Source organism: Thamnophis sirtalis, unplaced genomic scaffold, assembly GCF_051295495.1.
Source record: "Thamnophis sirtalis isolate CommonGarterSnake01/CBP01778 unplaced genomic scaffold, rThaSir2_p1.2 scaffold_13, whole genome shotgun sequence".
Classification (NCBI taxonomy): domain Eukaryota; kingdom Metazoa; phylum Chordata; class Lepidosauria; order Squamata; family Natricidae; genus Thamnophis; species Thamnophis sirtalis.
The window spans coordinates 6,648,235-6,773,323 of record NW_028261393.1 but is presented as its reverse complement, the minus strand read 5'-3'; the positions used below and the strand labels follow the sequence as shown (position 1 = coordinate 6,773,323).

At 40.9% G+C, this 125,089-nt stretch overlaps 11 protein-coding genes across 11 annotated transcripts in view; 7 read left to right on the top strand and 4 right to left on the bottom strand.

Moving 5' to 3' along the window:
- Positions 1 to 12,151: 12,151 nt before the first annotated feature.
- Positions 12,152 to 15,878, top strand: LOC148042942 (phospholipase A2 inhibitor NAI-like). The gene is made up of 5 exons (XM_087728359.1): positions 12,152 to 12,275; positions 12,873 to 12,998; positions 14,284 to 14,436; positions 15,110 to 15,262; positions 15,556 to 15,878. The coding sequence occupies exons 1-5, from the start codon at positions 12,221 to 12,223 to the stop codon at positions 15,714 to 15,716; spliced, it is 648 nt and encodes a 215-aa protein (XP_087584485.1). The 5' UTR covers positions 12,152 to 12,220; the 3' UTR covers positions 15,717 to 15,878.
- Positions 15,879 to 17,745: 1,867 nt separating this feature from the next.
- On the top strand, positions 17,746 to 21,571 carry LOC148042941 (phospholipase A2 inhibitor NAI-like). Its single transcript, XM_087727531.1, has 4 exons — positions 17,746 to 17,866; positions 18,480 to 18,605; positions 19,884 to 20,036; positions 20,705 to 21,571. The coding sequence occupies exons 1-4, from the start codon at positions 17,812 to 17,814 to the stop codon at positions 20,863 to 20,865; spliced, it is 495 nt and encodes a 164-aa protein (XP_087583657.1). The 5' UTR covers positions 17,746 to 17,811; the 3' UTR covers positions 20,866 to 21,571.
- Positions 21,572 to 23,216: 1,645 nt separating this feature from the next.
- Positions 23,217 to 27,034, top strand: LOC148042940 (phospholipase A2 inhibitor NAI-like). The gene is made up of 5 exons (XM_087728363.1): positions 23,217 to 23,342; positions 23,956 to 24,081; positions 25,363 to 25,515; positions 26,190 to 26,342; positions 26,618 to 27,034. The coding sequence occupies exons 1-5, from the start codon at positions 23,288 to 23,290 to the stop codon at positions 26,776 to 26,778; spliced, it is 648 nt and encodes a 215-aa protein (XP_087584489.1). The 5' UTR covers positions 23,217 to 23,287; the 3' UTR covers positions 26,779 to 27,034.
- Positions 27,035 to 29,221: 2,187 nt separating this feature from the next.
- On the top strand, positions 29,222 to 33,936 carry LOC148042939 (phospholipase A2 inhibitor gamma subunit B-like). Its single transcript, XM_087728358.1, has 5 exons — positions 29,222 to 29,363; positions 30,622 to 30,747; positions 32,532 to 32,684; positions 33,125 to 33,277; positions 33,533 to 33,936. Exons 1-5 carry the CDS (start codon positions 29,309 to 29,311, stop codon positions 33,697 to 33,699), a joined length of 654 nt encoding a protein of 217 aa, XP_087584484.1. The 5' UTR covers positions 29,222 to 29,308; the 3' UTR covers positions 33,700 to 33,936.
- Positions 33,937 to 39,690: 5,754 nt separating this feature from the next.
- Positions 39,691 to 43,149, top strand: LOC148042938 (phospholipase A2 inhibitor NAI-like). Its single transcript, XM_087728362.1, has 5 exons — positions 39,691 to 39,798; positions 40,904 to 41,029; positions 41,730 to 41,882; positions 42,323 to 42,475; positions 42,727 to 43,149. The coding sequence occupies exons 1-5, from the start codon at positions 39,744 to 39,746 to the stop codon at positions 42,891 to 42,893; spliced, it is 654 nt and encodes a 217-aa protein (XP_087584488.1). The 5' UTR covers positions 39,691 to 39,743; the 3' UTR covers positions 42,894 to 43,149.
- Positions 43,150 to 45,013: 1,864 nt separating this feature from the next.
- LOC148042937 (phospholipase A2 inhibitor PIP-like) lies at positions 45,014 to 47,375 on the top strand. The gene is made up of 3 exons (XM_087728361.1): positions 45,014 to 45,139; positions 45,751 to 45,876; positions 47,161 to 47,375. The coding sequence occupies exons 1-3, from the start codon at positions 45,085 to 45,087 to the stop codon at positions 47,358 to 47,360; spliced, it is 381 nt and encodes a 126-aa protein (XP_087584487.1). The 5' UTR covers positions 45,014 to 45,084; the 3' UTR covers positions 47,361 to 47,375.
- A 3,640-nt stretch (positions 47,376 to 51,015) lies between these two features.
- LOC148042936 (phospholipase A2 inhibitor NAI-like) lies at positions 51,016 to 56,123 on the top strand. Its single transcript, XM_087727575.1, has 5 exons — positions 51,016 to 51,135; positions 52,398 to 52,523; positions 54,715 to 54,867; positions 55,308 to 55,460; positions 55,720 to 56,123. The coding sequence occupies exons 1-5, from the start codon at positions 51,081 to 51,083 to the stop codon at positions 55,884 to 55,886; spliced, it is 654 nt and encodes a 217-aa protein (XP_087583701.1). The 5' UTR covers positions 51,016 to 51,080; the 3' UTR covers positions 55,887 to 56,123.
- A 3,956-nt stretch (positions 56,124 to 60,079) lies between these two features.
- Positions 60,080 to 66,408, bottom strand: LOC148042935 (phospholipase A2 inhibitor gamma subunit B-like). The gene is made up of 5 exons (XM_087727036.1): positions 65,568 to 66,408; positions 64,697 to 64,822; positions 63,818 to 63,970; positions 63,139 to 63,282; positions 60,080 to 60,824 (listed from the first exon to the last, which is right to left on the bottom strand). Exons 1-5 carry the CDS (start codon positions 65,656 to 65,658, stop codon positions 60,634 to 60,636), a joined length of 705 nt encoding a protein of 234 aa, XP_087583162.1. The 5' UTR covers positions 65,659 to 66,408; the 3' UTR covers positions 60,080 to 60,633.
- Positions 66,409 to 67,702: 1,294 nt separating this feature from the next.
- LOC148042934 (phospholipase A2 inhibitor and Ly6/PLAUR domain-containing protein-like) lies at positions 67,703 to 72,382 on the bottom strand. Its single transcript, XM_087727626.1, has 5 exons — positions 72,249 to 72,382; positions 70,859 to 70,984; positions 68,960 to 69,112; positions 68,367 to 68,519; positions 67,703 to 68,115 (listed from the first exon to the last, which is right to left on the bottom strand). The coding sequence occupies exons 1-5, from the start codon at positions 72,301 to 72,303 to the stop codon at positions 67,949 to 67,951; spliced, it is 654 nt and encodes a 217-aa protein (XP_087583752.1). The 5' UTR covers positions 72,304 to 72,382; the 3' UTR covers positions 67,703 to 67,948.
- Positions 72,383 to 105,867: 33,485 nt separating this feature from the next.
- On the bottom strand, positions 105,868 to 116,475 carry LOC148042933 (protein RoBo-1-like). The gene is made up of 5 exons (XM_087727448.1): positions 116,415 to 116,475; positions 112,749 to 112,868; positions 110,928 to 111,083; positions 108,163 to 108,306; positions 105,868 to 106,196 (listed from the first exon to the last, which is right to left on the bottom strand). Exons 1-5 carry the CDS (start codon positions 116,461 to 116,463, stop codon positions 105,994 to 105,996), a joined length of 672 nt encoding a protein of 223 aa, XP_087583574.1. The 5' UTR covers positions 116,464 to 116,475; the 3' UTR covers positions 105,868 to 105,993.
- Positions 116,476 to 123,907: 7,432 nt separating this feature from the next.
- Positions 123,908 to 125,089, bottom strand: part of LOC106539422 (urokinase plasminogen activator surface receptor) — a 14,674-nt gene continuing 13,492 nt past the window's right edge. Inside the window, exon 8 of the mRNA XM_087727910.1 lies at positions 123,908 to 125,089. This exon is cut by the window's right edge and continues 112 nt beyond it. Coding sequence (XP_087584036.1) covers positions 125,014 to 125,089 — 76 coding nt within the window. The 3' untranslated portion in view covers positions 123,908 to 125,013.

Here is a 125,089-nt window from a genome sequence, read left to right as displayed (position 1 = left end):
CATGATTAAACATAGTTTCATACGTGGCAGACATCCAATTATACCATCAATGATGGAGAGTTTGGGGTACAGAAATGTGGAGATGGTTGCTGTTTTGTGACCTGTGTCACAGAGGGTCTTCTCAGTAAATGAGTGAGGAGGTGAATGAACAACCAGGTATCTGAGGGATAGGCTAAGATTTGGTTTCTTTCTGATTCTAAATGACCAATTGTGGTTGTTTTGGTCGACTCTATATTGGGAATTCAATAACATTAACAGGTATCCAGTCAGGTTGTTTTAAAGACTGATCTCAATCAATAATAAAAAGGGAATCTTATCTAAAGAGCTGAATATCTCCTTATGAAGGGTCACTTTTCCTATTCAAAAGATCAACTAATTTCTGATGTCCACAAAGTTGTCCCTGCAACCTTCAAACTATTGGTAGACATGACTTAAGAGACACACCTGTAAAAAAATATATGATGCTAATCTTTAACATCTAAAAAGGATTTTTTAATTAATTAGTGCATAATTTGGTTGGCTCTCTGTTGAACTGTAATCATTTTGCTTCTATCCTCTACAGTAACATCTCTAGAATGCTATATGTGTTTTACCACCAATGGACCATGTAGAAATGAGGACATGACATTGGCGGAGTGTGAACCTGATCAAACCCATTGCTCTTCCTTGACTGTCCGTACCACTTTCAGTGAGTGAAACATCTAAAGGGATAATTCAGTTTTCTTGAAGGTGGATGATGCCGTTGGCTTCAACTAATCTCAATGTACTCTGCCATTTTCAGTGGAGTGTGTTTGTTAGGAATATTTTGTTGTGGTTGTTGTTGCTTTTTGTTTATTCAATTTGTATGCCGCCCTATTCCCGAGAGACTCAGGGCAGCTAACAACCATGGGGGAAGGGATACAAATAGAAAAATAAACACAAACAAATTAAAATACAACAACAGTCACAACATTTGAGTGGGGCTGGAAAATTCCTCAGCCCCAGGCCTGCCGGAACAACCAGGTCTTAGTGGCTTTGCAGAAAGCCGGAAGGGTGGTGAGGGTCTGGATCTCAACGGGGAGATCGTTCCAGAGAGCCGGAGCAGCCACAGAGATGGCCCTGCCCCGGGGAGTTGCCAGTCAACACTGGCTGGCAGATGGAATTTGGAGGAGACCTAGTCTGTGGGATCTGATAGGTCATAGGGAGGTAATTGGCAGGAGGCGGTCTCTCAAGTACCCAGGTCCAATACCATGTAGGGCTTTAAAAGTAATGACTAGCACCTTGAAGCATGTCCGGAGCATAATTGGCAGCCAGTGCAGCTCGCGGAGGATAGGTGTAACGTGGGTGTACCGAGGTGCACCCACTATCGCTCGCGCAGCTGCATTCTGGACCAGCTGAAGTCTTCGAATACTCTTCAAGGGCAGCCCCATGTAGAGCGTGTTACAGTTGTCCAGTCTTGAGGTCACAAGGGTGTGAGTGACTGTTCGGAGGGCCTCCCGCTCCAGGTGGGTTGCAATTGGTGCACCAGGTGAACCTGGGCAAATGCCCCCCTGGTCACAGCCTACAAATGATGTTCTAAAGTCAGCTGTGGGTCCAGGAGGACTCCCAAATTGTGAACCCTATCTGAGGGGCATATAGTTTCACCCGCCAGCCTGACAGATGGAGTAAATGGCTAATCTTTGGGAGGGAGCATTAATAGCCACTCAGTCTTGTCGGGATTGAGTACAAGCTTGTTCAGTCTCATCCAAATCCTCACAGCCTCCAGGCACTGACACATCACTTCAACCGCTTCACTGAGTTGGCACGGGGCGGACAGATACAGCTGTGTATTGTCCGCGTATTGATGGTATTTTATCCCATGCCGACGTATGATCTCACCGAGTGGCTTCATGTAGATATTAAATAGGAGGGGGGACAAGACCAAACCCTGCGGCACCCCATAATTGAGGGTAGAGAAATGTTGTTTTCTCTTGCTCTATCATGTACAGGGAAAATACTGGGGGGGGGGGGCAATTGGGAGAAGAAAGGGACCAAAAGTTCCTTCTAACTATAGAGAAAAGTTTTCCAGAAGTTCACCAATCGAAGTAAATTCTTTCTTCATATCTGTGATAAATGGAGGAAATCAAGTTGAAGAACATACAAGGTAATTCTGAGCATGAGCTGTGGTGGCGCGGTGGTTTGAGTGCAGTACTGCAGGCTACTTCTGCTGATTGCCACCTGACTACAATTTAGCTGTTCAAATCTCACCAGGCTCAAATTTCACTCATCAGCCTTCCAGCATTCCAAGGGAGCTAAAATAAGGATCCAAATTGTTGGAGACAATATGCTGACTTTGTAAACCGTTTAAAGAGAGATGGGAAGCACTGTAAACAGAATGCAAATCTAAGTGCTATTGCTATTAATCTGCCAATCCCTTTGCATATTAAGGAAAAAGCATATAATCTTCCCGCCAGCTAACAACCATTTATTAATGGTTGGGATGTCAAATGAAATAGTTAAATAATCAAACTGCTTTTTTTTAAAAAAAAAATCTTTTTTCTTACACTCACAACATTTCATCTCTTCACAGGCACTCCTCCAGTCAGTTACACTACTAAGACTTGTGCAAAGCCTGAGGAAGCTAATGATGATTATTTCACTATGACTTCTGTAGAGGGAAAATACTTTGAACTCATTCTTCACAGTTGCCAGTCAGATGGTTGCAATATCTTTCCTTGTACTTGTAAGTAATTCAACTCAATGTCTCCCTGCAAAAGGGCAGAGAAAGTTAAACTTTACAATATTGTCGGCAGAGAGTCAGAAAGTAAGGGGGAGCAGATTTCACTCACCTTGAGTGGTATGCAAGAGGACCTCTGCACATACACACACTTGTCTCCAGAAGTTGTAAATACTCCAACACTGGAAGTTTTAAAGAAGAGGTCAGATAACCATTTGTCTGAAATGGAATAGGGTTTCCTGCCTACGCAGGGAGTTGAAATAGAAGACCTTTAAGGCCCCTTCCAACTCTGTTATTCTATTCTATTCTATTCTACACACACACACATACACACAGAAACACACCATGGGGAGATAAAATTTGAATGGTGCAACAAATCTCAGGGAGGGAAGGGGTGAGGAAAGTTCATTAGTTGAGCAAGCCATTACTGGGTCAAATATAAGGTCATAAAAATAGGAGCTTTTTATAATTGGAGAACACGGGGGCCCAGCAACCCAAAACTCATTTTAAGCCTAGGGCTTAAAATGGGTCCAGAGTTAGAACAGCCCTTTTGAAGGGGAACTTCACAACATGCATCCACGTACATTTATAATTGTTAGGAGTGGGGCAGATAGGATGAGGTGTCATCTCTTCCTTGACTGAAGAAGTTGGTGGGGTGACCTACTTGGTTGCTGGGATAAGCAGAAAGTCCAGCTCTGCCTTTAGATGCTTGGAGTACAAATCCTCTCCTGGCTGGGAATTCTGGAAGCCAGGATGCAAAAGATCTTGAGATTTAATATGGGATGGTCTCCATGAAAACGTTTGACAATTTGGGGTTGGTTTCTGCAGTGCCACGTCGTGAGGAACTAAAACCCAATGGATATACATGCCCTGGATCGTACACAAAACATGGTGATTCTCCCCAACCAGACCAGCCAGTTCTCTGTCTCGGCAACGAGAATCAGTGTGGAGATTTGGATTTTGGCATACGTACATGTGAGTAGAAGATCTTTCTTCCTTTATCTTCCTTGCTATTTTTTTAATTAGAGACACCCGTGTGAAAGAGAAAAATGCAATTGAAGTCCTGGGATTAGACCATGTTCTGGCCTCCATCTTAACTATTTTGGCCCGCCCAACGGACACTCCTGAATGGATAGTGGGCCACGGCCCATTACTGGGCCATGAGCCATTTAGAATCGGGCCACGGAAGGTGCAGTTAGGTCCACATACATCTCCATTTGCACAAGTACCGGGCGAATACACACATACTTCATTTATGCAAGGACAAATGGAGCAGTAGGCACTCCCTTGTCAACCATGCACAGGGAACCATCCCCTTTCCTCCCCCACCGGTCCACGAAGGTTGGGGAACCTACATCATCCCAGACAAAACCCTCCCTTGTTCTCACTAACAAAAAGAGGGGAGGAGAAAGTGCATTCCCACTTGAGAGATTCTGTTACTATAACTTTTGAGTTTTGAGTTGATTTTGAGTTCTTCATCTGGTCTCCCTGAAGGGTTGACAAGAGGACAGTGGCAATTTTGTGTAGCTACTTTGAGGGAGGCGGATAGCTCCCTTGTGGCTACTTTGGGGGTTAAGAAGAAAAATATCATTGTTTTTGTTCTCATAATCCAACTTCACGTGTCCTTACTCTTTCTTTTTCCTCTACAGTGGGATATATTGATGAGAAGGCAGTTACCCAAGGATGTGTAACAAGCAGTGTATGTTCCTACCCGATGGGAGAGACACAAATGGGCAACGGCATTGCACAGTTCAATCGTTTCAGGATGAATTGTACCAGCGCTACACAAACATTTGATATGATGTTTTTTAATATGTAGACGAAAGCCTTATTTCCCTTAGCGTTTAAAATTTCTAAACGTGGGAAGGAGTTTGGAGCTTTAGTGCTAAGAATTACAATGCTTTGGGGCTAAACATTCTTGGGAAATTGGTAGTAATTTAGGATATGGAGGTGCAGGCTAGCTCAGGGCTATGTGGTCTTTCTTTAACAATCCATTTTCTCTAAATCGGAATGCAAATAAATTTTGGTGACAAAAGTATTTGTGTCTGTGTATTCTCCTAAGGGAAGTTTGAACACACACGAGAAGACAGCTTCAATAAACTACGCATTTCCTCCTCTATTGTCATCCATTCTGGAGTCAGTTTAACTTGAACTCTTAGACCATTTTCCTCTCGCATACTTCCATTCCTTGTTGTTGTTGTTGTTGTTGTTGTTGTTGTTTCTTGTTACATCCATTTTGTTACATTCCTTCTTGCAAAGATCATGCCAGTGTAGCTTCGGCCCAGTCTACCCAATGCAAACAAGAAACATTCCGGCAGTTTGGGGAGCGGTGTCAAGTTGGCCATGTCCACCCAGTTGCCACACCCACCCAGTCAACCACACCTCCTGGCCCCCCGAGGTCAACCACCGTCCTGATGCGGCCTTCAATGAAATTGAGTTTCACACCCCCGTTACAGATAGACAGGGATATCAATAAATATAGTCATAAGTGATAGAAACTAAGGGCCAGAAATTAAAATCTGTCTACGAAAATAAAAATATAATAATAGAAATGTTCAGAGACTTATCGTTAATATATAACAAAGTACTGACATACATATTACGCACAACTATAGAATCAGAAAAAGGTCCAAATATATGAATGTAGGAATTAAGGTGAAAAACAGTCAGGAGGGGCAAAGGATGCAACTCAGATATAGAGAATTATAGTAGGATATAAATTCACCTTTAGAAGCTAAACTAAGCTTTGAAAAAGCAGAGGAAGATGTGGAGATGTAGTAATCAATAAATCAACGCCCCATTTGACTGCTGAGCAAAGTTTATTTTGTGTAGATTTTCTTTAAAAAACCAACGATCTCTCCTAATGAAATTTAGCTTCTGCCCTGCCTGAATTTGCTATTTGTGGCAGCCAATCATTTGGGACCCAACATTCCACCGCCACAACCTAATTGTTCACAAACATTTCCCCAGTTGCAAAGCTGAGCAGTAGGTGGCTTCAGGAAAGGGAGCGGAGTTGACTTCTACCAACATGAGGGCAGCTGGAATTCTTGTCCTCTTTCTCTTCTCCTCCATCCTGTCAACAGTTAAGGAATATAGTTTCCTTGAAACTGAGATATAGAAACTTCAGGAGACTTCAGGAAAGGGGTGGAAGGCAGGGAGGTTGAGGAAGCCTCTGGTCAATTGTTCTACTACAAATTAATTTGTTCTGCAGCCATCTGAAGTTTGAATAGCACTGAAAAAAGTGACTTACAAATGGTCCTAAAACTTTCAACAACGGCAGTATTCCCACAGCCAGGTATCAAATTTTGAGCATGAAGAAGCTGGCATGTGTTTATATCCGTTGCATGTCTTGGGACATATGATCTCCATCTGCAACTTTCATGACCAGCAGCATCAATGGGGAAAGGCAGATTTGCTGAACAGCCATGTGGTTCACCTAATGACTGCAGGAAAACTGGGCACAACTCACAATGTTATTTAGCGATGCAAGCTCCAGTCCCAATTGTGGTCTTACATCAAGGGCTATCTGTAGTAGTTGCAGGATCAATGACCATGTCTTAAAGAATATCAAGAGAGCCAATTTGGTTTAATGGCTGAAGGTTTTGGATTAGGAATGAATCGCTATGAGTCCAGTCATTCATGAGGAACACAAAGTAGGCAAGTGACATTCGACCATTGGGCCAAAAACTAGGCAGGTGACTCTTTCTCTCAGCCTTAAGAAGATGTTATTGACACACCAAATCTATAATGTGCCCAAACCCTGCATCACTAAGAATCAAGAGTCAAAGCAGATATCAAAAATTATTCAGAATTCATAGACATTGAGAATTCAGGTGCTTGCAAAACAAAAATAGCATCCAAATGACTTCTTCACAAAACTGGTCAACGGTATAAATACCAAAAGATGGGATGATCGAGTGTCATATTAAAATGTTAGCAGTACAAGAAGGTGAATCTCTCTATCAATCTCAACTTCCCTCCCATTTCCACAAGTTGATCTCCTCTCCCACCCTTCCACAGGTCCCCAGCAGAAAAAAACAAGAGGGGAGACATGCTTAGTCAACCAGATTATAACAGGAGTCTTGAATGTAAATGCTAGGAGAAGATGAAAACATAGAAGGGTGACACTGATCATTGGCATGACTATGTCTTTTATTTATAGTGACGTCTCTAAAGTGTCAACAATGTTTTGCCCTTGGAACTGAATGTGAAGAAGAGAACGTGAAGGTGGTGGAGTGCAAAGAAGATGAAGAATTTTGTTCTACTGTACTTGGTAATAGTTCTTTAGGTAAGTGAAAGTTGAGTTTGTTCTCAAGCATGTCCATGACCTGGTTTTTGCACCATCAAAGAATAACCTGCCCATGTTTCTCACTTTTATATAATATGCATATATTTATTAGAACACAGAACATCCAAGTTAGAAGGAACCTTGGAGGTCTTCTAGTCCAACTCCCTGCTCAGGCAGGAGACACTAGATTAGACCATTTCAGACAAATGACTGTCCAGTCTCTTCTTACAACCTCCAGTATTGTACCATTCACAACTTCTCGAGGCAAGCCGTCCCACTGATTGATTGGTCTCATTGTCAGTAAATTTCTCCTTAGTTCTCGGTTGCTTATATCCTTGCTTCTTATCCTGCCTTCAGGTGCTTTGGAGGATAAGTTGACCCACAATTATAGTGGCAGCCCCTCAAATATTGGAACACTGCTATCATGTCACTGCTAGTCCTTCTTTTTACTAGACTTACCCAATTCCTGCAAACGTCCTTCATAGGTTTTAGCCTCCAGTCCCCTAAACATCTTTGTTGCTCTTCTCCGCACTCTTTCCGGGGTCTCAACATCTTTGCCGACATATGTCGCCCATTTCACTGTCAAACAACAGTAAAATGCTAAAATTTATCATCTAAGTTGTAGTAAAATGTGATTAGATTTGGGACATTCCTTCAATGACATATCTTGGGGGGGTTCAGTGAGGGACAGTAGAAGTCCAATGTAATTTTTAAAACTTTGGTTAATTGACTTGTACAATGGGACAAGAGAGGACAAGTTATGAAACATACATCTTGATGTAGCAATCTACACTTTGCCCTTTTGAATCTGCAACACAAATTGCAAGATAAACAGGAGGAGCTTACAGGACTTTGTCACAATGGAACAGTCATCATTCTGCAAAAGCTCCAGATTCTGCAGTTGCCTGTGCTTATATGTTTCTCGGGAATCAATAAATCTTCAAAGGTGTCAACATCTATGTGAAAGACCCTGAGGTTTAGTAGCCCAGGTAAAATTTAGGAGCCAGAAGATCAACATTCTTTTTTAAAGTTTTTTTTTAATTTTCAAAACAAACACAACACATAAAATCTTCCTTTTTTTACATATTGTAGAAAGTATATCAGTTGGTTACAAAAGACTTTCATGTATCTCTTTCACAGTCATCAAGCATAATTCATATTAACTCAAGTATTTTAACTCAGATATTTATACATCTTACCGTCATTAAACCTCCATTTTCATATGACTATAGTTGTTTAAACGTCCATCATAAAATATACCAAGATTTAATACATAACCACACACTGGCATTTCCTTTACTGTTTCTAAAATCCTCCAATGACACTAAATCTTTATGTCCTATTCTAGCTAAACATCCATAATATTTAAAAACAAAGTTTTCTATCCTTCTTTCCAAATCACTTTTTACAATTTACATCTCTTTTCCTTATATTGTACATATACATATACGTATACGTATACGTATATGATAAGGAGGAGGACCTATGGCTTAATGGTTAAGACCTCTGCCTAAGATGTAATTCAGTACAGGTTCGAATCCCAGTAAGGGTATGACTAACTGATGAGAGCTAAATAGCTTGAAATAGATCTATACTAGTCTCCCTTTATTTATTTATCAGCAGAAATACAAATATATATATATATATATATATATATATATATATATATATATATATATATATATATATATATATATATATATATATATATATATATATATATATATATATATATATATATATATATATATATATATATATATATATATATATATATATATATATATATATATATAAAGTCACAACCCCTGGTATGCCCAAATATGGGAGGAAGGTCACACTTCCACTCTCTGTCTTCGGCTCGTCACAAGAGACCATCCATACAGAAACCCAATATTTTTTACTGTTGCCTTTTTGTTATATTTGTTATATTTATGCTGATAAATAAATAAAGGGAGACTAGTATAGATCTATTTCAAGCTATTTAGCTCTCATCAGCTAGCCATACCCTATGTTGGGAATCGAACCTGTGCTCTATTGCCTCTAGGCAGATGTGTTAACCAGTGAGCTACAAGGCTCGACTCCTTATCAGCCAGCCAGGGTGAGAGGTATATATTTAAAATCACAACCCCTGGTATGCCCAAATATGGGAGGAAGGTCACACTTCCACTCTCTGTCTTCGGCTCGTCACAAGAGACCATCCAGACAGAAACCCAATATTTTTTACTGTTGCCTTTTTGTTACATTTGTTATATTTATGCTGATAAATAAATAGAGACTAGTATAGATCTATTTCAAGCTATTTAGCTCTCATCAGCTAGCCATAATCTATGTTGGGAATCGAACCTGTGCTCTATTGCCTCTAGGCAGATGTGTTAACCATTGAGCTACAAGGCTCGACTCCTTATCAGCCAGCCAGGGTGAGAGGTATATATTTAAAATCACAACCCCTGGTATGCCCAAATATGGGAGGAAGGTCACACTTCCACTCTCTGTCTTCGGCTCGTCACAAGAGACCATCCAGACAGAAACCCAATATTTTTTACTGTTGCCTTTTTGTTACATTTGTTATATTTATGCTGATAAATAAATAAAGGGAGACTAGTATAGATCTATTTCAAGCTATTTAGCTCTCATCAGCTAGCCATAATCTATGTTGGGAATCGAACCTGTGCTCTATTGCCTCTAGGCAGATGTGTTAACCATTGAGCTACAAGGCTCGACTCCTTATCAGCCAGCCAGGGTGAGAGGTATATATTTAAAGTCACAACCCCTGGTATGCCCAAATATGGGAGGAAGGTCACACTTCCACTCTCTGTCTTCGGCTCGTCACAAGAGACCATCCAGACAGAAACCCAATATTTTTTACTGTTGCCTTTTTGTTACATTTGTTATATTTATGCTGATAAATAAATAAAGGGAGACTAGTATAGATCTATTTCAAGCTATTTAGCTCTCATCAGCTAGCCATAATCTATGTTGGGAATCGAACCTGTGCTCTATTGCCTCTAGGCAGATGTGTTAACCATTGAGCTACAAGGCTCGACTCCTTATCAGCCAGCCAGGGTGAGAGGTATATATTTAAAGTCATAACCCCTGGTATGCCGAAATATGGGAGGAAGGTCACACTTCCACTCTCTGTCTTCGGCTCATCACAAGAGACCATCCAGACAGAAACCCAATATTTTTTACTGTTGCCTTTTTGTTACATTTGTTATATTTATGCTGATAAATAAATAAAGGGATAAATAAATAATAATAAATTTATCAGTATAAATATAACAAATGTAACAAAACAATGTAACAAAAAGGCAACCTAGTAATCAAGACTTAACTGAATCTAACTTAATTCTTTTTATAATTATACAATTGTATCACAGTGGCCAGTTATTTCGCCGGATTTGTCATTGGTTACTAGTCGGGCCCCACCCAGTGGCCTAGGACGTCTTAACGTATTTTCGTAATATGTGTGCAGATCCAAGCAGTGCGGCTTTTTGCATTTGACTGATGGTGATTTTGTCAATTTTTAACTGTTTTAAATGTAATTCCAGTGCTTTTGGAATGGCACCCAGTGTGCCAATTACCACTGGAATTACCACTGCTGGTTTGTGCCATAGTCATTGAATTTCAATTTTTAAATCCTGGTATTTTGCAATTTTTTCATGTTCCTTCTCCTCGACCCTGCTGTCACCTGGTATTGCGATGTCTATGATTGTGACCTTATTTTTCTCAACCAGTGTGATGTCTGGTGTATTATGCCCCAGTATTTTGTCCGGTTGTATACGGAAATCCCACAAGATCTTGACCATCTGATTTTCGGTGACTTTTTCAGGCTGATGTTCCCACCAATTTGTTGCTGTTTTAATATTATAATTTTTGTACAAATTCCAATGGATCATTTGTGCTACCGAATTGTGAGGCAATTTATAATCAATCTGCATGATTATTTTACAGCAGCTGAGTATGTGATCAACAGTTTCATCGGCTTCTTTGCAAAGTCTGCATTTGGCATCATCAGAGGATTTTTTGATTTTGGCCTTAATGGCATTTGTGCGGATAGCTTGTTCTTGGCAGCCAGTATTAGTGACTCTGTTTCTTTCTTTAATGTACCTGTTGTTAACCATAACCAAGTTTGTTCACTGTCCACTTTATCTTTTATTTTTTCCAGAAATTGGCCATGCAGTGCTTTGTTCTGCCAACTCTCCATTCTTGATTTTATCACATCTTTTCTGTATTCTTGTTTCGTCTGCTGGGCCTTCAGTAGATTTTTGTTCTTTACTTCGATTAATAGATGTTCTTGACTTTCCTTTAAATAATCAGCCAGTGCATGTTTTTCTTCTTCAACTGTTTGCTTCACTTGTAATAATCCTCTGCCACCTGATTTTGGGGGCAGGTCAGTCTATCAGTATCACCACATGGATGTAAACTGTAGTGCATTGTCATTAGTTTCCTGGTTTTTCGGTCCAAAATGTCCAAATCAGATTGTGTCCAGTTAACTATACCAGCTGTGTATCTTATAACTGGTATTGCCCAGGTATTTAGGGCCTTGATTGTATTTCCACCATTCAATTTAGATTTCAAAATTTTCCTAACACTGTTGGTGTACTCTCACCTGACAATAGCTTTTACTTCTCCATGCTTGATGTTATCCAACTGCAGAATGCCTAAGTATTTGTAGGCTTCATTTTCTTTGCATTTAATTAATTGGCCATTGGGCATTTCAATTCCCTCACATGCAAATATAATAATGGAAATGTTCAGAGACTTATCATTAATATATCACAAAGTACTGACATGCATATTATGCACAACTATAGAAACAGAAAAAGGTCCAAAACGATCCAAATATATGAATGTAGGAATTAAGGTGAAAAACAGTCAGGAGGGGCAAAGGATGCAACTCAGATATAGAGAATTATAGTAGGATATAAATTCACCTTTAGAAGCTAAACTAAGCTTTGAAAAAGCAGAGGAAGATGTAGAGATGTAGTAAACAAGAAATCACATCCCCATTTGACTGCTGAGGAAAGTTTATTTTGTGTATATTTTCTAAGAACACCACTATCTTTCCTAATGAAATTTGGCTTCTGCCCTGCTGAGTTTGCTATTTCTGGCAGCCAATCATTTGGGACCCAACATTCCACCTCCACAACCTAATTGTTCAAAAACGTTTCCCCAGTTGCAAAGCTGAGCAGTAGGTGGCTTCAGGAAAGGCAGCAGAGTTGACTTCTACCAACATGAGGGCAGCTGGAATTCTTGTCCTCTGTCTCTTCTCCTCCATCCTGTCAACAGGTAAGGAATTTAATTTCCTTGAAACTGAGATATAGAAACTTTAGAGGACTCCAGGAAAGGAGTGAAAGGCAGGCAGGTTGAGGAAGCCTCTGGTCAATTGTTCTACTACAAATCAATTTGTTCTGTTCCCATCTGAAGTTAGAACAGAATTGAAAAATATGACTTACAAATGGTCCTAACACTTTCAACAATGGCAGTATTCCCACAGCCAGGTATCAAATTTTGGGCGTGAAGCAGCTGTTTGCATGTCTTAGGAAATATAATCCCCATTTGCAACCTTCCTGACCAGCAGCGTCAATGAAGGGAAGGCAGATTTGCTGAACAGCCATGTGATTCACTTAATGACTGCAGTTATTAACTACCACAAAAAGGTTAGCGGTACAAAAAGGTGAATCTCTCTCTCAATCTCAACTTCCATTTCCACAAGCTGATCTCCTCTCCCACCCTTCCACAGGTCCCCAGCAGAAAAACAACAACAGGGGAGACATGCTTAGTCAACCAGATTATAACAGGAGTCTTGAATGTAAATGCTAGGAGGAGAGAAAAACATAGAGGGGTGACACTGATCATTGGCATGACTATGTCTTTTATTTATAGTGACGTCTCTAAAGTGTCAAATATGTGTTGCCCTTGGAACTGAATGTGAAGAAGATAATGTGAAGGTGGTGGAGTGCAAAGAAGATAAAGAGTTTTGTTCTACTATAGTTGTCAATTCTACTTTATGTAAGTGAAAATTGAGTTTGTTCTCATGCATGTCCATCACTTGGTTTTTGCATCATCAAAGAATAACCTGCCCATGTTTCCCACTTTTATATAATATGCATATATTTATCAGAACACAGAACATCCGAGTTAGAAGGACCTTGGAGGTCTTCTAGTCCAACTCCCTGCTCAGGCAGGAGACACTAGATTAGACCGTTTCAGACAAATGACTGTCCAGTCTCTTCTTACAAGCCTCCAGTATTGGACTATTCACAACTTCTCAAGGCAAGCCCTTCCACTGATTGATTGGTCCTATTGTCAGTAAATTTCTCCTTAGTTCTTGGTTGCTTATATCCCTGCTTCTTATACTTCCTTCAGATCCTTTGGAGGATACGTTGACCGCCAATTCTAGTGGCAGCCCCTCAAATATTGGAACACTGCTATCATGTCACTACTAGTCCTTGTTGTTACTAGACCTACCCAATTCCTTCAACCGTCTTTCATAAGCTTCAGCCTCCAGTCCTCTAAATATCTTTGTTGCTCTTCTCTGCACTCTTTCTGGAGTCTCAACATCTTTGCCGACATATGTCGCCCATTCCACTGTCAAAAACAGCAAAATGCTAAAATTTGGCATCTAGGTTGTTCTAAAATGTGATTAGTTTGGGACATTCCTTCAATGGGTGTTATCTTGGGGGTTCAATGAGGGATAGTAGAAGTCCTATGTAATTTTTAAAACTTTGATTAATTGACATGTACAAGGGGACAAGAAAGGACGAGTTATGAAACATACATCTTGATGTAGCAATCTACACTTTGCCCTTTTGAATCTGCAACACAAATTGCAAGATAAACCGAAGGAGCTTACACGACTTTGTCACAATGGAACAGTCATCATTCTGCAAAAGCTCCAGATTCTGCAGTTGCCTGTGCTTCTATGTTTCTTGGGAATCAATAAATCTGCAAAGGTGTCAACATCTATGAGAAAGACCTTGAGATTTAGTAGCACAGGTAAAATTCAGGAGCCCGAAAATCAACATTCTTGTCCTTCCTCAGTTGCAGAGGTCAACTGGACAGTTAATCTCTGCAGGTCCAAGAACGGGAATATTGGGATATGTGCTGGGTTGGAAGGAGGAAAACTCAGCCATGGAAATTCAAAAGTTTGGGTCAGTACACATTTCTTAAAGTGAAATAAACACAGGTATTTAGCTATTTCTTCCAAAATAAAACAGCCAAATGAACATGTTTCATATACAATTCGTCATTTTCTGCTGAGTTCCATATTTCTTTTTCTAATTCCCTTCTGCAGTCGAAGCTCCAGTGAGTTTAATTGTCAAAGAATGTGCAACTCGTGAGCAGTGTTTTGAAGGCCTCTTTAGCACCACAACAGTGGATGATAGATTTGAAATAGCCAGAGGTAACTGTTGCCAGACTGATCTCTGTAATGCAGAAGTGCTTCCGTGTAAGTATCTACACCTTAATACAACCTTTTCAAACTCTACCTTTTTGAGCTTCAGTGATGAACATACTTTATATAACACCTATCACCTACTCCAAGCTATAGACTCTGAGCGACATACAATAATTCAATGAAAAGAAACATTACTATATGTAATGTAGTTACATGTAATATGTAGTTAGCAATAGCAATAGCAGTTAAACTTATACACCGCTTCATAGGGCTTTCAGCCCTCTCTAAGCAGTTTACAGAGTCAGCATATTGCCCCCAACAATCCAGGTCCTCATTTTACCCACCTCGGAAGGATGGAAGGCTGAGTCAATCCTGAGCCGGTGAGATTTGAACAGCCGAACTGCAGAACTGCAGTCAGCTGAAGTAGCCTGCAGTGCTACATTTAACCACTGTGCCACCTCGGCTCAGTTATGACCAAAATTATCCTATCCATTATGAACTAATGTAGAACCGCTTCTGTATAAGTATCTACACTTTAATACATTATTTTCCATCTCTAGGTTTTTTGAAAACTCTTGCTTTTTGCAAAGAAACTTGGGTTCCTTGATTCCATCTGAGCTGTAATTGAACTCAAATATGAGAAAAGAATGTCAAGTTGGATAGACATTTAAAGGGTTAGTGGTGATCATGAAACTTTGCTAACTGGAAAATCTTCTTCCTTCAGTGGAAAATTATGAAGACTTTCAACCAAATGGGTTACAGTGCCCAGCCTGCTTTGAACTAGATGAGGATTCTTGTGAAGCCAATCAATCTGTAGCCTGCATTGGCCAAGAGGATCAGTGTCTTAACATAAGCTATACCACAGTAGCAGAGTTTTGTGAGTAGACATTTCCTTCCTTCCTTTTTTTCTTCCTTCCTTCCATCCTTCCTTCCTTCCTTCCTTCCTTTTTTTATAAAGGAAGATGATCTATTTGTAGAAACCTTATTGAACATTTAATATATGGTAACCAGATCTGTACCAGGTTTTTTAACAATCTTTATGGTTCCATAAAGGCCACTAGGACATCAAGGCCAAACAGTATAAATAGCAAAGAAACAATCTGCATTACTCTATAATATCTATGCTATAGAGTCTCATATGCACCTTTTCTGCCTTTTTTTTATCCACAGTTTCAAATTTCACTGAGAAGTCCACTTTCCAAGGATGTACAACAAAGAATTCATGTTCCTTCCCTATAGGAGTGTCTGAGATGGCTCATGGGTTGATTCAGTTCAATACCACCACTCTGGAATGCAGAAATGCAGCTTCTCCTGAACCTGATCATCAGTGATTATTGGGAAGAGCCAAACCTTCTTTTCAATTATTGGGATATTTTTAGAAAATCAGAAAGCGGGAGATTTAATAGTGAATTAAGTAGTGCTTGAAATCAAAGATGCTTCTGAGTCTTACCTGAGTGGTGGAAAACTGGAAAGCTGGGACAAAAATATTGAAATATAATCCTTTGACACCACAGCTCAATAAAATATGTTTTTCAATCCTAAAGTCCACAAAAGCAGCATAAAAATAAATTGCTATGACAAAGGAATCTGCATTCAGTTTTTTTCTTTGGAATTTATATAAGCAAAGGTGTTCTGAATAAAATAGCTGTGCTGCCATAGAGAAATGGGAATGGAGCAACCAGCAGGAGAGAAGGAGGAGCAGGGAAAGAGAAAAGTCTTTGTGTCATTTTTCGTGTGAGAATTTGGATTGATTGACCAAACTCTTTTTAGTCCCAAAAACCTTTGTTTCCCTGCACACAATGTCAAGAAACATGATGGGAAAATGAGATGGAGCTGGAAGTCAGGGAAAGAAATGCTTGGGGGAAGCAAAGGCCTCTGAGGGGGTGGGATGGGGGAGACAAGATTCATGGCACTGCCCTACAATGGAGAAATGGGCAACTGAGTAGCCAGTGTGAGGGGAGGAGGAGCTCGCTTTTCCTCTTTCCCTGTTCCTTCTCCTTCCCTCCTGCCAGCTGCTCAGTCGCCGATCCATCCCTCTGTGTGTGTCTCTGCAACCATCCGGTGCCACAGTCCACCACACAGTCTGGGGCCGGAGGGCTGGTTTGAGGAGTGGTGAGATGCCAAAATAGCCTCAGGTCAGGCTGAGCAAGGCGAGGAATATCTGGGAGGGGAGGGGTGAGCCGTGAGGCGTGGTGATTCAGCCAGTTCACCGACCTGCACACAAAGTTAACAACTGCTTTGACTGAACCGGTGCAAACCGGCTGAATCTGACCACTGGTCATCAGTGTTGATTCCCTTTACCCCCCCCCCCCAAAGAGATCAGTTCTTTCCAACATTACAGATGAAGTGGCCCATTGAGGAAAAGTGGAACTATTGCAAATCAGTACTTCAATCAACTCCTCATCCTCAAAATTGGACCAGTAGAGGACAATGGTCAGAGAGAGTTTTAAAAGGAGCAAAAGAGGTTTACTACACCAATACAGATCACTTGTATGACCAAGGCCTTTTCCATCCCATGCCTGTAGCCAATTGAAATGGCCCAGATTTCAGCCATTCTGTAATTGGTTTTTCATCTCCATCTCAATAATCTCCACTGAAAAAGGATGGATGGTAATTGGCCAGTTAGTTACCTAGCACCTCTGAATCCAGGGCAGGAAGAATTATGATCACAATTATAACATAAGAAGCAAAGCATCACTTCATTTTCACTTGTGGAAGCATCTGATAAATTGTTCTACTAGATGTTGTTCTTGACATATGTCCATTTGCTCAATGGTCATTTGAAGTTACAACAGCACTGAATACAGTTAAATTATACCTGTATTTTAATCTTTATTTCTTGTAAGTAAGAGTTGGAGGTCAATTAATATAGTAATAAGTAATAGAAACTAAGGGCCAGGAACTAAAATCTGTCTCCAAAAATAAAAATTATAATAATGGAAATGTTCAGAGACTTATCATTAATATATTACAAAGTACTGACATATATATTATGCACAACTATAGAATCAGAAAAAGGTCCAAAACGATCCAAATAAATCAATGTAGCAATTAAGGTGAAAAACAGTCAGGAGGGGCAAAGGATGCAACTCAGATATAGAGAATTATAGTAGGATATAAATTCACCTTCAGAAGCCAAACTAAGCTTTGAAAAAGCAAAGGAAATGTAGAGGTGTAGTAAACAAGAAATCACAGCCCCATTTGACTGCTAAGCAAAGTTTATTTTGTTTATATTTTCTAAGAACACCACTATCTTTCCCAATGGAATTGGGCTTCTGCCCTGCCTGAATTTGCTATCTCTGCCAGCCAATCATTTCTGACCCTACATTCCACCTCCAGCAGCTGATTCTTCACAAACATTTCCCCAGTTGCAAAGCTGAGCAGTAGGTGGCTTCAGGAAAGGCAGCAGAGTTGACTTCTACCAACATGAGGGCAGCTGGAATTCTTGTCCTCTGTCTCTTCTCCTCCATCCTGTCAACAGGTAAGGAATTTAAGTTCCTTGAAACTGAGATATAGAAACTTTAGAGGACTCCAGGAAAGGGATGTAAGGCAGGCAGGTTGAGGAAGCCTCTGGTCAATTGTTCTACTACAAATCAATTTGTTCTGCACCTATATAAAGTTAGAACAGAATTGAAAAAAGTGACTTACAAATGGTCCTAACACTTTCAACAACGGCAGTATTCCCACAGCCAGGTATCAAATTTTGGGCGTGAAGCAGCTGTTTATATCCATTGCATGTCTTGGGAAATATGATCCCCATTTGCAACCTTCCTGACCAGCAGCGTCAATGGGGGAAAGGCAGATTTGCTGAACAGCCATGTGATTCACTTACTGACTGCAGTTATTAACTACCACAAAAAGGTTAGCGGTACAAAAAGGTGAATCTCTCTCTCAATCTCAACTTCCCTTCCATTTCCACAAGCTGATCTCCTCTCCCACCCTTCCACAGGTCCCCAGCAGAAAAAAACAACAAGAAGGGAGACATGCTTAGTAAACCAGATTATAACAGGAGTCTTGAATGTAAATGCTAGGAGGAGAGAAAAACATAGAGGGGTGACACTGATCATTGGCATGACTATGTCTTTTATTTATAGTGACATCTCTAAAATGTCAACAATGTGTTGCCCTTGGAACTGAATGTGAAGAAGATAATGTGAAGGTGGCAGAGTGCAAAGAAGATAAAGAGTTTTGTTCTACTGTAGTTGTCAATTCTACTTTATGTAAGTGAAAATTGAGTTTGTTCTCAGGCATGTCCATCACTTGGTTTTTGCATCATCAAAGAATAACCTGCCCATGTTTCCCACTTTTATATAATATGCATATATTTATTAGAACACAGAACATCCGAGTTAGAAGGCACTTTGGAGATCTTCTAGTCCAATTCCCTGCTCTTGCAGGAGACACTAGATTAGACCGTTTCAGACAAATGGCTGTCCAGTCTCTTCTTACAACCTCCAGTATTGGACCATTCACAACTTCTCGAGAGAAGCCGTTCCACTGATTGATTGCTCTTATTGTCAGTAAATTTCTCCTTAGTTCTTGGTTCCTTATATCCTTGCTTCTTATCCTGCCTTCAGTTGCTTTGGAGGATAAGTTGACAATTCCAGTGGCAGCCCCTCAAATATTGGAACACTGCTATCCTACAGTACTAGTCCTTCTTTTTACTAGACCTACCCAATTCCTGCAACCATCCTTCATAAATTTTAGCCTCCAGTCCCCTAATCATCTTTGTTGCACTTCTCCGCACTCTTTCCGGAGCCTCAACATCTTTTTCGACATATGTTGCCCATTTCACTGTCAAATAACAGTAAAATGCTAAAATTTAGCATCTGGGTTGTACTAAAATATGGTTAGGTTTGTGATGTTCCTTCAATGACTTATCTTGGGGGTTCAGTGAGGGACAGAAGAAGTCCAATGTAATTTTTAAAACTTTGGTTAATTGACTTGTACAAGGGGACAAGAGAGGACGAGTTATGAAACACCACATCCTGATGTAGCAATCTACACTTTGCCCTTTTGAATCTGCAACACAAATTGCCAGCTAACAAGAAGGAGCTTACAGGACTTTGTCTCAATGGAACAGTCATCATTCTGCAAAAGCTCCAGATTCTGCAGTTGCCTGTGCTTATATGTTTCTTGGGAATAAATAAATCATCAAAGGAGTCAACATCTATGTGAAAGACCGTGAGATTTAGTAACCCAGGTAAAATTTAGGAGCCAGAAGATCAACATTCCTGCCCATCCTCAGTTGCAGAGGTCAACTGGCCAGTTAATCTCTGCAGGTCCAAGAACTGGAATATTGGGGTAAGTGTTGGGTTGGAAGGAGGAAAACTCAGCCATGGAAGTTCAAAAGTTTGGGTCGGTACACATTTCTTAAAGTGAAATAAACACAGGTATTTAGCTATTTCTTCCAAAATAAAACAGCCAAATGAACATGTTTCATATATTCGTCATTTTCTGCTGAGTTCCATATTTCTTTTTCTCATTCCCTTCTGCAGTGGAAGATCCAGTGAGTATAATTGTCAAAGAATGTGCAACTCGTGAGGAGTGTTTTGAAGGCCTCTTTAGCACCACAACAGTAGATGGTAGATTTGAAATAGCCAGAGGTAACTGTTGCCAGACTGATCTCTGTAATGCAGAAGTGCTTCTGTGTAAGTATCTACACCTTAATACAACCTTTTCAAACTCTACCTTTTTGAGCTTCAATGATGAGCATAGTTTATATAATACCTATCACCTACTCCAAGCTATAGACTCTGAGCGACATACAATAATTCAATGAAAAGAAACATTACTATATGTACTGTAGTTACATGTAATATGTAGTTAGCAATAGCAATAGCAGTTAGACTTATACACCGCTTCATAGGGCTTTCAGCCCTCTCTAAGCGGTTTACAGAGTCAGTATATTGCCCCCAACAACAATCTGGGTCCTCATTTTACCCACTTCGGAAGGATGGAAGGCTGAGTCAACCCTGAGCCGGTGAGATTTGAACAGCCGAACTGCAGTCAGCTGAAGTGGCCTGCAGTGCTGCATTTAACCACTGGGCCACCTCAGCTCAGTTATGACCAAAATGTTCCTATCCATTATGAACTAATGTAGAACCGCTTCTGTATAAGTATCTATACTTTAATACATTATTTTCCATCTCTAGGATTTTTGAAAACTCTTGCTTTTTGCAAAGAAACTTGGGTTCCTTGATTCCATCTGAGCTGTAATTGAACTCAAATATGAGAAAAGAATGTCAAGTTGGATAGACATTTAAAGGGTTAGTGGTGATCATGAAACTTTGCTAACTGGAAAATTTGCTTCCTCCAGTGGAGAATTATGAAGACTTTCAACCAAATGGGTTACAGTGCCCAGCCTGCTTTGAACTAGATGAGGATTCTTGTGAAGCCAATCAATCTGTAGCCTGCATTGGCCAAGAGGATCGGTGTCTTAACATAAGCTATACCACAGAGGCAGAGTTTTGTGAGTAGACATTTCCTTCCTTCCTTTTTTTCTTCCTTCCTTCCATCCTTCCTTCCTTCCTTCCTTCCTTCCTTTTTTTATAAAGGAAGATGATCTATTTGTAGAAACCTTATTGAACATTTAATATATGGTAACCAGATCTGTACCAGGTTTTTTAACAATCTTTATGGTTCCATAAAGGCCACTAGAACATCAAGGCCAAACAGTATAAATAGCAAAGAAACAATCTGCATTACTCTATAATATCTATGCTATAGAGTCTCATATGCACCTTTTCTGCCTTTTTTTTATCCACAGTTTCAAATTTCACTGAGAAGTCCACTTTCCAAGGATGTACGACAAAGAATTCATGTTCCTTCCCTATAGGAGTGTCTGAGATGGCTCATGGGTTGATTCAGTTCAATACCACCAACCTGGAATGCAGAAATGCAGCTTCTCCTGAACCTGATCATCAGTGATTGTTGGGAAGAGCCAAACCTTCTTTGCAATTATTGGGATATTTTTAGAAAATCAGAAAGCAGGAGATTTAATAGTGAATTAAGTAGAGCTTGAAATCAAAGATGCTTGTGAGTCTTACCTGAGTGGTGGAAAACTGGAAAGCTGCGGCAAAAATATTGAAATATAATCCTTTGACACCACAGCTCAATAAAATATGTTTTTCAATCCTCAAAGTCCACAAAAGCAGAATAAAAATATATTGCTATGACAAAGGAATCTGCATTCAGTTTTTTTCTTTGGAATTTATATAAGCAAAGGTGTTCTGAATAAAATAGCTGTGCTGCCATAGAGAAATGGGAAATGGAGCAACCAGCACGAGAGGAGGAGGAGCAGGGAAAGAGAAAAGGCTTTGTGTCATTTTTCGTGCGAGAATTTGGATTGATTGACCAAAGTCTTTTTAGTCCTAAAAACCTTTGTTTCCCTGCACACAATGCCAAGAAATATGAGGGGAAAAAGAGATGGAGCTGGAAGTCAGGCAAAGAAATGCTTGGGGGAAGCAAAGGCCTCGGAGGAGGTGGGGTGGGGTGGGGGAGACAGGTTTCATGGCACTGCCCTACAATGGAGAAATGGGCAACTGAGTGGCCAGTGTGAGAGGAGGAGGAGGTCTCTTTTCCTCTTTCCCTGTTCCTTCTCCTTCCCTCCTGCCAGCTGCTCAGTCGCCGATCCATCCCTCTGTGTGTGTCTCTGGAATCATCCGGTGCCACAGTCCACCACACAGTCTTGGGCCGGAGGGCTGGTTTGAGGAGTGGTGAGATGCCAAAATAGCCTCAGGTCAGGCTGAGCAAGGCGAGGAATAACTGGGAGGGGAGGGGTGAGCCGTGAGGCGTGGTGATTCAGCCAGTTCACCGACCTGCACACAAATTTAACAACTGCTTTGACTGAACCGGTGCAAACCGGCTGAATCTGACCACTGGTCATCAGTGTTGATTCCCTTTACCCCCCCCCAAAGAGATCAGTTCTTTCCAACATTACAGATGAAGTGGCCCATTGAGGAAAAGTGGAACTATTGCAAATCAGTACTTCAATCAACTCCTCATCCTCAAAATTGGACCAGTAGAGGACAATGGTCAGAGAGAGTTTTAAAAGGAGCAAAAGAGGTTTACTACACCAATACAGATCACTTGTATGACCAAGGCCTTTTCCATCCCATGCCTGTAGCCAATTGAAATGGCCCAGATATCAGCCATTCTGTAATTGGTTTTTCATCTCCATCTCAATAATCTCCACTGAAAAAGGAAGGATGGTAATTGGTCAGTTAATTACATAGCACCTCTGAATTCAGGGCGGGAAGAATTATGATCACAGTTATAACATAAGAAGCAAAGCATCACTTCATTTTCCTTTATATTTCCTTTCTATTACTTATTACTAAATATAGTAATAAGTAATAGAAACTAAGGGCCGGGAACTAAAATCTGTCTCCAAAAATAAAAAAATAATGATGGAAATGTTCAGAGACTTATCATTAATATATAACAAAGTACTGACATACATATTACGGACAACTATAGAATCAGAAAAAGGTCCAAACCGATCCAAATATATGAATGTAGGAATTAAGGTGAAAAACTTTCAGGAGGGGCAAAGGATGCAACTCAGATATAGAGAATTATAGTAGGATATAAATTCACCTTCAGAAGCTAAACTAAGCTTTGAAAAAGCAGAGGAAGATGTAGAGATGTAGTAAACAAGAAATCACAGCCCCATTTGACTACTGAGCAAAGTTTATTTTGTGTATATTTTCTAAGAACACCACTATCTTTCCCAATGGAATTGGGCTTCTGCCCTGCCTGAGTTTGCTATCTCTGCTAGCCAATCATTTCTGACCCTACATTCCACCTCCACCAGCTGATTCTTCACAAACATTTCCCCAGTTGCAAAGCTGAGCAGTAGGTGGCTTCAGGAAAGGTAGCAGAGTTGACTTCTACCAACATGAGGGCAGCTGGAATTCTTGTCCTCTGTCTCTTCTCCTCCATCCTGTCAACAGGTAAGGAATTTAAGTTCCTTGAAACTGAGATATAGAAACTTTAGAAGACTCCAGGAAAGGGATGTAAGGCAGGCAGGTTGAGGAAGCCTCTGGTCAATTGTTCTACTACAAATCAATTTGTGCTGCACCTATATAAAGTTAGAACAGAATTGAAAAAAGTGACTTACAAATGGTCCTAACACTTTCAACAACGGCAGTATTCCCACAGCCAGGTATCAAATTTTGGGCGTGAAGCAGCTGTTTATATCCATTGCATGTCTTGGGAAATATGATCCCCATTTGCAACCTTCCTGACCAGCAGCATCAATGGGGGAAAGGCAGATTTGCTGAACAGCCATGTGATTCACTTACTGACTGCAGTTATTAACTACCACAAAAAGGTTAGCGGTACAAAAAGGTGAATCTCTCTCTCAATCTCAACTTCCCTCCCATTTCCACAAGCTGATCTCCTCTCCCACCCTTCCACAGGTCCCCAGCAGAAAAAAACAACAAGAAGGGAGACATGCTTAGTAAACCAGATTATAACAGGAGTCTTGAATGTAAATGCTAGGAGGAGAGAAAAACATAGAAGGGTGACACTAATCATTGGCATGACTATGTCTTTTATTTATAGTGACATCTCTAAAGTGTGAACAATGTGTTGCCCTTGGAACTGAATGTGAAGAAGATAATGTGAAGGTGGCGGAGTGCAAAGAAGATAAAGAGTTTTGTTCTACTGTAGTTGTCAATTCTACTTTATGTAAGTGAAAATTGAGTTTGTTCTCAGGCATGTCCATCACTTGGTTTTTGCATCATCAAAGAATAACCTGCCCATGTTTCCCACTTTTATATAATATGCATATATTTATTAGAACACAGAACATCCGAGTTAGAAGGCACTTTGGAGATCTTCTAGTCCAATTCCCTGCTCTTGCAGGAGACACTAGATTAGACCGTTTCAGACAAATGGCTGTCCAGTTTCTTCTTACAACCTCCAGTATTGGACCATTCACAACTTCTCGAGAGAAGCCGTTCCACTGATTGATTGCTCTTATTGTCAGTAAATTTCTCCTTAGTTCTTGGTTCCTTATATCCTTGCTTCTTATCCTGCCTTCAGATGCTTTGGAGGATAAGTTGACAATTCCAGTGGCAGCCCCTCAGATATTGGAACACTGCTATCCTACAGTACTAGTCCTTCTTTTTACTAGACCTACCCAATTCCTGCAACCATCCTTCATAAATTTTAGCCTCCAGTCCCCTAATCATCTTTGTTGCTCTTCTCCGCACTCTTTCCGGAGCCTCAACATCTTTTTCGACATATGTTGCCCATTTCACTGTCAAATAACAGTAAAATGCTAAAATTTAGCATCTGGGTTGTACTAAAATATGGTTAGGTTTGTGATGTTCCTTCAATGACTTATCTTGGGGGTTCAGTGAGGGACAGAAGAAGTCCAATGTAATTTTTAAAACTTTGGTTAATTGACTTGTACAAGGGGACAAGAGAGGACGAGTTATGAAACACCACATCCTGATGTAGCAATCTACACTTTGCCCTTTTGAATCTGCAACACAAATTGCCAGCTAACAAGAAGGAGCTTACAGGACTTTGTCTCAATGGAACAGTCATCATTCTGCAAAAGCTCCAGATTCTGCAGTTGCCTGTGCTTATATGTTTCTTGGGAATAAATAAATCATCAAAGGAGTCAACATCTATGTGAAATACAGTGAGGTTTAGTAGCCCAGGTAAAATTTAGGAGCCCGAAGATCAACATTCCTGCCCATCCTCAGTTGCAGAGGTCAACTAGCCAGTTAATCTCTGCAGGTCCAAGAACTGGAATATTGGGATATGTGTTGGGTTGGAAGGAGGAAAACTCAGCCATGGAAGTTCAAAAGTTTGGGTCGGTACACATTTCTTAAAGTGAAATAAACACAGGTATTTAGCTATTTCTTCCAAAATAAAACAGCCAAATGAACATGTTTCATATACAATTCGTCATTTTCTGCTGAGTTCCATATTTCTTTTTCTCATTCCCTTCTGCAGTGGAAGCTCCAGTGAGTATAATTGTCAAAGAATGTGCATCTCGTGAGGAGTGTTTTGAACGCCTCTTTAGCACCACAACAGTAGATGGTAGATTTGAAATAGCCAGACGTAACTGTTGCCAGACTGATCTCTGTAATGCAGATGTGCTTCCGTGTAAGTATCTACACCTTAATACAACCTTTTCAAACTCTACCTTTTTGAGCTTCAATTGATGAACATAGTTTATATAATACCTATCACCTACTCCAAGCTATAGACTCTGAGCGACATACAATAATTCAATGAAAAGAAACATTACTATATGTAATGTAGTTTCATGTAATATGTAGTTAGCAATAGTAATAGCAGTTAGACTTATATACCGCTTCATAGGGCTTTCAGCCCTCTCTAAGTGGTTTACAGAGTCAGCATATTGCCCCCAACAATCCGGGTCCTCATTTTACCCACCTCGGAAGGATGGGAGGCTGAGTCAATCCTGAGCCGGTGAGATTTGAACATCCGAACTGCAGAACTGCAGTCAGCTGAAGTAGCCTGCAGTGCTGCATTTAACCACTGGGCCACCTCGGCTCAGTTATGACCAAAATTATCCTATCCATTATGAACTAATGTAGAACGGCTTCTGTATAAGTATCTACACTTTAATACATTATTTTCCATCTCTAGGTTTTTTGAAAACTCTTGCTTTTTGCAAAGAATCTTGGGTTCCTTGATTCCATCTGAGCTGTAATTGAACTCAAGTATGAGAAAAGAATGTCAAGTTGGATAGACATTAAAAGGTTTAATGGTGATCATGAAACTTTGCTAACTGGAAAATCTTCTTCCTTCAGTGGAAAGTTATGAAGACTTTCAACCAAATGGGTTACAGTGCCCAGGCTGCTTTGAACTAGATGAGGATTCTTGTGAAGCCAATCAATCTGTAGACTGCGTTGGCCAAGCGGATCGGTGTCTTAACATAACCTATACCATAGTAGCAGAGTTTTGTGAGTAGACATTTCCTTCCTTCCTTCCTTTCTTCCTTCCTTCCTTCCTTTTTTTTTATAAAGGAATATGATCTATTTGTAGAAACCTTATTGAACATTTAATATATGGTAACCAGATCTGTACCAGGTTTTTCAACAATCTTTATGGTTCCATAAAGGCCATTAGAACATCAAGGCCAAACAGTATAAATATCAAAGAAACAATCTGCATTACTTTATAATATCTATGCTATAGAGTCTCATAAGCACCTTTTCTGCCTTTTTCTTATCCACAGTTTCAAATTTCACTGAGAAGTCCACTTTCCAAGGATGTACGACAAAGAATACATGTTCCCTTCCTTTAGGAGTGCATGAGATGGCTCATGGGTTGATTCAGTTCAATACTACCACCCTGGAATGCAGAAATGCAGCTTCTCCTGAACCTGATCATCAGTGATTGTTGGGAAGAGCCTAACCTTCTTTGCAATTACTGGGATATTTTTAGAAAATGAGAAAGCTGGAGATTTAATAGTGAATTAAGTAGTGCTTGAAATCAAAGATGCTTCTGAGTCTTACCTGAGTGGTGGAAAACTGGAAAGCTGGGGCAAAAATATTGAAATATAATCCTTTGACACCACAGCTCAATAAAATATGTTTTTCAATCCTCAAAGTCCACAAAATCATCATAAAAATAAATTGCTATGACAAAGGAATCTGCATTCAGTATTTTTTTTTTTAGAATTTTTATAAGCAAAGGTGTTCTGAATAAAATAGCTGTGCTGCCATAGAGAAATGGGAAATGGAGCAACCAGCAGGAGAGAAGGAGGAGCAGGGAAAGAGAAAAGGCTTTGTGTCATTTTTCGTGCGAGAATTTGGATTGATTGACCAAACTCTTTTTAGTCCCAAAAACCTTTGTTTCCCTGCACACAATGCCAAGAAACATGATGGGAAAATGAGATGGAGCTGGAAGTCAGGCAAAGAAATGCTTGGGGGAAGCAAAGGCCTCGGAGGGGGTGGGGTGGGGTGGGGGAGACTGGTTTCATGGCACTGCCCTACAATGGAGAAATGGGCAACTGAGTGGCCAGGGTGAGAGGAGGAGGAGCTCGCTTTTCCTCTTTCCCTGTTCCTTCTCCTTCCCTCCTGCCAGCTGCTCAGTTGCCCATCCATCCCTCTGTGTGTGTCTCTGGAATCATCCGGTGCCACAGTCCACCACACAGTCTGGCGCCGGAGGGCTGGTTAGAGGAGTGGTGAGATGCCAAAATAGCCTCAGGTCAGGCTGAGCAAGGCGAGGAATAACTGGGAGGGGAGGGGTGAGCCGTGAGGCGTGGTGATTCAGCCAGTTCACCGACCTGCACACAAAGTTAACAACTGCTTTGACTGAACCGGTGCAAACCGGCTGAATCTGACCACTGGTCATCAGTGTCAAATCCCTTTACACCCCCACCCAAGAGATCAGTTCTTTCCAACATTACAGATGAAGTTGCCCGCTGAGGAAAAGTGGAACTATTGCAAATCAGTACTTCAATCAACTCCTCATCCTCAAAATTGGACCAGTAGAGGACAATGGTCAGAGAGAGTTTTAAAAGGAGCAAAAGAGGTTTACTACACCAATACAGATCTTGGCAAAAGCCACCCACTTGTATGACCAAGGCCTTTTCCATCCCATCCCTGAAGCAAATTGAAATGGCCCAGATATCAGCCATTCTGTAATTGCTCCCTCATCTCCATCTCAATAATCTCCACTGGAAAAGGAAGGATAGAAATTTGTCAGTTAATTACATAGCACCTCTGAATCCAGGGTGGGAAGAATTATGATCACAATTATGACATAAGGAGCTAAGAATTGTTGCTGAAAATGACGGCCTTAAGCCTTCTCAGGATACAGGAAAGGTTTATTTGGCAGCCAGGTTCAGAAAGTTAGCGAAATGGCTAACATTGCAAATTCTGAACAACCTTCATTATCAAAGCACACGTTCTTATACATTCTCAAAGGCAACACTTAACTCATTTCTTATTGGTTACCTTGAGGAAAAAGCCTTATAAGGAGATGAGGGTCTTCTCCTTTTGTTACAGGGATGGATTATGTGTCAATAATGAACTTTATCTGAACCTTGTGGTTTGGGCTTTTGACATAGGGACATTGGCTGGAACATCGTGTTGTTAGAGGCTGAAGACATTTCTTTTAAGCAAGCTTCTAACTGTCCTTTTTATGCCACATTTTCATTCTTATATTTTTAATCCATATTTTATTCTACTTTAGTATCACTTCATTTTCACTTGTGGAAGCATCTGATAAATTGTTCTACTAGAGGGTGTTCTTGACAGATGTCCATTTGCTCAATGGCCATTTAAAGTTACAACAGCTCTGAATACAGTTAAATTATACCTGTATTTTCATTTCTTATAGGTCGAGTTAGAGGGCAATAAATATAGTAATAAGTAATAGAAACTAAGGGCCAGGAACTAAAATCTGTCTCCCAAAATAAAAATATAATAATGGAAATTTTCAGGGACTTATCATTAATATATTACAAAGTACTGACATACATATTACGCACAACTATAGAATCAGAAAAAGGTCCAAAACGATCGAAATAAATCAATGTAGCAATTAAGGTGAAAAACAGTCAGGAGGGGCAAATGATACAACTCGGATATAGAGGATTATAGTAGGATATAAATTCACATTTAGAAGCTACACTAAACTTTGAAAAAGCAGAGGAAGATGTAGAGATGTAGTAAACAAGAAATCATAGCCCCATTTGGCTGCCGAGCAAAGTTTATTTTGTGTATATTTTCTAAGAACACCACTATCTTTCCTAATAGAATTTGGCTTCTGCCCTGCCTGAGTTTGCTATCTCTGCTAGCCAATCATTTCTGACCCTACATTCCACCTCCAGCAGCTGCTTCTTCACAAACATTTCCCCAGTTGCAAAGCTGAGCAGTAGGTGGCTTCAGGAAAGGCAGCGGAGTTGACTTCTACCAACATGAGGGCAGCTGGAATTCTTGTCCTCTTTCTCTTCTCTTCCATCCTGTCAACAGGTAAGGAATTTAATTTCCTTGAAACTGAGATATAGAAACTTCAGGAGACTTCAGGAAAGGGGTGGAAGGCAGGCAGGTTGAGGAAGCCTCTGGTCAATTGTTCTACTACAAATCAATTTGTTCTCTTCCCATTGGAAGTTAGAACAGAACTGAAAAAAGTGATTTACAAATGGTCATAAAACTTTCAACAATGGCAGTATTCCCACAGCCAGGTATCAAATTTTGTGCATGAAACAGCTGGCATGAGTTTATATCCGTTGCATGTCTTGGGACATATGATCTCCATTTGCAACTTTCTTGACCAGGAGCATCAGTAGGGGAAGGCAGATTTGTTAAACAGCCATGTGATTCACTTAATGACTGCAGTTATTAACTACCATGAAAAGGTTGTAAAACTGGGCACAACTCACTTAACAATGTTACTTAACACAAGCTCCAGTCCCAATTGTGGTCCTATGTCAAGAACTACCTTTAGTAGCTACCTGTAGCAGGATCAATGATCATTTCTTCAGAATATCAAGAGAGCCAATTTGGTTTAATAGCTGAAGGTTTTGGATTAGGAGTAGGTCACTATGAGTCTAGTCATTCATTAGGAACACAAACTAGGCAAGCGAGATTCGACCATTGGGCCAAAAACTAGGCTGGTGACTCTTTCTCTCAGCCTTAAGAAGATATCTATTGGAACAACGCGTCTATAATGTGCCCAAATCCTGCATCACCAGGAATCAAGAGTCAAAGCTGATATCAATAATTATTAGGAATACATAGATTCAGGATTCACTTCCTGCATCCAAATGGCTTCTTCAGAAAATTAGTCTGCAGCATAAATAACAAAAGATAGGATGATCCAGTGTCATATTAAAATGTTGGAGGTCTGAGAGGAAGCAGATATCAAAAATTATTCAGAATTCATAGACATTGAGAATTCAGGTGCTTGCAAAAAAAATAGCGTCCAAATGACTTCTTCACAAAACTGGTCAACGGTATGAATACCAAAATATGGGATGATCCAGTGTCATATTAAAATGTTAGCAATACAAGAAGGTGAATCTCTCCCTTAGTCTCAACTTCCCTTCCATTTCCACAAGCTGATCTCCCCTCCCACCCTTCCACAGGTCCCCAGCAGAAAAACAACAACAGGGGAGACATGCTTAGTCAACCAAATTATAACAGGAGTCTTGAATGTAAATGCTAGGAGGAGAGAAAAACATAGAAAGGTGACACTGATCATTGGCATGACTATGTCTTTTATTTGTAGTGACGTCTCTAAAGTGTCAACAATGTGTTAATGTTGGAATTGAATGTGAAGAAGAGAATGTGAAGGTAGTGGAGTGCAAAGAAGATGAAGAATTTTGTTCTACTGTACTTGGTAATAGTTCTATAGGTAAGTGAAAGTTGAGTTTGTTCTTAAGCATGTCCATGACTTGGTTTTTGCACCATCAAGGAATAACCTGCCCATGTTTCTCGCTTTTATATAATATGCATATATTTATTAGAACACAGAACATCCGAGTTAGAAGGAACCTTGGAGGTCTTCTAGTCCAACTCCCTGCTCAGGCAGGAGATACTAGATTAGACCATTTCAGACAAATGGCTGTCCAGTCTCTTCTTACAACCTCCAGTATTGGACCATTCACAACTTCTCGAGAGAAGCCGTTCCACTGATTGATTGGTCTTATTGTCAGTAAAATTCTCCTTAGTTCTCGGTTGCTTATATCCTTGCTTCTTATCCTGCCTTCAGATGTTTTGCAGGATAAGTTGACCCTCAATTCCAGTGGCAGCCCCTCAAATATTGGAACACTGCTATCATGTCACTGCTAGTCCTTCTTTTTACTAGACCTACCCAATTCCTGCAACCGTCCTTCATAGGTTTTAGCCTCTAGTCCGCTAATCATCTTTGTTGCTCTTCTCCGCACTCTTTCCGGAGCCTCAACATCTTTGCCGACATATGTTGCCCATTTCACTGTCAAACAACAGTAAAATGCTAAAATTTAGCATCTAGGTTGTACTAAAATGTGATTGTTTGGGACATTCCTTCAATGACTTTTCTTGAGAGTTCAGTGAGAGACAGTAGGAGAAATCCAATGTTATTTACCAGATGCAATTTTTAAACATTGGTGAATTGACATGTACAAGGGGACAAGAGAGGACAAGTTGTGAAACACACATCCTGATGTAGCAATCTACACTTTGTCCATTTGAATGTGCATCACAAATTTCAAGGTAAACAGAAGGAGTTTGGATTACTTTGTCACAATGGAACAGTCATCATTCTGCAAAAGCTCCAGATTCTGCAGTTGCCTGTGCTTATATGTTTCTTGGCAATAAATACATCTTCAATGGTGTCAACATCTATGTGAAAGACAGTGAGGTTTAGTAGCCCAGGTAAAATTTAGGAGTCAGTAGATCAACATTCTTGTCCTTCCTCAGTTGCAGAAGTTTAATTGGCTAGTTAATCTCTGCAGGTGCAAGAACTGGAATATTGGGATATGTGCTGGGTTGGAAGAAGGAAAACACAGCCATGGAAGTTCACTCAAAAGTTTGGGTCAGCACTAGAGGTGGGTTCCTATTAGTTCACACCTATTCGGTAGAACCGGTTCATCAAATCTACCAAACCGGTTAGAGGAGGTTCCACCAGTGGACCCGGAAAGTAGGCCACACCTACAGAAGAGCTTCCAAACTTTTTTGAAACCCACCACTGGTCCTTGGATATGATTATTCTACACTATCATGCTCATATTTATAAAACTCAGTGCCTCTGTGAAAGGTAAGGATGATTACTGCGTTTGTGGTGCAATCAGAACATTGCGCCTGTTGAAGTTGTTTTAATGCAAACCAAAGATGCCTTTTAAAAAACAAGTTTACATCCTATTCTTATGCATGCCAGTGCTGTGTGTGAGGTAATTTAAGGTGGTTCTGACAAGTGACGTCGGCATCTTCATATCCAGTCACATGGGCAGCAAGCCACTCCCACAAAGGAGGCCACACCCACAGAGTAGGTTCGAACAATTTTTGAAACCCACCACTGGTCGGTACAACATTTCTTAAAGTGAAATAATCACAGGTATTTAGCTATTTCTTCCAAAATAAAACAGCCAAATGAACAAGTTTGATATGCAATTTGTCATTTCTGCTGAGTTCGATATTTTTTCTAATGCCCTTCTGCAGCCAAAATTCCAGTGAGTTCAATTATCAAGGAATGTGCAACCCGTGAGGCGTGTTGGGATGGCCTCTACAGCACCACAACAGTAGATGGTAGATTTAACATGGCCAGAGGTATCTGTTGCCAAACCGATCTCTGTAATGCAGAACCGCTTCCGTGTAAGTATCTACACCTTAATACAACCTTTTCAAACTCTACCTTTTTGAGCTTTAATTGACGGACTTAGTTCATATAATACCTATCACCTACTCCAAGCTATAGACTCTGAGCGGCATACAATAATTCAATGAAAAGAAACATTACTATATGTAATTTAGTTACATGTAATATGTAGTTCTCCAGTTATGACCAAAATTATCCTATCCATTATGAACTAATGTAGATCCACTTCTGTGGAAGTATCTACACTTCAATACATTATTTTCCAACTCTAGCTTTTTTTAAAACTCTTGCTTGTTGCAAAGAATCTTGGGTTCCTTGATTCCATCCGAGCTGGAATTGAACTCAAGTATGTGAAAAGAATGTCAAGTTGGATAGACATTTAAAGGGTTAGTGGTGATCATGAAACTTTGCTAACTGGAAAATTTGCTTCCTCCAGTGGAGAATTATGAAGACTTTCAACCAAATGGGTTACAGTGCCCAGCCTGCTTTGCACTAGATGAGGATTCTTGTGAAGCCAATCAAACTGTAGCCTGCGTTGGCGAACAGGATCTGTGTATTACCATAACTCATAAAACAGTAGCAGAGTTTCGTGAGTAGACATTTCCTTCCTTCCTTCCTTTTTTCCTTTTTTTTATAAAGGAATATGATCTATTTAGAGAAACTTTATTGAGCATTTAATAAATGGAAACCAGATTTGCATCAGTTTTTTCAATGGTCTTTATGGTTTCATAAAGGTCACAAGAACATCTAGGCCAAATAGTGCAAATAACAAGGAAACAATATGCATTACTTTGTAATATCTATGCTATAGAGTCTCATCTGCACCTTTTCTTCTTTTTCTTAGCCCCACTTGGAAGTTTCTCTGAGAAGACCACTCACCAAGGATGTACGACAAAGAGTTCATGTTCCTTCCGTCCAGGATATTCTAAGATGGCTGGTGGGCTGATTCACATGAATGTCACCATCCTGGAATGCAGAAATGCATCTTCTTCTGAACCTGATCATCAGTGATTTTTGGGAAGAGCGAACCTTCTTTGCAAATATTGGGAAATTTGTAAAAAATTTGGAAAATTGGAGATTTAATAGTGAATTAAATAGAGATTGGAATAACAGATGCTTGTGAGTCCAGTAGGGGAAAGCTAGAAATTAGGGTCAAAAATGTTGACTATCATGCTTTGAGACCACAGCTCAATAAAATAAGTGTTTCCCACAGAATCATCATAAAAATAAATTGCTATGACAAAGAAATTTGCATTCAGTATCTTTTTCTTTAGAATTTATCTAAACAAGGGTGTTCTGAATAAAATAGCTGTTTCTGATCCCTCTTGTCTTCCAAACTTAAAAAGTTGTCATTATCATTTTATGCATTTCCACTTCAAATCTTTCTCACTGAGTTCTACAATGTCCTTCTGCCTGAAGATGTTGAGACTCTAGAAAGAGTGCAGAGAAGAGCAACAAAGATGATTAGGGGACTTGGAGACTAAAACATAGGAAGAACAATTGCAGGAACTGGCTATGTCTAGTCTTATGAAAAGGAGGGCTAGGGGTGACATGATAGCAGTGTTCCAATATCTCAGGAGCTGCCACAAAGAAGAGAGAGTCAAGCTATTCTCTAAAGCACCCGAGGGTAGAACAAGATGCAATAAGTGGATACTAATCAAGGAAAGAAGCAACCTAGAACTAAGGAGAAATTTCCTGACAGTTAGAACAATTTTTTTTAAAATATAATTTTTATTAAACATTATTACCTTTAAAAACAGAAAGAAAAATACAACAACATAAGAAAAGACAAAACATACATAACAATATAAAGTAAATATACAGCCTTTTGTATCGGCATTCATTAGTTATACATTTTTTTAAGCGTAAAACATACAGATACAAATACAATTTTAAACATACAACCCCCCTCCCCTCCCCCCCCCCCGCGGTGACAGTCATTCACAGCCCAACTTTTTTCTTTCCTTCCTCATTGTTAGGTCTCTAAGCCACATCTTCTCATTACAAAGTTCAGGGATCTATTACAATACCCATGTTCACTTTTAACTTTCCCCATTTTAAGTCCCTGCTGTTCTCCTTGTCGCCCACATATACCATAAGTTCCAGCTAAGATAATATTCCGTTTCTCCTTTGTCCCTCAGCCAACCCGTCATTCTATCCATTTCTGCACATTCATAGATCTTTTTAATTATAGCATCTTCCGACGGTATGGTAGTGGATTTCCAAAATTGTGCATAAGTTATTCTTGCGGCCACAATTATATGTAGGCTCAAATGCCATATTGAACTGCTTATGTTTTCTGGTTTAATGCTTAGTAGAAGGTTCTCAGGTCTCCATTCCATGCTTGCCCCGGTAACCTCTTTTAGCCATTTTTTTAATCCTTTTCCAATATTTCGTGGCCTCAGTACAGGACCACCAAATATGGTAGAATGTGCCATCCTTTCTTCCACATTTCCAACACAATGGAGATAACCCAGGGAACATCTTGGCTAACCTCGTTGGGGGGAAGTGCCACCTATAAACCATCTTGTATATGTTTTCTTTGAATGTTGTAGATATTGTAAGTTTAATGGTCTTACTCCATAGATCCCACCATTTGCCCATTTCAATTTCATAGCCAAGGTTTCTCTCCCATGCTATTAGAAGGCTTTTGTCCATCTCTTCATTAGCATCTTGGCAGGTCAAAAATTGGTAAATCTTCGATAACATTTTCTTGTCTCCACCAAACAAAATCTTATCTAGCCCCTGAGGGTTTGGGTAGATCCCAAAACGTACCTTATCACTTTTAAACCTGTTTCTAACCTATAAATATTCCCACCATTCCAAATTCCTGCCCTGCTGCTCTAATTCCATCTTTGTTTTCATGTTGCCATCTTCTGTCATGATGTCTTTATATGTTATGTTTCTTGTCCAATTAAATACACTGGGATGTGTTAAGGCCTCTAATGGTGCCAACCAGCACGGAACCCTAAGATAGTATTTTTTCCTCATCTTTTCCCAGACCCCCATCAAAGTCTTCCGAATATAATGTCCAATGAAATACCTATGGGGGGTGTCTCTTTCTTGCCAGAGGGAGGCATGCCATCCCTGAGGGAGGTCATGTCCCTCTATAGCCAATAGGCGCCTTCTACTCAACATCACCCAATCTTTCACCCATGTCATGATTGCTGCGTTATAGTATGCTTCCCAGTTGGGTACTCTGAAGCCTCCCAGTTCTCTACATTTTTGCAATATTTGGGCTTTGATTCGTGCTTTCTTGCCTTGCCATATAAATTGAGTCACTATTGTCTCCAAAGATTTAAAAAAAATTGTCCAATTTAGTTGGTGCCGTTTGAAACAGAAACAAAATTTTTGGTAATACATATTGTCTTGACTGTTGCAATCCTGCCCATCAGAGACAGTTGTTTGCCACTCCAATTAGTCATATCTTTAGATACCTGCTGTAGCAATTTCATATAGTTATCTACCTTGATAGAGGAACATCTCTCTGTGAGCCAAATTCCCAAGTATTGTACTTTGTGGGCCATGTTGATCCCTAACAGGCTTTGTACTTCCCTTTTCTGGTTCAGAGTCATATTCTTAATTAACAGTTTTGTCTTCTCTTTGTTTATACGTAGCCCTGCTATCCTACCATACTCCTCTATTTTACGTAAAAGTTGTATCCCAGAAGCCATAGGATCCTCCAGGATAAAAACAAGGTCATCGGCGAAAGCCTGGACCTTAAATTCCTGAGCTTTAGCTCGTAACCCTTTAATTTGTGTGTCACTTCTCACTATTCTAAGAAGGGGTTCTAATGTGAGGATGAACAGTAGGGGGGATAATGGGCATCCTTGTCTTGTGCCTTTACCAATCTCAATATCACCCGCCTCTTCTCCGTTTACCAATAATGTTGTGGTTTGTCGTACATAAATTGCCCGAATTGCATTTAAGAAGCTTTCTCCAAACTTCATATTTTCTAGTTGTGACAACATAAAGTTCCAATTTACCCGATCAAAAGCCTTTTGTGCGTCAAGAAACATGAAGGCCACTTGTTTATCCGGCCGAGCTTCATAATATTCTAAGGCATCCAAAATAATTCTAACATTATCTTTCAAATGCCTTGATGGCAGGAAGCCGTTCTGATCAGGGTGTATAAATTTGTTAAGGAAGAATTTAAGTCTATCTGCCAGTATAGCTGCAAAGATTTTATAATCCACATTCAAAAGTGAAATGGGCCTATAGTTTTTAATTTGGGTGCGGTCAGCTCCAGCTTTAGGCAAAAGGGTTATATAAGCCTCGGCCCATGATTTCAGTGCGATAGAATCCGTCAAGACAGCATTAAATATTACTATCATCTCTTGTCCTAAAATTTCCAAAAAAGATTTATAGATTTCAACTGGCAAACCATCCATGCCAGGAGTTTTGTTGTTTTCCATTTTTTTGACTGCCTTTTCTAATTCATCTATTGTTATCTTTTGGTTCAGTACCCCTTTTGCTTCATTTGAGATCTTGGGTAGATTTGCATTGTCTAAAAATTCCTTAATTTGGTCCTCAGAAACTTCTTCCCTACTATATAATTGCTGAAAAAAACCTTGGATAATTTCCTGTTTCTCCCCCTTGGTTTCTACTAATTCCCCTTTACTATTCTGCAGTTGAGCTATACGTCTGCTCTCTCTTTCTTTTCGAAGTCTATACGAGAGCCAACGACCCGGTTTGTTAGCATGCTCAAAAAAGTTTTGCTTAATCCCCCTAAGTTTCCGAGCGACATCCTCCTGGTCTAGAAAAGAGATCCCGTGCTTAATTCTAGCCATTTCTTCTTTTTTCCTATCATCTAGTGGGTTCTGTTGCAAGGCTTTTTCTACCACCTCCAGTTTAGCTACCCATTTTGCCCTCTCTTCTAATTTTTTTCTGTGTGTGCCTGTTATATGTTTTATAGCTAGGCCTCTCATATAAGCCTTGGCCTACACTAATACAGATCTTGACAAAGGCCACCCTCTTGTATGACCAAGGTCTTTTCCATCCCATGCCTGAAGCAAATTGAAATGGCCCAGATATCAGCCATTCTGTAATTGCTCCCTCATCTCCATCTCAATAATCTCCACTGGAAAAGGAAGGATAGTAATTGGTCAGTTAATTACATAGCACCTCTGAATCCAGGGTGGGAAGAATTATGATCACAATTATGACATAAGGAGCTAAGAATTGTTGCTGAACATGACGGCCTTAAGCCTTCTCAGGATACAGGAAAGGTTTATTTGGCAGCCAGGTTCAGAAAATTAGCGAAATAGCTAACTCTTGTGACTCAGCAGAAGTTTGCTGTGAGTTAAGTCGGGATGCAAGATTAACAATGCAGCTGGGGCTCGTTAGTGGCGTCTTCTGGTGATAAAAGGACGGATGGTGCCACGCCCTGGTTGCAGGAGTCAAAGTTCATTGATTCGTTCATCATTCGTTCATTCATCGGTCATGCTTTGTTTGTGAGAGACACTTGGAGAAGTGCTTTGCTTTCTTTTTGGACACCTGGTTTTGCCGTAAGAGATTTTGTTTTGCATTCTGTTATATTCTTGTCAGAGACTTTATTTATGTTTATTTTTGGGCTCGCAGCCAGTCTGAGCCGAGGACTGATAAAGTTATTTTCTTTTAAGTTTGTCTGCCTGTCGTCTGTTAACGAGCAAGGAAGTGGGGGACAGAACAGCTAACATTGTAAATTCTGGACAACCTTCATTATCGAAGCACACGTTCTTATACATTCTCAAAGGCAGTGTAACACTTAACTCATTTCTTATTGGTTCCCAGCCTTCTTTCCCCTTTCTCCAGCGTTTATCCCTCCCCTTGCAATGTGGGTGTCGAAACACCCCCCTCCTCCAGATTTCCGACCCCCAAATGTGGGGGGAGGGATCTTTCCAAAAGATCCAATTTGGGGGAGAGGGCTGATCACGGCTGGTTCCGTGCCCCTCCCCTCAACCCGATCAAAGATCTCTTCCTTTCTTCACCAGCTGAGGAATTGGCGAAGTGAATTTTTTGGCAAGATTTTTTGAAGGTGGGACTTCAACTCCCAGAATTCCACACTTTGAAGAGGGGAGATTCTGGGAGTTGAAGTCCACAATTGTTCTTGAAGAGAAAGCCTTATAAGGAGATGGCGTCTTACTTCTCCTTTTGTTACAGGGATGGATTATGTGTCAATAATGAACTTTATCTGAACCTTGCGGTTTGGACTTTTGACATAGGGACGTTGGCTGGAACATCTTGTGGTTAGAGGCTGAAGACATTTCTTTTAAGCAAGCGTCTAACTGTCCTTCTTATGCCACGTTTTCATTCTTATATTTTTAATCCATATTTTATTCTACTTTAGTATCACTTCATTTTCACTTGTGGAAGCATCTGATAAATTCTTCTACTAGAGGTTGTTCTTGACATATGTCCATTTTCTCAGTGGCCATTTGAAGTTACAACAGCACTGAATACAGTTAAATTATACCTGTATTTTCATTTCTTATAGGTAGAGTTGGAGGGCAATAAATATAGTAATAAGTAATAGAAACTAAGGGCCAGGAACTAAAAACTGTCTGCAAAAATAAAAATATAATAATGGAAATGTTCAGGGACTTATCATGAATATATAACAAAGTACTGACATACATATTACGCACAACTATAGAATCAGAAAAAGGTCCAAAACGATCCAAATAAATCAATGTAGCAATTAAGGTGAAAAACAGTCAGGAGGGGCAAAGGATGCAACTCGGATATAGAGGATTATAGTAGGATATAAATTCACCTTTAGAAGCTACACTAAGCTTTGAAAAAACAGAGGAAGATGTAGAGATGTAGTAAACAAGAAATCATAGCCCCATTTGACTGCTGAGCAAAGTTTATTTTGTGTATATTTTCTAAGAACACCACTATCTTTCCTAATGAAATTTGGCTTCTGCCCTGCCTGAGTTTGCTATCTCTGCCAGCCAATCATTTCTGACCCTACATTCCACCTCCAGCAGCTGATTCTTCACAAACATTTCCCCAATTGCAAAGCTGAGCAGTAGGTGGCTTCAGGAAAGGCAGCAGAGTTGACTTCTACCAACATGAGGGCAGCTGGAATTCTTCTCCTCTGTCTCTTCTCCTCCATCCTGTCAACAGGTAAGGAATTTAATTTCCTTGAAACTGAGATATAGAAACTTCAGGAGACTTCAGGAAAGGGGTGGAAGGCAGGCAGGTTGAGGAAGCCTCCGGTCAATTGTTCTACTACAAATCAATTTGTTCTGTGCCCATCTGAAGTTAGAACAGCACTGAAAAAAGAGACTTACAACTGGTCCTAACACTTTCAACAACGGCAGTATTCCCACAGCCAGGTATCAAATTTTGGGCATAAAGAAGCTGGCATGTGTTTATATCCATTGCATGTCTTGCATATCATCTCCATTTGCAATTTTCATGACCAGCAGCGTCAATGGGGGAAAGGCAGATTTGCTGAACAGCCATGTGATTCACTTAATGACTGCAGTTATGAACTAGCACGAAAAGGTGGTAAAACTGGGCACAACTCACAATGTTACTTAGCGACGCAAGCTCCAGTCCCAATTGTGGTCTTACATCAAGGACTACCTGTAGTAGTTGCAGGATCAATGACCATGTCTTAAAGAATATCAAGAGAGCCAATTTGGTTTAATGGCTGAAGGTTTTGGATTAGGAATGAATTGCTATAAGTCTAGCCATTCATGAGGAACACAAAGTAGGCAAGTGACATTCGACCATTGGGCCAAAAACTAGGCAGGTGACTCTTTCTCTCAGCCTTAAGAAGATGTTATTGACACACTACATCTATAACGTGCCCAAACCCTACATCACTAAGAATCAAGAGTCAAAGCAGATATTAAATATTATTCAGAATTCATAGACATTGAGAATTCAGGTGCTTGCAAAAAAAAAAATAGCATCCAAATGACTTCTTCACAAAACTGGTCAACGGTATGAATACCAAAAGATGGGATGATCCAGTGTCATATTAAAATGTTAGCAGTACAAGAAGGTGAATCTCTCTCTCAATCTCAACTTCCCTTCCATTTCCACAAGCTGATCTCCTCTCCCACCCTTCCACAGGTCCCCAGCAGAATAAAACAAGAAGAAGGGAGACATGCTTAGTCAACCAGATTATAACAGGAGTCTTGAATGCAAATGCTAGGAGGAGAGAAAAACATAGAAAGGTGACACTGATCATTGGCATGACTATGTCTTTTATTTATAGTGACGTCTCTAAAGTGTCAACAATGTTTTGCCTTTGGAACTGAATGTGAAGAAGAGAATGTGAAGGTAGTGGAGTGCAAAGAAGATGAAGATTCCTGTTCTACTGTACTTGGTAATACTTCTTTAGGTAAGTGAAAGTTGAGTTTGTTCTCAAGCATGTCCATGACCTGTTTTTTGCACCATCAAAGAATAACCTGCCCATGTTTCTCACTTTTATATAATATGCATATATTTATTAGAACACAGAACAACACAGAACAGTAAAAATTCCTCACCAGCTGAAAACATTTTCTCTTTCCATATCCTTCCGTTTTGGAGCTGCCCCAACTTCATCAGCCATTTGGCTGGATTTTTTGTCACTGGCTTGAAGAGCTTCTCTTGGATCAATCAGAGACTTTGCGATCTCTGTGTGATTAGCAAGATGTATTCTTCCTGTTCACCACCCCTACGGGACGGTTTAGGTCCATTTGGACCACCCAGAGGCAAAAGTGTCAACTGCGATCTCAGAGCATTGAGACACAATTTAGGCTCCTCCCTCTCAGAAGATCAACATTCTTGCCCTTCCTCAGTTGCAGAAGCTTAGTTGGCCAGTTAATCTCTGCAGGTCCAAGAACTGGAATATTGGGATATGTGCTGGGTTGGGAGGAGGAAAACTCAGCCATGGAAGTTTCCACAAAAGATTGAGTCAGTACACATTTCTTAAAGTGAAATAAACACAGGTATTTAGCTATTTCTTCCAAAATAAAACAACCAAATGAACATGTTTGATATGCAATTCATCATTTTCTGCTGAGTTCCATATTTCTTTTCCTCATTCTCTTCAGCAGTCAAAATTCCAGTGAGTTTCATTAACAAAGAATGTGCTACTCGTGCGGAGTGTTTTGAAGGCCTCTTTAGCATCACAACAGTAGATGGTAGATTTGAAATAACCAGAGGTAACTGTTGCCAGACTGATCTCTGTAATGCAGAAGTGCTTCCGTGTAAGTATCTACACCTTAATGCAACCTTTTCAAACTCTACCTTTTTGAGCTTCATTTGATGGACGTAGTTTATATAATACCTATCACCTACTCCAAGCTATAGACTCTGAGCAACATACAATAATTCAATGAAAAGAAACATTACTATATGTAATGCAGTTACATGTAAAATGTAGTTCTTCAATTATGACCAAAATTATCCTATCCATTATGAATTAATGTAGAACCGGTTCTGCGTAAGTATCTACACTTTAATACATTATTTTCCAACACTAGCTTTTTTTAAAACTCTTGCTTGTTGCAAAGAATCTTGGGTTCCTTGATTCCATCCGAGCTGGAATTGAACTCAAGTATGAGAAAAGAAAGTCAAGTTGGATAGACATTTAAAGGGTTAGTGGTGATCATGAAACTTTGCTAACTTGAAAATCTGCTTCCTTCAGTGGAAAGTTATGAAGACTTTCAACCAAATGGGTTACAGTGCCCAGGCTGCTTTGTACTAGATGAGGATTCTTGTGAAGCCAATCAATCTGTAGCCTGCGTTGGCCAAGAGGATCAGTGTCTTAACATAACCTATACCACAGTATCAGAGTTTTGTGAGTAGACATTTCCTTCCTTCCTTTTTTTCTTCCTTCCTTCCTTCCTTCCTTCCTTTTTTCCTTCCTTCCTTCCTTCCTTCTTTTTTTTAATAAAGGAAGATGATCTATTTGGAGAAACTTTATTGAATATTTAATATATGGTAACCAGATCTCTATCAGGTTTTTCAACAATCTTTATGGATCCATAAAGGCCACTAGAACATCAAGGCCAAACAGTCTCATATGCACCTTTTCTTCCTTTTTCTTAGCCCCACTTGGAAATTTCACTCAGAAGTCCACTTACCAAGGATGTACGACAATGAATTTATGTTCCCTACCTTTCGGAATGTCTGAGATGGCTGATGGATTGATTCAGTTCAATACCACCACCCTGGAATGCAGAAATGCAGCTTCTTCTGAACCTGATCATCAGTGATTGTTGGGAAGAGCCAAACCTTCCTTGTAAATATTGGAATATTTTTAGAAAATGAGAAAGCTGGAGATTTAATAGTGAATTAAGTAGAGCTTGAAATCAAAGATGCTTGTGAGTCTTACCTGAGTGGTGGAAAACTGGAAAGCTAGGGCAAAAACATTGAAATATAATCCTTTGACACCACAGCTCAATAAAATATGTTTTTCAATCCTCAAAGTCCACAAAAGCAGAATAAAAATAAATTCCTATTACAAAGGAATCTGCATTCAGTTTTTTTCTTTGGGATTTATATAAGCAAAGGTGTTCTGAATAAAATAGCTGTGCTGCCATAGAGAAATGGGAAATGGAGCAACCAGCACGAGAGAAGGAGGAGCAGGGAAAGAGAAAAGGCTTTGTGTCATTTTTCGTGCGAGAATTTGGATTGATTGACCAAACTCTTTTTAGTCCCAAAAACCTTTGTTTCCCTGCACACAATGCCAAGAAACATGATGGGAAAATGAGATGGAGCTGGAAGTCAGGCAAAGAAATGCTTGGGGGAAGCAAAGGCCTCAGAGGAGGTGGGATGGGGTGGGGGAGACAGGTTTCATGGCACTGCCCTACAATGGAGAAATGGGCAACTGAGTGGCCAGGGTGAGGGGAGGAAGAGGTCTCTTTTTCTCTTTCCCTGTTCCTTCTCCTTCCCTCCTGCCAGCTGCTCAGTTGCCCATCCATCCCTCTGTGTGTGTCTCTGGAATCATCCGGTGCCATAGTCCACCACACAGTCTGGGGCCGGAGGGCTGGTTAGAGGAGTGGTGAGATGCCAAAATCGCCTCAGGTCAGGCTGAGCAAGGCGAGGAATAACTGGGAGGGGAGGGGTGAGCCGTGAGGCGTGGTGATGTACGACAATGAATTTATGTTCCCTACCTTTCGGAATGTCTGAGATGGCTGATGGATTGATTCAGTTCAATACCACCACCCTGGAATGCAGTTCACCGACCTGCACACAAAGTTAACAACTGCTTTGACTGAACCGGTGCAAACCGGCTGAATCTGACCACTGGTCATCAGTGTCGAATCCCTTTAAACACATCCCCCAAGAGATCAGTTCTTTCCAAGATTACAGATGAAGTTGCCCATTGAAGAAAAGTTGTAAATCAGTACTTCAATCAACTCCTCATCCTCAAAATTGGACCAGTAGAGGACAAAGGTCAGAGAGAGTTTTAAAAGGAGCAAAAGAGGTTTAGTACACCAATATAGATCTTGACCAAGGCCACCCACTTGTATGACCAAGGCCTTTTCCATCCCATGCCTGAAGCAAATTGAAATGACCCAGATATCAGCCATTCTGCAATTGGTTTTTCATCTCCATCTCAATAATCTCCACTGAAAAAGGAAGGATGGTAATTGGTCAGTTAGTTACCTAGCACCTCTGAATCCAGGGCGGGAAGAATTATGATCACAATTATAACATAAGAAGCAAAGCATCACTTCATTTTCCTTTGAGGAAGTCTCTGATAAATTGTTCTACTAGGGGTTGTTCTTGACATATGTCCATTTGCTCAATGTCCATTTGAAGTTACAACAGCACTGAATACAGTTAAATTATACCTGTATTTTAATCTTTATTTCTTGTAAGTAGAGTTGGAGGTCAATAAATATAGTAATAAGTAATAGAAACTAAGGACCAGGAACTAAAATCTGTCTCCAAAAATAAAAATATAATAATGGAAATGTTCAGAGACTTATCATTAATATATTACAAAGTACTGACATACATATTACGCACAACTATAGAATCAGAAAAAGGTCCAAAACGATCCAAATATATGAATGTAGGAATTAAGGTGAAAAACAGTCAGGAGGGGCAAAGGATGCCACTCAGATATAGAGAATTATAGTAGGATATAAATTCACCTTTAGAAGCTAAACTAAGCTTTGAAAAAGCAAAGGAAGATGTAGAGATGTAGTAAACAAGAAATCACAGCCCCATTTGACTGCTGAGCAAAGTTTATTTTGTTTATATTTTCTAAGAACACCACTATCTTTCCCAATGGAATTGGGCTTCTGCCCTGCCTGAATTTGCTATCTCTGCCAGCCAATCATTTCTGACCCTACATTCCACCTCCACCAGCTGATTCTTCACAAACATTTCGCCAGTTGCAAAGCTGAGCAGTAGGTGGCTTCAGGAAAGGCAGCAGAGTTGACTTCTACCAACATGAGGGCAGCTGGAATTCTTGTCCTCTTTCTCTTCTCCTCCATCCTGTCAACAGGTAAGGAATTTAATTTCCTTGAAACTGAGATATAGAAACTTTAGAAGACTCCAGGAAAGGGATGTAAGGCAGGCAGGTTGAGGAAGCCTCTGGTCAATTGTTCTACTACAAATCAATTTGTTCTCTTCCCATCGGAAGTTAGAACAGAATTGAAAAAAGTGACTTACAAATGGTCATAAAACTTTCAACAACGGCAGTATTCCCACAGCCAGGTATCAAATTTTGGGCATGAAGCAGGTGTTTATATCCATTGCATGTCTTGGGAACTGTGATCCCCATTTGCAACCTTCCTGACCAGCAGCATCAATGGGGGGAAGGCAAATTTGCTGAACAGCCATGTGATTCACTTAATGACTGCAGTTATTAACTACCACAAAAAGGTTAGCGGTACAAGAAAGTGAATCTCTCTTTCAATCTCAACTTCTCTTCCATTTCCACAAGCTGATCTCCTCTCCCACCCTTCCACAGGTCCCCAGCAGAAAAACAACAACAGGGAAGACATGCTTAGTAAACCAGATTATAACAGGAGTCTTGAATGTAAATGCTAGGAGGAGTGAAAAACATAGAAGGGTGACACTGATCATTGGCATGACTATGTCTTTTATTTATAGTGACGTCTCTAAAGTGTGAACAATGTGTTGCCCTTGGAACTGAATGTGAAGAAGATAATGTGAAGGTGGTGGAGTGCAAAGAAGATAAAGAGTTTTGTTCTACTGTAGTTGTCAATTCTACTTTATGTAAGTGAAAATTGAGTTTGTTCTCAGGCATGTCCATCACTTGGTTTTTGCATTATCAAAGAATAACCTGCCCATGTTTCCCACTTTTATATAATATGCATATATTTATTAGAATACAGAACATCCGAGTTAGAAGGCACTTTGGAGAGCTTCTAGTCCAATTCCCTGCTCTTGCAGGAGACACTAGATTAGACCATTTCAGACAAATGGCTGTCCAATCTCTTCTTACAACCTCCAGTATTGGACTATTCACAACTTCTTGAGGCAAGCCATTCCATTGATTGATTGGTCTTATTGTCAGTAAATTTCTCCTTAGTTCTCAGTTGCTTATAACCCTGCTTCTTATCCTGCCTTCAGATCCTTTGGAGGATACGTTGACCGCCAATTCCAGTGGCAGCCCCTCAAATATTGGAACACTATCATGTCACTGCTAGTCCTTGTTTTTACTAGACCTAACCAATTCCTGCAACCGTCCTTCATAGGTTTTAGCCTCTAGTCCGCTAATCATCTTTGTTGCTCTTCTCTGCACTCTTTCTGGAGTCTCAACATCTTTGCTGACATATGTCGCCCATTCCACTGTCAAACAACAGTAAAATGCTAAAATATGGCATCTAGGTTGTTCTAAAATGTGATTAGTTTGGGACATTCCTTCAATGGGTGTTATCTTGGGGGGTTCAATGAGGGACAGTAGAAGTCCTATGTAATTTTTAAAACTTTGATTAATTGACATGTACAAGGGGACAAGAAAGGACGAGTTATGAAACATACATCCTGATGTAGCAATCTACACTTTGCCCTTTTGAATCTGCAACACAAATTGCAAGCTAAACAGAAGGAGCTTACACAACTTTGTCACAATGGAACAGTCATCATTCTGCAAAAGCTCCAGATTCTGCAGTTGCCTGGGCTTATATGATTCTTGGGAATCAATAAATCTTCAAAGGTGTCAACATCTATGTGAAAGACAGTGAGATTTAGTAACCCAGGTAAAATTTAGGAGCCAGAAGATCAACATTCTTGTCCTTCCTCAGTTGCAGAGGTCAACTGGCCAGTTAATCTCTGCAGGTCCAAGAACTGGAATATTGGGATATGTGTTGGGTTGGAAGGAGGAAAACACAGCCATGGAAATTCAAAAGATTGGGTCAGTACACATTTCTTAAAGTGAAATAAACACAGGTATTTAGCTATTTCTTCCAAAATAAAACAGCCAACTGAACATGTTTCATATACAATTCGTCATTTTCTGCTGAGTTCCATATTTCTTTTTCTCATTTCCTTCTGCAGTCGAAACTCCAGTGAGTTTAATTGTCAAAGAATGTGCAACTCGTGGGGAGTGTTTGGAAGGCCTCTTTAGCATCACAACAGTAGATGGTAGATTTGAAATAGCCAGACGTAACTGTTGCCAGACTGATCTCTGTAATGCAGAAGTGCTTCCGTGTAAGTATCTACACCTTAATGCACCTTTTCAAACTCTACCTTTTTGAGCTTCAATTGATGAACATAGTTTATATAATACTTATCACCTACTCCAAGCTATAGACTCTGAGCAACATACAATAATTCAATGAAAAGAAACATTACTATATGTAATGTAGTTACATGTAATATGTAGTTAGCAATAGTAATAGCAGTTAGACTTATACACCGCTTCATAGGGCTTTCAGCCCTCTCTAAGCGGTTTACAGAGTCAGCATATTGCCCCCAACAATCCGGGTCCTCATTTTACCCACCTCGGAAGGATGGAAGGCTGAGTCAATCCTGAGCCAGTGAGATTTGAACAGCCGAACTGCAGAACTGCAGTCAGCTGAAGTAGCCTGCAGTGCTGCATTTAACCACTGGGCCACCTCGGCTCAGTTATGACCAAAATTATCCTATCCATTATGAACTAATGTAGAACCGCTTCTGTATAAATATCTACACTTTAATACATTATTTTCCATCTCTAGGTTTTTTAAATACTGTTGCTTTTTGCAAAGAAACTTGGGTTCCTTGATTCCATCTGAGCTGTAATTGAACTCAAGTATGAGAAAAGAATGTCAAGTTGGATAGACATTTAAAGGGTTAGTGGTGATCATGAAACTTTGCTAACTGGAAAATCTTCTTCCTTCAGTGGAAAGTTATGAAGATTTTCAACCAAATGGGTTACAGTGCCCAGGCTGCTTTGAACTAGATGAGGATTCTTGTGAAGCCAATCAATCTGTAGCCTGCGTTGGCCAAGAGGATCGGTGTGTTAACATAAGCTATACCATAGTAGCAGAGTTTTGTGAGTAGACATTTCCTTCCTTCCTTCCTTCCTTCCTTCCTTCCTTCCTTCCTTTCTTCCTTCGTTCCTTCCATTTTTTTATAAAGGAAGATGAACTATTTGGGGAACCTTTATTGAACATTTAATATATGGTAACCAGATCTGTACCAGGTTTTTCAACAATCTTTATGGATCCATAAAGGCCATAAGAACATCAAGGCCAAACAGTCTCATATGCACCTTTTCTTCCTTTTTCTTAGCCCCACTTGGAAATTTCACTCAGAAGTCCACTTACCAAGGATGTACGACAAAGAATTTATGTTCCCTCCCTTTCGGAATGTCTGAGATGGCTGATGGGTTAATTCAGTTCAATACCACCACCCTGGAATGCAGAAATGCAGCTTCTTCTGAACCTCATTATCAGTGATTGTTGGGAAGAGCCAAACCTTCTTTGTAAATATTGGGATATTTTTAGAAAATGAGAAAGCTGGAAATTTAATAGTGAATTAAGGAGATCTTCAAATCAAAGATGCTTGTGAGTCTTACCTGAGTGGTGGAAAACTGGAAAGCTGGGACAAAAATATTGAAATATAATCCTTTGACACCACCGCTCAATAAAATATGTTTTTCAATCCTCAAAGTCCACAAAAGCAGCATAAAAATAAATTCCTATTACAAAGGAATCTGCATTCAGTTTTTTTCTTTGGAATATATATAAGCAAAGGTGTTCTGAATAAAATAACTGTGCTGCCATAGAGAAATGGGAAATGGAGCAACCAGCACGAGAGAAGGAGGAGCAGGGAAAGAGAAAAGGCTTTGTGTCATTTTTCGTGTGAGAATTTGGATTGATTGACCAAACTCTTTTTAGTCCCAAAAACCTTTGTTTCCCTGCACACAATGCCAAGAAACATGATGAGAAAATGAGATGGAGCTGGAAGTCAGGCAAAGAAATGCTTGGGGGAAGCAAAGGCCTCAGAGGAGGTGGGGTGGGGTGGGGTGGGGGGAGAGAAGTTTCATGGCACTGCCCTACAATGGAGAAATGGGCAACTGAGTAGCCAGGGTGAGGGGAGGAGGAGGTCTCTTTTCCTCTTTCCCTGTTCCTTCTCCTTCCCTCCTGCCAGCTGCTCAGTTGCCCATCCATCCCTCTGTGTGTGTCTCTGGAACCATCCGGTGCCACAGTCCACCACATAGTCTGGGGCCGGAGGGCTGGTTAGAGGAGTGGTGAGATGCCAAAATAGCCTCAGGTCAGGCTGAGCAAGGCGAGGAATAACTGGGAGGGGAGGGGTGAGCCGTGAGGCGTGGTGATTCAGCCAGTTCACCGACCTGCACACAAAGTTAACAACTGCTTTGACTGAACCGGTGCAAACCGGCTGAATCTGACCACTGGACATCAGTGTTGATTCCCTTTACCCCCCCCCCCAAAGAGATCAGTTCTTTCCAACATTACAGATGAAGTTGCCCATTGAAGAAAAGTGGAACTATTGCAAATCAGTACTTCAATCAATTCCGCATCCTCAAAATTGGACCAGTAAAGGGCAATGGTCAGAGAGAGTTTTAAAAGGAGCAAAAGTGGTTTACTACACCAATGCAGATCTTGACCAAGGCCACCCTCTTGTACGACCAAGGCCTTTTCCATCCCATGCCTGAAGCCAATTGAAATGGCCCAGATTTCAGCCATTCTGTAATTGGTTTTTCATCTCCATCTCAATAATCTCCACTGAAAAAGAAACGATGGTAATTGGTCAGTTAGTTACCTAGCACCTCTGAATCCAGGGCGGGAGGAATTATGATCACAATTATAACATAAGAAGCAAAGAATTGTTGCAGAAAATGACGGCGCTAAGCCTTCTCAGGATACAGGAAAGGTTTATTTGGCAGCCAGGTTCAGAAAGTTAGCAAAATGGCTAACATTGCAAATTCTGAACAACCTTCATTATCAAAGCACACGTTCTTATACATTCTCAAAGGCAACACTTAACTCATTTCTAATTGGTTACCTTGAGGAAAAAGCCTTATAAGGAGATGAGGGTCTTCTCCTTTTGTTACAGGTATGGATTATGTGTCAATAATGAACTTTATCTGAACCTTGTGGTTGGGGCTTTTGACATAGGGACTTTGGCTGGAACATCATGTGGTTAGAGGCTGAAGACATTTCTTTTAAGCAAGCTTCTAACTGTCCTTTTTATGCCACATTTTCATTCTTATATTTTTAATCCATATTTTATTCTACTTTAGTATCACTTCATTTTCACTTGTGGAAGCATCTGATAAATTCTTCTACTAGAGGCTGTTCTTGACAGATGTCCATTTGCTCAATGGCCATTTGAAGTTACAACAGCACTGAATACAGTTAAATTATACCTGTATTTTCATTTCTTACAGGTAGAGTTGGAGGGCAATAAATATAGTAATAAGTAATAGAAACTAAGGGCCAGGAACTAAAATCTGTCTCCAAAAATAAAAATATAATAATGGAAATGTTCAGGGACTTATCATTAATATATTACAAAGTACTGACATACATATTACGCACAACTATAGAATCAGAAAAAGGTCCAAAACGATCCAAATAAATCAATGTAGCAATTAAGGTGAAAAACAGTCAGGAGGGGCAAATGATACAACTCGGATATAGAGGATTATAGTAGGATATAAATTCACATTTAGAAGCTACACTAAACTTTGAAAAAGCAGAGGAAGATGTAGAGATGTAGTAAACAAGAAATCACATCCCCATTTGGCTGCCGAGCAAAGTTTATTTTGTGTAGATTTTCTAAGAAAACCACTATCTTTCCTAATGGAATTTGGCTTCTGCCCTGCCTGAGTTTGCTATCTCTGCCAGCCAATCATTTCTGACCCTACATTCCACCTCCAGCAGCTGCTTCTTCACAAACATTTCCCCAGTTGCAAAGCTGAGCAGTAGGTGGCTTCAGGAAAGGCAGCGGAGTTGACTTCTACCAACATGAGGGCAGCTGGAATTCTTGTCCTCTTTCTCTTCTCTTCCATCCTGTCAACAGGTAAGGAATTTAATTTCCTTCAAACTGAGATATAGAAACTTCAGGAGACTTCAGGAAAGGGGTGGAAGGCAGGCAGGTTGAGGAAGCCTCTGGTCAATTGTTCTACTACAAATCAATTTGTTCTCTTCCCATCGGAAGTTAGAACAGAATTGAAAAAAGTGACTTACAAATGGTCATAAAACTTTCAACAATGGCAGTATTCCCACAGCCAGGTATCAAATTTTGTGCATGAAACAGCTGGCATGAGTTTATATCCGTTGCATGTCTTGAGACATATGATCTCCATTTGCAACTTTCTTGACCAGGAGCATCAGTAGGGGAAGGCAGATTTGTTAAACAGCCATGTGATTCACTTAATGACTGCAGTTATTAACTACCATGAAAAGGTTGTAAAACTGGGCACAACTCACTTAACAATGTTACTTAGTAGCACAAGCTCCAGTCCCAATTGTGGTCCTATGTCAAGAACTACCTGTAGTAGCTACCTGTAGCAGGATCAATGATCATTTCTTCAGAATATCAAGAGAGCCAATTTGGTTTAATAGCTGAAGGTTTTGGATTAGGAGTAGGGCACTATGAGTCTAGTCATTCATGAGGAACACAAAGTAGGCAAGTGAAATTCGACCATTGGGCCAAAAACTAGGCTGGTGACTCTTTCTCTCAGCCTTAAGAAGATATCTATTGGAACAACGCGTCTAGAATGTGCCCAAATCCTGCATCACCAGGAATCAAGAGTCAAAGCTGATATCAATTATTAGGAATACATAGACATTCAGGATTCACTTCCTGCATCCAAATGGCTTCTTCAGAAAATTAGTCTGCAGCATAAATAACAAAAGATAGGACGATCCAGTGTCATATTAAAATGTTGGAGGTCTGAGAGGAAGCAGATATCAAAAATTATTCAGAATTCATAGACATTGAGAATTCAGGTGCTTGCAAATAAAATAGTGTCCAAATGACTTCTTCACAAAACTGGTCAATGGTATGAATATCAAAAGATGGGATGATCCAGTGTCATATTAAAATGTTAGCAGTACAAGAAGGTGAATCTCTCCCTTAGTCTCAACTTCCCTTCCATTTCCACAAGCTGATCTCCTCTCCCATCCTTCCGAAGATCCCCAGCAGAAAAAAACAAGAAGAAGGGAGACATGCTTAGTCAACCAAATTATAACAGGAGTCTTGAATGTAAATGCTAGGAGGAGAGAAAAACATAGAAAGGTGACACTGATCATTGGCATGACTATGTCTTTTATTTATAGTGATGTCTCTAAAGTGTCAACAATGTGTTAATGTTGGAATTGAATGTGAAGAAGAGAATGTGAAGGTAGTGGAGTGCAAAGAAGATGAAGAATTTTGTTCTACTGTACTTGGTAATAGTTCTATAGGTAAGTGAAAGTTGAGTTTGTTCTTAAGTATGTCCATGACTTGGTTTTTGCACCATCAAGGAATAACCTGCCCATGTTTCTCACTTTTATATAATATTCATATATTTATTAGAACACAGAACATCCGAGTTAGAAGGAACCTTGGAGGTCTTCTACTCCAACTCCCTGCTCAGGCAGGAGACACTAGATTAGATCATTTCAGACAAATGACTGTCCAGTCTCTTCTTACAACCTCCAGTATTGGACCATTCACAACTTCTCGAGAGAAGCCGTTCCACTGATTGATTGGTCTTATTGTCAGTAAAATTCTCCTTAGTTCTCGGTTGCTTATATCCTTGCTTCTTATCCTGCCTTCAGATGTTTTGCAGGATAAGTTGACCCTCAATTCCAGTGGCAGCCCCTCAAATATTGGAACACTGCTATCATGTCACTGCTAGCCCTTCTTTTTACTAGACCTACCCAATTCCTGCAACCGTCCTTCATAGGTTTTAGCCTCTAGTCCGCTAATCATCTTTGGTGCTCTTCTCCGCACTCTTTCCGGAGCCTCAACATCTTTGCCGACATATGTTGCCCATTTCACTGTCAAACAACAGTAAAATGCTAAAATTTAGCATCTAGGTTGTACTAAAATGTGATTGTTTGGGACATTCCTTCAATGACTTTTCTTGAGAGTTCAGTGAGAGACAGTAGGAGAAATCCAATGTTATTTACCAGATGCAATTTTTAAACATTGGTGAATTGACATGTACAAGGGGACAAGAGAGGACAAGTTGTGAAACACACATCCTGATGTAGCAATCTACACTTTGCCCTTTTGAATCTGCAACACAAATTTCAAGGTAAACAGAAGGAGCTTACACGACTTTGTCACAATGGAACAGTCATCATTCTGCAAAAGCTCCAGATTCTGCAGTTGCCTGTGCTTATATGTTTCTTGGCAATAAATACATCTTCAATGGTGTCAACATCTATGTGAAAGACAGTGAGGTTTAGTAGCCCAGGTAAAATTTAGGAGTCAGTAGATCAACATTCTTGTCGTTCCTCAGTTGCAGAAGTTTAATTGGCTAGTTAATCTTTCCAGGTGCAAGAACTGGAATATTGGGATATGTGCTGGGTTGGAAGAAGGAAAACACAGCCATGGAAGTTCACTCAAAAGTTTGGGTCAGTACTAGAGGTGGGTTCCTATCAGTTCACACCAATTCGGAAGAACCGGTTCATCAAATCTACCAAACCGGTTAGAGGAGGTTCCACCAGTGAACCCGGAAAGTAGGCCACACCTACAGAAGAGCTTCCAAACTTTTTTGAAACCCACCACTGGTCCTTGGATATGATTATTCTACACTATCATGCTCCTATTTATAAAACTCAGTGCCTCTGTGAAAGGTAAGGATGACTACTGCGTTTGTGGTGCAATCAGAACGTTGCGCTTGTTGAAGTTGTTTTAACGCAAACCAAAGATGCCTTTTAAAAAACAAGTTTACATCCTATTCTTTTTTTTTTTAAACAGAACTTTTTTATTTTCTTTAAAAAACAACAACACATAAATATGTCATCATTTGTCAATCATTAAGACATTGAAGTACAATTTTTTTTTGTTGTGTGTGCCCCTCCCTCCCTCCACCCCCCCACCCCCCCTCCTCCTTCCCCCCCCCCCCCCGACTTCCCAGAACCCGTACACGGTATGGATTTTTAACTAACACAGTCTAAAATCTATTGAGAAAAAAGAAATAAAGAAATTAATGACATTCTAGATTGACCTTAGCTTCTTCTTACTGAACTGACTTTTAACAGTTTAAATCATTTCTGATCTTAAGCATAGGCTAACTGGAATTTCTTAGTCCCGTATTTATATTGTATATAGTCAATCCATTTATTCCAGTCTCGTTTACATCCTATTCTTATGCATGCCAGTGCTGTGTGAGAGGTAATTTAAGGTGGTTCTGACAAGTGTCGTTGGCATCTTCATATCCGGTCACATGGGCAGCAAGCCACTCCCACAAAGGAGGCCACACCCACAGAGTAGGTTCGAACAATTTTTGAAACGCACCACTGGTCGGTACACATTTCTTAAAGTGAAACAAACACAGGTATTTAGCTATTTCTTCCAAAATAAAACAGCCAAATGAACAAGTTTGATATGCAATTTGTCATTTCTGCTGAGTTCGATATTTTTTCTAATGTCCTTCTGCAGCCAAAATTCCAATGAGTTCAATTATCAAGGAATGTGCAACCCGTGAGGCGTGTTGGGATGGCCTCTACAGCACCACAACAGTAGATGGTAGATTTAACATTGCCAGAGGTATCTGTTGCCAAACCGATCTCTGTAATGCAGAACCGCTTCCGTGTAAGTATCTACACCTTAATACAACCTTTTCAAACTCTACCTTTTTGAGCTTTAATTGATGGACTTAGTTCATATAATACCTATCACCTACTCCAAGCTATAGACTCTGAGCGGCATATAATAATTCAATGAAAAGAAACATTACTATATGTAATTTAGTTACATGTAATATGTAGTTCTCCAGTTATGACCAAAATTATCCTATCCATTATGAACTAATGTAGATCCACTTCTGTGTAAGTATCTACACTTTAATACATTATTTTCCATCTCTAGGTTTTTTAAATACTGTTGCTTTTTGCAAAGAATCTTGGGTTCCTTGATTCCATCCGAGCTGGAATTGAACTCAAGTATGTGAAAAGAATGTCAAGTTGGATAGACATTTAAAGGGTTAGTGGTGATCATGAAACTTTGCTAACTGGAAAATTTGCTTCCTCCAGTGGAGAATTATGAAGACTTTCAACCAAATGGGTTACAGTGCCCAGCCTGCTTTGCACTAGATGAGGATTCTTGTGAAGCCAATCAATCTGTAGCCTGCGTTGGCGAACAGGATCTGTGTATTACCATAACTCATAAAACAGTAGCAGAGTTTCGTGAGTAGACATTTCCTTCCTTCCTTCCTTCCTTTTTTCCTTTTTTTTATAAAGGAATATGATCTATTTAGAGAAACTTTATTGAACATTTAATAAATGGAAACCAGATTTGCATCAGTTTTTTCAATGGTCTTTATGGTTTCATAAAGGTCACAAAAACATCTAGGCCAAATAGTGCAAATAACAAGGAAACAATATGCATTACTTTGTAATATCTATGCTATAGAGTCTCATCTGCACCTTTTCTTCTTTTTCTTAGCCCCACTTGGAAGTTTCTCTGAGAAGACCACTCACCAAGGATGTACGACAAAGAGTTCATGTTCCTTCCGTCCAGGATATTCTAAGATGGCTGGTGGGCTGATTCACATGAATGTCACCATCCTGGAATGCAGAAATGCATCTTCTTCTGAACCTGATCATCAGTGATTGTTGGGAAGAGCGAACCTTCTTTGCAAATATTGGGAAATTTGTAAAAAATTTGGAAAATTGGAGATTTAATAGTGAATTAAGTAGAGATTGGAATAACAGATGCTTGTGAGTTCAGTAGGGGAAAGCTAGAAATTTGGGTCAAAAATGTTGACTATCATGCTTTGAGACCACAGCTCAATAAAATAAGTGTTTCCCACAGAATCATAATAAAAATAAATTGCTATGACAAAGAAATTTGCATTCAGTATCTTTTTCTTTAGAATTTATCTAAACAAGGGTGTTCTGAATAAAATAGCTGTTTCTGATCCCTCTTGTCTTCCAAACTTAAAAAGTTGTCATTATCATTTTATGCATTTCCACTTCAAATCTTTCTCACTGAGTTCTAAAATGTCCTTCTGCCTGAAGATGTTGAGACTCTAGAAAGAGTGCAGAGAAGAGCAACAAAGATGATTAGGGGACTTGGAGACTAAAACATAGGAAGAACAATTGCAGGAACTGGCTATGTCTAGTCTTATGAAAAGGAGGACTAGGGGTGACATGATAGCAGTGTTCCAGTATCTCAGGAGCTGCCACAAAGAAGAGAGAGTCAAGCTATTCTCTAAAGCACCCGAGGGTAGAACAAGATGCAATAAGTGGATACTAATCAAGGAAAAAAGCAACCTAGAACTAAGGAGAAATTTCCTGACAGTTAGAACAATTAATCAATGGAACAACTTGCCTCCAGAAGTGCTCCAACACTGATACTTTCAAAGAAGATGTTGGATAACCATTTGTCTAAAGTGGTGTAGGGTTTCCTGCCTGAGCAAGGGGTTAGACTAGAAGACCTCCAAGGTCCCTTCCAACTCTGTTATTCTATTCTATTCTAAATTTATAGATTACGTATTCATTCGTCTTATGACTTTTCAGTATCCCCATAATCATGTGATCAAAATTTGGTTGCTTGGCAACTGGCATGCATTTACAAAGGTTTCAGCATCCTAGCTCATGTCATCACGAACTGGGACCTTCCTGGCCAGGTGCCACAGGCAATCGATAATGAATACTGGATTCACTGAGTGGCTGTGTGATTCCCTTTAACAACCACAATCATTTGCTGAACACTCATGGCGGAATAGTTTATAAAATCAGACAGGATGCACTGAACTGCTGATCCAGAGCGCTTCAAGGAGGTCCCATAGGCAAACGATTAGAAAGTTCTTCTAGGAATTTTTTGTCCAGCACAGAGAGAACAAAGTGAGCAGCCTGAGGGAGCACAAGAAGCCATGGCATTGTGCCAACTATTGTGTAAATATTGATATGTGCCCTCCCTTGCTTGGACTCCTTTTTCCCTCATAACACAAGTGAGAGCATTGAGTAAATTCAGGACAGGCTCAAAAAAGTTAAGATGGCTGCCAGGATTGTGCAACTGACATATCTGGTGGGTTCCTAAAGAGATTACTACCAGTTCGCTGTGAGAGAGCATTTTGTGCGGGCAAAAGTTTTTGAAAATGCCCCCCCCCACACAGACACACAAAGCTCTGTTTTTGGGGCATTCTTCGAGACGTTTTCAGGCTGCTTTCCACAGCCAGTGAAGACCAGCTGGCCAGCGTGCATTGATGCACCGTAAACCAGAAGAGCAGCTGACAACAGCACATGTGCCCACAAAGAGGGTTCTATGTGCTACCTCTGGCACAAGTGCCATAGGTTCACCATCACAGGTCTACAACCTATACACAGCTCCCTTGCGCCATAAGCAACCAAGGACAGTCAAAATGTCATTTAGCTCAGAAGGCTGCAAAGCCCAGGCCAAGTCCAAGATATCCAAGGTCTGCTTACTGAAAAAGTCTCCAATAATTTACCCCCTGTGGGAACTTCAGTCTGAAAAGTGCATGTAGTTCAAAATTGTCATCACATAAACTGCAAGCACAAGCATAGCAACGGGCTAGTTAGATGAAAACCATTGGTCAATTAAAGCAACCCTCCAGACCAAGGACAAGGCAGAATGGCAGATCCTCTTGTCTCAAAGAAAGACAAGTTTAAACACAGGATGTCCAAAGTACAAGCGGAAGGACGAGAAATGCAGGAGAAGCAGAGAAAGTCTGAGCAGATGGGAAATTAGTCAAGACCTCCAAGCCATCGGAGAGGTGTTTTTTTAAAAAAAAACATTAAAAAAGAACTTTTTTTAAAAAAGCATCGCTTTTTATCCACCCTACCATAAACTGCTTTAACTGTACTGGGAAAATAACACCTCTCCGATGGCTTGGAAGTCTTGACTAATTTCCCATCTGCTCAGACTTTCTCTGCTTCTCCTGCATTTCTTCTTTTTTTTTATATAAAATTTTTTTATTAGTTTTATTACAAACAAAAACACACACAGGGGAAAAAAATCATCTGTCATTACATCTTGTAGAAAGCGTATCCATTGGTCACAAGTACATTTCGTGCGTTCTGTCCACAATCACATATATTCCATTCAGTCTAGGTTGTACATGTTAAAAATTTATATATTTTACTATCACCAATTCACAATTTTCATTTAGTTAAGATTTCAAAAACACAGCCGCCTCCTGGCATTTTTTTCCCTTCCCCCAGTTCCAGTCAATATGCCATATCTCTATATCCTTACAACATATTCTTTAAAAAAAAAAAGTAAATTAGTAGGACATCTTATATTTCCTCTCTCTAACATATCTTTGTTATTATTATAGTTAACTAAGGGTTATTTACATTTTTCTCTCCTCTTCTCTCCACAAACGCAAAAAGCAACCATCTCTAAAGAACAATCTATTAATATGTGTTAACGAAATGACCATTTAAAATCTAAGACAATCTAAAGAAAAAAGAAAGAAATATTGACATTTCTAATTCATGATCACCAAAGTATATGTTAACCTTCCCTTTTGTTTTTATAGTTGAAAGACAGGGAGAGAAAAAAAAAAACAATTGTTTGCCATTTCTACTCCAAATTAAAATTTCTAATTGAAAATCTCCAAGATATGCATTAACATTCCCTTTTATTATTGTAATTAGAGAAAGACAGAGAAGGAAAGAAAAAAAACAGTTGTTTGCTAATTACATCACATCACCTCTTATTCTAATCCAAATTATTTATAGCTCCATAAGAAGGTCTAAAGCACAAATTTATAGGTTTTATCATTCCACCAGATCTCAGTTGCAATTTATGGCCTGGTTATTTATCCTAATTAAGGTTATCCTTTCATTGTTAATATCATGATATATTACATGTTAGCAACTAAACATTCAATAATAATCTATAAGAGTCTACAAAATACTAAAATCCCTACTTATTAACCATCAAAAATTAACTAATTTTTATCATCTGTCATTACATCTTGTAGAAAGCGTATCCATTGGTCACAAGTACAAAGAACTGAGAAAGGCTGGCAAACCCTTTGTCAGCGTTCCAAGTATCATGTAGAATTAAATCAGAGTCCAAGGCAAAATGATCCTTAAAGTTCCAATTTAATAAATCAGACATCTTACCACATCTGTGTAAACCCCAATTCTGGAAATTACATCAGAATCCCACCCAGTTAAAAGTTCATGATCTTGTCCCCACACCCATAAATCCATCACATGGTTCAATCTTCTTCTTCCATGCTGGCATCTCCACCCAGCTGCTTCCGGTCAGATGTAAAAGTGTGGAGACAAAAGACCTTGGTCTTCTAGAAAAGAATGACAACAATACATTCCACAATCCTACTCCTGTTTATTTCCCCTTCCATCAACTATACTATTGAAACAGCATAATGAAATAAGAGAAAGTGTGGCAGGCCAAAATTCTAAAAGGAATATAATTGCAGGCCTGACACCCTTGTCTCTAGTAGTAGTTTACCAGTGGCTAAACACCCAGCCTGAAACATGAAGGGAAGTGTTGGGCATGGAATCAAATTGTGCACCTAGTTCCGATTTCTTCGGTCTTGGTCAGTGGGGAAGGTTTCTGCCCTGGGAAGAGTCCATTTTCCCCCCAGAAGAGACAGGTTGGTAAAGTGTGAGTAGAGGAAGTCAGGGTGGTTTTAATGGATTTGAACATTGTTACTAAATGTTTCTGGTATTTAAGGTAATGGAGGAGCAATTTGAGCATTTTGATACCTGCACCCTAGTCCCACTCATGTTTTGCACTGCAGCTCTTAGCTAGCCACTCAGGAAATTCTACCCTCCTCTTTAGTGGGTAAAGAATTGGAATTGGACCAGGTCGAACTCTTTATTTAGCTATGAGAAACAGAAGCTGTATTTACTCACAACATGGCTATTCCATTTCCTTTGTTTGCCCAACTGCAATATGGGCTAATCAAATGGGATCATGGAATATGGTCGGCCACCTAGCCCTATTTAAACACCAATTACACACATGAGAAAACCGATTTAAGTTTGTAACAGACCTGATTAAGCCTGTTGTGTGAATGCAGTCATGATTGGACATTTCAAAGGAGAAGGGATAGAGGAAAAAGGAAGCACATTTACTATTTCCCCTAAGTCTCTCCCTGCCCCACCTCACCCTTTTGTTTGTGGCTGTAAGAAAATAAGCTTTGAAAGGTATTGCACTACTGTTCAGACAATTTTTACTCACTTGATGCTAGCTTAATGGCGGTTGAAAGTTAAGAAAGAATCTCACAGTGAGCTGGAAAATCCAAGCGTAGTAATTAAACCCCATCACCACCCATCACCAACTCAAATCACCAACTGTAATCTCGAACCTGAGTGTCTTTGATCCCAAATTCTTACGGCTCTTTGGATTAAGCCCTTAATTCCATCCCCACCCCAATGTTTTTGAAAAGCCATTCCATCCTTCCATTCCCTGAGGATTCTGGCATTCCATTTTTTCAAGATTGAGACGAAGTAATCCATTCCCTTGTTCCGTTTCTCCTTTTAGGTAAGTACAAACATTCTGGTTTGCACATCCTTTGACATTGATTGTTACAGGGAATGCTGCCACTGGGGAAGAAAAGGGGGAGAAGGAAGCATTTAGGAAAACTTTCTTAATTTTCTCTTCATTTTTTTTAATTAAAAAGTTTTAATAAGTTTTACAATTGTATACCTTTCCCCTTCCCTCCCGCCCCCACAATCCCCCAGAGCTAATACAGGGTATAAACATTTAGCAATCATACACTAAAATTAGCTAACTAACTTTAGCATCGTACCTTCGCTTATACTTTAACTCCCCTTTTGTAAAGCTAACTTTAGATAAATTGTAACATTCCTTGATCATTAATTCATAAGCTAACTGAAATTTCTTAATCCCATATTTATTTTGAATATAATCAGTCCATCTTCTCCATTCCAACTTGTATTTCTCATCTGAATGATCCTTGAGGTATGCTGATATTTTAGCCATCTCTGCTAAGTTTATTACTTTTAACGCCCATTCTTGAATACTAGGCAATACTTCCTTCTTCCAATACTGCGCCACCAACAATCTTGCTGCCGTTGTTAAATTCAGAATCAAATTAGTCTCTATAACTGTACAATCTGTAATTATACCTAACAAGAACAACTGAGGAGTAACCTTTATCCTCTTTTTAAGAATATTTTGAGTAATCTACCATATTTTTATCCAAAATGCTTTGACTTTTTTACATGTCACCATATTTGATAATACCTAGCATCAGCACAGTCACATCTTCAGCATTTAGATTGTAAGTTCGGATACATACAAGCTAATTTTTTAGGATCTAAATGCCATCTATAAAATATCTTATGAAAATTCTCTACAAGTTTTGGGCTTGCGTAAATTTTACATTTGACTTTGAGTTTGAGTTGAGTTTGAGTTTATTGGTCTTGTATGCCGCCCACTCCCGAAGGACTCCGGGCGGCTTACAATAAACAAGGGAAGGGGATAAATAAACAAAACAAAACTTTAAAATACGCAACATTCACAGTTACCGTCGGGCTGATTATTTCACAAGCCCCCCCCTCCCCCCGGCCTGCTGGAGCAGCCAGGACTTGGTGGCTTTGCGGAAGGCCGGGAGGGTAGTAAGGGTCCGGATCTCCACGGGGAGGTCATTCCAGAGGGCTGGAGCTGCAACAAAGAAGGCTCTCCCCCGGGGAGTTGCCAGCCGACATTGGCTGGCAGATGGAATTCAGAGGAGACCTAACATGTGAGATCTGATCGGTCTAAGGGAGGTAATTTCTTACCCATATCTTTTCCCATGTTTCCATCATTATTTGTTCTTCAAAATTTTCTGCCCATTTTATCATAGTCTTTTACTAGCTCTGTTTCAGAATCTGTTTCTATCAATATATCATATAATCTTTTTATATGCATTTTACTTTGGTCCCTAATTTGTTTTACTAAATTATCCTCATTTTGTTTTCTCTTCATTTTTAATGGTACAACACTGAGATCCATTAATGAACGTAATGTATACATCCGGTCATCTAGAGAAGGTCTGTTGAACATTTCCCTTCCTTGTGAGGTAAATAAGGTATCAGGTTCCAAGTACTGCATCCATCATGGATGCATCCATCAAAACAAATACGTTGTTTTGGCTGAAGGCTCCATCCACCTCAGCTCTCCTGCCCTTCAGCTCCAAACCGTGTCAAGCTGAATTCACATGAGAGTAACCCAGGATATAAACAATCCCACAGCCTGGTCAGATTTAGGTTTGAAACAGGGATGGGTTGCTGCTTGTTTTACTACTGGTTCGCAACTCGTGCACAATCGCTTCACTCGCGCTTGCCAGATGTGCGCTGGTCGTGCACTACTCAATGGAAATTGCAAGACAATTTACAGTGAATTGCGCACATGCAGTCACTAAAATCAAACATGGCGGCGACATCAGTGGCGGTGAGGGAAGCAGTTCGGGTGTGTCTGTGTGTCAGGCCTGGGTCGCTGCCGGTTCTGCCACCCAGGCCTGAATTCTGGCTGAACTGGGCCGAACCGGCAGCAACTCACCTCTGGCTTGACATAAGGAGTGGATGAGATGTTGGGTAGCCAATAGACTTGGACAGTCCTTTAAAAAAAAAAGAGAACTGAACATTGCCAAAGACCGAAATATTCTCCCAAGGAATGAGTCCCATTTGGTTTTACTTTGCACTGTTTATATTTCCTTCATTTCCTGTATGCTTAATTTTATTTGGTGTCTAAAATATTCCTCCCCAAGTCCTCCTCAAACGGATAAATGGATAAACGGATAAACGGATAAACGGATAAACGGATAAACGGATAAACGGATAAACGGATAAACGGATAAACGGATAAACGGATAAACGGATAAACTGATAAACTGATAAAGAATGAGGTACTTACATGCACGCATTTGGAATTTCGCATTGTAACATTGGACCTCATTGCCGAGACATAAGACGGTTCCATTTTCTATAGAGAAGCCATTTTCTTCATAAGCGCCTGGACAGGTCAACCCATTCGGTTTAAGGTCGTTATGCCGTAGTACTGCAGAGAGGAAGTTTCGGAGTTAGCAAATAGTTTTAACAACCACAATTCCTTTCTGAGGTATTGAGAGCCCAATCGAGTGCCTAGATGTGGCCCTGCCTGTCCCATATAGGTACCACCCACACAAGCAACATAGGGTTGGCCATGCCCTTTCAGTCACATGACACCCACCCAGCCACGCCCACCCAGCCAGTCATTAGGACAGAGAACTGGTTGTTAAAAATTTGCAGCCCACCACTGCTGAAAAGTCGCCAGTCACATGGGCCAATCATCATATAGCCCAGTTGCTGGGCATCATCAATCTTCTCTGCTCAAAAACCTGCAGAAGAACTCCGATCATTGCACTGATGCTGCAGGGCGTTTTCTAGCTATATTGTTCTGCTTTTAGCTGCAAGTTCTTTCTGAGGACTTTCATGCTAGTTGATCCCTCCAACGCTAAACACTCAGGGTGCCGAAAGGGATGAGAAGTTACTCGTTCACATAGAGGATCTCCTGCTGGTTGTTAGAACGGACATTTTAATCTCAGGTTACTTACTAGGAAGAGGTTCCCAATTACAGCTGTCACTCTCACAACACGCTATTCTCTTCTGCTCGTATTTGTCGGCTAGCGATGTGGCGCTATAATAACCTTCGGCACATTGGTCAGTTCTTGCACAGCCTTTGAAAGTCAAGGACAGCATAGGAGTGTCTGCAAAATTTAATCATAAGAAACAAAAACAAAAACCTCATTAGGGCAGGTAACAGAGGAATAAAAACATCAAGCCTTCCAATTTAAAGGTTTAAGTTCAGATGCTTCAGATGATCAGTTCTAATTATTGGAGAGGGTTTCACCTGAGGATAGGGGCGAGGGGGGGGGAGAGATACATCTCATGCTTCTCCCTCCAGGATATCCTGAGATGAAATGGAAATCATGGAGAGGTGCCATAAAGAGCTGCGGTGGCGCAGTGGTGACAGTGCAGTACTGCAGGCTACTTCTGCTGACTGCCGGATGCCTGCAATTTGGCAGATCGAGTCTCACCAGGCTCAAGACTGACTCAGGTGGGTAAAATGAGGACCGAGATTGTTGAGGGCAAGAGGCTGACTCTGTAAACTGCTTAGGGAGGGCTGTAAAGCACTGTGAAGCGGTATATAGGTCTAAGTGCTATTGCTATTGGAGAGCATTTCAACACTTTTGACTTCACCCAGGAGAAAGGGAATATTTCCCTTTTTTAAGCTGAATGAGGCGCAGTATGATAACATTGACAGAAGCCATTCTGTTCCTGGGTTAATAGCAACTAGACATAGGAAACAGCCCAGGTACAATGAAATGTCTGTTGTGACTCCCACCAACACCTATAAATTACCCCTTGATGCTTTGGGAACCAAGGGATGAACATGGCAAACATCGTTAAGACTGAAAGTGCATTTCACTCACTCATAGTGCTGCGAAAGGAAAGTGTAAGACAATGTCCTTCATTTGCTTTACATTCCACCATCTTCATGTCCTCATTTCTGCATTCTCCCCTGCTGGAAATGCAGGTCTGGCATTTTAAAGATGCCCCTGCGAATATAAGAAGAAAAAAAGGAAGGAAGGAAGGAAGGAAGGAAGGAAGGAAGGAAGGAAGGAAGGAAGGAAGGAAGGAAGGAAGGAAGGAAACTTCTAATCAGTCATGCTGTAGTTTTAGCAGTGTTCAAGATCTGTAATGAGATAATTACCATATTTTTCGGAGTATAAGACGCACCAGAGTATAAGACGCACCAAGGTTTTGAAGAGGCAAATAATAAAAGAAAGGTTTTGCACTCTGCAAACCTCCCAAAAGCAGCCAGTTTTTCATGAAAATGGGCCCATTTTTTAAAAAAAGGCATGAATAGCCTTTAGGGGACTTGCACAGTGCTCCTGGGGCTTGGAGGTGGGGGTCAAAATTGAGCAAAAAAACAGCCTGTTTTTTGCTCGTTTCTGCCCTCCCCAGCCCCCAGGACTTCTCTGAAAGCCTCCCACAGGCTCTGCATGGTCATTTTGGAGAAGGGGACGGGGTTTCGGGAGGCAAAAAAAAATGCTGTATTCAGTGTATAAGATGCACCCAGATTTTCAGCCTCTTTTTTGAAGGAAAAAGGTGCATCTTATATTCTGAAATATAAGGTAACAGGTAGTCCTCAACTTATGGTGATCATTCAAAATAGGGAGATTCCTTGAGAGAACCCACAATTGAAGTTCTTCCTTACTTTGGGCAAAACCTTAAAAACAATTTAGTCCAAATGCTGCCAGATTTCTCTTACCTCACATATTTACCACTGGTGTTACTTACCTGTCGAGATGACCGAAGACAGGAGGCACAAGACAAAAATTCTTGCAGACATTATGGATCGACTGTCTTTAGGGAAGGCAGCGCGAGACATTTATAGTTGCTGGCGTTGGCCTACTGTGGAGGATGAGTTGGAAGAATTCTGCTGTGTAGGTGGAAAGGGAGTTGGAGATGACAATCAAATACTATACAGAGGAGTAGAGCAACATCAATTTACACAAGAAGTCGGGGAAAGGGAAAACCTGTACAGAATCCATCAAGATGAGTAAGGCAGTTTGTCATATTGACAATTACGTGGGGCCCATGTTTAACAGAAGGTTTGCGTGTCAGTAATGCCCATCGATTAATGGGTCATTACTGGGGTAAGAAATGAGGATCAAAATCACCATTGGGTTGAGATCATTTTGGTACCTTTTCAGGAGGAAGTGTGATCAGGCAGTAGAAGCACCTGGCTCAAGAGTGGTGACTGTGAGAAGGATCATGGAGACCTAGTGGACAATCACTTAAGTATGAGCCAACAGTGTGTTGCAGCTTCCAAAAAAGCCAACACAATCCTAGGCTTCATTAACAGAGGGATAGAATGAAGACTATGTGAAGTGTTAGTACTGGTTTATAATGCCCTGGTAAGATCACACTTTGAATATTGTATCCAGTTTTGGTCCCCACAATGTGCAGAGAAGAGCAACAAGGATGATTAGGGGACTGGATGATAAAACATATGAAGAATAATTGCTGGAATTGGGTAGAACAGAAGGACTAGGGGTGACATGATAGCAGTGTTCCAATATCTCAGGGGTTGCCCCAAAGAAGAGGGAGTCAAGCTATTCTCCAAAACACCTGAAGGCAGGACAAGAAGCAATGGGTGGAAACTAATCAAGGAGAGAAACAACCTAGAACTAAGGAGAAATTTCCTGACAGTTAGAACAATTAATCAGTGGAACAGCTTGGCTCCAGAAGTTGTGAATGTTCCAGCACTGGAAGTTTTAAAAGAAGAGGTTGGATAACCATTTGTCTGAAGTGGCATAGGGTTTCCTGCCTGATCACGAGGTTGGACTAGAAGACCTCCAAGGTCCCTTCCAACTCTGTCATTCACCAGGAAGGTGTGATGAAAGAAGAATGTCCTCCAGATTCTTTTCTCTAGCCTCTTTATCTATGGGCTGAAAAACTGGGGACATGTCTACCCTGTCCATTGAGGCCAGTTTGCCACCCTCAGAGATAGGAGACACACATGATACACTGAAAGAACCAGCCATTCCTGGAAACTGTTTGTAAATCACCCTGAATTCAATGTCGTCGCTTTCCATTTGTGTTGCACAGGATTGCAGCACAACACTTGGCAAGAATTCACATAAATTAAGCTCTGCAACTTTTTGGACCATTCCATAAGAAAGTCCAGAATCATGAGCTGTGTGGGGGAGAGAAAGGATGATGGATAGATGTGGGAAAGAGTAGCTGGTTGAATGAGGAAAGAGTGGAACTGGTCCCTCTAAGGCTTGGCCCCAGCTCCCTTCTGCCTTCAGCCTTAGGGTAAAACTGCTTTGCAAAGAGCAGAAAGATTCATTTGGTGTCATTGAATAATTTAGACATATGCAGACATATTTATATTACTTACATTGTTATAGGATAATTGATTGTGGATTAACATAGATAAAATAACCTAAATTAAGGAATTACTGTAATTTTTTTTTACAAAATTTAAAAGTAATTAATTAAAAAACAACAAACTTAACAGCAAAGCAAATATATTATACTATCAGTAATAATTAGTCAGAGGTGGGTCCCTACCAGTTCGCACCTATTCGGTAGAACCGGTTCGTCAAATCTACCGAACCGGTTAGAAGAGGTTCCACCAGTGGACCCGGAAAGCAGGCCACACCTACAGAAGAGGTTCCAAAATTTTATGAAACCCACCACTGGTCCTTGGATATCATTATTCTACACTACCATGCTCATATTTATAAAACTCACTGCCTCTGTGAAAGGTAAGGATGACTACTGCGTTTGTGGTGCAATCAGAACATTGCGTGTGTTGAAGTTGTTTTAACGCAAACTAAAGATGCCTTTCAAAAAACAAGTTTACATCATATTCTTATGCATGCCAGTGCATAAATTCTAAAGAAAAAGATACTGAATGCAAATTTCTTTGTCATAGCAATTTATTTTTATGATGATTCTGTGGAAAACACTTATTTTATTGAGCTGTGGTCTCAAAGCATGATAGTCAACATTTTTGACCCAAATTTCTAGCTTCCCCCTACTGACTCAGGTAGGACTCACAAGCATCTGTTATTCCAATCTCTACTTAATTCACTATTAAATCTCCAATTTTCCAATTTTTTACAAATTTCCCAATATTTGCAAACAAGGTTCGCTCTTCTCAACAATCACTGATGATCAGGTTCAGAAGAAGATGCATTTCTGCATTCCAGGATGGTGACATTTATGTGAATCAGCCCACCAGCGATCTTAGAATATCCTTGACGGACGGAACATGAACTCTTTGTCGTACATCCTTGGAGAGTGGCCTTCACAGACAAACTTCCAAGTGGGGCTAAGAAAAAGAAGAAAAGGTGCAGATGAGACTCTATAGCATAGATATTACAAAGTAATGCATATTGTTTCCTTGTTATTTCCACTGTTTGGCCTAGATGTTCTTATGACCTTTATGAAACCATAAAGACCGTTGAAAAAGCTGATGCAAATCTGGTTTCCATTTATTAAATGTTTAATAAAGTTTCTCTAAATAGATCATATTCCTATATAAATAAAAGGAAAAAAGGAAGGAAGGAAATGTCTACTCACAAAACTCTGCTACTTTTGTATGAGTTATGGTAAGACACTGATCCTGTTGGCCAACGCAGGCTACAGTTTGATTGGCTTCACAAGAATCCTCATCTAGTGCAAAGCAGGCTGGGCACTCTAACCCATTTGGTTGAAAGTCTTCATAATTCTCCACTGGAGGAAGCAAATTTTCCAGTTAGCAAAGTTTCATGATCACCACTAACCCTTGAAATGTCTATCCAACTTGACATTCTTTTCACATACTTGAGTTCAATTCCAGCTCAGATGGAATCAAGGAACCCAAGATTCTTTGCAACAAGCAAGAGTTTTTTAAAAAGCTGCAGTTGGAGAAGAGTGTATTGAAGTGTAGATATTTATACGGAAGTGGTTCTACATTAGTTCATTATGGATAGAATAATTTTGGTCATAACTGGAGAACTACATATTACATGTAACTAAATTACAAATAGTAATGTTTCTTTTCATTGAATTATTGTATGTCGCTTAAGGTCTATAGCTTGGAGTAGGTGATAGGTATTATATGAACTAAGTCCATCAATTGAAGCTCAAAAAGGTAGAGTTTGAAAAGGTTGTATTAAGGTGTAGATACTTACACGGAAGCGGTTCTGCATTACAGAGATCGGTTTGGCAACAGTTACCTCTGGCAATGTTAAATCTACCATCTACTGTTGTGGTGCTGTAGAGGCCATCCAGACACGCCTCACGGGTTGCACATTCCTTGATAATTGAACTCACTGGACTTTTGGCTGCAGAAGGGCATTAGAAAAAATATCGAACTCAGCAGAAATGACAAATTGCATATCAAACATGTTCATTTGGCTGTTTTGTTTTGGAAGAAATAGCTAAATACCTGTGTTTATTTCACTTTAAGAAATGTTGTACCGACCAGTGGTGGGTTTCAAAAATTGTTCGAACCTACTCTGTGGGTGTGGCCTCCTTTGTGGGAGTGGCTTGCCACCCATGTGACCGGATATGAAGATGCCGATGACACTTGTCAGAACCACTTTAAATTACCTCATACACAGCACTGGCATGCATAAGAATATGATGTAAACTTGTTTTTTAAAAGGAATCTTTGGTTTGCATTAAAACAACTTCAACACACGCAATGTTCTGATTGCACCACAAACGCAGTAGTCATCCTTACCTTTCACAGAGGCACTGAGTTTTATAAATATGAGCTTGATAGTGTAGAATAATCATATCCAAGGACCAGTGGTGGGTTTCAAAAAAGTTTGGAAGCTCTTCTGTAGGGTCCACTGGTGGAACCTCCTCTAACCGGTTTGGTAGATTTGATGAACCGGTTCTACCGAATAGGTGTGAACTGGTAGGAACCCATCTCTAGTACTGACCCAAACTTTTGAGTGAACTTCCATGGCTGTGTTTTCCTTCTTTCAACCCAGCACATATCCCAATATTCCAGTTCTTGCACCTGCAGAGATTAACTAGCCAGTTAAACTTCTGCAACTGAAGAAGGACAAGAATGTTGATCTACTGGCTCCTAAATTTTACCTGTGCTACTAAACCTCACTGTCTTTCACATAGATGTTGACACCATTGAAGATTTATTTATTGCCAAGAAACATATAAGCACAGGCAACTGCAGAATCTGGAGCTTTTGCAGAATGATGATTGTTCCATTGTGACAAAGTACTCCAAACTCCTTCTGTTTACCTTGAAATTTGTGATGCACATTCAAATGGACAAAGTGTATATTGCTACGTCAGGATGTGTGTTTCACAACTTGTCCTCTCTTGTCCCCTTGTACATGTCAATTCACCAATGTTTAAAAATTGCATCTGGTAAATGACATTGGATTTCTCCTACTGTCTCTCACTGAACCCCCCAAGATATGTCATTGAAAGAATGTCCCAAACAATCACATTTTAGTACAACCTAGATGCTAAATTTTAGCATTTTACTGTTGTTTGACAGTGAAATGGGCGACATATGTCGGCAAAGATGTTGAGACTCTGGAAAGAGTGTGGGAAGAGCAACAAAGATGATTCGGGGACTGGAGGCTAAAACCTGTGAAGGATGGTTGCAGGAATTGGGTAGGTCTAGTAAAAAGAAGGAGTAGCAGTGACATGAGGGGCTGCAACTGGAATTGGGGGTCAACTTATCCTTAAAAGCACCTGAAGGCAGGATAAGAAGCAAGGATATAAGCAACCGAGAACTAAGGAGAAATTTACTGACAATAAGACCAATCAATCAGTGGAACGGCTTGCCCCGAGAAGTTGTGAATAGTCCAATACTGGAGGTTGTAAGAAGAGATTGGACAGTCATTTGTTTGAAATGGTATAATTTAGTGTCTCCTGCCTGAGCAGGGATTTGGACTAGAAGACCTCCAAGGTTCCTTCTAACTCGGATGTTCTGTGTTCTAATAAATATATACATATTATATAAAAGTGAGAAACATGGGCAGGTTATTCCTTGATGGTGCAAAAACCAAGTCATGGACATGTTTAAGAACAAACTCAACTTTCACTTACCTAGAGAACTATTACCAAGTACAGTAAAACAAAATTCTTCGTCTTCTTTGCACTCCACCACCTTCACATTCTCTTCTTTACATTCAGTTCCAACAATAAAACATTGTTGACACTTTAGAGACGTCACTATAAATAAAAGACATAGTCATGCCAATGATCAGTGTCACCTTTCTATGTTTTTCTCTCCTCCTAGCATTTACATTCAAGACTCCTGTTATAATCTGGTTGACTAAGCATGTCTCCCCTCTTGTTGTTGTTCTTCTGCTGGGGATCTTCGGAAGGATGGGAGAGGAGATCAGCTTGTGGAAATGGAAGGGAAGTTGAGACTAAGGGAGAGATTCACCTTCTTGTACTGCTAACATTTTAATATAACACTGGATCATCCCATATTTTGGTATTCATACCGTTGACCAGTTTTGTGAAGAAGTCATTTGGACACTATTTTTTTTTTGCAAGCACCTGAATTCTCAATGTCTATGAATTCTGAATAATTTTTGATATCTGCTTCCTCTCAGACCTCCAACATTTTAATATGACACTGGATCATCTTATCTTTTTTATTTATGCTGCAGACTAATTTTCTGAAGAAGCCCTTTGGATGCAGGAAGTGAATCCTGAATGTCTATGTATTCCTAATAATTATTGATATCAGCTTTGACTCTTGATTCCTGGTGATGCAGGATTTGGGCACATTGTAGATGCGTTATTCCAATACATATCTTCTTAAGGCTGAGAGAAAGAGTCACCAGCCTAGTTTTTGGCCCAATGGTCGAATTTCACTTGCCTAGTTTGTGTTCCTAATGAATGACTAGACTCATAGTGCCCTACTCCTAATCCAAAACCTTCAGCTATTAAACCAAATTGGCTCTCTTGATATTCTGAAGAAATGATCATTGATCCTGCTACAGGTAGCTACTACAGGTAGTTCTTGACATAGGACCACAATTGGGACTGGAGCTTGTGCTAAGTAACATTGTTAAGTGAGTTGTGCCCAGTTTTACAACCTTTTCATGGTAGTTAATAACTGCAGTCATTAAGTGAATCACATGGCTGTTTAACAAATCTGCCTTCCCCTACTGATGCTCCTGGTCAAGAAAGTTGCAAATGGAGATCATATGTCCCAAGACATGCAACGGATATAAACTCATGCCAGCTGTTTCATGCCCAAAATTTGATACCTGGCTGTGGGAATACTGCCATTGTTGAAAGTGTTAGGACCATTTGTAAATCACTTTTTTCAGTGCTGTTCTAACTTCAGATGGCCGCAGAACAAATTGATTTGTAGTAGAACAATTGACCAGAGGCTTCCTCAACTTGCCTGCCTTCCACCCCTTTCCTGGAGTCTCCTGAAGTTTCTATATCTCAGTTTCAAGGAAATTAAATTCCTTACCTGTTGACAGGATGGAGGAGAAGAGGCAGAGGACAAGAATTCCAGCTGCCCTCATGTTGGTAGAAGTCAACTCCGCTGCCTTTCCTGAAGCCACCTACTGCTCAGCTTTGCAACTGGGGAAATGTTTGTGAAGAATCAGCTGCTGGAGGTGGAATGTAGGGTCAGAAATGATTGGCTAGCAGAGATAGCAAACTCAGGCAGGGCAGAAGCCCAATTCCATTAGGAAAGATAGTGGTGTTCTTAGAAAATATACACAAAATAAACTTTGCTCGGCAGCCAAATGGGGCTATGATTTCTTGTTTACTACATCTCTACATCTTCCTCTGCTTTTTCAAAGCTTAGTTTAGCTTCTAAAGGTGAATTTATATCCTACTATAATCCTCTATATCTGAGTTGCATCCTTTGCCCCTCCTGACTGTTTTTCACCTTAATTGCTACATTGATTTATTTGGATCGTTTTGGACCTTTTTCTGATTCTATAGTTGTGCGCAATATGTATGTCAGTACTTTGTAATATATTCATGATAAGTCCCTGAACATTTCCATTATTATATTTTTATTTTTGGAGACAGATTTTAGTTCCTGGTCCTTAGTTTCTATTACTTATTACTATATTTATTGCCCTCCAACTCTACCTATAAGAAATGAAAATACAGGTATAATTTAACTGTATTCAGTGCTGTTGTAACTTCAAATGGCTATTGAGCAAATGGACATCTGTCAAGAACAACCTCTAGTTGAAGAATTTATCAGATGCTTCCACAAGTGAAATGAAGTGATACTAAAGTAGAATAAAATATGGATTAAAAATATAAGAATGAAGACATGGCATTAAAAGGATAGTTAGAAGCTTGCTTAAAGGAAATGTCTTCAGCCTCTAACCACAAGATGTTCCAGCCAACCTCCCTTTGTCAAAAGTCCAAACCACAAGGTTCAGATAAAGTTCATTATTGACACATAATCCATACCTGTAACAAAAGGAGAAGTAAGACGCAATCGCCTTACAAGGCTTTCTCTTCAAGAACAATTGTGGACTTCAACTCCCAGAATCTCCCCTCTTCAAAGTGTGGAATTCTGGGAGTTGAAGTCCCACCTTCAAAAAATCTTGCCAAAAAATTCACTTCGCCAATTCCTCAGCTGGTGGAGAAAGGAAGAGATCTTTGATCGGGTTGAGGGGAGGGGCACGGAAAGATTTTTGGAAAGATCCCTCCCCCCACATTTGGGGGTCGGAAATCTGGAGGAGGGGTGTGTTTCGAAACACACATTGCAAGGGGAGGGATAAACGCTGGAGAAAGGGGGAAGAAGACTGGGAACCAATAAGAAATGAGTTAAGTGTTACGCTGCCTTTGAGAATGTATAAGAACGTGTGCTTCGATAATGAAGGTTGTCCAGAATTTACAATGTTAGCTGTTCTGTCCCCCCCCCCTTCCTTGCTCGTTAACAGACGACAGGCAGACAAACTTAAAAGAAACTAACTTTATCAGTCCTAGGCTCAGACTGGCTGCGAGCCCAAAAATAAACATAAATAAAGTCTCTGAGAAGAATATAACAGAATGCAAAACAAAATCTCTTACGGCAAAACCAGGTGTCCAAAAAGAAAGCAAAGCACTTCTCCAAGTGTCTCTCACAAACAAAGCATGACCGATGAATGAACGAATGATGAATGAATCAATGAATGTTGACTCCTGCAACCAGGGCGTGGCACCATCCGTCCTTTTATCACCAGAAGACACCACTAACGAGCCCCAGCTGCATTGTTAATCTTGCATCCCGACTTAACTCACAGCAAACTTCTGCTGAGTCACAAGAGTTAGCTATTTCGCTAATTTTCTGAACCTGGCTGCCAAATAAACCTTTCCTGTATCCTGAGAAGGCTTAAGGCCGTCATGTTCTGCAACAATTCTTTGCTCCTTATGTCATAATTGTGATCATAATTCTTCCCACCCTGTATTCAGAGGTGCTATGTAATTAACTGACCAATTACCAACCTTCCTTTTCCAGTGGAGATTATTGAGATGGAGATGAGGGAGCAATTACAGAATGGCTGATATCTGGGCCATTTCAATTGGCTACAGGCATGGGATGGAAAAGGCCTTGGTCATACAAGAGGGTGGCCTTTGTCAAGATCTGTATTGGTGTAGTAAACCACTTTTGCTCCTTTTAAAACTCTCTCTGACCATTGTCCTCTACTGGTCCAATTTTGAGGATGAGGAGTTGATTGAAGTACTGATTTGCAATAGTTCCACTTTTCCTTAGCGGGCAACTTCATCTGTAATGTTGGAAAGAACTGATGTCTTGGGGGATGTGTGTAAAGGGATTCGACACTGATGACCAGTGGTCAGATTCAGCCGGTTTGCACCGGTTCAGTCAAAGCAGTTGTTAACTTTGTGTGCAGGTCGGTGAACTGGCTGAATCACCACGCCTCACGGCTCACCCCTCCCCTCCCAGTTATTCCTTGCCTTGCCCAGCCTGACCTGAGGCGATTTTGGCATCTCAGCGCTCCTCTAACCAGCCCTCCGGCCCCAGACTGTGTGGTGGACTGTGGGACCGGATGGTTCCAGAGACACACACAGAGGGATGGATGGGCGACTGAGCAGCTGGCAGGAGGGAAGGAGAAGGAACAGGGAAAGAGGAAAAGCAAGCTCCTCCACCACTCACACTGGCCACTTAGTTGCCCATTTCTCCATTGTAGGGCAGTGCCATGAAACTTCTCTCCCCCCACCCCACCCCACCCTCAGAGGCCTTTGCTTCCCCCAAGCATTTCTTTGCCTGACTTCCAGCTCCATCTCATTTTCCCATCATGTTTCTTGGCATTGTGTGCAGGGAAACAAAGGTTTTTGGGACTAAAAAGAGTTTGGTCAATCAATCCAAATTCTCGCACGAAAAATGACACAAAGCCTTTTCTCTTTCCCTGCTCCTCCTTCTCTCGTGCTGGTTGCTCCATTTCCCATTTCTCTATGGCAGCACAGCTATTTTATTCAGAACACCTTTGCTTATATATATTCTAAAGAAAAAAACTGAATGCAGATTCCTTTGTCATAGCAATTTATTTTTATGATGATTTTATGGACTTTGATGATTGAAAAACATATTTTATTGAGCTGTGGTGTCAAAGGATTATATTTCAATATTTTTGCGCCAGCTTTCCAGTTTTCCACCACTCAGGTAAGACTCACAAGCATCTTTGATTTCAAGCACTACTTAAATCGCTATTAAATCTCACGCTTTCTCATTTTCTAAAAATATCCCAATAATTGCAAAAAAAGGTTTGGCTCTTCCCAACAATCACTGATGATCAGGTTGAGAAGAAGCTGCATTTCTGCATTCCAGAGTGGTGGTATTGAACTGAATCAACCCATGAGCTATCTCATGCACTCCTAAAGGGAAGGAACATGTATTCTTTGTCGAACATCCTTGGAAAGTGGACTTCTCAGTGAAATTTGAAACTGTGGATAAGAAAAAGGCAGAAAAGATGCATATGAGACTCTATAGCATAGATATTATAAAGTAATGCAGATTGTTTCTTTGCTATTTATACTGTTTGGCCTTGATGTTCTAGTGGCCTTTATGGAACCATAAAGATTGTTAAAAAACCTGGTACAGATCTGGTTACCATATATTAAATGTTCAATAACGTTTCTACAAATAGATCATCTTCCTTTATAAAAGAAGGAAGGAAGGAAGGAAGGAAGGAAGGAAGGAAGGAAGGAAGGAAGGAAGAAAAAAAGGAAAGAAGGAAATGTCTACTCACAAAATTCTGAGACTGTGGTACCGGCTATCGTAAAACACTGATCCTCTTGGCCAACGCAGGCTACAGATTGATTGGCTTCACAAGAATCCTCATCTAGTTCAAAGCAGCCTGGGCACTGTAACCCATTTGGTTGAAAGTCTTCATAATTCTCCACTGGAGGAAGCAAATTTTCCAGTTAGCAAAGTTTCATGATCACCACTAACCCTTTAAATGTCTATCCAACTTGACATTCTTTTCTCATATTTGAGTTCAATTCCAGCTCAGATGGAATCAAGGAACCCAAGTTTCTTTGCAAAAAGCAAGAGTTTTCAAAAAACCTAGAGATGGAAAATAATGTATTAAAGTGTAGATACTTATACAGAAGCCATTCTACATTAGTTCGTAATGGATAGGATAATTTTTGTCATAACTGAGCTGAGGTGGCGCAGTGGTTAAATGCAGCACTGCAGGCTACTTCAGCTGACTGCAGTTCGGCTGTTCAAATCTCACCGGCTCAGGATTGACTCAGCCTTCCATCCATCCGAGGTGGGTAAAATGAGGACCCAGATTGTTGGGGGCAATATGCTGACTCTGTAAACCGCTTAAAGATGGCTGAAAGCCCTATGAAGCGGTGTATAAGTCTAACTGCTATTGCTATTGCTAACTACATATTACATGTAACTACATTACATATAGTAATGTTTCTTTTCATTGAATTATTGTATGTCGCTCAGAGTCTATAGCTTGGAGTAGGTGATAGGTATTATATAAACTATGTTCATCAATTGAAGCTCAAAAAGGTAGAGTTTGAAAAGGTGCATTAAGGTGTAGATACTTACACGGAAGCACTTCTGCATTACAGAGATCAGTCTGGCAACAGTTACGTCTGGTTATTTCAAATCTACCATCTACTGTTGTGATGCTAAAGAGGCCTTCAAAACACTCCTCACGAGTTTCACATTCTTTGACAATTAAACTGACTGGAGCTTCGACTGCAGAAGGGAATTAGAAAAAGAAATATGGAACTCAGCAGAAAATGATGAATTGTATATGAGACATGTTCATTTGGTTGTTTTATTTTGGAAGAAATAGCTAAATACCTTTGTTTATTTCACTTTAAGAAATGTGTACCGACCCAATCTTTTGAATTTCCATGGCTGAGTTTTCCTCCTTCCAACCCAACACATATCCCAATATTCCAGTTCTTGGACCTGCAGAGATTAACTGTCCAGTTAACCTCTGCAACTGAGGAAGGACAAGAATGTTGATTTTCTGACTCCTAAATTTTACCTGGGTTACTAAATCTCACGGTCTTTCACATAGATGTTGACACCTTTGAAGATTTATTGATTCCCAAGAATCATATAAGCACAGGCAACTGCAGAATCTGGAGCTTTTGCAGAATGATGACTGTTCCATTGTGACAAAGTTGTGTAAGCTCCTTCTGTTTAGCTTGCAATTTGAGTTGCAGATTCAAAAGGGCAAAGTGTAGATTGCTACATCAGGATGTATGTTTCATAACTCGTCCTTTCTTGTCCCCTTGTACATGTCAATTAATCAAAGTTTTAAAAATTACATAGGACTTCTACTGTCCCTCATTGAACCCCCCAAGATAACACCCATTGAAGGAATGTCCCAAACCTAATCACATTTTAGAACAACCTAGATGCCATATTTTAGCATTTTACTGTTGTTTGACAGTGGAATGGGCGACATATGTCAGCAAAGATGTTGAGACTCCAGAAAGAGTGCAGAGAAGAGCAACAAAGATGATTAGTGGACTAGAGGCTAAAACCTATGAAGGACGGTTGCAGGAATTGGTTAGGTCTAGTAAAAACAAGGACTAGCAGTGACATGATAGCAGTGTTCCAATATTTGAGGGGCTGCCACTGGAATTGGCAGTCAACGTATCCTCCAAAGGATCTGAAGGCAGGATAAGAAGCAGGGTTATAAGCAACCGAGAACTAAGGAGAAATTTACTGACAATAAGATCAATCAATCAGTGGAACGGCTTGCCTCGAGAAGTTGTCAATAGTCCAATACTGGAGGTTGTAAGAAGAGACTGGACAGCCATTTGTCTGAAATGGTCTAATCTAGTGTCTCCTGTAAGAGCAGGGAATTGGACTAGAAGATCTCCAAAGTGCCTTCTAACTCGGATGTTCTGTGTTCTAATAAATATATGCATATTATATAAAAGTGGGAAACATGGGCAGGTTATTCTTTGATGATGCAAAAACCAAGTGATGGACATGCCTGAGAACAAACTCAATTTTCACTTACATACAGTAGAATTGACAACTACAGTAGAACAAAACTCTTTATCTTCTTTGCACTCCACCACCTTCACATTATCTTCTTCACATTCAGTTCCAAGGGCAACACATGTTTGACACTTTAGAGACGTCACTATAAATAAAAGACATAGTCATGCCAATGATCAGTGTCACCCTTCTATGTTTTTCTCTCCTCCTAGCATTTACATTCAAGACTCCTGTTATAATCCGGTTGACTAAGCATGTCTCCCCTGTTGTTATTTTTCTGCTGGGGACCTGTGGAAGGGTGGGAGAGGAGATCAGCTTGTGGAAATGGAAGTTGAGATTGAGAGAGAGATTCACCTTTTTGTACCGCTAACCTTTTTGTGGTAATTAATAACTGCAGTCATTAAGTGAATCACATGGCTGTTCAGCAAATCTGCCTTCCCCCCATTGACGCTGCTGGTCAGGAAGGTTGCAAATGGGGATCATATTTCCTAAGACATGCAAACAGCTGCTTCATGCCCAAAATTTGATACCTGGCTGTGGGAATACTGCCGTTGTTGAAAGTGTTAGGACCATTTGTAAGTCATTTTTTTCGATTCTGTTCTAACTTCAGATGGGAACAGAACAAATTGATTTGTAGTAGAACAATTGACCAGAGGCTTGCTCAACCTGCCTGCCTTTCACTCCTTTCCTGAAGTCTCCTGAAGTTTCTATATCTCAGTTTCAAGGAAATTAAATTCCTTACCTGTTGACAGGATGGAGGAGAAGAGACAGAGGACAAGAATTCCAGCTGCCCTCATGTTGGTAGAAGTCAACTCCGCTGCCTTTCCTGAAGCCACCTACTGCTCAGCTTTGCAACAGGGGAAACGTTTTTGAACAATTAGGTTGTGGAGGTGGAATGTTGGGTCCCAAATGATTGGCTGCCAGAAATAGCAAACTCAGACAGGGCAGAAGCCCAATTCAATTGGGAAAGATAGTGGTGTTCTTAGAAAATATACACAAAATAAACTTTGCTCAGCAGTCAAATGGGGATGTGATTTCTTGTTTACTACATCTCTACATCTTCCTCTGCTTTTTCAAAGCTTAGTTTAGCTTCTAAAGGTGAATTTATATCCTACTATAATCCTCTATATCTGAGTTATATCCTTTGCCCCTCCTGACTGTTTTTCACCTTAATTCCTACATTCATATATTTGGATTGTTTTGGACCTTTTTCTGATTCTATAGTTGTGCATTATATATATATGATTTTTACAACCCCTGGTAAGCCCCAATTATGGGAGGAAGCCAACTGCTTCCATCATCTGTCAATTTGCTCGTCACAAGAGTCCATCATGACAGAAACCCAATATTTTTACTGTTGCCTTTGTTAAATAGCTTGAAATAGATCTGTACTAGTCTCCCTTTTTTATTTATCAGCAAAAATTTAAAAAAACCCATATATATATATATGTGTGTGTGTGTGTATGTGTGTGTGTATGTGTGTGTGTGTGTGTGTGTGTGTGCGTTATTTGTGCTGATAAATAAATAAAGGGAGACTAGTATAGATCTATTTCAAGCTATTTAGCTCTCATCAGCTAGCCATACCCTTACTGGGATTTGAACCTGGGCTATATGGCATACTAGGCACACTAGGCAGAGATCTTAGCCATTAGGCCACAGGCTCTTATCCGTTTATCAGTGAAGCCAGGGTGAAAGGTATCTATTAGATTTTTACAACCCCTGGTAAGCCCGAATTATGGGAGGAAGCTAACTGCTTCCATCATCTGTCCTTCGGCTCGTCACAAGAGACCATACAGACAGAAACCCAATATTTTTTACTGTTGCCTTTTTTTTTGTTACATTTGTTATATTTATGCTGATAAATAAATAAAGGGAGACTAGTATAGATCTATTTCAAGCTATTTAGCTCTCATCAGCTAGCCATACCCAAGTTTGGGAATCGAACCTGTGCTCCATTGCCTCATATATATATATATATATATATATATATATATATATATATATATATATATATATATATATATATATATATATATATATATATATATATATATATATACATATATATATATATATATATATACACATATATATACATATATATACACATATATATACATATATATACACATATATATACATATATATATATATATATATATATATACATATATATATATATATATATATATATATATATATATATATATATATATATATATATATATATATATATATATATATATATATATATATATATATATATATATATATGATTTTTACAACCCCCGGTATGCCCAAATATGGGAGGAAGATCACTACTTCCATTCTCTGTCCTTCAGCTCGTCACAAGAGACCATCCAGGCAGAAATCCAACTCATCCTCCACAGTAGGCAAACACCAGCAACTATAAATGTCTCGCACTGCCTTCCCTAAACACAGTCGATCCATAATGTCTGCTAGAATTTTTGTTTTTCTCCAAAAGCATTTTATTAAAATAAATTTGATAAAAATCTAAAACTCCCATTTAAATTTAAAAAATCCAATTTAAAGTTTTTAAAAAAACCATTAAAAAAGAACTTTTTTAAAAAAGCATCACTTTTTATCCACCCTACCATAAACTGCTTTAACTGTACTGGGAAAATAACACCTCTCCGATGGCTTGGAAGTCTTGACTAATTTCCCATCTGCTCAGACTTTTTTTTAATAAAAAAATTTTAATAAATTTTTTTATTAGTTTTATTACAAACAAAAACACACACACAAAAAAAAACATCATCTGTCATTACATCTTGTAGAAAGCGTATCCATTGGTCACAAGTACATTTCGTGCGTTCTGTCCACAATCACATATATTCCATTCAGTCTAGGTTGTACATGTTAAAAATTTATATATTTTACTATCACCAATTCACAATTTTCATTTAGTTAAGATTTCAAAAACACAGCCGCCTCCTGGCATTTTTTTCCCTTCCCCCAGTTCCAGTCAATATGCCATATCTCTATATCCTTATAACATATTCTAAAAAAATAAATAAAGTCAATTAGTAGGACATCTTATATTTCCTCTCTAACATATCTTTGTTATTATTATAGTTAACTAAGGGTTATTTACATTTTTCTCTCCTCTTCTCTCCACAAACGCAAAAAGCAACAATCTCTAAACAACAATCTATTGATATGTGTTAACGAAATGACCATTTAAAATCTAAGACAATCTAAAGGGAAAAAAAAAGAAATATTGACATTTCTAATTCATAATCACCAAAGTATATGTTAACTTTCCCTTTTGTTTTTATGGTTGAAAGACAGGGAGAAATTAAAATTTCTAATTGAAAATCTCCAAGATGTGCATTAACATTCCCTTTTATTATTGTAATTAGAGAAAGACAGAGAAGGAAAGGGGGAAAAAAACAGTTGTTTGCTAATTATATCACATCACCTCTTATTCTAATCCAAATTATTTATAGCTTCACCAGAAGGTCTAAAGCACAAATTTATAGGTTCTATCATTCCACCAGATCTCAGTTGCAATTTATGGCCTGGTTATTTATCCTAATTAAGGTTATCCTTTCATTGTTAATATCATGATATATTACATGTTAGCAACTAAACATTCAATAATAATCTATAAGAGTCTACAAAATACTAAAATCCCTACTTATTAACCATCAAAAATTAACTAATTTTTTTCATCTGTCATTACATCTTGTAGAAAGCGTATCCATTGGTCACAAGTACAAAGAACTGAGAAAGGCTGGAAAACCCTTTGTCAGCGTTCCAAGTATCATGTAGAATTAAATCAGAGTCCAAGGCAAAATGATCCTTAAAGTTCCAATTTAATAAATCAGACATCTTAGTAAATATGTGTATCCCAATTCTGGAAATTACATCAGAATCCCACCCAATTAAAAGTCCATGATCTTGTCCCCACACCCACAATCCAACACAAGGTCCAATCTTCTTCTTCCACACTGGCGTTTCCACCCAGCTGCTTCCAGTCAGGTGCAAAAGTGCGGAGACAAAAGGTGACCTTGGTCTTCTAGAAAAGAATGACAACAATACATTCCACAATCCTTTCTATTCCCCCCTCCCAACTACTACACTAATGAAAAAGCATAATGAAATAAGAGAAAGTGTGGCAGGCCAAAATTCTAAAAGGAATATAATTGCAGGCCTGACACCCTTGTCTCTAGTAGTAGTTCACCAGTGGCTAAACACCCAGCCTGAAACATGAAGGGAAGTGTTGTGCGTGGAATCAAATTGTGCACCTAGTTCCAATTTCTTCGGTCTTGGTCAGTGGGGAAGGTTTCTGCCCTGTGAAGAGTCCATCCCCCTCCCCCCAGAAGAGACAGGTTGGTAAAGTGTGAGTAGGAGAAGTCAGGGTGGTTTTAATGGATTTGAACATTGTTACTAAATGTTTCGAGCAATTTGAGCAATTTGAGTATTTTGATATCTGCACCCTAGTCGCACTCATGTTTTGCACTGCAGCTCTCAGCTAGCCACTCAGGAAATTCTACCCTCCTCTTTAGTGGGTAAAGAATTGGAATTGGACCAGGCAGTCATGATTGGACATTTCAAAGGAGAAGGGATAGAGGAAAAAGTAAGCCCATTTACTATTTCCCCTAAGTCTCTCCCTGCCCCACCTCACCCTTCTGTTTGTGGCTGTAAGAAAATAAGCTTTAAAAGGTATTGCCACTGCTATTCAGGCAATTTTTACTCACTTGATGCTAGCTTAATGGTGGTTGAAAGTTAAGAAAGAATCTCACAGTGAGCTGGAAAATCCAAGCGTAGTAATTAAATAACCCATCACCAACTTAAATCACCAACTGTAATCTCGAACCTGAGTGTCTTTGATCCCAAATTCTTACGGTTCTTTGGATTAAGCCCTTAATTCCATCCCCACCCCATTGTTTTTGAAAAGGCATTCCATCCTTCCATTCCCTGAGGATTCTGGCATTCCATTTTTTCAATATTGAAACGAAGTAATCCATTCCCCGTTTCCGTTTCTCCTTTTGGGTAAGTACAAACATTCTGAGTTGCACATCCTTTGACATTGATTGTTACAGGGAATGCTGCCACTGGGGAAGAAAAGGGGGAGAAGGAAGCATTTAGGAAACCTTTCTTAATTTTCTCTTCATTTTTTTTATTTAAAAAGTTTTAATAAGTTTTACAATTCTATACCTTTCCCCCTCCCGCCCTCCCCCCCAATCTCCCAGAGCAAATACAGGGTATAAACATTTAGCAATCATACACTAAAATAAGCTAACTAACTTTAGCATTGTACCTTCGCTTATACTTTAACTCCCCTTTTATAAAGCTAACTTTAGATAAATTGTAACAATCCTTGTTCATTCATTCATAAGCTAACTGAAATTTCTTAGTCCCATATTTATTTTGAATATAATCAGTCCATCTTCTCCATTTCAACTTGTATTTCTCATCTGAATGATCCTTGAGGTATGCTGATATTTTAGCCATCTCTGCTAAGTTTGTTACTTTTAATGTCCATTTTTCAATAGTAGGCAAATCTTCCTTCATCCAGTACTGTGTCACCAACAATCTTGCTGCCGTTTTTAAATTCAGAATCAAATTAGTCTCTATAACTGTACAATCTGTAATTATACCTAACAAGAACAACTGTGGAGTAATCTTTATCCTCTTTTTAAGAATATTTTGAGTAATCCACCATATTCTTTTTATTCTTTTTAACTTTTGTAATATGTTTTTTTAAAAAAAATATTTTTATTACATAAACCACACATACATACATAAGAAAAAAATATGTGTTTTTAATGTTGTACGTAGCCCTGAGTCCTTGGGAGAAGGGTGGCATATAAATTCAATAAATCAAACCAAACCAAACTAAAATCCAACATGGCGGCAATATCAGCGGCAGTGAGGGAAGCGGTTCAGGGGTGTGTGTGTCAGGCCTGGGTCGCTGCCGGTTCTGCCACCCAGGCCTGAATTCCGGCTGAACTGGGCCGAACTGGCAGCAACTCACCTCTGGCTTAACATAAGGAGTGGATGAGATGTTGGGTAGCCAAAAAACTTGGACAGTTTCTCCCCAGAGGCATGTCCTACCTCCCCCCGCCCCATGTCAGCTATCCCCAAATTACTAAAAATCTATTTTAAATCCAGCAGCATTTGCCCTCCCTTTCTTTAACTAAGGGGGGGGATCTATCTCAAGTTTTTAATTGAAAGATTTTCTTGTTGTTTTCGTCCTTAAAAAAAGGAAAAAGAACTGAACATTGCCAAAGACCGAAATATTCTCCCAAGGAATGAGTCCCATTTGGTTTTACTTTGCACAGTTTATGCTTCCTTCATTTCCTGTATGTTTAATTTTATTTGGTGTCTAAAATATTCCTTCCCAAACTGGTAAAGAATGAGGTACTTACATGCACGCATTTGGAGTTTCGCATTGTAACATTGGACCTCATTGCCCAGACACAAGACGGTTCCATTTTCTATAGGGGAGCCATTTTCTTCATAAGCGCCCGGACAAGTCAATCCATTCGGTTTAAGGTCGTTATGCCGTGGTACTGCAGAGAGAAAGTTTCGAAGTTAGCAAATAGTTTTAACAACCACAATTCCTTTCTGAAGTATTGAGAGCCCAATCGAGTGCCTAGATGTGGCCCATGGGGACAGCCTGCAAACAGCAAGGAACCAGCCATTGATGCCTCTGCCAGCAAAATTGGAGCTCGGGAAGACGGTGCATGGCCCTGCCGAGCTCGATTTTTGCTGGCAGAGGGTTGCAGGAAGCCATCACCACCAAAAACAGAGCTTGGGAGCCTGTTTTCACTAGCAGTGCTCGGGCTACCACAGGCGCCCTCCAACATGAGTCACGCCAAGCTGGCCATGCCCCCCCCCCAATGTCAAACGCAACTCTGATGCGGCCCTCAACGTAAACATGTTTGAACCTCCTGCTCTAAGCATTTTGACTACACTTCTTGAAATTCGCAGTCAGGAAAATATTTCTTTTCCCCGGCTGGGTAAGCCAGACCCAGACTGACACTCACACACACTCTCCCTCCCTCTCCCTCCCTCTCCCTCCCTCCCTCTCCCTCCCCCCCTCTCTCTCTCTCACACACACTCACACCTACACAGACGTTGGATCATTCTCCCCTAATCCCCAGAGACCCCTGGATTCCCTTCCCAACTCTGCCTGTCACATATAGGTACCACTCACATAAAAGACATAGAGTGGTTGGCCATGCCCACTCAGTCACATGACACCCACCCAGCCACGCCCACCCAGCCAGTCATTAGGACCGAGAACTGGTTGTTAAAAATTTACAACCCACCACTGCTGCAAAGTCGCTAGTCACATGGACCAATCATCATATAGCCCATTTGCTGGGCATCTTCAATCTTCTCTGCTCAAAAACCTGCAGAAAGACCCCGATCATTGCACTGATGGTGGCGGGCATTTTCTAGCTATATTGTTCTGCTTTTAGCTGCAAGTTCTTTCTGAGGATTTTCATGCCAGTTGATCTCTCCAATGATAAACACACAGGGTGCTAAAGGGGATGAGAAGTTACTCGTTCACCCGGAGGGTCTGCTGCTGGTTGTTAGAAGGAAACTTTAATCTCAGGTTACTTACTAGGAAGAGGTCCCGAATTACAGCCGTCACTCTCACAACATGCTACTCTTGTCTGCTTGTGTTTGTCGGCTAGCGATGTGCCGCTATAATAACCTTTGGCACATTGGTCAGTTCTTGCACAGCCTTTGAAAGTCAAGGACAGCATAGGAGTGTCTGCAAAATTTAATCATAAGAAACAAAAACAAAAACCTCATTAGGGCAGGTAAGAGAGGAATAAAAACATCAAGCCTTCCAATTTAAAGGTTTAAGTTCAGATGCTTCAGATGATCAGTTCTAATTATTGGAGAGGGTTTCATCTGAGGATATGGGCGGGAGGGAGGGGGGAAGAGATACATGTCATGCTTCTCCCTCCAGGATATCCTGAGATGAAATGGAAATCATGGAGAGGTGCCATAAAGAGCTGCGATGGCGCAGTGGTGAGAGTGCAGTACTGCAGGCTACTTCTGCTGATTGCCGGATCCCTGCAATTTGGCAGATCGAGTCTCACCAGGCTCAAGACTGACTCAGGTGGGTAAAATGTGGAGCAAGATTGTTGGGCGCAATAAGATGACTCTGTAAACAACTGTAAACCGCTATGAATATAAGTCTAAGGGCAATTGATTTTTCCTTTTCCTTTTCCTTTCCCCCTTTCCACCTTTCCCCCTTCCTTTTGCTTTCCTTTCCTTTCCTGTTAGAATGCAGCATTGCAAGCTAACTTTGCCCACTGCCAGGAGTTCAATCCTGATGGACTCAAGATCAACTCAGCCTTCCATCCTTGAGGTCAGGAAAATGAGGACCCAGATTGTTGAGGGCGAGAGGCTGACTCTGTAAACTGCTTAGAGAGGGCTGTAAAGCACGGTCAAGCGGTATATAGGTCTAAGTGCTATTGCTATTGGAGAGCATTTCAACACTTTTGACTTCACCCAGGAGAAAGGGAATATTTCCTTTTTTTAAGCTGAATGAGGTGCAGTATGATAACATTGGCAGAAGCCATTCTGTTCCTGGGTTAATGGCAACTAGACATAGGAAACAGCCCAGGTACAGTGAAATGTCTGTTGCGACTCCCACCAACACCTATAAGTTACCCCTTGATGCTTTGGGGACCAAGGGATGAACATGGCAAACATTGTTAAGACTGGAAGTGCATTTCACTCACTCATAGTGCTGCGAAAGGAAAGTGTAAGACAATGTCCTTCATTCGCTTTACATTCCACCATCTTCATGTCCTCATTTCTGCATTCTCCCCTGCTGGAAATGCAGGTCTGGCATTTTAAAGATGCCGCTGCAAATAAAGGAAGAAAAAAAGGAAGGAAGGAATGAAGGAATGAAGGAAGGAAGGAAGGAAGGAAGGAAGGAAGGAAGGAAGGAAGGAAACTTCTAATCAGTCATGCTGTAGATCTAGCAGTGTTCAAGATCTGTAATGAGATAATTACCATATTTTTCAGAGTATAAGACACACTGGAGTATAAGACGCACCAAGGTTTTGAAGAGGCAAATAAAAAAAATGGTTTTGCAATGTGCAAACCTCCCAGAAACGGCCCGTTTTTCATCAAAATGGGCCCCTTTTTAAAAAAAAGTCATGAATAGCCTTTAGGGGACTTGCACAGTGGTTCTGGGGCTTGGAGGTGGGGGTCAAAATTGAGCAAAAAACCAGCCTGTTTTTCGCTCATTTCTGCCCTCCCCAGCCCCCAGAGATTCTCTGAAAGCCTCCTACAGGCTCTACACGGTCATTTTGGAGAAAGGGTTGGAGTTTTGGGAGGCAAACAAAATGCTGTATTCAGTGTATAACATGCACCCAGATTTTCAGCCTCTTTGTTTAGGGAAAAAGGTGCATCTTATACTCTGAAAACTAAGGTAACAGGTAGTCCTCAACTTATGGTGATCATTCGAAATAGGGAGATTCCCTGAGAGAACCTACAATTCTTCCTTACTTTGGGCAAATTCTTAACCACAATTTAGTCCAAATGCTTCCAGATTTCTCTTACCTCACATATTTACCACTGGTGTTACTTACCTGTTGAGATGACTGAAGACAGGAGGCACAAGACAAAAATTCTAGCAGACATTATGGATCGACAGTCTTTAGGGAAGGCAGCGCGAGACTTTTATAGTTGCTGGCGTTTGCCTACCATGGAGGATGAGTTGGAAGAATTCTACTGTGGAGGTGGAAAGGGAGTGGAGATGACAATCAAATCCCATACAGAGGAGTAGAGCAACATCAATTTACACAAGAAGTCAGGGAAAGGGAAAACCTGTACAGAATCCATCCAGATGAGTAAGGAAGTTTGTCATATTGACAATTACATGGACCCCATGATTAACAGAAGGTTTGCGTGTCAGTAATGCCCATCTTTTAAAGGGTCATTACTGGGTTAAGAAATGAGGATCAAAATCACCATTGGGTTGAGATCATTTTGGTAACTTTTCAGGAGGAAGTGTGATCAGGCAGTAGAAGCACCTGGCTCCATAGTGGTGACTGTGAGAGGGATCTTGGAGACCTAGTGGACAATCACTTAAATATGAGCCAACAGTGTGTTGCAGCCACCAAAAAAGCCAAGACAATCCTAGGCTTCATTAACAGAGGGATAGAATGAAGACTATGTGAAGTGTTAGTACTGGTTTATAATGCCCTGGTAAGATCACACTTTGAATATTGTATCCAGTTTTGTTCCCCACAATGTGCAGAGAAGAGCAACAAGGATGATTAGGGGACTGGATGATAAAACATGAAGAACAATTGCTGGAATTGGGTAGAAAAGAAGGACTAGGGGTGACATGATAGCAGTGTTCCAATATCTCAGGGGTTGCCCCAAAGAAGAGGGAGTCAAGCTATTCTCCAAAGCACCTGAAGGCAGGACAAGAAGTAATGGATGGAAGCTAATCAAGGAGAGAAGCAACTTAGAACTAAGGAGAAATTTCCTAACAGTTAGAACAATTAATCAGTGGAACAGCTTGCCTCCAGAAGTTGTGAAAGTTCCAGCACTGGAAATTTTTAAAGAAGATGTTGGATAACCATTTGTCTGAAGTGGCATATGGTTTCCAGCCTGAGCAGAGGGTTGGACTAGAAGACCTCCAAGGTCCCTTCCAACTCTGTCATTCTCCAGGAAGATGTGATGAAAGAAGAATGTCCTCCAGATTCTTTTCTCTAGACTCTTTATCTATGGGCTGAAAAACTGGGGACACTCCTGGTTGAACATGTCTACTCTGTCCATCGAGGCCAGTTTGCCACTCTCAGAGATAGGAGACACACATGATACACTCAAAGAACCAGCCATTCCTGGAAAATGTTGATTGTAATTCAATGAATTCAATGTCGTCGCTTTCCATTTGTGTTGCATCGGATTGCAGCACAACACTTGGCAAGAATTCACATAAATTAAGCTCTGCAACTTTTTGGACCATTCCATAAGAAAGTCCAGAATCATGAGCTGTGTGGGGGAGGGAAAGGATGATGGATAGATGTGGGAAAGAGTAGCTGGTTGAATGAGAAAAGAGTGGAGCCTGGTCCCTCTAAGGCTTGGCATCAGCTCCCTTGTGCCTTCAGCTTTAGGGTAAAACTGCTTTGCAAAGAGCAGAAAGACTCGTTTGGTGTCATTGAATAATTTAGAGATATATAAAGACATTATACAGACATATTTATATTCCTTACATTGCTATAGGATAACTGATTGTGGATTAACATAGATAAAATAACCTAAGTTAAGGAATTACTTTTAAAAAAATTTACAAAATTTAAAAGTAATTACTTAAAAAACAACAAACTTAGCAGCAAAGCAAATACATTATACTATCAGTAGTAATTAGTGTAACAGAATATATCTTATTAATAGCAAATTTGGGACTGTGATCAAAAAAGAAAAAAAGAATATTTATAGATAGAAAGAAGTTAAGTTGAAATAAAATAATAGTTAAGATATTGGATGCAACTGGGACAACATGTACCCTATATTAAAAGAACGAGATAAAATTTTAAAAGAGATGACAAGTATCACAACAACATCATTGAAAGACAGAAAAAAGACAACTGCAAATCCAGCAATAATAGTATCGACTCCCTCTCCAGCACCCCAAAGGTCAACAAAAGTAAAGGCCACAATGGAAAAACAAAATACATTGAATATCCAAAATGTGCAGGCTACATTGCGAGCCATTCAAGAAACCATGATCAACCTTCAAGAGGCAATAACTAAAAACCACAGTGAATTGAAAGCGGAGATGAATGAAATGAAAACAAAGATGAGTGAAATGAAAAATGAAGTTAAAAATGATATACAGAAACTAGACGATAAAATGGGAATAATACAACAAACACTGGAAAAAAGTGAATAGTCAATAAAAGTGGTAGAAAAAGAACAGAACAAACGGAGAAGAAATTAGAGCTAGTTGAAAAAAAGATGAAAACATCAAATAAAGACTTAGAAGACTCCCTCATCCATCTGGAAATGGACAGGGCAGCATTCTATCTCTGATTCCAAAACGTAACAGAAACAAAAGAGGAAGATTTACAAATGATAATGACAGAAATAATAGCAGAGATGTTACAAAGAGACAAGCATGAGATACTAAATGAGTTGAACGATATTTACAGGGTAAGCACTAAATCAGTGATGGGCAACCTTTTTGGCGTGGTGTGTCAAAAATCGGCAAAAAATCGAGCATAACTCGCGTTGTGTGTCACTTCGACAAAAACATAAGACTCTCTGTGCCGGCCTGACTGGAGAGAGGCGCGCACTGTTCCCGCGCTCCTCTCCTGCGGGTCCTCCCTCGCCGCGCTGATGACGTGTGTGCGCGCGGCACGCACGCCTTACCAGCAGCCCCTGCGCTCAGAAAGGGGCGGCGGCGATACAGTGAGTGTGGGCGGGGGAGATCACACATCCCCCCCCCCGTTCCTCCAGCACAGATTCTTTCATCCTCGGCGGCCGTGCAGGAGCCGAGGATGAATCGCATGAAATCCTGTGCGTGTCACCCCAAATGGCTACGCGTGTCAGCACTGACACGCGTGTCATAGGTTCGCCATCACTGCACTAAATTGTGCCAGAAGACACCGATTGCCTAGAGAAGAACACATTAAATATGCAAGGAAAAAAGTGAGAGATATAATTTATAGAATAATAAGAGACGAACCAATGATATAAAAAGGAAAGGAGATACAAACCCTGAAACAAATTCCATGAAGAGTGAGGTAACAACGGAGAGCCTATCGATTTTTAGCAAAACAACTAGTTAAATGGGATATACTATTTAGGAAGTTGGTCCCTGAAGGGATGCTGGCAACTTGGCAGGAGAAAAGGATTAAAGTTGATAATCTGGAGAAGGCACAGGATTTATATGAGCAACTGGCAGGCCCAGAAGAGGAAGAGAGCAGTAAGGAGGAGTTAGAATCTAGAAGCCAGATCACTGTCTTTGTATGTCATGCATGCACAGTCAGCAGTAAAGGTTTTTTTTTTTGAATGGCTGTGTTTTTCAGTTCTTCCTGGTCCTTGATCAGGCTCAATGTCAGCAAGGGGGAGCATCCTGATTTAGAAGGACCGTAAATCAAGGTGGATTTGATTGAAATCAAGTCGATTTAAATCATGAGTAAAAAAGCTAGATTTTAATCAACTCGATTTAAACCATGATTTTTAAAGGGCCGCTATCATCTCTGTCCCGCAGTGGCTCCTCCTCTGACCCGCTGTTGACTCAGCGACAGTCGCCATATTGCAGAATATACAGCCTCATGCTACATCACTTGCTACATCACTAAGCTCCGTTTCATGCTGAATAAAATACGTCATGAATGTATCTCAAATAGTAAACTATCTTTAGAAAGATTTTTTTTCTCCCAAAGCATTTTATTAAAATAAATTTGATAAAAATCAAAAACTCCCATTTAAATTTAAAAAATCCAATTTAAAGTTTTTTAAAAACCATTAAAAAAGAACTTTTTAAAAAAAAGAATTGCTTTTTATCCACCCTACTATAGACTGCTTTAACTGTACTGGGAAAAAATACACCTCTCCGGTGGATTGCAGGTCTTGACTAATTTAACAATCTGCTCAGACTTTCTCTGCTTGTCCTGCATTTCTCGTCCTTCCCCTTGTACTTTGGACATCCTGTGTTTAAACTTGTCTTTCTTTGAGACAGAGGATGGGCCAGTCTGCCATTCTGCATAGGCCTTGTCCTTGGTCTGGAGGGCTGCTGAAATGGACCCATGGTTTAATCTAACTAGCCCGTTGGTTTGCTTGTGCTTGCAGTCTGTGTGATGACAATTTTGAACTACATGCACTTTTCAGACTGAAGTTCCCACAGGGGGTAAATTATTTGCAGCCTTCTGAGCTAAATGATATTTTGACTGTCCTTGGTTGCTTATGGCACAAGGGAGCTGTGTGTAAGTTGTAGACCTGTGATGGTGAACCGATGGCACCCGTGCCAGAGATAGCACGTAGAACCCTCTCTGTGGGCATGTGCGCTGTTGTCAGCTGCTCTTCTGGTTTAGAAAATTTATGTTTGCTATTAATATATTCTGTTACACTAATTACTACTGATAGTATAGTATATTTGCTTTGCTGTTAAGTTTGTTGTTTTTTAATTAATTACTTTAAAAAAATTAAAAATTAAAGTAATTCCTTAACTTAGCTTATTTTATCTATGTTAATCCACAATCAATTATTCTATAGCAATGTAAGTAATATAAATATGTCTGTATATGTCTTTATATATCTCTAAAGTATTCAATGACACCAAACGAGTCTGTCTGCTCTTTGCAAAGCAGTTTTACCCTAAAGCTGAAGGCACAAGGGAGCTGATGCCAAGCCTTAGAGGGACCAGGCTCCACTCTTTTCTCATTCAACCAGCTATTCTTTCCCACATCTATCCATCATCCTTTCCCTCCCCCACACAGCTCATGATTCTGGACTTTCTTATGGAATGGTCCAAAAAGTTGCAGAGCTTATTTTATGTGAATTCTTGCCAAGTGTTGTGCTGCAATCCTGTGCAACACAAATGGAAAGCAACGACATTGAATTCAGGGTGATTTACAATCAACAGTTTCTAGGAATGGCTGGTTCTTTGAGTGTATCATCTGTGTCTCCTATCTCTGAGAGTGGTAAACTGGCCTCGATGGACAGAGTAGACATGTTCAACTAGGAGTGTCCCCAGTTTTTCAGCCCATGGTGAATGACAGAGTTGGAAGGAACCTTGGAGGTCTTCTAGTCCAACCCCATGCTCAGGCAGGAAACCCTATGCCACTTCAGACAAATGGTTATCCAACATCTTTTTTAAAAACTTCCAGTGCTGGAACATTCACAACTTCTGGAGCCAAGCTGTTCCACTGATTAATTGTTCTAACTGTTAGGAAATTTCTCCTAAGTTCTATCTTCTTTCTCTCCTTGATTGGTTTTCCACCCATTGCTTCTTGTCCTGCCTTCAGGTGCTTTGGAGAATAGCTTGACTCCCTCTTCTTTGGGGCAACCCCTGAGATATTGGAAGACTGCTATCATGTCACCCCTGGTCCTTCTTTTCTATCCAAGTCCAGCAATTGTTCTTCATATGTTTTATCATCCAGTCCCCTAATCATCTTTGTTGCTCTTCTCTGCACATTGTGGGGACCAAAACTGGATACAATATTCAAAGTGTGATCTTACCAGGGCATTATAAACCAGTACTAACACTTCACATAGTCTTCATTCTATCCCTCTGTTAATGAAGCCTAGGACAATGTTGGTTGGCGGCTGAAATACACTGTTGGATCATATTTAAGTGATTGTCCACTAGGTCTCCAAGATCCCTCTCACAGTCACCACTGTTGAGCCAGGTGCTTCTACTGCCTGATCACACTTCCTCCTGAAAAGTTATCAAAATGATCTCAACCCAATGGTGATTTTGATCCTCATTTCTTACCCCAGTAATGACCCATTAATAGATGGGCATTACTGACGCACAAACCTTCTGCTAAACATGGGCCGCACGTAATTGTCAATATGACAAACTGCCTTACTCATCTTGATGGATTCTGTACAAGTATTCCCTTTCCCCGACTTCTTGTGTAAATTGATGTTGCTCTATTCCTCTGTATGGGATTTGATTGTCATCTCCACTCCCTTTCCACCTCCACAGCAGAATTCTTCCAACTCAACCTCCACAGTAGACAAGTGCCAGCAACTATAAAAATCTCACACTGCCTTTCCTAAACACAGTCGATCCATAATGTCTGCTAGAATTTTTGTCTTGTTCCTCCTGTCTTCGGTCATCTCAACAGGTAAGTAACACCAGTGGTAAATATGTGAGGTAAGAGAAATTTGGAAGCATTTGGACTAAATTGTGGTTAAGGATTTTCCCACAGTAAGGAAGAACTTCAATTGTGGGTCCTCTCAAGTAATCTCTCTATTTTGAATGATCACCATAAGTTGAGGACTACCTGTTACCGTATTTTTCAGAGTATAAGACGCACCTTTTTCCCTCAAAAAAGAGGATGAAAATCTGGGTGCATCTTATACACTGAATACAGCAGGGTTTTTTGCCTCCTGAAACCCCGTCCCCTTCTCCAAAATGACCGTTCAGAGCCTGTAGGAGGCTTTCAGAGAATCTCTGGGGGCTGGGGAGGGCAGAAATGAGTGAAAAACAGGCTGGATTTTTGCTCAATTTTGACCCCCACCTCCATAGCTTCATGACTTTTTTAAAAATGGGTGCATTTTCATGAAAAATGGGCCATTTTTGGAAGGTTTGCAGAGTGCAAAACCTTTTTTTTTTATTTGCCTCTTCAAAACTTTGGTACGTCTTATACTCCGGTGCATCTTATACTCCAAAAAATATGGTTATTATCTCATTACAGATCTTGAACATTGCTAGAACTACAGCATGACTGATTAAATGTTTCCTTCCTTCCTTCCTTCCTTCCTTCCTTCCTTCCTTCCTTCCTTTTTTTCTTCTTTTATTTGCAGGGGCATCTTTAAAATGTCAGACCTGCATTTCCAGCAGGGGAGAATGCAGAAACGAGGACATGAAGATGGTGGAATGTAAAGCGAATGAAGGACATTGTCTTACACTTTCCTATCACAGCACTATGAGTGAGTGAAATGCACTTTCAGTCTTAACGATGTTTGCCATGTTCATCCCTTGGTCCCCAAAGCATCAAGGGGTAACTTATAGTGATGGGAGTCACAACAGACATTTCACCGTACCTGGGCTGTTTCCAACGTCTAGTTGCCATTAACCCAGGAACAGAATGGCTTCTGTCAATCTTATCATACTGCGCCTCATTCAGCTTAAAAAAAAGAAATATTCCCTTTCTCCTGGGTGAAGTCAAAAGTGTTGAAATGCTCTCCAATAGCAATAGCACTTAGACCTATATATTCCTTCACAGTGCTTTACAGCCCTCTCTAAGCAGTTTACAGAGTCAGCCTCTCACCCTCAACAATCTGGGGCCTTATTTTACTGACCTCAAGGACGGAAGGCTGAGTTGATTTTGAGCCCATCGGGATTGAACTCCTGGCAGTGGGCAAAGTTAGCTTGCAATGCTGCACTCTAACAGGAAAGGAAAGGAAAAGAAAAGGAAGGAGGAAAGGGGAAAAGGAAAAGGGAAAGGGAAAATCAATACCCCTTAGACTTATATTCATAGCTGTTTACAGTGGTTTACAGAGTCAGCTTATTGCCCCAACAATCTCGGTCCACATTTTACCCACTGAGTCAGTCTTGAGCCTGGTGAGACTCGATCTGCCAAATTGCAGACATCCGGCAGTCAGCAGAAGTAGCCTGCAGTACTGCACTCTCACCACTGTGCCACCGCAGCTCTTTATGGCACCTGTCCATGATTTCCATTTCATCTCAGGATATCCTGGAGGGAGAAGCATGAGATGTATCTCTTCCCCCCTCCCTCCCGCCCCTATCCTCAGGTGAAACCCTCTCCAATAATTAGAACTGATCATCTGAAGCATCTGAACTTAAACCTTTAAATTGGAAGGCTTGATGTTTTTATTTCTCTGCTATCTGCCCTAATGAGGTTTTTGTTTTTGTTTCTTCTGATTAAATTTGCAGTGACTCCTACGCTGTCCTTTACTTTCAAAGGCTGTGCAAGAACTGACCAATGTGCCAAAGCTTATTATGGCGTCACATCGCTAGCCGACAAACACCAGCAGATGACAGTGGCGTGTTGTGAGAGTGACGGCTGTAATTGGGAACCTCTTCCTAGTAAGTAACCTGAGATTAAAATGTTCGTTCTAACAACCAGCAGCAGATCCTCCATGTGAACGAGTAACTTCTCATCCCTTTCGGCACCCTGTGTGTTTAGCATTGGAGGGATCAACTGGTATGAAAGTCCTCAGAAAGAACTTGCAGCTAAAAGCAGAACAATATAGCTAGAAAATGCCCTCTAGTGTCAGTGCAATGATCAGGGTCCTTCTGCAGGTTTTTGAGCATCTTCAATTTGAAAATTGAAGATGCCCAGCAACTGGGCTATATGATGATTGGCACATGTGACTGGCGACTTTGCAGCAGTGGTGGGCTGCAAATTTTTAACAACCAGTTCTCTGTCCTAATGACTGGCTGGGTGGGCGTGGCTGTGTAGGTGTCATGTGACTGAGTGGGCATGGCCAACCCTATGTCTCTTGTGTGGGTGGTACCTATATGGGACAGGCAGGGTTGGGAAGGGAACCCAGGGGTTTCCGGGGATTTCGGGAGAAAGATCCAACATGTGTGTAGGTGTGAGTGTGTGTGAGAGAGAGGGGGGGTGGGAGAGGGAGGGAGAGGGAGAGAGAGTGTGTGTGAGTGTTAATCTGGGTCCAGCTCATCCAGCTTCTCTTTCTCTTGCAGCCAGCCTCTTGGGGCCATTTTCAAGCTGTTTTTTTGGGTCATTTTCTGGGCCAATTTTGCAGCCTGAAAATGGCCTGAAAAACAGCTTGAAAAAAAGCCTGAAAAATGACCTGGGTTTGGGCCATTTTCAGGCCGGGTTTTTTTTATTTTATTTTTCTTTTTTGCAGTTTTACTTAGTTTTATTTCATTTTCATTTTCATTTTATACAATCACTTATATACTGTGCATAAAAAAAAGAAAAAAGGAAAAAAAACCCAACATAACACTTCATTCCCCCATACACCCTCTCTTCTCCCCCTCCAACTTTCCTTTCACCCCTCCAGCATTCCCCTCTTCTACTTCCCTACCCCCTCAGACATCTCCCCCTCCCTCCATTTCACCCTCCTTACATTCCCTCTCACTCCCTCTTTACTTCTCCCTTCTCTTTCCCTCTTCTCCTCACTTTGGTGTATCCATACAATTCAATTTGTTTTTTACAATAAAAGTAGAAAAAGAAAAAAAGAAAAAAAAAGAAAAACGAGCCGCAGTACACAAGTGAATTCTTATTGTTCTAAGGATTGAAACTGTAATTCCACCCTCCCCCCTCCCCCCTATAATCCCCCCTCCCTAACCCCCTTACGGCTTCGCAGGTCCCATGCCCGGCATAATTCTTTAACAAGCATTTGAGTATAATAAGGCCAGCTAACTTTAAAATTAAAAAAATAAGATAAAAGTAAAGCCAAAAAGAAAAAGGAAAAATAGTAGAAAATAAGAAATAAAAAAAAAACAAAAAAAAACACCCACACTCACACACAAAAAGAAGAAAGAAACAAAAAGGGTCAATAAACCCACTACGTTAACACAGCTTCCCATTATCTGTAAATCTTAAACAATGTGACTCATTCCAAATTTCGATTATTTTGCTACTTGCAGGGTTTCAAACTGTATTAGAGCCAGGTAAGTTGATCAATTAGAATTCCCCAACTAAAAGTCTCCTTTGCTTTGTCTATCTATTCAAACCTTTAATTTATCTCTTTTTTATCCAAATATCCAAACCTTTCTATAACACCATTAAACTCAAATACTTCTTTCATTTTTCATTTCCAACACCTCCCTTTCTATCCTTACCCACCTCCACATATAAATTTTTTACCTTCCACCCTGCCTTTATCCATATCCACATATATATTTTATCCACATTCATTGCTCCTCCCATGTTTACTCCACTTTCCTGAAGATTCTCCGACCAATCTTTCTTAACCTTATATTGATATAGCAACTCAAACAAACATCAGCTTGCGTTCTAGCCCCAGGTAATCTAATTAAACTTTCGCTGCCCTTCCCTCTCCCACGCACCTCCCAACTCCGTTCGTCCCAAACCGCAACTCAAAAAGATCACAATTTCCGCTCTCCTCGGCTAAGAAAATAGTTCATGCACAATTTGAGTTAGAGTTCAGACAAAACTTCTGTACAATATATGTCCACAATCAGCAACGCTTCTTTCAGTCTCCATGTCTCATCATCGATATGCCACTTTTCCATTTTATCTCAGACGGAAATCATAAAACTTTAAAAACATCGCTTAGTCTTTATTCTTTAGTCTTCTGCCCTTCCGGAAGAGAAAAGCAACACCCTCCGCCTTGTAGCCATGTGTCTCGCTGTTTGTCTTCTCCTTCTCCTTGTCTCTCCCCAGATCCGGATGAATCAGGAAGTCCCGCCTTCAGGGTCTCGTAGTAAAATTTTCGGGCTTCACAGACGGAGTTAATGCGGTGTTTTTGGTTACCAAATGTAACTGTAATACCAGCTGGGACTTCCCATTTGTATGAAATCTGAGAGTTTCTGAGTTCTTCGGTTAAGAAAGCGTACTGTCTTCTTGTTCTTAATATTTGAAATGGTATCTCTTTAAAAACAATCAAGTCATCCCCATCAATTCTCAACCTCTTTCCGTAGAGCCTCTGTATTATCTCATTTCTAGCTTCCCTTGTAGTAAAGTATATTATTATGTCCCTCGGAAGCTGTCGCTGTTTTGCTACCCAGGAATTCTGGCGGTAAATTCTTTGAATCTGCCAATCAAGGTTAAGTCCCGGACTTCCCACCAAGCGACTGAAAGCCTCAAAAAATGTCTGTTTCAAATTCTCCTGTTGGTTTTCACGCAGTCCTCTAACTCGTATAGCAAAGGCAGTCTTGTTATAATTTATCATGACAAGTTCTTTTTGGGCAGATTCAATTTCCTGTTCTAACGTTTGAATTTTTGATATCAGATTAAGGTTAGTTTCTTCCAAAAGTTCCAATTTGTCCTCCGTTTCAGCAATATAATCTGTCATGACTGTCATTACTCCGATCATATCCTGCTTTGCCTGAGCAATTTTAGCATCAAATTGATCACATAAATCCGATATCAGTTGATTAATCTCCTGTCTGAAATCATTAAGCGTTTTGAGAAGGAATTCTTGTGTTAGCAAATCTCCCATGGAGGGTGTAGGAGACAAGGGTAGCGATTTCATAGCAGTTTTTGGAGATATGTTATTAAGGAAGCGCTTCTGTTTAGGTTTGGGAGCCATTCCAGAATAAAAATAAAAGACAAGCAATCAAGCGAGCCAAAAATCAAAGTCTGTGCTCCCCTCAGTTAATCTTTTAGCAATTAGTACGGAGAAGCCTTCAGGAGGGTAGGGTCAACTAGCTACGTCAGATCAAACACAAAAGCTACGAGATCGCCATCTTGTGACGCAGCTAAAAAAGAAAGGGAGCCTTTTGCGAAATTGAAGCTGGTATTTTAAATAGTAATAGAAGAAATTCCTCGGGAATGGTCCCCGCCCGGATTGGCTTTTAAATAGCTTAGCTTTGTCCTGGGGGGGGAGGCAATCTGCCTAGGCTGCAAAAAAGGCAGCACGGAAAACTGGCCGGAGTAAAGGCTCAGCTAATGTTGAACCTCTTCTCCATTCACAGCAAAAAGAAAAGCTATGAATTACAAAGAGATCCTAACGACTGACCTTCTCCCTGCCCCTTTCTGCCAGAAAGGGGAGATATCTATAGATCTTATAAGATATACGAACCAGAGTCCTGGCAGGAGCTTTGTTGAGCTCCCGACGGCGGCAGCTCCTCCCCTCGAAGCCCAGGCCGGGTTTTTTTTGAGGTGTTTTTCAAGCTATTTTTCCCCAGAAAAATGGTTGAAAATGGCCCGAAAAATAGGCAGGACCAACCGATTTGCTGGTTCTCCGAACCACGTAGAATCAGAACAACTGGTTCAAGCAAACAGGTCCAAACTGGCAGCAGCCTCCCCACCCCTCTGCTTTACTGGGGAAGTGGCAAAGTTTTACTTTTAATTGGGTGGAAAACCAGCAGGGTCCCAGAGCCATTTTTCCACTGAGTGTGCCAATGTGATATATCCCAATAACATGTCCTTCAAGGAATATGCCTGCCTCAGAGTTCTTATTTTGGGGGGCAGGGGGGTTACTTGGAACTTTGACGCCTGAAGGTTCGTTAAACAATGGTGCGGTTCTAAATTTAACGCCCTGCTCCAGTATGAACACAAGGGGAAAAGAAATCTTTTCCTGACTGAGAATGACAAGAAGTGTAGTCAAAATGCTTAGAGCAGAAGGTTCTGTTGTAGAAAAGACAGGACACGGAAGCCAGCTCTTCAGAGAAGGAAAGGTTTATTGTGCAGGTTCAGAAAGAATGGCCTGAACAATGAGTGACAGTCAGGAAATTCCTTATATAGTTTATCGCTTTTATCTAAAGCCATCTGTTAGTTTTGGATACACCCCTCAAGATTTGCCCTTGAGTTACAGCAATACTATGTCTACAGGAAGTCATAATAAATATGTCAGCTAACGGTCAAACATAACATACATTTTGAAGAACTAACAATATGCATCTACCAAGCAGATTTACAGTCAAGCCACCAAATAGGTTAAATTAGATACTTTGCTTCAGCAGATTTCATGTGCAAACTTCCTAAAAGCAAACCTTTGCAATTTCTATATATGAACAGTTAAAGCCTAATATCATGAAACCCTAGTTTGGTTCAGGCTTGAGGCCTACTTTGGTTCAGCCTGCCACCTCAGGTCAAACACGTTTTCATTGAGGGCCGCATCAGAGTTGTGTTTGACATCGGGGGGGGCATGGCCAGTTCGGCGTTACTCATGTTGGAGGGCGCCTGTGGTAGCCCGAGCATTGCCAGTGAAAACGGGCTCCTGAGGTCTGTTTTTGGTTGTGATGGCTTCCTGCAGCTCTCTGCCAGCAAAAATGGAGCTCAGCAGGGCCATGCACAGTCTTCCCAAGCTCCATTTTTGCTGGCAGAGGCATCATGGCTGGTTCCTGGCTGTTTCAAGGCTGTCCCCAGGGGCCACATATAGGCACTCGATTGGGCTCTCAATACCTCAGAAAGGATTGTGGTTGTTAAAACTATTTGCTAACTCCGAAACTTCCTCTCTACAGTACTACGACATAACGACCTTAAACCGAATGGGTTGACCTGTCCAGGCGCTTATGAAGAAAATGGCTCCTCTATAGAAAATGGAACCGTCTTGTGTCTGGGCAATGAGGACCAATGTTACAATGGGAAACTCCGAATGCGTGCATGTAAGTACCTCATTCTTTATCAGTTTGGGGAGGAATATTTTAGACACCAAATAAAATTAAGCATACAGGAAATGAAGGAAATATAAACAGTGCAAAGTAAAACCAAATGGGACTCATTCCTTGGGAGAATATTTCGGTCTTCGGCAACATTCAGTTCTTTTTTTTTTTTTAAGAACCAAAACAACAAGAAAATCTTTCAATTAAAAACTTGAGATAGATCCCCCCCCCATTGTTAATGAAAGGGGAGGCCAAATACTGCTTGATTTAAAATAGATTTTTAGTAATTTGGGGATAGCTGACATGGGGCGGGGGGAGGTAGGACATGCCTCTGGGAAGAAACTGTCCGAGTCTTTTGGCTACCCAACATCTCAACCACTCCTAGTGTGAAGCCAGATGTGGGTTGCTGCCGGTTCGGCCCAGTTCAGCCGAACCGGTAGTGGAATTCAGGCCTGGGTCGCAGAATTGGCAGCGCCCCAGGCTTGACACCCACCCCACCAAACCGCTTCCCTCACCGCCGCTGATGTCGCCGCCATGTTGGATTTTAGTGACTGCACGTGTGCAGTTCACTGTAAATTGTCCTGCAATTTCCATTGAGTAGTGCAGGCACAGCACACATCTGGCAAGCGCGAGGGAAGCGATTGTGCATGAGTTGCGAACCAGTAGTAAAACCAGCAGCAACCCATCCCTGTGTCAAGCCTAAATCTGACCAGGCTGTGGGATTGTTTATATCCTGGGTTACTCTCACATGAATTCAGCATGACACGGTTTGGAGCTGAAGGGGAGGAGAGTTGAGGTGGATGGAGTCTTCGGCCAAAACAACGTAATTATTTTGATGGATGCATCCATGATGGATTCATTACTTGGAACCTGATACCTTATTTACCTCACAAGGAAGGGAAATGTTTAACAGACCTTCTCTAGATGACCGGACATATACATTATGTTCATTAATGTATCTCAGTGTTGCACGATTAAAAATGAAGAGAAAACAAAATGAGGATAATTTAGTAAAACAAATTAGGGACCAGAGTCAAATGCATATAAAAAGGTTATATAATATATTGATAGAAACAGATTCTGAAACAGAGCAAGTTAAAGACTGTATGAAAAAATGGGCACAAAATTTTGAAGCACCAATAATGATGGAAACATGGGAAAAGATATGGGTAAGAAATGTAAAATTTACGCAAGCCCAAAACTTGAGAGAGAATTTTTATAAGATGTTTTATAGATGGCATTTAGATCCTAAAAAAATTAGCTTTTATGTAATCCAAACTTACAATCTAAATGCTGAAGATGTGATTGTGCTGATGCTAGGTATTATCAAATATGGTGACATGTAAAAAAGTCAAAGCATTTTGGATAAAAATATGGTAGATTACTCAAAATATTCTTAAAAAGAGGATAAAGGTTACTCCTCAGTTGTTCTTGTTAGGTATAATTACAGATTGTACAGTTATAGAGACTAATTTGATTCTGAATTTAACAACGGCAGCAAGATTGTTGGTGACGCAGTACTGGAAGAAGGAAGATTTGCCTACTATTCAAAAATGGACATTAAAAGTAACAAACTTAGCAGAGATGGCTAAAATATCAGCATACCTCAAGGATCATTCAGATGAGAAATGCAAGTTGGAATGGAGAAGATGGACTGATTATATTCAAAATAAATATGGGACTAAGAAATTTAAGTTAGCTTATAAATGAATAAGCAAGAAATGTTACAATATATCAGGGGTGGGTTTCTCGCCCCGTTCCAACCGGTTCGGTTGGAACAAGGCCGCTGGCGTCCTCGCGCATGCGCGCTGCGCGCCGTGCACACGCGCGCCACGCGCATGCGTACTAGCGTCTGTGCAATGCTCCAGCTGCTCCTGGAGGATCGCGCAGGCGCTGTATGCGTCCTGCGCAGAATTCGGCAAAACCGGGTAAGGAGTGGGCGCGGGTCCAGGTTCGTCGACCAACCGGATCGCGGGGACTGCCGCGAACCGGTTGAAACCCACCCCTGCAATATATCTAAAGTTAGCTTTATAAAAGGGGAGTTAAAGTATAAGCGAAGGTACAATGCTAAAGTTAGTTAGCTTATTTTAGCTTAGGATTGCTAAATGTTTATACTCTGTATTTGCTCTGGGAGGTTGGGGGGGGGGAGGATGTGGGATTGTGGGGGTGGGAGGGAAGGGGAAAGGTATACAATTGTAAAACTTATTAAAACTTTTTTAATAAAAAAAATGAAGAGAAAATTAAGAAAGGTTTCCTAAATGCTTCCTTCTCCCCCTTTTCTTCCCCAGTGGCAGCATTCCCTGTAACAATCAACGCCAAAGGATGTGCAACTCAGAATGTTTGTACTTACCCAAAAGGAGAAACGGAACAAGGGAATGGATTACTTCGTCTCAATCTTGAAAAATTAGAATGCCAGAATCCTCAGGGAATGGAAGGATGGAATGCCTTTTCAAAAACAATGGGGTGGGGATGGAATTAAGGTCTTAATCCAAAGAACCGTAAGAATTTGGGATCAAAGGCACTCAGATTCGAGACTACAGTTGGTGATTTGAGTTGATGATGGGTGTTGATGGGGTTTAATTACTACGCTTGGATTTTCCAGCTCACTGTGAGATTTTTTCTTAACTTTCAACCGCTATTAAGATAGCATCAAGTGAGTAAAAATTGGCTGAACAGCAGTGGCAATACCTTTCAAAGCTTATTTTCTTACAGCCACAAACAGAAGGGTGAGGTGGGGCAGGGAGAGACTTAGGGGAAATAGTAAATGGGCTTCCTTTTTCCTCTATCCCTTCTCCTTTGAAATGTCCAATCATGACTGCCTTCACACAACAGGCTTAATCAGGTCTGTTACAAACTTAAATCGGTGTTCTCATGTGTGTAATTGGTGTTTAAATAGGGCTAGGTGGCCGACCATATTCCATGATCCCATTTGATTAGCCCATATTGCAGTTGGGCAAACAAAGGAAATGGAATAGCCATGTTGTGAGTAAATACAGCTTCTGTTTCTCATAGCTAAGTAAAAAGTTCGACCTGGTCCAATTCCAATTCTTTACCCACTAAAGAGGAGGGTAGAATTTCCTGAGTGGCTAGCTGAGAGCTGCAGTGCAAAACATGAGTGGGACTAGGGTGCAGGTATCAAAATACTCAAATTGCTCCTCCATTACCTTAAATACCAGAAACGTTTAGTAACAATGTTCAAATCCATTAAAAGCACCCTGACTTCCTCTACTCACACTTTACCAACCTGTCTCTTCTGGGGGGGAAAATGGACTCTCCCCAGGGCAGAAACCTTCCCCACTGACCAAGACCAAAGAAATCGGAACTAGGTGCACAATTTGATTCCATGCCCAACACTTCCCTTCACGTTTCAGGCTGGGTGTTTAACCACTGGTAAACTACTACTAGAGACAAGGGTGTCAGGCCTGCAATTATATTCCTTTTAGAATTTTGGCCTGCCACACTTTCTCTTATTTCATTATGCTTTTTCATTAGTGTAGTAGTTGGGAGGGGGGAATAGAAAGGATTGTGGAATGTATTGTTGTCATTCTTTTCTAGAAGACCAAGGTCATCTTTTGTCTCCTCCCTTTTGCACCTGACCGGAAGCAGCTGAGTGTAGATGCCAGTGTGGAAGAAGAAGATTGGACCATGTGATGGATTGTGGGTGTGGGGACAAGATCATGAACTTTTAATTGGGTGGGATTCTGATGTAATTTTCAGAATTGGGATACACATATTTCCTAAGATGTCTGATTTATTAAATTGGAACTTTAAGGATCATTTTGCCTTGGACTCTGATTTAATTCTACATGATACTTGGAATGCTGACAAAGGGTTTGCCAGCCTTTCTCAGTTCTTTGGTAAATCAAAGTTACAATAACTTGTCTGACAGACTAGAAATTATCAGTCATCCAGATCATGGTTGTCCCAAAGGTGCTTTTTCAGGAGGCAACTGGGCTTCCTTGTTTTTTTCTTTTGCTGTATTCTGCATGAGTCAAAAAGAGGGCTGTCAAAATATCTACAGACCCCTCACATCTACAGACCCCTCACAGGTTTCAACTCCTACCCTCAAAACGCTGCTATACAGCACTGCACATCAGAACAACAAGACACAAGGACAGTTTTTCCCCCAATGCCATCACTCTGCTTAACAATTAACTCCCACAACAGTCAACTAAATTACTAACACTGTGCTACTATTTTTCTTCTCTTCCTTTTAGTATCTGTCTCTTCCAACTTATTACTATAACCATGTTACTTGTATCTTTCAATTTATATTGTTTTATTTGTTTCCTAATGCGATTTGATAGCTTATTAGTAACTTTGACTAGCACTAAGTGTTTTTGTATCTTTTTATTCTTGATGAATGTATTTCATTCTCCTTAAGTACACTGAGAGCTTATGCACCAAAGATAAATTCCTTGTGTGTCCAATCACACTTGGCCGATAAAGAATTCTATCTATTCTATTTTGCTTCTCTTCCACCTTCACTTCTGACAGGATAATCCTTCCATTCCCCACTATCCTGTCAGAACTGAAGAAGCTTCTTGAAGGAGAAGCAAAAAGTCTTCAAAAAAAACAAGAAGAAGAAAGTCCAGTTGCCTCCTGAAAAAAGTATCTTTGGGACAACCTGTCTGAAAGGGGAGATGTAAGTATCATGTAGAATTAAATCAGAATCCAAGGCAAAACGATCCTTAAAGTTCCAATTTAATAAATCACACATCTTAGCACATCTGTTTTAATCCCAATTTTGGAAATTGCATCAGAATCCCACCCGGTTAAAAGTTCATAGAAGATGACCAGACAGGCAAAGCTGGGAGTTTCTAGGAAAACTCAGAAGCAAGTATCAAGAATGAGCAGCCCCACTAGAAAGGACCAGACCAAGCTGTGTCGAGAAAAAATCCCTGGTGCAAAACTGCACATGTTGGTTGTGACATCCACATCAAGGCCAGCAGCAAACAATGCCACCGCTCCCATGTCGCACAGGTTCTTGGTAGCACATCCTGTGAAGGCAACCTGCTGGTCCTTGGATGCTTCTAGATTGGAAGGATGGGAGGAAAAAAGATTAGTCAGGTTTAAATGAACTGTGAGAAGAGACTTATATCCATCGGAAGAGACCGTAATAGGCCTAGGAGTGATCTCACAGGCCTCACTGAACCAAAGTTTTAAACTAACATAATTGCAAAATGTACCAGACATATTTCTAATATGTGTGCTGCATTTTCGGCAAAGTAGGTATTACTTGTAGGGATATATGCTGACCCCCTCCTCTATCCAGTAACAAAAGCTGAGACAAGCTTAACTAGAATGTACTTTTAATAGCAAGAAGCCAAAATCTCGGAGGCTGAAAGCCAAGCAAACAAACAGATAAGGACTTGGCAGCAAGTCAGACAAACCTTGGCAGCAAGTCAGACAAACCTTGGCAGCAATCCAGCCTGCCAAGTTAGTTACGTTCTCTTTAGTCAATCCGTTGACTTCTGAAAGAGGGCTGTGTGCACAAGCAGTCTTTTTTATAATCTGGAGAGGAGCCTAATGACCACCAGCTGAGCGCAATTACCTCCTGTAATTGCGTAATTGTTCCTGATGCCTAGTAGCTCTTCGATGGCATGCATCCAGGAACAACTCACTGCTGGCTTCTGGCTCACTCTCCCTTGTCTCCTCCGCACTGATCCAAGGCTCAGGCGCCACCTGGTGGCCAACCAATCTCTCTGCGCCCTGCTCGGAGTCGGAACCCTGTCCAGGGTCCTCCGCATCCTCCAGAGCCAACTCATAGGGCCCCTCGCTGTCGGAGTCTGGTGGCAGCTCCAACGGCTCCTGCTGGGCCACAACAGGGATATATTTAAAGCAGGAAGAATGAGATGGTGGGCAATGAGGAACTGAAAGTACCAAATAGCTGAGAGCTTGAAATGTACACGGGTGTTTGCAGAGAGTGGCGGTCAGTAAGAATGTAAGAACAAAGAAATAAGTTATAAAATGCATGCAGAAAAGAACAAAAAGAATTTTGGGGGGTAAGCTCAGGGCCACCAGCCGTAACTACTCCTTGCTCACCTCATTGCAATGGATTATTGCAATGGATTATTGATATAAGGTGGGTTATGTTGGCTACTCATGTTCCAAATTGCTCATGAAATAAACCTCTGACCTTAAAGTAAGATTTATTGCTTCTGGGTTATCTGTCTTTCTCTTTATTGGGATTTTTATAACAGAATGGAGCTCTCTCCAGAATTCTTCTGAGAACAGCAAGAGAGTTTTTGTTTCTGCTTCACTTCCTTATATTTATCAGCATGGTTGTGAATTCACTTTGACAAAGGTTGAGCCAGGAGCTAGTCTTTGACTTACAACCATTCATTTAGTGACCGAAGTTACAATGGCTCTGGGAAAAAGTGACTTATGGGCCGGTCTACACACTTACAACCATTGCAGCGTCCCCACAGTCACATGATCAAAATTTGGCTGCTTGGCAACCAACCTGCAACCTGCAGTTGCAATAGCAGTTAGACTTAGCGATAGCAGTTAGACTTATATACCGCTTCATAGGGCTTTCAGCCCTCTCTAAGCGGTTTACAGAGTCAGCATATTGCCCCCAACAACAATCCGGGTCCTCATTTTACCCACCTCGGAAGGATGGAAGGCTGAGTCAACCTTGAGCCGGTGAGATTTGAACAGCCGAACTGCAGAACTGCAGTCAGCTGAAGTAGCCTGCAGTGCTGCATTTAACCACTGCACCACCTCAGCTCTATCTTGCAATGGTTGCAATACCCCAAGGGTCATCTGATTGCCGCTCCCTTCCCAACATGCAAAGTCAATGAGAGAAACAGTATTTGCTCAACAACCATGTGATTTACTTAGCAACTGCAGGGATTCACTTAAGAATCATGCCAAAAAAAAATGGGTGCAACTTATTTAACAACAGAAATTCTGGTCCCAAACATAGTTTTAAGTTGAGGACTGCCTATTGAGCGTAGAATTCCAAAGGACAAAAGATGGAGCTTATCTACTTACCTTTCTTTGCACGGGTGGCAAAGTGGATGCAGTGTGTCATGAGACCTGTGCAGGCCACCTCCGTCTTCTTAAGACACATATCTGCCCCCTGGGCAAAGCATGAATTGCAACGGACCCCATTCCGATTCTGAGATGCTTTTTGAACTATGGATGGAGAGACCCAAAAGAAGAATCTCTGAGAACCTCTGCCAAATGAGACAGTTTTGCTCAAGGGATTAGACTAAGCAAAAATAGGCTCGGGTCATTGGCCCGAGGTCATGTGTGTTGCCTTAGGCTTAGCATATTGGATGGGTGCACCGAAGCCTGCCAAATTTACACTGCTGTTATTTCCTTCCCAGCACCAACAGCAGCACCTCAATGAGATTGACTAAAAGATGAAAAGGACTTCCCTCTTCCCACTACATCATCATCTCCTTCTAATGACCCCATAATCCCTTGCGGGGTGGAGTCAGAGCAGTGGTGGGATTCAAATAATTGAACAACCGGTTCTCTGCCCTCATGACCAGCTGGGTAGGCGTGGCTTGGTGGTCATGTGACCGTGTGGGCGTGGCCAACTCAACATCACTCACATCGATGGGTGCTTTGATTTAGCTGTTACAATGTAGCAAGGGCTAACTGGAGAGGAAGTTTCTGTAAGCAAGGCAATAGGGATTAGGCTAGAAACAACACCATAATGTTTCCTTCCTGCCTTCCTTACAGGATTAGCCCTGGAAAGTGGGGAAAAAACAAAAGGAGATTTCTTCCAACAACTGGTTCTCCGAACTTCTTAGAAAGTTACCAACCGGTTCTCCCGAATAGGTGCGAACCGACTGAATCCCACCACTGAGTCAGGGCAACTGAATGGAGCTGAGTGTTTACTGGCCCAATGCCTTTTCTGTCGCCAATGCAGAGTTTGTTTCAGGAGATATGTTATCATTGTGCCCAGAGAGAGAGAAATATCTGCTTCTACCCGGGATCAAACTCACAGGCTCCTCATTGTAAGGCGAGAGCTCTACCTCTAGGCCACCACACCACTCACTTCATTCTAGATGCATGCTTGCATTGTATTTACCCCCAACCATGTGGCTCAGAACCGATTTTTGCTAAACTGCAATGTGGATGATCCTTCTCAGCAGTGATGGGATTCAGCCAGTTCGCACCTATTCGGGAGAACCAGTTCTTAACTTTCTAAGCAGTTCAGAGAACCAGTTGTTGGAAGAAATCTCCTTTTGTTTTTTTCCCACTTTACAGGGCTAACCCTGTAAGGAAGGCAGGAAGGAAACATTCTGGTGTTGTTTCCAGCCTAATCTTTATTGCCCTGATTTGCAGAAACTGCCTCTCTGTTAACCCTTATTACATTGTAACAGCTAAGACGAAGTGCCCATCGACATGAGTGACGTTGAGTTGGCCACGCCCACATTGTCTCATGACCACCGAGCCCTGCCTATTCAGCTGGTCATCAGGGCAAAGAACCGGTTGTTAAATTATTCGAATCCCACCACTGCTTCTCGGGATGTCATTTCTCAAGAAATATGGTAGCAACTGTGAAAACTACACTCTACAGGGTGTAGAAAAGTTTCCCTGGGTTTCAAGAGCTCGTGTGCCACTTCCTGGTCCTTTACTCCAGATTAAGAACCATGAAAAACCATAGATTATGCTATCTGGAAATTCTCAGGAAACAACAACTGAATGTAAAAATGCTGGTGACCTTCTACCGCTGCACCCTAGAAAGTATTTCAACTCACTGCACCTGTGCATGTTTTCCCAATTGCCCAGTGGCAGGTAGGACAGCGCTCCAGAGGGTTGAACGTCATTGCCCAGAGGATCATGGGTTGCCCCTCTCCCCTCTTTGGAAGAGCTTTATAGTTCCCGCTGCCTTAAGAAAGTTTAAAACATTCTTAAAGATCCATCTTATCCTGGCCACCCCCTTTTTTTAAACAATTACCAGCAGGATAATAAAAACAAGGACAAATAGGCTGAAAAACAGTTTCTATCCCAGGGCAGCAACTATATTGAATTCTACTGTCTGTGCAATGTTAATGCAATATCAGGGGTTTTCAATTAATTTGTACAGACTGCGAAGGATGTGTGTTTTTGTTTTATAGTTACAACATACATTGAAGAGGGCATTTAATTTCATTGTACAAGGTGCAGTGACAATGTATTACTATTATTCTTCTCTTCCTTCCTAGTATCTATCTCTCCACACTTATGACTGTAACCATGTTGCTTGTGTCTTTCAAATTATATTGTTTTTATTTGTTTCCTAGTACGATTTGTTTACTTATTAGTAACCTATGACTATCACTAAGTGTTGTACCTTGTGATTCTTGATGAATGTATTCTATTTTATTTTCCTTTATGTACACTGAGAGCATATGCACAAAGATAAATTCCTTGTGTGTCCAATCACCACTTGGCCAATAAAGAATTCTATTCCATTCTATTAAGTAAAGTAAACTAAGAGCTCGTGTGCCACCTCCTGGTAGTTTAAGAACCATTTCCCACATTTTGCAAGGGTTTGGTTTTTTGTTTTTGTTTTTTTCATTTCAAATGGCTTATTGATATCCACGGAACAGGGAAGGGACTTGGTGGCCATCCAGATGACTTTGGAATGCATTTCCCCAGAGCCACCGCTAAGATAAACAGTGGATCGGTAAGAATTAGCAATGCCTCCAGGACTTGGCAGAGAAGATCGCTGCCAAAACTGCTTGAAAAGAATCATCAACCCACTGATTAATCTGACCTAGATGCCTTCTTTGATCAAAACAACCCCAGTTCTTTACCGGTTATTTCCTTAATGTTACAGCGGTCGGCACGACAACAGGTGGAATTCCACCGCATGCGGTAATCCCCTGCCACCAAGCCATAAAACTGGTTGCACAACCGATCGTCGGAATTGCACTTCTTCTCGTAAATGGGGTTTTCTATGTCCTGGGTCCCTGGGGATGGAAGTCAGATCAATTAGAAGAGTCAGATCAATTCCCGATATAGGAATGTTTTTTTTTCCTTCTTTTCCTCTACGGTTGTCCAAAGGATAGGTCATAAATCAAGAACTGCCTGTATGCAGGCTGGGAGGAGTGTGAGTTGATAAATGGATTTTAAAAAAAACAACAACTTTCCATTCTGACTCTCTTCTGCATGTATTTGTGGCAAACCTGACCAATTTGCTTTGGAATCTTTTTTAAAGCAATAAAATCTAGGGGGTTGGGCTAGAAGACCTCCAAGGTCGCTTCCAGCCCTATGATTCTATATTCATAATGACCATGTACGTTGGGTAATAATGACGCCTGCTGGCGAGATGGAGACTTGGAGCTTGGCATGGGCAGCCCTAACTCAGGGACAGCTTTTGCACCGAAGGTCCCACATCCTGTCTCTGTGTTCTAAATCAAGTAATGAATTTCAGCTAGCAAAGTGGGGAAAGACCACAATTTTGAAGCTGACAAATCTCAGAGAAGAATTGGTGCAAATAAAGGTCTCAGGACAGACTCTAATGCTAAATGCAAACCCACCATCTGTCCTCCGGAGTATGGCATAGATAGATGGATGGATGGATTGATGGAGAGATAGAGAGATGGAGATAGAGGGATAGAGATAGATAGATAGATAGATAGATAGATAGATAGATAGATAGATAGATAGATAGGGAGAGGGAGAGAGATCAATAGATAGATATAGAGGGAGAGAGAGTTAGAGTTAGATATAGAGGGATAGAGAGATAGAGAGATAGATGATAGAGATAGATGATAGAGATAGAGATAGAGATAGAGATAGAGATAGAGATAGAGATAGAGAGAGAGAGAGAGAGAGAGAGAGAGAGAGAGAGATAGAGATAGAGAGATGGATGGATAGATGAATGGATGGATGGATGGATGGATGGAGAGATTGAGAGATAGAGATAGAGGGATAGATAGATAGATAGATAGATAGATAGATAGATAGATAGATAGATAGATAGATAGATAGATAGATAGATAGATAGAGATAGGTAGGTAGGTAGGTAGGTAGGTAGGTAGATAGATAGATAGATAGATAGATAGATAGATAGATAGATAGATAGATAGATAGATAGATAGATAGATAGATAGATATAGAGGGATAGAGAGAGGGATAGAGAAATAGAGAGATAGAGAGAGATAGAGAGATAGAGAGTTAGATATAGAGGGATAGATAGGTAGATAGATAGATAGATAGATAGATAGATAGATAGATAGATAGATAGATAGATAGATAGATAGATAGATAGATAGATAGATAGATATAGAGAAGTAGAGATAGATAGATAGATAGATAGATAGATAGATAGATAGATAGATAGATAGATAGATAGATAGATAGATAGATAGATAGATAGAAGAGAGAGAGTTGGATGGAGGGAGGGATAGAGAGAGAGATGGATGGATGGATGGATGGATGGATGGATGGATGGATGGATGAATAACTACAGGGATAGAGAGGGATAGAGAGAGAGAGAACAATTGATGGATGGAAAGGGATAGAAGTGTGTTTGTTTGTGTATGTGAAAGATAAAAAGATAGAAATAGAAAAAAGATAATTATTTGCCATACTATTTTGTTTTAGAGGCCAAATGAAAGATAGTTACCAACCTGTGTCCTCATCCCTGGCAACGGTGATACAGCTGTTGACCGAAAATGAACATTTCTGCTCAGATGTGTTGCAGTTATAACCTTCTGAACTGGTGCAGTTGAAGCAGAAGATGGCATCAACTATAGGGAAATTTTGAAAGAAAGCAACTAAAAATCATCTTGATGAGGTTGGCACTAGAACCATTCTCGTACCTACCAATCTCCAACCTGAATAGAGCTTTGGGCAAACAGTGTGTTTCCAATGGTTATTTTGTGACCCAAGATGGGTATCAAATATCAAATCCGAAAGCCACATCTCTCCCATCCCCAAAGCCTTCCTATTTTAGATCACGAGCAAATGGAAGAAGCTAAAACATTCAACACTTGTAGGATGTATGCTTGTGACTTATTTTGGAAATTGTCTTCAGAAGCAGGGGTGAAATTCAGTTTTTTTCTACTACTGGTTCTGTGGGTGTGGCTCGGTGGGTGTGGCTTGGTGGGCGTGGCAGGGGAAGGACACTGCAAAATCTCCATTCCCACCCCATTCTGGGGCCAGCCAGGAGTGGCATTTGCCGGATCCCCAAACTATTCAAAATTTCCACTACCGATTCTCTAGAACCTTTCAGAACCTGCTGGATTTCCACCCCTGTTCAGAAGTATTTTATGGCTTTTGGTACCCCCAACGAAGACGTCTACATTCTACAGTGCGTGGACTCGATTCCACTAAATCATTGTTTCCCGTTGAACTTCCCCTAATTGTTCCTCTTTTAAAAACTCACGAATGTTGCTGGGGGAGGAAGAATCAATATTTTTTTAAAAAAAACTGAACAAGGATCCACCCAAATGAGTTAGACATCAACGATCAGGCTGAACAAACACATCAGTTCCTTGCCTGTTTTGGAGCTGAGTCAACTCAATTCGCCCTACCTGTTGCAGAACAGTTAAGCCTTAAGGCTGAGAGCTAAGGATTATAAAAATTAAGATGGATAAACTAGTCCCCCCCCCAAAAAAAAACAAGAGAAAAGAAGAGAAGGGCAACTGGGTAGAGTTGCAAAGAATCTCATATTTCTCAATGACTGGAGCAGACCGCACTGAATCACGCATAGCATTGCTTTTCAGATGTCTTAAAAATGTAAAACAAACACCACTTAAAGCACATTAACTTCTGTTGTTCCTCATTAGAGAAACTTAGTTGAGCAATCTTAGGGCAAATAAGGACAGTTACAAAAAAAATTGACCAAAGTGTGTCAGTGAAAGAGCCTGACATCTAGGGGGGGGGGCTCTATTTTGGCCCCATTCCCTTGCTGCCCTTTGCACATGATTATTTTGTGAGTCCCTTGGACGGCAAGGCGATCCAACTGGTCAGTCCTAGAGGAGATCAACCCTGACTGCTCTTTAGGAGGCCAGATGCTGAAGAGGAAACTCAAATACTTTGGCCACCTAACGAGAAGGAAGGACTCCCTGGAGAAGAGCCTCATGCTGGGAAAGATGGAGGGCAGAAGAAGAAAGGGACGACAGAGAGGGAGGTGGCTGGATGGAGTCACCGAAGCAGTCGGTGTGAGCTTCAATGGACTCCAGAGGATGGTAGAGGACAGGGAGGCCTGCAGGAACATTGTCCTCCGATGGGTCGGACATGACTTCTCAACTAACAACAACATTTGGCTTAATGGCTAATCCAGGGCTGGCTATCTGCTATCTTTAGCCATTTTGTAGGCACTTCCTGATGACATACAGTCTTACCAAACAGTATAGAAGACGAGAAAGACCGATTTGCTATTCCCATCACAGAAAGCGTCGAATCTGTCTTTCTGTTGGCAGAGATATACAGATACACATATAGATACATAGATGTACATAGATACATAGAGATACACAGATATACAGATACACAGATAGATACATAGATATATAGAAACATAGATATATAGAGATACACAGATATACAGATACACAGATAGATACATAGATACATAGAAACATAGATATATAGAGATACACAGATATACAGATACACAGATATATAGATATATCGATACATAGATACATAGAAACATATATATACACAGATATACAGATAGATACATAGATATATACACAGATATACAGATACATAGATACATAGATACATCTACCTATACCTATACCTGTCTATCATATATCTATATCTATCTATCTATCATCCATCCGTCCATATCTATCTATTTCTACCTATACCTATACCTATACCTATACCTATACCTACCTACCTATTTATCATCTATCTATCTATCCAACTGTCTCTATCTCTACCTACCTACCTATCATCTATCAGATAGATAGATAGATAGATAGATAGATAGATAGATAGATAGATAGATAGATAGATAGATAGATAGATAGATCTAAAGCTAAAGCTAAAACTATCGCGATAGTGATAGAGACAGAGACAGAGACAGAGACAGAGACAGAGACAGAGACAGAGACAGAGACAGAGACAGAGACAGAGACAGAGACAGAGACAGAGACAGAGACAGAGACAGAGACAGAGACAGAGACAGAGACAGAGACAGAGACAGAGACAGAGACAGAGACAGAGATAGAGATAGAGATAGGACTGCTGACTGCCAGCAGTTGGCCAGTTCAAGTGTCACTGGCTCAAGGTTGATTCAGCCTTCCATCTTTCCAAGGTGAGTAAAATGAGGACCCAGCTTGTTGGAGGCAATATGTTGACTCTGTAAATCACTTAGAGGGGGCTGTAAAGCACTGTAAAGCAGTATATAAATCTAAGTGCTATTGCTATATAGCATGTGTATGGATATGGGTAGAGATCTATTTTCTTTTGAGAGCAGGCAACAAAATTTCATTTTTAATGTGAGCCAGTGTGCCCACGACAAAAAAAAAATGACAGTAAAGGTTATCTTATCATTTCAGATCGTGGATCTCTAGTCCTTAAAGCAAAGAAATCTTCCCCAAATTGGGACAGAAAGCTATTGCTTCAACTGAGATCCTCATGTCCCCAGCAACCAAGAAGAGATTAGCATAACTTGTTGGTCTGCAACTGGCGATGTCCATCAGCTCTTGGGACAGAAGAATGGAAGAGTCCACAAAGGAAGAAGGTGCCAATTTCATGATGTTTCTCTGTTTCTTGTTCCATAGGCTCTATTCTTCCTCCTCCAGAAGGCCAGGAAGAAGATGGTATCTGGGCCACCCACCCACCCACCCCCACAGTTATGATGTCCTCATATAAGCCTTTTCAAAAGATTTCTAGCAAACAAGGGCTCAACTCTTCTTCCTCATAGCTTGATTGAGAAAAACCACCCCCTTACCCGTTCTTTATTCCTTTCTTCCGTAAACCTGCATCCAAATACAGGGAAAGTGGGGGGAAGATAAGCTTTTTCAATTAAGGTTGAGCCACCTGCTCAAACAAAGCCAGCCTGATTGCTTTCTCTGCATGAAGAGGGAACAGGGGAGCCTGAAGAATTTGCAAGAAGTGGGGAGATAAACTTTTAACCTCGCTCATTGTCACCAATCAAGCCACTTCAGCTTCGAAGGGAGGAAGGTTTACAAGAGTTTGTTCGCCAACTGGAGTAATCAGAAATGGAAGAGGGAAATCAAAACTCCCCCAGCGCACCTGGAAGAGCCGGGAGGAACCCCTTCCATGGCTGAAAATCATCACCCCATAAAGCTCTATCGATCCAAAGGACTTACCTGGATGCAGGAGGAGTGGGATCAGGAGGCAAAGAGCAAGAGAGTACATGGTGTTATTTGAGAGCTCAGCTGGTTTCTGGAAGCCAAGTCAGAAGTTCTCTTTTGTTCTTCTCTAGCGAACAAGATCCCTAGCCAACAGCAAGAGAGGATTACTCAAGGAGCAAAGGGGTGGGTTGGGCAACTCTATGCTTTTAGGATGCCCCAAGCAAACCTGTCCTCCTCTCTTCCACGGATGCTTTGAAGCTTTCTTTCTTGGCTTCAAGGTGTCCTTCTCTCATCCACGGATGCCTTGAAACTTTCTTTATTCATTAGAAGCATGTTAAAAAGCGTTTTTATTTGTGTTAGAAGCGTCTTCAAATTATAGACATGCTAACTGGATACCCATGCTTTGTGATGAAACGATGTGATCAGGCAATGCAGGAGAAATTTGGTTCACTCTGGTTCAATCCGTTGGCTCAGTAGTGATCGGTAATTGAAACATATAAGGGAATATCGCTCCCACCGCCTTGAGTCCAGAAGCAGTTCCATAGGTGGAAAGCATAGACATTTTGGTGAGATACTGACTTTTAGTACTATAAGGAACCCCAGACCGCTCCTGAGTCTGCCAGTTTGAACTGAGGTGACAGAATGTGAGGCAACTGGCAGTTGGAACAGAGTTCTTTTCAGGTGGGGAGGGGGAGTATAATGTCTAACTCCGTAGCATCAGAGCATGTTAATTACTGTATAAGAAATACTAATGATCTGATGGTCATTTCAAAAAATCCTTTCTTAGCGAGCACCTAGAAGCCAAGAGGAACATATGTGCCAAATTTCAAGTTTGCAGGCTTTATGGTTCTGGAGATTTCATGACGAGTGTGTGGTATTTGGCTTTTATATATATAGAAGACAACCTTCAATACTGAGCAAATAAAATAGACGATAAAAGGGTAGCACATGGAAAAAGCATGCAAAATAAATAGGATCAAAACTAAATGACATTTGTCCGATATCGGGCCATGTTAACAACAGTATTTTCTCTCACCGGCATCAGGTCTTCATCCATGTTGAAGGGCATGGTATGCACCATAGCGTGTGTGAGATGGATTGCTCTACTCAAAATTCATACAGAGGATCTTCTACAGGGAAGCCCCATTTTCTTAGATGAACCTTTGATCTTCCTACCTCGGTACCCTGTCTATTTAGCGACTTCCATAAAAGTTGAGATTGTTCTTGAACAGGTGGCAGACAGTCATGGTTGAAGCCTTGGAGCTGAGTCTTCTGCAAAACCGACTCACCATCAATCGACATGACCAGAAAATACAGGACGCCTCTTAAGTCCCATAAGCAGCCTCCCCACGAGAGATGCAGGTGCGCCTTGGGGATTAGCGGCCAGAGCTGCTGAAACTAAATCTCTCTGGCTTTAGCACAAGAGAGGCGGATTCAAAGGGACACATAGCTGAGCTCCGACCCTGGGAAAATGATGGTGAATTTATGACACGCCCGTCAAAGGGGACACGCCACGTTTTGGATGACAGGCTGGTGTTCACCAACACCTAACAACTATTCTTGAAAGCACGCCTTGTTCTTGTGTAATTTTCAGAAGTTGTGCAGGCTGCACCAGAATGGGTTGTATTCTCACATGGTCTCTGGAAATTAGAATAGAACAGAGTGGAGAGGAGAGGAGAATAGAGAAGAAAAAGGAAGAGAAGAGAGAATATATAGAATAGAATAGAATAGAATAGAATAGAATAGAATAGAATAGAATAGAATAGAATAGAATAGAATAGAATAGAATAGAATAGAATAGAATAGAATAGAGGGAGAGGAGAGGAGAGAGGCGAGTAGAGTAGAATAGAGGAGAGTAGAGAAGAGGAGAGGAGACTAGAGAGAATAGAGAGAATAGAATACAATACAATAGAATAGAATAGAATAGAATAGAATAGAATAGAATAGAATAGGGGAGGGGAGGAGAGGAGAGGGGAGAGTGGTGAGTAGAGTAGAATAGAGTAGAATAGAGAAGAGGAGACTAGAGAGAATAGAATAGAATAGAATAGAGGAGAGGAGAGGAGGGGAGGGGAGAGAGGCGAGTAGAGTAGAATAGAGTAGAATAGAGAAGAGAAGAGGAGAATAGAATAGAATAGAATAGAATAGAATAGAATAGAATAGAATAGAATAGAATAGAAGGAGGGGAGGGGAGAGAGGCGAGTAGAGTAGAATAGAGTAGAGTAGAGAAGAGGAGAGGAGAATAGAGAGAATAGAGAGAATAGAATAGAATAGAATAGAATAGAATAGAATAGAATAGAATAGAATAGGGGAGGGGAGGAGAGGAGAGGAGAGGGGAGAGTGGTGAGTAGAGTAGAATAGAGTAGAATAGAGAAGAGGAGACTAGAGAGAATAGAATAGAATAGAGGAGAGGAGAGGAGGGGAGGGGAGAGAGGCGAGTAGAGTAGAATAGAGTAGAATAGAGAAGAGAAGAGGAGAATAGAATAGAATAGAATAGAATAGAATAGAATAGAATAGAATAGAATAGAATAGAATAGAATAGAATAGAATAGAATAGAATAGAATAGAATAATATAGTGAATAGAACAGAACAGAACAGAATAGAATTTTATTTGAATTTTTTAATTTCTGCATGTAATGCAGTTCATCTCATTGTTTTTAAAAAATTGAATATTAAGCCACTGGTTTCTTCTCCCATGGCTAATCTGTGGCTTAAGAAGGATTCTCTTCTACATGAGCCCAGCCCCAAATTCACATTCCAGCTGAACTAACCCAGAACATGTCTCTTTTTGACACTTCCCAAGGAAAGACCTTTCAAACAAGCACCTCGTTTAGAAAAGGCCCTTGGAGCCAGCCAGTGACAACAAGCAGAGCTTGGTTTAAAAACCACATCCAGGCATAGAAAAAGGACAAGCATCTAGGCAAAACGTCCCAAGGCATTGAGCTGCCAGTGACAAAGCTATAAATTGCATCCCTCGTTCACTTGCGTTGTGCAGCACCTCCAGGCTACACACCTGCGCCCGTGCCTGTACACACACACACACACACACACACACACACACACACACACACACACACACACAGAGCGATTAGATTTCTTGGAGCAAAGGTCAATTCTCTTGAACAAAGTCTTCACACCCTCTGCCCCTTTGATATACTGGTTCTCAAATGGGAAAGCTGCCCTTGGAGAATGGCCAAAGATACTTTCTCCATCAACAAAAGCCGGCTCCTGATTTCAGATGATAAACTACAGGGCCGTTCACCTCTATCTGCTCTTCAGCGCCAAAGGCAAACACCCCGTCCCATATCATCGAGGGATGCAGAGAATGTGGATGGACAGGTCTTCCCAGAAAGATTATCCTGGGCCGCCAGGGAAAATTAAGGTCACATCTGCAAAATGAAGAGCAGCCATCCAATCAATCTGCTGTGCTTCCTAGAGGGTTTGGAGGGGTGGGTTGGAGGGTGAAGGTGGAGGCGTTTAATTCTCTCAAGCTGATGCAAGAAATAAGACGCGCCTCCCATAGGCTTTTCAATGCATCGGTGCTGCCTTCGCACTTAGACCAGAGGTGTCCAAACTTGGGAACTTTACGACTTGTGGACTTCAACTCCCAGAATTCCCCAGACAGCATCCTGAAGAGGAAACTCAAAGACTTTGGCCACCTAATGAGAAGGAAGGAGGACTCCCTGGAGAAGAGCCTCATACTGGGAACGATGGAGGGCAAAAGAAGAAGGGGACGACAGAGAAGGAGGTGGCTGGATGGAGTCACCGAAGCAGTCGGCATGAGCTTAAATGGACTCCAGAGGATGGCAGAGGACAGGAAGGCCTGGAGGAACATTGTCCATGGGCTCACGATGGGTCAGACACGACTTCGCAACTAACAACAAATAAGTTGTAAGCAACTAAGGTGATTAAAGGCCTGGAGATAAAGACATATGAAAAATGGTTGCAGGGTTTGGGTTTGGCTAGTCCAGAGAAAAAAAGGACGGGGCGGGGGACATGGTAGCACTACTCCAGTATTTGAGAGGTCCTCACAAAGAGGAAGGGGTCAACTTATTTCCCAAAGCACCAGAAGGCAGGACAAGAAACAATGGATGGAAACCAGTTGTGGGTTTCAAATTTTTTTAGAACTTCTTCTGTCGGTGTGGCCTGCTTTGTGGGAGTGGCTTGCCAGCCATGTAATGGGATGGGAGTGGCTTGCCAGCCATATGACCGGGTGGGAGTAGCTTGCCGGCCATGTGACTGGGTGGGCATGGCCAACTTGTAAAATGTGGTGAAACTCACTTAACAACGCTCTTGCTTAGCAACCAAAATGTTGGCTCAGAAACTCTGGCATTTGAAGCACACAAGTCTTAAAGCTGTCAAGTTACAAGACCATTGCACTCCTAACCCTTTAGAAACAAAACCCCAGGGGTGTTTAAACTTGACAGCTTTAAGACTTGTGGACTTCAACTCCCAGAATTCCTCCTCTCACTCTTCATCTTGATGATGTGCGGATGGGCTGGGGGGAGGGAGCTGGAACCGGTTCTAAACGGCACTGTAGATTTGTGGAACCTCTTCTATAGACGAGGTTAGAACTGGCAGGAGCCACCCCTGATGGAAACTAACCAAGGAGAGAAGAACCTGAAATTTCAGGAGAAACTTCCTGACGGTGTGGACAGTGGAACAGCTTGACATCAGAAGTTGTAGGTGCCTTCATCACTGGAGGTTTTTAAGAAGAGGCTGGACAGTCACTTGTCTCCTGCTTGAGCAGGGGGTTGGACTAGTAGACCTTGAAAGTCTCTTCCAGCTCTATTCCGATTGATTGATTGATTGATTGATTGATTGATTGATTGATTGATTGATTGATTGAAGTTAGGAGCCCGTGCTGTTCCAAACAAAAGCTGGAACAAGAGAAAAATCACGCTTCTGGGGTCCCACTAAATCACATTACTGGACTGAAGGCACACAGAGTACTCCCACTCCCTCCAACCTTACTGGACAAGCGGTGACCACAGGAGACAGGCAGACAAGCCATGAAAGGCTTTCTGGTGAGAATCAGCACCCTGAATTGCATGATGAAGCAACTCGTTGGCATAACCTCATAGGAAAACTGTTGTGATCTGGGCTTTTTGTATAAATATGGTTTGACAAACTGGAGTTCTTAATTTATTATCAAAATGTATATGCCGCCCAATCCCGAAGGACTCCGGGCGGCTAATGTAAGCAACCCAGGCTCTGGAGCCGCAGGTGGCTCTTTCATCCCTCTGCTGTGGCTCCCTGTCGCCAGTCGGTGCCACAATTTTGAGAGAAGCTTCCGGTCGGGAGTGGCGGGAAGCACAGCATGTCAGGAGACTCTATGGCAAGGGGAGGGTTTTAGGGTCAGCTCCACAATGGATAGGGCTTCCGGTTAGGACAGGTAGTGGAAAAAGGAGGCCGTGCTAGGAGGAGACTCTATGGTGGGGGAACCGGACTTCCCATTGGCTCCAGAATTGAATGGATGGCTTCTGGTTAGGAGCTTGGTGGATCTTTTGAGTGTTTAAGATCGCCAGTTCCTCAGTTAATGCAACAGAACCAAGAAAGGGGGAAAGGAGAAAAAAAAACTGGTTGTCTTCTCCTCACAATTGCTCTCGTTTACCACAAGAGAGCAGTGATGTTCTATCAGAATTGGCTAACCGCTCCTAACCCATCAACTATTTCCAGCATGCTTCCATAACTTCTATATCCTCATCTGTAGTCAGATTGCATGCCACCAGATCCACAGTCAGGAACTCTGGCTAAATTAATGGGGAACCGGTTAAATTTGTTCTTTGAACTCAGCTAATGGACTGAAATAGGATTTGAATAGACCTGGCATCACAGTGCTAATAGTGCCTAAGTGGAAACAGAAATTGGCAATAAAGGAGAATATATGTAGCTCGAGTTGAAACGAGGGATCCTTGGTGTTCTTGGAGTTTGGCTGTCTCATAATTAATTACCGTTTCGTTAACAGGGACAGTCTTTCTCCCTTCCCACATCTGCATTCCTCAAAAGAAGAACCTGGAATTTCTTATGGAATGAGAATCCCATGCTAGGAACCGCCCTGCTCCAAATAAGGGGGAATCAAAATTAAACATGACTTCAATTCATTTGCGTCTGGCTTTCATTAACATCAATTCCTACGATTACTCCTTGGTCGTGTGTTTATTAATTTTTTTCCCCTTCTGTCAGTGTAAGGAGCAAAACTCACCATAAGTCTTTGACTCTCTCTTAAGAGCCCCACCAGAGGTGGGCTTCAAAAATTTCAGCAATGATGTTCTCTGCCCGGTTGCTGGGTGGGCGTGATAAGGGTGGGCGTGGCCTCCTGCAACGCAGCAGGGGGAGGCGTTTTCACCTTCCCCGAGCACCAAAGGCTTTCCTCCAGCCTCTGGGAGGGCCTCGGAGCCGAGGTGGCGCAGTGGTTAGAGTGCAGTACTGCAGGCCACTTCAGCTGACTGCTATCTGCAGTTCGGCGGTTCAAATCTCACTGGCTCAAGGTTGACTCAGCCTTCCATCCTTCCGAGGTGGGTAAAATGAGGACCCAGACTGTGGGGGCGATATGCTGACTCTGTAAACCGCTTAGAGAGGGCTGAAAGCCCTATGAAGCGGTATATAAGTCTAACTGCTATTGCTATTGCTACTGCTATTCCCCTGGGCTCCAGAGGATGGAAATAGGCCTTTTTCTAGCCTTCTGGAATTTCTGGGAGGCCCATTTTTCCCCCTCCCTGAGCCTCTGTGTGGGCCCTGCACTTACCTCACATCCAAAACAGACCATGTGGAGACTCCTGGGAGGGATGAGACAGGGCGGGCGGGGCCAGCCAGGGGTGGGATTTGGAGGTTCTCCAAACCGGCCATAACATTAGCTACGGGTTCTCCTGAACCCAGCCGAACCCACAGCAGCCCGCCCCAGAGTCCCACCCAAGATTTTTGAGGACCCCATGCAGTTCTTGGTCCTTGGGGGTACTCATCTTTGGATGCAACATCCTTATGCCGGTTCCAAAATCTGGTGCATTGGGAAGAAACTCTTGGGCAGCGATGGGCTCGTGGGTGCATTTGTCACCTCCAAAACTATTTCCTCCAAAAAGGTACCAGCGCTATGGAATTTTCCAACATGTCATTTTACAGAAAGACTCACACCTCGGAACACAACATCCCTGCAAACTGTGTTTTCTTTCATTTCACGTCTTTTGAGCTATCCTTTGTCTCCCCTGCATCCCTCCTGTTAAAGGTTCCTGAACATCCTTTTGCAGACTAGGAATTCAAGGACATCGGCAGATTTCTACACCGGAGAACCACCCGGGGGGAGGAAAGGCAAAACCCACAACCCTTAGTCAGCCTCTAAAACTTGGAGAACAGATTCTTCCATGGCCCATCTTGGGTATTTTTGTTTAATTACATTTATTGGCTGCCCACCTTGCTATCCAAGTGACTCTGGGCAGCTTATAGCCATCCTTGGCGCTAGTTCTCTTAGCAGAATGAACGGGGTTAGATCCCACCAGTATTTGTGCCATGAAATTGCAAAGGAGTGTGACTTGATTCCTTGCAACAAGGTTGGCTAAAATTGCCATCAGCTTAGTGTGCACAAAATGTTTTGGAGTAGCCTTCCCCCATCCGATGTCTTTGAAGCCTGGAGGAAACTCCACTGGACAATTCTGGATGAAGAGGCAGGATCATAAAGTCCACAATCTTGGAAGTCCACAGGTAGGGTAGGGACAGCAATCTCTTGTTCCTCGCTGGAGGACCATCATCATCATCATCACTATCATTTAACAACCCCATAATCCTTTGCGGAATGGAGTCTGGGCAACAGAACGGAGTTAGCAGTGTGTTTGAATGGCCAGATGCTCTTCCTGTCACCAATGTGGAGTTTTGTTCAGCAGATACGGTATATTCTCAGTGTGGATCCAGAGCAGTGGTGGGTTTCAAAAAATGTTGGAACCTCTTCTGTAGGTGTGGCCTGCTTTCCGGGTCCACTGGTGGAACCTCTTCTAACTGGTTCAGTAGATTTGATGAACCGGTTCTACCGAATAGGTGCAAACTGGTAGGAACCCACCTCTGATCCAGAGAGAGAAATATCTTCCTCCAACCTAGGATCAAACTCCACAGCCTGCCGATCGTGAGGCAAGAGCGCCACCTGTAGGCCACCGCACCACTGCATGTGAGCCAACTCAAAAACCTTGCATAACTAATATCCATGGTGCCATGTATATCCTGCAGCTGATGCAAGGGGCTTTTTTTTCACCCCGTCAAGGAAAGGAAGCTGAGATGTTAGCGTCCCTTGGCAGGAGTTAGCCTTGAGAAGCTGCAAGGCAGGGAGAGACTGATAATATTCCAGGACTGTAACTTCTGCCCCAATGCCACCCTCCCCTTGGCTTATAAACACAACCCTCTTTCTTGAGTAGGTCACTAAACCTGTTTCTTTCAAGGTTCCTACTTAAAGACAGTGGAGAGAGAACATTAAGAGTGCGGTCATGTAGGCTGGAGCAATTAAAACCGCCTTATGCGCAACCCTTGTCACATTGGATGCTGCGAGGCAAGAGGGACGGTGTGTGGCCTTGGGACACTGGGCTCTCTGTTTTCCCGTTTTCTTTGGCTTCCTTGAAATTTGAACGCTCCGGACTTTTACTGGAGAAGCCAGAACAGCAGGAGGAGAAGGACCAAGGAGGCATCTCCAGTTGGGGCCAAACTTCTGTTGCAG

Excerpts from the sequence above, each read along its gene's own strand:
- LOC148042938 (XM_087728362.1), top strand. The coding sequence starts at position 39,744 with ATGAGGGCAGCTGGAATTCTTCTCCTCTGTCTCTTCTCCTCCATCCTG. Across the intron at positions 39,799-40,903 it reads CTCCTCCATCCTGTCAACAG|TGACGTCTCTAAAGTGTCAA; the intron begins GTAAGGAATTTA and ends TTTTATTTATAG. Across the intron at positions 41,030-41,729 it reads ACTTGGTAATACTTCTTTAG|TCAAAATTCCAGTGAGTTTC; the intron begins GTAAGTGAAAGT and ends TCTCTTCAGCAG.
- LOC148042941 (XM_087727531.1), top strand. The coding sequence starts at position 17,812 with ATGAGGGCAGCTGGAATTCTTGTCCTCTGTCTCTTCTCCTCCATCCTG. Across the intron at positions 17,867-18,479 it reads CTCCTCCATCCTGTCAACAG|TGACATCTCTAAAATGTCAA; the intron begins GTAAGGAATTTA and ends TTTTATTTATAG. Across the intron at positions 20,037-20,704 it reads TAATGCAGAAGTGCTTCTGT|TGGAGAATTATGAAGACTTT; the intron begins GTAAGTATCTAC and ends TGCTTCCTCCAG.
- LOC148042940 (XM_087728363.1), top strand. The coding sequence starts at position 23,288 with ATGAGGGCAGCTGGAATTCTTGTCCTCTGTCTCTTCTCCTCCATCCTG. Across the intron at positions 24,082-25,362 it reads AGTTGTCAATTCTACTTTAT|TGGAAGCTCCAGTGAGTATA; the intron begins GTAAGTGAAAAT and ends TCCCTTCTGCAG. Across the intron at positions 26,343-26,617 it reads TACCATAGTAGCAGAGTTTT|TTTCAAATTTCACTGAGAAG; the intron begins GTGAGTAGACAT and ends TCTTATCCACAG.
- LOC148042942 (XM_087728359.1), top strand. The coding sequence starts at position 12,221 with ATGAGGGCAGCTGGAATTCTTGTCCTCTGTCTCTTCTCCTCCATCCTG. Across the intron at positions 12,999-14,283 it reads AGTTGTCAATTCTACTTTAT|TCGAAGCTCCAGTGAGTTTA; the intron begins GTAAGTGAAAAT and ends TCCCTTCTGCAG. Across the intron at positions 14,437-15,109 it reads TAATGCAGAAGTGCTTCCGT|TGGAAAATTATGAAGACTTT; the intron begins GTAAGTATCTAC and ends TTCTTCCTTCAG.
- LOC148042934 (XM_087727626.1), bottom strand. The coding sequence starts at position 72,303 with ATGAGGGCAGCTGGAATTCTTGTCCTCTGCCTCTTCTCCTCCATCCTG. Across the intron at positions 69,113-70,858 it reads ACTTGGTAATAGTTCTCTAG|CCAAAAGTCCAGTGAGTTCA; the intron begins GTAAGTGAAAGT and ends GCCCTTCTGCAG. Across the intron at positions 68,520-68,959 it reads TAATGCAGAACCGCTTCCGT|TGGAGAATTATGAAGACTTT; the intron begins GTAAGTATCTAC and ends TGCTTCCTCCAG.
- LOC148042936 (XM_087727575.1), top strand. The coding sequence starts at position 51,081 with ATGAGGGCAGCTGGAATTCTTGTCCTCTTTCTCTTCTCTTCCATCCTG. Across the intron at positions 52,524-54,714 it reads ACTTGGTAATAGTTCTATAG|CCAAAATTCCAATGAGTTCA; the intron begins GTAAGTGAAAGT and ends GTCCTTCTGCAG. Across the intron at positions 55,461-55,719 it reads TAAAACAGTAGCAGAGTTTC|CCCCACTTGGAAGTTTCTCT; the intron begins GTGAGTAGACAT and ends TCTTTTTCTTAG.
- LOC148042939 (XM_087728358.1), top strand. The coding sequence starts at position 29,309 with ATGAGGGCAGCTGGAATTCTTGTCCTCTTTCTCTTCTCTTCCATCCTG. Across the intron at positions 29,364-30,621 it reads CTCTTCCATCCTGTCAACAG|TGACGTCTCTAAAGTGTCAA; the intron begins GTAAGGAATTTA and ends TTTTATTTGTAG. Across the intron at positions 33,278-33,532 it reads TAAAACAGTAGCAGAGTTTC|CCCCACTTGGAAGTTTCTCT; the intron begins GTGAGTAGACAT and ends TCTTTTTCTTAG.
- LOC148042937 (XM_087728361.1), top strand. The coding sequence starts at position 45,085 with ATGAGGGCAGCTGGAATTCTTGTCCTCTTTCTCTTCTCCTCCATCCTG. Across the intron at positions 45,140-45,750 it reads CTCCTCCATCCTGTCAACAG|TGACGTCTCTAAAGTGTGAA; the intron begins GTAAGGAATTTA and ends TTTTATTTATAG. Across the intron at positions 45,877-47,160 it reads AGTTGTCAATTCTACTTTAT|TCGAAACTCCAGTGAGTTTA; the intron begins GTAAGTGAAAAT and ends TTCCTTCTGCAG.
- LOC148042933 (XM_087727448.1), bottom strand. The coding sequence starts at position 116,463 with ATGTACTCTCTTGCTCTTTGCCTCCTGATCCCACTCCTCCTGCATCCA. Across the intron at positions 112,869-116,414 it reads CCCACTCCTCCTGCATCCAG|TTGATGCCATCTTCTGCTTC; the intron begins GTAAGTCCTTTG and ends ATTTCCCTATAG. Across the intron at positions 111,084-112,748 it reads TGCCAGGGATGAGGACACAG|GGACCCAGGACATAGAAAAC; the intron begins GTTGGTAACTAT and ends TTCCATCCCCAG.
- LOC148042935 (XM_087727036.1), bottom strand. The coding sequence starts at position 65,658 with ATGTCTCGCGCTGCCTTCCCTAAAGACAGTCGATCCATAATGTCTGCA. Across the intron at positions 63,971-64,696 it reads TTCCTTTCGCAGCACTATGA|ACACTCCTATGCTGTCCTTG; the intron begins GTGAGTGAAATG and ends TAAATTTTGCAG. Across the intron at positions 60,825-63,138 it reads GAAATTCCAAATGCGTGCAT|TGGCAGCATTCCCTGTAACA; the intron begins GTAAGTACCTCA and ends TTTCTTCCCCAG.